This window comes from Xyrauchen texanus, chromosome 10 (assembly GCF_025860055.1).
Source record: "Xyrauchen texanus isolate HMW12.3.18 chromosome 10, RBS_HiC_50CHRs, whole genome shotgun sequence".
NCBI lineage: Eukaryota > Metazoa > Chordata > Actinopteri > Cypriniformes > Catostomidae > Xyrauchen > Xyrauchen texanus.
This window is the reverse complement of record NC_068285.1, coordinates 32,533,391-32,658,250: the sequence shown is the minus strand read 5'-3', so window position 1 is coordinate 32,658,250 and position 124,860 is coordinate 32,533,391. Positions and strand designations below refer to the sequence as shown.

General features: G+C 37.7%; 4 protein-coding genes across 8 annotated transcripts; 3 read left to right on the top strand and 1 right to left on the bottom strand.

The window, feature by feature from the left end:
• Nucleotides 1–3,196: 3,196 nt before the first annotated feature.
• On the top strand, nucleotides 3,197–74,753 carry LOC127651080 (protein spire homolog 1). Of its 4 annotated transcripts, none has more exons than XM_052136792.1 (18): nucleotides 3,197–3,627; nucleotides 14,019–14,050; nucleotides 45,087–45,323; nucleotides 49,620–49,745; nucleotides 56,582–56,656; nucleotides 57,384–57,548; nucleotides 59,441–59,527; nucleotides 60,234–60,363; nucleotides 61,398–61,445; nucleotides 63,282–63,451; nucleotides 63,583–63,676; nucleotides 64,336–64,478; nucleotides 65,219–65,236; nucleotides 67,105–67,242; nucleotides 69,164–69,234; nucleotides 69,323–69,350; nucleotides 69,463–69,617; nucleotides 71,427–74,753. In XM_052136792.1, exons 1-18 carry the CDS (start codon nucleotides 3,315–3,317, stop codon nucleotides 71,674–71,676), a joined length of 2,280 nt encoding a protein of 759 aa, XP_051992752.1. In that variant the 5' UTR covers nucleotides 3,197–3,314; the 3' UTR covers nucleotides 71,677–74,753. The 4 variants fall into 4 exon arrangements, with proteins under 4 accessions (XP_051992752.1, XP_051992751.1, XP_051992754.1 ...); XM_052136791.1 differs by having other exon boundaries at nucleotides 63,583–63,685; XM_052136794.1 differs by lacking the exon at nucleotides 65,219–65,236.
• A 2,659-nt stretch (nucleotides 74,754–77,412) lies between these two features.
• Nucleotides 77,413–83,994, bottom strand: klhl38a (kelch-like family member 38a). The gene is made up of 4 exons (XM_052136456.1): nucleotides 83,835–83,994; nucleotides 80,673–82,029; nucleotides 80,470–80,575; nucleotides 77,413–78,677 (listed from the first exon to the last, which is right to left on the bottom strand). The coding sequence occupies exons 1-4, from the start codon at nucleotides 83,870–83,872 to the stop codon at nucleotides 78,388–78,390; spliced, it is 1,791 nt and encodes a 596-aa protein (XP_051992416.1). The 5' UTR covers nucleotides 83,873–83,994; the 3' UTR covers nucleotides 77,413–78,387.
• A 5,059-nt stretch (nucleotides 83,995–89,053) lies between these two features.
• Nucleotides 89,054–117,836, top strand: fam91a1 (family with sequence similarity 91 member A1). 2 transcript variants are annotated; one of them, XM_052136699.1, is made up of 24 exons: nucleotides 89,054–89,317; nucleotides 90,101–90,185; nucleotides 90,401–90,552; nucleotides 92,016–92,073; nucleotides 94,047–94,114; nucleotides 94,333–94,446; nucleotides 95,691–95,781; nucleotides 96,499–96,561; nucleotides 96,850–96,956; nucleotides 97,065–97,103; nucleotides 98,163–98,275; nucleotides 99,683–99,792; nucleotides 99,964–100,073; nucleotides 104,372–104,458; nucleotides 104,769–104,898; nucleotides 108,528–108,676; nucleotides 109,350–109,484; nucleotides 109,571–109,684; nucleotides 114,477–114,549; nucleotides 114,655–114,792; nucleotides 115,117–115,224; nucleotides 115,530–115,653; nucleotides 115,833–115,902; nucleotides 116,294–117,836. In XM_052136699.1, exons 1-24 carry the CDS (start codon nucleotides 89,246–89,248, stop codon nucleotides 116,477–116,479), a joined length of 2,496 nt encoding a protein of 831 aa, XP_051992659.1. In that variant the 5' UTR covers nucleotides 89,054–89,245; the 3' UTR covers nucleotides 116,480–117,836. The 2 variants fall into 2 exon arrangements, with proteins under 2 accessions (XP_051992659.1, XP_051992660.1); XM_052136700.1 differs by lacking the exons at nucleotides 89,054–89,317; nucleotides 90,101–90,185; nucleotides 90,401–90,552; ... (1 more) ...; nucleotides 94,047–94,114; nucleotides 94,333–94,446 and adding an exon at nucleotides 94,460–95,204.
• Nucleotides 117,837–121,680: 3,844 nt separating this feature from the next.
• Nucleotides 121,681–124,676, top strand: lratd2a (LRAT domain containing 2a). Its single transcript, XM_052136404.1, has one exon. It carries the CDS (start codon nucleotides 122,089–122,091, stop codon nucleotides 122,905–122,907), a length of 819 nt encoding a protein of 272 aa, XP_051992364.1. The 5' UTR covers nucleotides 121,681–122,088; the 3' UTR covers nucleotides 122,908–124,676.
• Nucleotides 124,677–124,860: the final 184 nt, after the last annotated feature.

Below are 124,860 nucleotides of genomic sequence, written 5' to 3'. Positions count from 1 at the left end.
ATAACTTTGAGTTTGTCTATCTACATTGCGTTGGACAATTCTAATACTAATATTAAAATGTAGCCTACCAAATATGTTTATCATGTTTGAATGAAAAATGTAATAAAATATGTATGTAAAACTGACGACATTTAAGGAATATTCTGGGTTCAGTGACAATATATGTGACATAATGTTGATTACCACAAAAATATTTTTTTCTTTAACTCTTCTGCAGTGCTGGGTCATTTTTTTTACCAAAAATACATTTTTGTTTATTTTATAAAAATAGTATACTTCATCTGAGTGGCTCGAGCCTTGGTTACTTTTCCTACATTTGCCATCTGAACACAAAAAACTTGGACTGGATTCAGTGAGTGCATGACAAAAACAAAAAAGCAACACTTTAGGGTCAAATTTGTCTGACCATAGGAAATGAATGGGCGAGACTATAACACCGAGCAATTATTTTGGACTTTGACAAATAAAATCAATAATTCAGACACAATGCAGAACAACCACTGACAGAAATGAAAGGGTGAGACTATAACACATCCACAATGCAGAAACCAAGTGCAAACATATACACAGGAATGAATGGGTGAGATTAACAACATTTGTTTTCCAAATAAAATCAATAATTGAGCCAAAATGTAGAAAACACACACACACACACACACACACACAAATGAATGGATGAGACCATGATACATCCACAATGCGGAACACACACACACAAATTAATATTGTTACAACCAGGAATTCATTAGTGGATCTCTGCAGCCATCTGCTGGTTATTTTTTATCATTACATGATTTTAAAGTCATGTAATTGTTCTTTTTTTGTACCAGATGGCAGCTACCTATGTGACATTCTCACATTTTCTACATGTTTTAACTTATAGAAGTATATGTTTTTATGTTAGTGAAATTAACATAGATTTGCTTATTTGCATATGAAAATGAATAGAGTAATTGAGAAAATTAAAAGTAGATAAGATCTAAATAGTGTAAAATCCCCCCAAAATGCACAAATGTAATGTTTTCACTTTATTGAAGTTACAGTTATTACATTTCTTTCATAAAAAAAATAATAAATAAAATTGGTCAAATTTGGCCGTGAAAAATACAAGTGTGAGTCTAATATGAAAAGTATGCAAGTGTTTAATGTCAGAAATGTGAAGCTTGTCATTTACAACATATAAAATCACTTACATTAATTCTTCTGTTAAAACCAGTGTATTATTTGAGCTGTAAAGTTTTTTTAAACTGTTGTTTTTATGGCTGTTTTGGGGTTTACATCGTTACATCATCATGGCAACAAAGTTGTAAAATTAGACATTATTTTACACAGAAAGGGTATAGCTATGTTTTTACCCTAAAATCGTGTTAGCACATAGCCTATAGTTTACGTCTTGTGGCTTTACTTCAGAAACAGTGAGTATTTTAATGTCTAAAATAATACTCCATTACTTACATTTTTTATAAGAAAATGAGGGACAAGTCAAGATAAACATTATGCAACAAATGCTGTCGATTGAGCTTAACTTATATTGAACCTGGAATATTCCTTTAATTGTTTTGTCAAATATTAAAGGCACTTTTTCTTTATCTTTGTTCATTCCTTTGGTGTAAATAAGTATTTGAAATGACACTATAAGCCTAAATAGCCTTAAATAGGTGATTTAGTATCATAGCATTTTATTTTATTTTATAGTTATTATTATTATTATTATTATTTATTAAAAATAATGATACATTATTTGTCATTGACAAGGCCTAAACAGTAAGCATTAACACTAAACTGAATCTGACCAACATAGTCTGGGTTTTGTCCTGTCTTGCAAAGAAAATTGTAGTTGCAGGCATTTAATTCCATACACATTGTGTCTGTATAACCACTAGATGCCATAGTTTATCTTAACATTAGACATGACATTGTAAACAGACCATTTCTGTGATTTGGACCTTCACTTTGACATCAGTCTTTTGAAAATGTTTAAAGGTAGAAATTAATAGCAGTTTAAAAAGTGTGAGACATGAATAAATTTACCAGATCATCACTCTGACGACGATTGCTATGAAAATGGAAAAACTAGAAAATTGTTTATCCCCTTTTCTCCCCATTTTGTTATGCCCAATTCCCACTACATACTAGGTCCTCATGGTGGTGCATTTACTCAACTGAGGACAAGTTTCAGTTGCCTCAGCTCCAGAGACTGTCAATCCATGCATTTTATCATATGGCTCCTTGTGCATGACACTGCAGAGACTCTGCATGTGGAGGCTCATGCTACTCTCTATGATCCATGCACAACTTACCACATGCCCCATTGAGAGCAAGAACCACTAATCGTGACCACGAGGAGGTTAACCCATGTGACTCTACCCTCCCTAGCAACCAGGCCAATTTGGTTGCTTAGCACACCCTGGATTTGAACTCAAGACTCCAGGGTTGGAAGTCAACATCTTACTCGCTGAGCTACTCAGGCCCCGAAGAAAATATGATTAGTGGGTATTATTAGAGGGTATGCCTATTTTATAAGGGGCAAATAAAAGTCTTCTTAAGGTTGCATTTTCAGCAGCTAAAGTCCAGTACAATTATTCAGTGCAAAGATTCAATTACAAAAAAATTATGAGCCACAGTCCAAAAGGCATTCACATTTTAGTAAAAAATAAATAAATAAATAAATAAAAGCAGTTAAAATAATTGTGAAAGTTAAAATTTCACCATTTTATACGTATAAGTAATACGTCTAACTGATCAATCTAAATATTAAATGCTAATCGACAGTCTATGTTAAATATAATGTTTGTGCAGTTTAACTATCCAATCGTTAAATACTAAAGCAAGCATATTTGACTGACACCGCCCACATGGGGCTCACTTTTTGATACCAAATTTTATTTTTACATTTGGGTTTAATATTTTTAATTGCTAGTGATATTTACGTATAGACTCTGTGGATTAGACTCATATTTCATTTTTTTACATGTGCACCTATAACATTCTGATTTTTATTTGTAATTATTTTGTATTTAATACAATTTCATTCTTAAGTGTTCACTCCAAAAAATAAACGTCTTGGTTCATTTCAACGGACAGAAGGACTTGACTGCCTCTAAGACCATGCGGAAAAATGACACGACCGCCTCTCAGCGCGAACACTACCAACCAACAGTCCACAGCACCTCCAGCTCAGAAGCAACGACACAGGCGGCAGAGGAGGACGCGCGGCGTTTTTCTAGATGACAGAACTAACGTAAACATACGTCATTCCCTTTAACACAGTAGCATACAGTCATTACTGCTCTCGGGAAACCCGGAGAAGAAGAATGACTGATGAAGGAGTGCTAATCTCACAGTCGGTTCTCGAGGATCCCGGAGAAAGAGCAAAAACTGAAGACATCAGGATGGATTGTACGGGTGGTGAAGATGAATTGTCTTTGGAGGAGATTTTAACATTGTACAGTCAACCGATTAATGAGGAGCAGGCATGGGCCGTGTGTTATCAGTGCTGCAGGTGGTTAACTCAGAAGCAGAGGCGGAAAGAGAGAGGTGTGAGTCCACCTGCGCGCATCGCGGGGCCTGAAGATGTGAGGATCCGAAAGGACGGGACTGTTAAACTGTATCAACAGAGCAGTCCAGGTAAACACCATCATCATATTTACATGAGAAGTCAATGTTGGTAGCTGGAAAGTAATGGCAACTTGCTGCGTATTTACAGCTGCATCAGACTGCCACGTGAATATAACCAGTGTTATTGTGGAGGCCTTTTAGATATAAGGACTGAATTGATATTTTACCTTCACCTCAAATCTAGCTTTAAAAACAAGTCAGAGAATGAATTAATACAGAAAATGCATTTTATTTCATAATTTATATTCATTAATGTGTATCGTTATTATTAATAAGCTTTTATTTACTTTTTATTACAAGCGAGATTTGATTAATGGTTGTCCTGATGCACATCTCCACTATACAACCACTTTCTCTTCACTAATACCAGTAGTCCATCCCCTGATTATATCAAACCGACCATCTTGTGACTGTAAACAATGGAGCCATGTGATAGATTAACCTATAAGCACCTTCAGAGTCAAGGGGGAAACAATAGGGACCTGCTCTTTGGCCTAGTGCTCCAGTGATACCTTGCATACCAGCCATCATCATCAACATTTAGTCTATTGTCCAGGATGCACAAATAGGCTACAAGTATGCCACATATGAATAATTAAGTACAAAATAAATCAACATAAATAATAATATAGATTCTTTACATTTAAATTTAAAGATATAGTTAAATAACTTTTAAGAAAATTATGTATTCTTAAGTGAGAGAACCACCAAATACTATTGTGATTTGAGTATGCTAAAGTTAAGTAGGTTCTAATTCTTCCAATCCAAACATTCCTTTAAATAAGCCCCCCCCCCAATTAATATAGAAATATAGTGATTTTCACAGAGAGGACAAGTGTAATTAATTTCCCAGCCATTATGTAATTTGGGCTCCTAAGCCTGAGGCTTTTAGATTTGGTTTCCATCTCTTTTTTTTTCCCCCTATGGGATTTACTCTGAATGCCAGCCATAAGTGTAATTATTGGGATGACGGTCTCAGTCGCTTCATTTTACCCAACCAGGAAGGCTGATTCCATATTGTTCAGGGGAAAGATTGTCCAAGGGACACTTCCGTGGATGTCATCTGCTTACCATGTTGTAGTAATTTAGATGCAGGCCTTGTACTAACCAGTAAATGTTAGTACACCTGCAGTTAGCTGATAACTTAACCACCTATTAAAGGAATATTTTGGGTTTAATACAAGTTGAGCTCAATCGACAGCATGTGACATAGCCTAATGTGGATTACCATCAAAAATAATTTTGATACCTCCTTTTCTTTAAAAAAAAGAAAAACTCTTTGCTAAAGTGAGGCACTTACAATGAGTGAATGGGGCCAAATAGTACATGTTAAAGTACTCACTGGTTCAAATGTAAAGTCACAAGTCATAAACAATGTGCATGTTAACATGATTTTAGAGTGATAAAATCACTTACCAACCTTTTCTGTGCAAAACAAAATCCAAGCAATTTTACAACTTTGGGTGCATTGCCAAAGTGATCATCCTAATGCCCTATTTCCTTTTAAGACTTTTCCATTTGGAGGGATGAAAGGTGGGGGGCTCAACAATAGAGGTAATTCGGATCTCACGTTTGAAGTCATTTATATTGGAAAATACAATTGAAACGACCTTGCAGTACAAACTCACATTTGTAAGGTGCTGTCTTTTCTAGTTACGCTAGCTGCCACATTCTCCATTATTTACAATTGTTTTGTCAGACAAGCAACGACCTCAGCCAGGTAACTCTGCTCCTTCAGCTACTTACAGCAAACTGCGAGTGTTAAGTGCATGAGGTGTCTGACATTCCACTCACATTTTTACATTTGAAAAAGTGCATCATCCAGGTACTCGTAATATAATTCATTTTGTTGCATTTTCAGCAAAAACATTCTACTTGCACTACAAAATGACGTAGAATAGTGCTGAAGCGTGCAGTTTGGAACACACCTAGGTTTTGTTGCCATGAAGTAACACTGTAATTCCTAAAATTGTAATAAGTGCTTAATTGTAACCTCAATTTTTGCTTTTTTTTTTTTTAAAGAAAAGAAGGTTTTTATTTTGTGTGTCTGTCAACATCATGCCACAAATGCAGTCGATTTGAGCTTAACTTGTGACAGAATGACCCTGATTATACAAGTTCTGAGGAGATATTTCTGGAAATTTGTCCCGTCTTCCTGCCTTATTAAAATTAGTAGTGCCAGATGTCAGGCAAGTAATTCGATCAGAGGATCCCTATCGGCAGAGAAAATCAATGGTAATTTAAAGTAGGGATGTGCACGAGTAGTCAAATATTCGTTATGCAATAATTATTAGAATAGTAAAAATACTATTCGAATTTCGCAAAGTTTTGCTTTGCTGGTCATATATACAGTGAGATGCATGTTAAATCCTGAACACACAAACTAAAACCGGCAGTTATAACAGAATGCACTGGGTGGCGCTGTTGAGTGCGGACACAAGTTGATCATATTTGTTGAGCGAATGGTTCTGTCATTACGTTCAGATGGACACCAGAAAAGCGGGTTATTGTGAGAATGTGGCTTACTGTGAGAAAGCTGGTTTCCTGTTTAAATGTATTGGATAAGCGGTGTACACTTTACTCTTGTATATGTGCAGCTCGTCAGAAAGCGTAAACGTAAAGTGTAGTAACGCTTCTGTAAACATCAAACATGGCATTCGAGAAAGACAATGCTAGCTGGGGTAAGGGACATCCCATCATTTAAACTGGTGTGTATAAATGAGTATAGTTTACTGAGCACATGGATATGCTTGTTTTTCTCAACAAAAACATGACATGAGATACAATATAAACATGTTAACTATTATATGCGAGTGTTCATACTCGTCCTGTACATTAACTGCGTCAGTCTATTTCTTTTTCTTCACTTTGCGTGATCTTAAATGCTTTCATTCTGTTCTTTTTTTGTTTTCACACATTGCTTGTTTACATATAAAAAATTTTAAAACCACAGGACATGATATAAGCTTGTTTTGATTATAATTTGAAACTTGTTTTTTTTAATGGTGACGTAACCTTTATGACTAAAAAATTTTTTTACAAGTCTCTTTCTCATTAATTACCTAATTTAAATAATAGAATATTCGAATATTTGTTTTTTATGAGCTTAAATACTCGAATACCAAATTATTGATGAATGCCCATTCCTAATGTAAAGTCTGCAGAATTCTGCTGTCCTGGGGAAGTATGCTGGTCCGCTCAAATTACACTGACTAACCAATGATATCAGACTGTTGACTGTGAACTTTGCCAGTTTTAGTCATGATTTATTCACAGTGAATAGATCTGTCCATCAAACAGTTTGAAAATCTATTTTTCAGGGCTGTGGTGATGTTAAGAGCAAAACTCTGTCTCCAGGGGTCAGGCAGTGCTTTGTTGATGTTTAATTCTTGCCTGGACAACTCTTGCACTCCTTTTTCTGTTTTCGCTACTTGCTAATAAAAGATTAAGATTCATATTTGATACAACCCTGCAAATAGCATGTTTGACATTGAAGTGTACTTATGTCTTAAAAATTGTCCATGTGGTTTATCAAGTTATACATCACATTCATCCTCAGATGTGATTTGGAAAATCAAGAAATGTCAGGCAATTTTAAATAGTAATTTCCCAGCCTGAAAGAATCAGGGAAATTAATTGGTCAAAAGGTGTGGGAACCCTCTGAGTGAATGAACTCAGATGTGTTGCACCTGTTGTACTGGAGCTCGGTCGCTTCAGAGAAGCCTATAATTGTAAAATAAATGTTAATCTGAGATTGATAGCTTTGCTTTCACTCTCTGTCCTTAAGTGATGCATGTACACTGTTAGTTGCCTGTAGGAATTAGATTGACTCCTTTGTCATGTTGTAATTGCACTAAAAGCATGAGAAAATGTTATGTTTGTTAGCTGGTAAAATTCTAAAAATAAAAATGTTAACATGTTAACAAAAATAGAAGAAATTAAGACATTAAAAACTGGATGGGAACAGTTGAAGTCAGAAGTTTACATACACTTCAGTTAAAGTCTTTAAAACAATTTTTTTTTATATTAGTTTTGGCAAGTCATTTAGGACACCTACTAAAGTTTGTGCAAAAAGTGCAAATCAATCCCAGAACAACAGCAAAGAACTTGTGAATATGCAGGAGGAAACCGGTAGACAAGTATCTATATCCACAGTAAAATTAGTCCTATATCGACATAACTTGAAAGGTTAGGAAGAAGCCACTGCTCCAAAACTGCCATAAAAAAGCCAGACTACAGTTTGCAAGTGCACATGGGGACAAAGATCTTTTTGGAGAAATGTGCTCTAATCTGATGAAACAAAAATTGAACTGTTTGGCCATAATGACCATCGTTTGGAGGAAAAAAAGTGAGACTTGCAAGCCGAAGAACACCATCCCAACCGTAAAGCATGGGGGTGGCAGCATCATGTTGTGGGGGTGCTTTGCTGCAGGAGGGACTGGTGCACTTCACAAACTAGATGGCATCATGAGGAAGGAAAATTATGTGGATATATTGAAGTAACATCTCAAGACATCAGCCAGGAAGTTAAAGCTCGGTCGCAAATGGGTCTTCCAAATAGACAGTGACCCCAAGCATGCCTCCAAAGTTGTGACAACAAAGTCAAGTTGGAGTGTCCATTATTGTGAGAAGTGTCCATTATTGTGAGAAGCTTGTGGAAGGCTACCCAATAAGATAAACAAGTTAAAGGAAATGCTACAAAATATTAACAAAGTGTATGTTCACTTCTGACCCACTGGGAATGTGATGAAAGAAAGAAAAGCTGAAATAAATTATTCTCTTTCACATTCTTAAAATATAGTAGTGATCCTAACTGACATAAGACAGGGAATGATTTCTACGATTAAATCATTGTGAAAAACTGAGTTTATATGTATTTGGCTAAGGTGTATGTAAACGTCTGACTTCAACTATAGGTAGGGTTTACATCTTTGGCGCTTTTAACTTTCCTACTGTGTCAGACACTGGTGAAAAGGTTTCCATGGTAATCGGGTCACTATATAAAAATATGTGAATTAGGTTCAGTGAGCGCTTTTCATCTTTTGAAAGGTAATATGTCAGTAGTCATCTATGTTTTCATACATCAATGTAAAAACCATGTCTTGTGAAAGACTAAAATTTAGTACCTCTTGCAGTTCGGGTTGGTGTTCTGTAATTGGTGTCAGACTCTGATGATCCAGTGTAGATTTCTGTACAATCTCAGTTAGATTTGATGTTCAGCTGTTGAAAGTGTCCATTGCAATAACACTGGGTTCATTCATTGGTGGCAGCAATGAACTGTGTGCCTCAGCCAGTCCCAGAGGAGGCTCTTTCTTTTAACACTGTAACATTACACCTCCAGTGCCACTAAAGAGAGGGTTGAAAAGACAGACATTATGGTTTGAACCACTGGTTCTGGTTATGGTTTTGAATGCACAAATTGTCTGTCGGTCTGCATCCTTTTGATTTGACTTTAATATTTCATGTGAATGTTGTTTGAGGTGGACCCCTGGGTCCCTCTCTGTAATGTAGAAATGGGGGAGGAGTGTATTATTATTTACCTTCTTTTAAATGTATTCATGCCTGCAACCCATTCTGTATGTTTCTGCAGAAGGATTCTAGGGGTTTTGAAAAATCCTTAACCCTAAGTTTCAAGTAATAGTTCACCCAGAAATGAAAATTCTGTCATTATTTACTTAACCTAATGAAGCTCCATACTCTTATTACTTTTATTCCCATGCACTGAAAAAAATTTTGCAATCGCAATTTTTGGACATTTAATTTTTTTACGTGTATATTTTTCAAGTAAATGTTCATGATATAAAATTAAATAAAATCTATTTAATAATATTGATTAAAGCGAGTGCCCCGGCCTTTCTGTGTGGAGTTTGCATGTTCTCCCCGTGTCTGCGTGGGTTCTCTCCGGGTACTCCGGCTTCCTCCCACCATCCAAAAGACATGCAGGCTAGGTTAATTGGTGTCTCCAAAAAAATTGCCCTAGGTGTGGATGTGGATGTGGAGGTGAGTGTGAGTGTATGTCTGTCTATGTGTGGCCCTGTGATGGACTGGCGACCTGTCCAGGGTGTCCCCCGCCTTTCGCCCAATGTTAGCTGGGATAGGCTCCAGCCCCCCGCGACCCTGTACACAGGATAAGCGGTTGACGATGGATGGATGGATGGATTAAAGTGAGTGAATAAGTGTAACTTAAAAATGTCAGTTAATATAGTAACCTCTTACAAATATGATGTACATGGTACTTAAATAAAAGTATGAATAAGTGAATGAATAATCTAATAAATGAATAGTTTATTAGAACAGTACAAATTTCCTTGTAAACAGATTACTCATGTACACATGAGAAATACCCTGCAGGGAACATGTCCACATGTAGTCTACAACATAACCTTGCATTGCTGCTGATAGAAAAAAAATATAGAGCTGTGCATGCAGGCATCAACACATGGTGCACAAAATACAATGACTGTAACAATTGACAGATAATGTTTTTTCATTAATGGGTCATTTTGAGTAGAATCTGAACTTCACACACCAAAACCAGAAGTTACCAAATGTAATGACAAAATGAAAAAGAAATAGTGCAAATAAACTTGCAAACAGTGAAACCATGCAAGCTCAATAATTATTCAACAGCATTTGCTCGGAACACCAGCTTCGAAAATGTAAATGAAAATGTACTGCTTTTATTTACCAGTCACATTTATTCAAATTAGTGAATAATTATGACAAGGTTTTCTGCTTTAGGAATGATACATGATGTTCCATTGTAAAGATAACAAACAATTATAAATAATATTTACTTATTAGCTGGTTTCATGATGTTTTTTTGTTGTTGTCCTTTTGCATGCTTGATAGACCAAGTTACTATTCCCAGCCAGAATAGCAATCATCTTAGGAATTATCTAGAAACACATTAGCAACCACCCAGAAAGCACATGCAATGCATTGCAACTAGGGCTGGGTAAAAATATAGATTTTCCAATCTTCATTTGAACTATCCCCATATCATTTCTTGAATCCCAAAACCAATGCAACCAAATTTTGCATTATTTGCCTAAAATTCTTTGATTAGCCACTGGCTTGTAAATGTTCAGATTTCACACGGCAGTTATTGAGTATTATAGTGGCGGAAAGGTTCTGCCCTGAAATGCTTTCACTGCATGTTGAGAGTAAAAGTTTAGTTTAACTCGTTCTGTATGTCCTAAGACGAGATGCAAACCATCCATTTGTCATTGAATAATCTCTCTTTTAAAATCCTTTCTGTTGTTTACAGTCAGGTGTTTATCAAAAACAACAAAACATTTAGGCCTAATTCTGATCACACATAGGATGGATGCGGTAAAGAAACCATTTGACTCTAAGGATGTGCGAAACTAGTTGTCTAAACGGTACTGATGCTGCTAGTCGACACTGGAATTTACTAGTCGGTTAACATTTTCCACCATTAAACTGTTCAGCATTTTTACAGATTGGCATTGTATTTTTACAAAGGCTGTGCTTAAATTACTGTCATGTTAATGTTGCACAAAATATAATTAATAATACAAATATTATTCAAAAGATGAAATCTGGAGCAGATACAATGTTTCATTTCATCTCAGGTTGCACGTGCTTCTTCCCTCTCTCACTCGTGACGCGTGCAGGAAAATGTCCTCTCAATATACGAGCAAACTCAGAAAAATTGTTATGAAATCACTTCGGTGGTGGTGTGGGAAGCGGATTTTCAGAAAGTTGGCCTGTAAGTCGCTATGGATGTTTTCACATTTGAGTCTTTAAATCTGTGCGTGCTTGCAAGTAATCTTTTTCGTTGAGCAGGCTTTTTCAAGTGCAAGATAAAGAGACTGTGTGTGTGTGTGTGTGTGTGTGTGTGTGTGTGTGTGAGAGCACGATTGCGAGTGTGATATTGCTTATATACAACAGTTCAATGAACAAGTAAATTAAAATAAATCAGGCAAAACAGAGTACGGTCATAAAAATGCATTTGTGCATGGACCTACTTTATTATGCAGCGGATCAGAATCTGCCATTGCTGTTCAAAACAAATTATGCATCCAAGCATCCGTTAGTAAGTAAAAAATTTCACTTCAGAAGACATTTATCACTGCTTGTGCTGTTTCTAACAAGTTGTTGGATAAACAAGGGTGTGGGTGGATGGGTGTGTGTGTGTGTATAATAGAGAGAGAGAGAGAGAGAGAGAGAGAGATATGGAGCGTGTGCAATCACCTGTTTCCACTCTCCCTATTTCGCGGTAGCCGGTGCGCAAGAGTAGATCACTATAGAAACTAGGGATGTCCCGATACCACTTTTTCCACTTCCGATCCGATTCCGATAACTGAAATCTCAGTATTGGCCGATACCGATCCCGATCCGATACCAGTGTTGTTTTATTGCATAATCAGTTTATAATATCTTTACATTATTGTGTGGAAATAATTGGGTGTACTCTTTAATATGTAAAGAAACACAAACCTTTAACTACACATTATTTCAATATAAATGTATAGCTTATTAAGAAAGACTTTATTATTAACTAGCATACTGGATACTGGCACTCCCTGAGTTCTGACACACACTCTTTCTCTCTCACTTTCACACTCTGTGCCTGTTCTCATCGATAGTAGAAAGTTCTGGAGTCTCAGAAATACTATGTCAAACATGTGTCTTCATTATTGCCTGCAAGTATCATAAAATTGTTGTAAGTTATCTCTTTCATAGTGTCTATACACTGTCTGGATATTACTTACCTGCTGTTTGCCACTCTGCTTAACTGGATTTACTCACAATGTTTACATCACTGTTTCAATCCTCTGCTCAATAAACCCTGCAGAGTTCATATCTCTGCTGTGAGTCTCTCCATGACAGCTTTAACTTTTAAACCCTCACCCTTTTTATTCACAGTTTAATTCGCTTCTTATTTATATTCTGGTTAAATGCACCTCCAGTGCCGTTCTAAGTCCATATTATAAGTGAACCGAACTGCTGAGCATCTACATCTGAGATGTTCGTTTGTAGCGCTCAAATATTGTGCACGTGTGAAGGCTATAAATAGCCGCGCGTGTGTGTGTAAACCGAAGCACCATTCACTAATGGGCTGAAGCTGCGCGTGCATTTATATGTTTACTTATTAAACACAGCCTATTTCAATTCACAGAGCTATCACGTGTTTTCAAGTGGCTTTGAATAAAATGCATGAGTCATATGAACCGCTTTAAGGTGTTTTAACAGTTCTTTTATGTCATTATTTAAGCTTGACAGTAACGAACATGACTAACACAGAGTATCGGATTTGGGTGGGCTCGTCAGACCGATACCCGATCCGTCTAAAAACGTCAATATCAAAGCCGATACCGATCTAGGTATTGGATCGGGACATCCCTAATAGAAACCGCAGTATCCTCCACCATTTTAAATGGCACCCATTGTGTAATTAATCAGTCTGTTGTGTCTCAGCTGTGATGAGCCATAATGCTGAAGTTGTTCGTTTAAAGCCATTTAAAGCTATTTTATAACTTTAGTAGTAATACAGGTGATCACTAAAAGCTGTTGTATGTAAACGGCTGATGCAGATTCACTTCAGGTCACGTAACTAGCTCATATTACACACAAAAATTATCTTTGGCCACCACCTGCTGGCTCATATATACACATATATAAAAAAGACAAACAGTAGCTCTTAACACATACGCACTGCTCTTACACTTTAGTTTAGAAAGGCACAGACACAAGTGGAGTGATACACACAGCGAAGTGTCGGAGTGCTGATGGTGTCAGACCATCAGTGCTCATGGAACATTACTTGTCCAATCAGATTAGAGGACCGGAACTAACTGGTGTGTGTGTGTGTGTGTGTGTGTGTGTGTGTGTGTGTGTGTGTGTGTGTGTGTGTGTGTGTGTGTGTGTGTGTGTGTGTGTGTGTGTGTGTGTGTGTGTGTGTGTGTGTGTGTGTGTGTGTGTGTGTGTATATATATATATTAGTACATGTAATATACTTGTAGATTAGAATGTGCCCTGTATAATTAACTTTATTAGAATCAAAATAAAATTGAATCAAAAGTTTGTGAATTGAATTCTAATCAAATCAGGAAATCTGTATCAATACCCAGCCCTAATAACAACACATTAGAACCCCCTCAAAATAACATAGCAACCACATAGCAATGCTCTGGAAACAACCAGAACTCTCTTACATCATGCAATTTTAAATGGTCAAACTCAACTCAGATTTTCAGAAAAGCTGAAAATTTGTTCTAGATTTTATTCTTTTCACAAGTTCATGAATAAATAGAATTCTCAAATGAAATATTCCATATATAGAACATTGTTTAGAATTATATTGTATATTTAATTGTATATTAAATATACAAATATTTAATTTCTCTCTTTTTATCTGTTCCCTGTTACAGATAAACCCATTCCACCCAGTACATCAATAGAGGTGAGTCATCTTGTTTGCTTTTGTTGAGGTGCAAGACTGGTTTTTGACTTTTGAGAACAATGAGTAATTTTGTTGCTATATTTGGTACCATTTAGTAAATTAAGCTACATTTAGTAAAGGGTGTTTTAAACTATGGATACTGTCCATTTCTATAGTTAGATTAGCTGAATGCTCAAGAGAGGCAGAACTACTGTAGTCTCTGTATGTTTACTTTCTGGAGGTTTCCAGGTGTTGTGGTCACTCCATTATCCTCAGCTTGGGTGATATTGCGTCTGGCCATGTCAGTAATGTCGACATTTGCCAGGGAGATTTAGTTGTGTGTTTTCAGGAGTATCTGTGTCTTTGGCAACCTCATCGTCTCAACTCACTCTCTTGATGGTATTCATTAACAACTGTTTGTTCTTTGTTGGTGTGACGACTGTGTGGAGCTCGGCTTGCCTCACAGACTCAGTGTTTTCATCTCTAAAGCTCCCTCCTGCCTGTCTGGGAACTAGCCAAAGCATTGCTGTAAACCATTCGGAAATACAGTTTTTCCCAAGCTTCTCGACACCAACAGATCACCTGCTATCCAGCTCAGATAGGACATGGCATATTTACTACTTTTTCATTTGGTTTTATATGTAGAAACAGGAGATAGGCATGCATACAAGCATGCAAGTTATACTAAAGAATTTATATGAGTAGTCGAACAACTTGTAGAAAATGAATTGGAGAAAGCAGAGCATTTGTGATGTTGGAATGTCCCACCTTTTTGTTAAAAGAGTCAGTTTCACTTTCTCACAGTTGCAGAATACAGTTGTCAGTCCTGTTTCAGAGTGCGATTATACACTCAGTGACCACTTTATTAGGAACGCCAGGACACCTATTTATTCATGTGATAATCTAATCAGCCAATTGTGTGGGAGCAGTGCAATGCAGAAAATCATGCAGAAAACCAGGAGCGTCAGTTAAAGTTCAATATTTGAAAGTTGAATACACAGCAAGTCGAACCGTGAGGCGGATGTGCTGCAACAGTAGAAGACCATGTCAGGTTCAACTTCTATCAGTCAAGAACAGAAAGCTGAGGCTACGGAGGGGGGTACTATCTGTGTACCTCAGCAGAAATCGAGATTCATCAAACCAAGCTATGTTTTTCCAGTCTTTAACGGTCCAGTTTTGGTGAGCCGGTGACCACTGCAGAATCAGTTTTCTTTTCTTTGCTGAAAGAAGTGGAACCCGATGTGTCTTCTGCTGTTGTAGCCCATCTGCCTCAATGTTCGACTTGTTGTGCATTGTGAGATGTTATTCTGCTCACTACAATTGTGTAGAGGGGTTATCTGAGATACTGTAGCCTTTCTGTAAACTTGAACCAGTCTGACTATAGCTGGAACAAAAAAAACCAAGAGTTTTCATTTATAATTTTATGTCATTATGATTTTATTGCCTTAGTTGACACTTTTGAGGATTTTGGTGTATCCTCATTCAAAGGAGCTGCACTTTCATGACTAGAAAATACCTGTTTGGGGGCATACCAAGATGGTCACTGAATGAACTGGACTTTCCTTACATTTTGAAGATGAAACCTTTGTTCACTTCTTGTTTTGGAAATATACTTGGACTGTTAGCGGAAAGAAGATCTCTTGTCGAAATGTGATTTTAATATGCCCTCTGCAGGAACAGATGGGTCCACACAGGGGATGCACACATGCAAGCGTGTGCCCACACAACTACACATGCACAAACTTGCAAACAAAAAGAACATATGCTTCACTGTTTGCAGATGGACCTTCACATTTACCCGAGACAGTATATGTGAGGCTATTCAAAGATCCAAACAGCAGGATCTTACCTCCTTCTATACACAAGACCTATGGAGTAGATGCACTGCACAGATAAGCACACAGTCCATTTGTAAAGTAAATATTCATGAACCATGTGACAACTTTCAAATATTAAAAGTTGTCAGAAACTGTCCTCCAAAGAGAGCATGTTGATCTATTATTACTGAAACTCAGGTCCAAAATGTACTTTTTGAAAATATATCAGCCATAAATATTTCATACTTGCCATGAAACTGTAGTATGCATTATTGTTTTTTATGCAAAATACATTATTTAGTGAAAAGGTGATGTGTGTAATTTCTGCGCAGCTAGGGTCACCAAATTGTCCGTTGCCAAAATATTGATCGTTTTCAAACAGGTTTCCTGAACACTCCCCATCTGCCATTATTTGGAGAAACAGATAGCCCCGCCCCAACATACAGCATTAATATGCAAATTAGTCTCTATCTATTGTTGAAACGGCACATGACATAGAAAGAAGGCATCGTGATTTTGCTCTTAATATTTTTGTTGAAGGCTTAACAGATGAATATTCCTTATGTGTCGCCACAAAAAACTGTTGGCATCCTGGACAAACCTATGATGTTTCTACTGATGGTTTGTATCTAGGCTATTTGTTTTGAGAAGCATTTTATGTGTACACTCAGAGATCAGGGCTTTGGGCTTAGGCGTTCTCCTCTTCATAGACTGTACACTGTCTGAGGCATATAATGAGGCAGGGTGTGTTCTGTACTGCATGACTGCTACTCTCTCTCTCTCTCTCTCTCTCTCTCTCTCTCTCTCTCTCTCTCTCTCTCTCTCTCTCTCTCTCAGTAATCATGTGATATTAGTGTATGCATGTTGAAGACCTCACCCTCATGGCCGATTTGATCACTGTCTGTTCACTGAACTTAGTGAGCGTCTGTCTCTCAGTTTTAACAAAATGCTGCTCAACACAGTCACACCACATCCACTCATCTCTTTCTGGATCTCAAAATGTACAGTGAGTAAGGGCTGCATGATTATGATGAAAATCATAATGGCAAATTATTTCCTTGGAAATTATAATTGCGATTATTCATTTTGAGTAAAATAATTTTCATTTAAATTTTTTTATTTTAATTTTATTTTTTTTGTAGTGCAGTTGCTTGCCATATTCTTTATGTAGTCTTTATTGGCTATGCATCAAAACAACTTGAGTACTGTTTTCTAGAATTGCTTTAATATATTCATTGCATTAAATATAGTGTTAATCAAATTTTTTGTAAAATGTACACAGTATAATTTAGTACTGGTGTACCTTTAGACTAATTTAAACGTGTCAGATTTGCCTTTGCATAAGTAATGCCCCTCCCTACACCTAAATGATACACTGTAATTTACACGTTTCTTGATTATATAATTGCGACAGCTGTAATTGTAATTTCGATAATTTTTCCATTTATTGTGAGGCCTGAAACATACTCTTATGAAAGAACAAATGGAGAGTCGAAGGCTTGTTCACTGCATTGCAAGCATGTGGTCCCATTGTACATATTTAATGTGCGTTCTTGTATTACAGTGATGGTAACAAACCTCACTACTCAAAGGAGCAATAGAGTAAGAGTTACATTTAAATGTGATTTATTAAAAGTTCATAGAAGCGGTTCTGACTGCACTGAGAGCAACATTACATTTCAGAAATCAGTCACCTAAAATGAAACTTGCATAGCTAGAAGCGGTTGCGTTCACACATGTTTAAGGCCTAAGCTGTTTGTCTTCAGTTTCAACATGATCACACAGGAGGTGGGCAAGTTTTTTCTGATACTTCCGGTACCTTACATTATACCGACTCTGTGACAAGCGGCATCTCCTATCAAACATGTTTGCATTGGCTCCAGTGTGTTTACCTGTGACCAGATGCGCATCATGTTAGCAGCGTTGGAGACACTGGTTCGGATACCATCATGTCAGTAGCGTGGGAGACCCGGGTTTGGATACCATAATGTCAGCAGCATGGGAGTCCCGGGTTCGGATACCATCACGTCAGCAGCGTGGGAGTCCCGGGTTCGGATACCATCACGTCAGCAGCGTGGGAGTCCCAGGTTCGGATACCATCACGTCAGCAGCGTGGGAGTCCCGGGTTCGGATACCATCACGTCAGCAGCGTGGGAGTCCCGGGTTCGGATACCATCACGTCAGCAGCGTGGGAGTCCGGGTTCGGATACCATCACGTCAGCAGCGTGGGAGTCCGGGTTCGGATACCATCACGTCAGCAGCGTGGGAGTCCGGGTTCGGATACCATCACGTCAGCAGCGTGGGAGTCCCGGTTCGGATACCATCACGTCAGCAGCGTGGGAGTCCGGGTTCGGATACCATCACGTCAGCAGCGTGGGAGTCCGGGTTCGGATACCATCACGTCAGCAGCGTGGGAGTCCCGGGTTCGGATACCATCACGTCAGCAGCGTGGGAGTCCCGGGTTCGGATACCATCACGTCAGCAGTGTGGGACTCACGGGTTCGGATACCATCACGTCAGCAGCGTGGGACTAACGGGTTCGGATACCATCACGTCAGCAGCGTGGGACTAACGGGTTCGGATACCATCACGTTAGCAGTGTGGGATACCCAGGTTCGGATTAGATTTTTCCATCTAATATTTACTCGATTGATGGTTAGGTTTAGGGTACTAGGTATGTGACGGTGTCACAATTTTCATGTCACAATAATTGCTGAAGCTTTTATAACAGTATACGGTGTTATCGCGGTATTGAATTTCATTACAAAAATGGGTTGAACGATAAACAAACTTTATTGTTGTTCTATTAATAAAAAGTTACCAAATTGACCTTTTAAACTAACAGAAAAAATAAAATAAAAATGTATTTAGTAGTCTTGTTGAGGCTATTGTTAAAGTAAGGTTAGACTCATTTTTTCGAGTCAGCTACTAGGCTACAACAATAGTATGCATGTTTTTATTTCTGGATAGCAAGCCAGTTGCTAATATATACAGTAACTAGCTACAACTTTAATAACCACAAGTTCACTCTCACTGTATGGAAATGCACGATTGCATGGAGTTCCAACTTTAAATTAATATTGAAATCATCATTGTGCCACATTGCCATTTAAAAATTTCAGGACTTAGTATTATCTGATTCCAATTGTATTTTACTGTGTAGCTAGCAGAGTTTTAGCGAACTACTCTTCGGCCACTAGAAGCTACACATTATCTCCAAACGGCAACAGGAGTGTACTTTGTCATCTTAGTTGTCACTTAGCTGGTTGTCTCTTAGTTTTCAAGCAGTTTGGAAAACTTGCAGAACTGTCACAACTTTCCTTTATCTTGACATTCACAATGAATGCCACTGCCAATTTCACGGTATCTTTTCTCCCTTATGTTTTACACAAATGTAAACCATCTCCAACCAACAATCCCTCTGCATTTTTATGGAACCTAAAATACTTCCATTCTACTGATTTAACCCTATTAGAATGCGTATTAAGGGTCGGCAGCATTCCTCCTTTAGCCACTTTTCTCTTCCACGCTAGTTTGTTGTGCGCATGTGTAATTTGTGCCGCATACATTCAGTGTTGTGAATCTTGATTCGTTGATGGGGGGGAAAAAAACGACTGTGAGATCAGATAAAAATTAATTAGCCATAAGGTTATTTAGAATTATTTACTGTATTTTGAAGTGCCCACGATAACAATATTGTGCATGATATTAACCGTGATATACTGTATAACTGTATACCGTCACATGCCAGGGGTTTACAGATTATAAAATATGCATTCCTCTTTACTGTATTACTGCCTGTACAGCTAAACAATTAGCTTCAGATCTTACTTTTACACCTGGAAAATGGAGCTCACACATGTACATACGCCAAACCACACCTTCCACTTTGGCAACTGGGGTCAGTGTTTTGATTTCTGGTTAGCACAGACCGATTTTAGCTATAAAAAAGAAGTAAACGTACTTTTTCGCGATTTCATTGTGAGTCTATTAGTTAACAGTGAACTATAAGTGATGGATGGCATCAATCCATAACCAAAATGCTGTTGATTAGGGAAGTGCTCTCAGCTTGGCTTCATCCGGTCCATGAAGCTGAACCACTCTGGCCTTTGGCAGTTTTCTAGATAGAATGGAGAGAGCTGACCCACTTTCCCTCATTAACTTGGTTCTATTGGCAGCAAGAGTCAAAAGCTTTATAAATAGGAGAATGGATATCAAATTTGGATTCATTTGCCTCTCACCAGAGGTCTTCATCTAAAAAAAATTTCACTCCATCAAAATCAGACTATGAAACTTGTGGGTTTACGAAGGTTTCAGTGATTCCCCTTTTCCAACAAAGTGGTGCTGGACTTGTGCTGGAGCCAATATTTGCCTTAGAATCCTAACCCTAATAAAATGGATGTGGCAGCAACCTTGACACCAGCACCACCATTCTGTCATCTGAGCATCTTTTTATTACCCAACTAGGAAACTAGGATGAAAGACCCAGTTGGTTTTGGCCGATGAACGTCTTGGCAGCATATTGGAAATTTTTAAAGATCACTATGGTTTCTCCCCCACAGTTCATACCCAAAGAGGATCAGGCCCAAGCTCCAGTCCAGTGGCTAAAGTGGGATTAATTCTAAACATTCTAAATGGGAGTTTCTTCAAGTGACAGGTCTAATTACTTATCTGAGGACCACTTCTCAAAAGAGAGGCCACTGCTAAATCAGTATCAGGAGAGGAATAGGAATGTTGACAAGGAATGGCAAACCCAAAAGGTGTTTCTGTAATTTTTTTAAGTATGTCGAAGTGGCTTACATTGACTTATAGTGACACCTAGTGGCCTGGAAGCTGCATCATTCAAACACAGTAGTTTTCAGTTACCAATTCCATTGAAAAAATTCACTATCCACAGTAAACCAGGATTCATTTAATCCATGAATGGAAGTGTTCAATAAGAGGGCAGTTACCTAAATTAAGCAAGCAGTATTCAGCTGGTGATTTGATCCTTACATGGCTGCCCCCATGAGGGCGCCCCCTCCCCATGTAGAATAAAAGAGCTTTAATAAGGTTACTTAAATGACTGAACTCTTCTTCTCACATGAGTGGTCATGATTTTATACATGTTTCAATATTACTATTCATTTCAGGTAGTTTTGTAAATTCCTAGTACAAATTCCTCCCATTGCCATCACCTATACACCAAAAACCCCTCATCTCACTTTCTCCTTCTCTTTTTTTTTTTTTTTTGTGTGGGGCTGGAGAACTTGTTTGCTAGCTGTGAATTTGGTGCCCTCGTGGTATTTAATCCCTGGAGGATTTCATTATTACTACACAAAGCCCGTTTCTTTTACCTTGGTACAAAACTTCCCTTTCTCAGCTGACTGTGTATGTGTGCGTAAGGATGGAGGAAGAATGTGTGAGTGATTTAGCCTGGACACCCAATTTACACTCAACACATTGCAGTAGGTTAATAAACTTTGAAAAATAACCTGTTCTCTTATTTAACACATTGTCTTGTGCGTTTTGAAAGACTAGCAGAAATTCAGCTGATTAAAACAGGATAAGTACACAAAATAAAGACCGTATTGAAGCTTTGATCTTAAGGCAGACATGATCTTGACCTTTAGGCATGTCATGACTATTCCATAATCGCCCAGTTGTGATAATTTGAAATAACCACAATTAGTGTTGTCAAAAGTACTGGTTCTTTGGTACCAAGTCATTACAAAGATAAAAAAAGATGAAACGATAGTGTCTCTGCAGTAGTACAGAGCACAGACTCTATTCAGTCCCAGAGCAATGTCCGACAGACATGGCTGCTTTCAAATGCTCCCACTGTTAGTAGTGCGACAATTAAACAAAGTAAAATTGTGATATGTCCTCGTTTGATAATTAAATTGCATCTATTTGCAGTTCAATAAAGTAAATATGCAGTCTGCATGTACTGCAAGCTGCAAAGTGAATATATGAAGCCACTCATATGCTGAAAACAGCCCTGTTTTATGAGCATCACACGTTATGTTTATTGCAGTTGTCAGGGTCCTGTCACTTTGTCAGTTATGTTTATTGTTTTGACAGGATCCTGACAGTCATGTTTTCATGTGAGCACACAGTTTTGGGGGTTAATTCCTTGCCATGCACTCTTCTTTCCAGTCTATGTTTTCATGTTCGGAGGATGGTGTCTGGATGCTGACTATTTGGTCTTGTTCGTTTTTTTTTCTGGGTCGCATGGGGTGGAGACGGAGGCTCAGGGGGTGGGAGCCACAAGAGGTGGGGGCTCGTCGACAGCCACGGGGAACTGGACAGGCTCGACGACAGCCACTGGGAACTGGACAGGCTCGTTGACAGCCTCTGGGAATAGGACAGAGTCAATGTCTGCAGGGAACAGGATAGGATCGTCAACAGCCTCCGTGGTCAGGATCACTGGCAGTGACTGGCAAACTGCCTCCATGCCTGTGAGCACTGCCTCCGTGGACATGTGACAGGGGAATGGCCTCCGTGGCCAAGGATGCTGGCACTTGGATGGGAAGGGACGGTCGAGGCTTCAGGCGCTAGCTCTGAGACGGATGAGGCTCCAGGAACTGGCTCTTGGACCGCGGCAGGCTCAGCCTCTTGCTCGTGGACGATAACAGTTTTTAACGCAATGTCTCCCCAATTGAAAATCTGGGTGATACTGCAGAAATGCTCAGTGTACTGCTTGACTGTATCGTCACCTTGTTTGAGAGACAGTAATTGTAAAGCTGCTAGATCCATAGTGATGGTCAGTTGTTCTGAAACGAATGATCTATATGCAGGCTTTTTAATAAAAACTCAGACAAAAAAGAAACTCAAACACAAAAATAGACAAACCATTACATCCATGAATGGAAAACAACTGACAATGAATACAGGGGAACATGGGGGCTAAATACACGGAGAACTAATGATGAAACAAGGAACAACTGACACTAATGAACACAAGGACCAATGAACAAAGACTAGGGCTGGGATAAACGATTATTTTTTAAACGATTAATCTAACGATTCATTTTTTCAGTCCGATTAGATTTCGATTCGATTAATCGACTTGTGACAACACCGGTAATACCGGTTTCATCGGGGGTGGGGGTGTATAAAATGTAAAAAAAAAAAACATTTGCCGGGAGTTTGATTGACTGGCGATCTGATCAATCAATCATAATACGCCATTTTTGTCCGACAAAGTAGTCAGGAGAGAGAAGATTAACGTCGGTGGATTTGAATTTGAATAATGGATTGTAGGCTACTGTACTGACATCTTTCCGCGGTTAAAACAACGGTCCTTCTGATGTAGGCTACATTCATGTTTAGCCTATTTGATGCTATAAATTAACTAAGGAAAAGATGATTGGTTCACGAGCAGCTTTAACTGAGGCAATCTGTCACGACACATCCACAAAATAGTAGGCCTATTTATGGTTTAATTTTCTTTGAGCCACAAAATAGTAGGCCTATTTATGGTTTAATTTTCTTTGAATGACCAAATTTGAAAGTTGAGACTTTATTAAATGTTACCTGCTTGGTCCTGTCTGTCAGCGCGTTGTCAGTGTCCTCAATGTATTTTTCACGACATTCATAGCTATAAGCGCATTATTAATAGCTATAAGCGAAACCTTTAGGTGTCGACAACGTATTATAGCCTACTCCAACATCGAGTGCAAAGTGGGGAGTTGAAAAAAAAACTTACGGTGCTCTGTGATCTGCAACTGCTCCCGGGTGGCGCCTCTTCAGATGCTGGTGCATTGCCGTGGTGCTAGAATGGAAGGCCATCTCCATTTTGCAAAGACGACATATCACGGAATTGTTTCCTTTTAAATTAAAGAATTCCCATACTTTAGAGGAACGAGTGCATGCCGCCTTGCACTTCTGATAGTCTGAGGAGCCACTCGTGTTTCTACTACTTGCCGGCGCCGCCATCTTTGTTTTGGGTCCGACGAATCGACGCGCATATTTTGCGTCGACGTATTTTTTTCATCATCGATGACGTCGACGTGTTGTCCCAGCCCTAACAAAGACCATGAAAAAGAACTACAAAACCCTTAAACAAACGAAAGACATGAAATGAACAATAAACATACGTAGCGACCCCTTTTGGTTGCCGGTAATCCTTACAGTCACTCACTTGGCTTGGAAGTAATAGGCCTAAACCAATCATTCATTCATGTGTTGAAATCATAATGGATCTTCAGAGACTCTGAGATTACTTAATGTGCTAATGACAACTAAGCAAACACTGTAAACATTTTGTTACCCATTATAGAGATGGTCCAGGATGGTAAAATAGTAAAAAAAATAATTGTGCCGGTGCTGGGAATTAATTTAGAGACGGAACAAGTATTTAGTTTTAGGGTTAGTTTTTTTTCCTTTTTTCTTTTTTTCTAACAACTTCTGCCATTAACAATAAATACATGATGGGACATATTACAATTAATGTACCCGTTAGTATGCGTAATCTGTAGGTCTGCAATAAAGGTTTATAGTTCTGCCAATTGTTTTTTGAATATCTAATGTATACCCTAATGAAGGGCTGCGCCTAGCATATATATGTTCCTAAGAACAACAAGACCCATGAGCCATAACTTGTTGCTTCTCTGGCTCCTCTCACAGAGAGATCAACCTAACTGCTGACTGGCTTTGATTGAGAGAGACTAGTTGAAGTGACTTGTCAGTTTGGCCAAGAATCAACTTCATAAAATTACCACATCATTTCCCAGAGGACTTCAAGGGCTGTAAACAGTAGGAGTAATGGTTTTAGGTTCCAGAAAGCCTTCCTCTCCTGCCCCCTTATACAAATTGTCTATTTGATTGAGTCTGCTGTTTGAGCTCTTTAGGAGTTGAGTGAGGCACAACTTTAGCATCTATACACTTTCTCTCTGTAATGCTGAGAGGGATTAGAACTATGTGAATGTAGACTGTTTGATCAGTTCTGTAGGTGTGCTCTAAAAAAAAAGTTGTAAATATTGAATTGAAGAGGAGAGAGAGAGAAAGACATAAGCTAGTGTAGAAGGTGTCCCAAAGGATGACAATGGGAACAGCTTCTTGCTCAAGGTAAGACTTTTTAATAAACACACTTTTAATTGTACAGCACACTTTCTCAAATATGGCTGGTCCGGGTGTAGGCTCTCCCTCGGGGCTCTGTGGCTGCTGCTATTTATGCCGCTCTCCCCATGCTTACTGCAATTAGACACAGGTGTTAGACATAATTTAGCTCAGGTGTAAGTGCCCTTACCGCTTTTCTCTCCCGGACGGGCGCTTGACCACGCCCCCGCTGCCACAGCTATGTAGCATGGTGAAACATTTTGATAGACATCATGTTATGCAATAGATGAAAAATGCTGACACTGCTTTTTCTCTGACATTTTAGAATTTTTCATTAATTTCTACCGCCGATGCTTTAGTAAGGTTGAAAATGTTGTGGTGAAACATGGTGAAGCAGTAAGAAAGATCTTTCTTATATATGACATTTGGAAAACGTGCTACAGTTGCCTCTTTGTACTGAGTCTCTCTCACAGTATTCGTCTGAGGGAAACGAATGTCCACCTTGCTGTAGTGCTCTGGATTTAGCCTAGATCATTATGTAACCATTCAAATACTCTTTTTCGTTCACTCATAATCTTTCTCTCTACCCCATTCTATTTTCTTTAGCAATTTATCTCCATGCCAGTCTAAAGCAGAGTAGGCTGTACATTAGAGTATAAATGTTGCCAGTCCTTAAATGCCATGATACTGTTTATATTCATGCAGTTTAGTGCTCCTCAACTGTTGGTTCGTGACACAAAAATGGGGAAAAGCATTGCTCAATGCAAATATTCAAATGTAACTCAGCACATACTCTTAGTTTGGGTTAGAGGTCAACCGACAGTGGAGTTTGCCTATACGATAACTAAGGTGGTGGAAAAGGTCAATAACTGATTTATCGGCTGATAGTTTCTAAAATCAATTTATAAATGTTTATTTCTTAGTCTTTCCTTACTGCCACAGGCACAGACTGCAAGAGTAGAGTCTGCAAGAATCTGCAAGAGTCCAAAATGAATAAAATTCCTGATGCGTGCTTGTTGTGTAACCAAAACCCCAATAATAACCAGAATTTTTTTTAAGATTTTACGCATAATGCGGGACTTTTACTAATTGTAAACAAGCCTGAAATACAACGGGGACTCTTATTTTCAAATGACATTGCTTTCAACTCACACAAATACACAAGGCATGCAAAAAATGCACTCATACATTCATCTACAATGAATCAGAATAGAATTACTAAAGTCATTTGGGCTAATAAATGCTGTATGAGCAGTAATTCATCAACAGTAGATCATCGACCATCAATAGTACATCATCAGTAATCACTTGTCAATTGTCATATCTTTTTTTATTTAACATTTCGCATTGATATTAATAAGTCCATAAACGGGAATGGTGACAGAGTCTTGCCTCCATTACAATTCACCAAATTAAGCTTTTGTAGCCTAGATATTCACTTGATGAAATTTTTGGCCACGGATGAAGATGGGGGAATAAAAAAGCTATCAGCATAAATTTTTGCCTGTAACCAATATTTTTAAAAAGGAACTTTCGGAACCGATTAATCTGTAAAATCGGTCAACCTCTAGTTAGGATATCATAATAAATGTTTTTATCAACTTTTAAAAGGAAGGAGAAAATCTTCCCATACCTTTAGTTGTTGAATGTGCAGAACGTGGAGTTTTTTTTTTTTTAAACAGTGGACCATTTCACTGCTCATGACAAAGCAGGGACTCATGAACAACTATCATAAAACATATAAATAGTCATTGACCATCGAGAAAGCAACACACCATATTAAGAACCAAGGGAATGCAAACTTTTGAACAGGATAATTTGTGTAAATTCAGTTGTTATTTTGTTTTGTGGAATATAGGTAAATATCTGTTGTCAAAAACTTTATCAGGGCAGTACTAAATAAAAAAATAGTGCATTTTTATTATTTTTTTTAATTTATTTTAAACAATAAACATCTAGCATATTCTGTAAGAGGGGTGTAAACTTACAATATGCACTCCATTTTACATAAGGAGGTTGTCAAAAGAGTGTCATTTTTCTGGCCATCTCAAGTGGCTCATCTCCATATGATGCTGGGTGATGAACAAAACTCAGGATTTGCCTTGGAGCAATGAAGTTATAGGAGAAGAGCTCAAAGAACAGTAGCTTGTTTTGCATAGAGTGTGTCACAGAGAGAGCTTGGAATAAAGGAAATCAACTCCATCTTTCTGTAAATGTGGACAGTGGGGATGAAATATCACTCCAAATTGGGATTGAATGATAGTAAACCCTGTGATGCAGGGCTTTGTAGCTTAGTAACACAGTTTTGGTGTTCAGTTTTCATTTTACAAAAGGCCGACACATTTTTGCATATTGCTTTTCTCTTCAGGGGATTTGCACAAAAAAGAAAGAAAAGTACCAGGATGTTCTTGTTCCCTCCGGTCAACCCAGTTCCATATTGGCAGACCTGTATCCCTCATGGATTTCTATCATCTTGCGCAAAGATTTAGCTGTTCAGTTGGAAATGTTTGCTGAGATCAAGCTGGGTGAGAATAAATGAACAGAGATTTACTAGTGTTTATATAGTTTGTGTCAGTATATTTGTGTGATGATTTATTGAAGTGCCAATAATCAAATCCTGCTCTTGACACTTTATTATGTTAAGGTTTCAAAAATCCCTGTCCAACAACAGACTAAAATATTGGTCAGAATGTTAGAAATCCACTTTGTGAATGAGTAACTTTTAATGTCTCTTTGGAATGGAAAGTTTTTTGAATGATTAGTCTCACAGAGACAGACTTTCTACTAGCGGCATTAAGTCTGGTCCAAGCACCTCCCAATTAGAAAGGAAAAGACTGTCAGAATGACTCAGAAAACCAGAAACCTAAAGCCTATGTTTTTAAAGGCTGTGTAGGAACATGTAAATCTAAAAGCCAAGCAAATAACAGACCAGCATAGAAAAACCAGCAGAAAATGTCTGCTTGACTTTCTGGTCTGTCCAAATGTAACAAGTAGTGATTATTTGACAGACGTACTGTAAATCAGAAAACGAAGCAGAATATAAAGTTCGGCTTGTGGATGGCTTGTTTACTTGCTACTAATTGGCAACAAGGTTTGGTACAAGTTTTGGTAAACAGACCTCACAAAATCGTGCAGTTGGGTCAGGGTTCCTTAAGCGCGATGTTTGCCTGAAAAAACAAAACAAATTAATTATGAATGTGGCGACTAGCAAAAAAGACAGCATCTTACAAATGTGAATTATTTGCCATCACCCCATGCTGCATGAATTTGTAAGTTATTTGAGATAAAAGAGTTGGACTAAGGTTGACTAAAGCGCTAAAGCTAGCGGCAACTAATCGCGTTCAGCTAAAAAACAGTGAATGTGTCAGTGTAAAAACACAGTTGAAGTCAGAAGTTTACCTGCACCTTAGCCAAATACATTTAAACTCACAATACCTGACATTTAATCATAGAAAACATTGTCTGTTTTAGGTCTGTTAGGATCACTACTTTATTTTAAGAATGTGAAATATCAGAATAATAGTATAGAGATTTATTTATTTCAGCTTTTCTTTTTTTCATCACATTCCCAGTGGGTCAGAAGTTTACATACACTTTGTTAGTATTTGGTAGCATTGCTTTAAATTGTTTAACTTGGGTCAAATGTTTTGGGTTCCCTTCCACAAGCTTCTCACTGTAAGTTGCTGGAATTTTGGCCCATTCCTCCAAACAGAACTGGTGTAACTGAGTCAGGTTTGTAGTCCTCCTTGCTCGCACATGTTATTCAGTTCTTTTTTGGATTGAGGTCAGGGCTTTGTGATGGCCACTCCAATACCTTGACTTTGTTGTCCTTAAGCCATTTTGCTACATCTTTGGAGGTATGCTTGTTAAGGGTGTTGAAATTAATAGTTTCTATGATGCATTGCGTTGCGGACATGGACGATTCTGCATCGATGCAGTAATAGACCATAATTGATTATAGCTTACTGACGTTTTTCTGATGTCATTCATCGCATACGCGCTTGTCATGCTAACATAAAATGCCGGTGGGAGGCCAAACACAAAAGCGAGTAATAAAAAAATCCACTAAGTATTTTAAAAGCCAACGTCTGGGCATATTTCAGCTTTTATGAACAAACTGGTAAACACGAACTGGACAAGACACGCTGTATGTAAAGCCTGTCACACACAAATACAAATTTAGGGAATACCACTAACTTAAGAAACCACTTTGCTGTTTTCACCCTATCACCTGTCAGTGCCAAGGCGGACCCAGCTCAGCCAAAAATAGATCAAACGATATCAACTTTGCCGCCCAACTCGGCGAAAGGGAAGATCTTGAAGTACAGTACTTGACAGTTTCATGTGCTTTTAGTATTTACTAGTGTATGTTAGTTCTAAATGCTCCTGTTGTCTGCTGTCTTCAGACTTAAGTTTTTGATGTGTGCTATATTCAGGAAGTGTACTTTCTTGGAGCAGATCAAATAAAAGAGTTCATATATCTGACTGCTTGTATTCATTGACGAAAATGTAGCCATGTGCAGTAATATTGAAAATTGAGGATGCAACGCATTGTGATATCGAATCGTTGACATGATAATCATAATCAAATTGAATCGTGAGACCAGTGAAGAATCACAACCCCTAGTGCTTGGAGTCATTGTCCATTTAGAAGACCCATTTGTGACCAAGCTTTAACTTCCTGGCTGATGTCTTGAGATGTTGCTTCAAAATATCCACATTATTTTCCTTCCTAATGATGCCATCTATTTTGTGAATCGCATCAACTCCATCATTCTAGATTCTGTGTCACTGTACAGAACAGGTATAGCGGTGTCTGTGAAAAAGAGAAGGGATTCTGTATCTCTGCTCCAGGGTGTGGAGGAGTAAGTGAAAGCTGGTGTTTTCCATGAATGAGTAAGGGCGTAGATCCTTTGCAATAAATGAGGCAACGGACTGTGTGATCTTTGCCTTTTCAGAGTTCTGAGGTAAATTTGATACCATTGCTTGTTGTATTGTTGGCTGATTAGCTGCATTTTTCGAGCTCTGGGTGAATAAGGAAGTTGTGATTCCTCATATTTGTTGTGTTGCTGAAGTATTTAATATCTTGAAATATCTTGCTCACAGCATCTTTTTTTATCTAGCTAATTTGTTTACTTAGTAAAACCGAAATGTGCCTAAATATCTGCTTTCAAGAGGACCGGTATTGCTCTACCTCCACCATGCTCCTATCTACGAATATCAGATGCAAGTGCTTTGCTTCCGGAGGACATAGGCAACTTTTTATTAATATTTAATAAGACTACTTACTTTATATTCCAGAGCTCTACTTTGTCTCCATGTGCACTTGCACACTGTATTCTGGCTTTTTTTGTGGTGTTTTTGGAGCAGTGGCTTCTACCTTGCTGAGCATCCTTTCAGGTTATGTTGATATAGGACTTGTTTTACTGTAGATATAGATACTTGTTTCCTCCAGCATCTTCTCAAGGTCCATTGCTGTTTTCCTGTATTGATTTGCACTTTTCACACCAAATTACATTCATCTCTATGAGACAGAATGTGTCTTCTTCCTGAGCGGTATGATTGCTGCATGGTCCCATGGTGTTTATACTTGCGTACTATTGTTTGTACAGTGTGGTACCTTCAGGCATTTGGAAATTGCCCCCAAGGATGAACCAGACTTGTGGAGGTCCACAATTTTTGGCTGATTTATTTTGATTTTCCCATGATGTCAAGCAAAGAGGCACAGAGTTTGAAGGTAGGCCTCAAAATATCTACACAGTTACACCTCAATTTGATGCCAATTAGCCTATCAGCCTATCAGAAGCTAATTGGTTAATTGCATAAAGACTTGACATCATTTTCTGTAATTTTTCAAGCTGCTTAAAGGCAGTTAACTTACAGTAGTGTATGTAAACTTCTGACCCACTTGAATTGTGATATAGTCAATTAAACGTGAAACAACCTGTCTGTAAACAATTGTTGGAAAAATTTCTCTTGTGTCCTAAACGACTTGCCAAATCTATAGTTTGCTTATATTACATTTGTTGAGTGGTTAAAATATTAGTTTTAATGCCTGTCTTCAACCTAAATGTATGTAAAATTCTGACTTCAACTGTACATTAGTGTTATGTTGAGATGGTACTACACTTTGACAATTAATACACTAGTTGGTCTAGTGCATAGTTTGGGACACAACTCCGGTCTTTCTTTGTCCTTTTCCATGGAGATTGCGATGGTTCTTTTGCTGAGTCTGTGCTCCACTGGTTCATGGCCAGGTAATGTAATTACATTATATTGTATGAACTATGGCTTAACTTGCCATGTTCTGTAAACTGTTACAGTGGAATCATTATTATCATTAGTGTAGCAGATGGTCGTATTTGGATTTTTGCCAAAGCATATAATATTATTGATTGAGAATCCCACTGTTTTACTTAACAGATAGCCGCAATCGCGATTCACTGTTTATCACGAAAATTACTGGCTGAATACAATGTGGTTAGTTAGCAGGCTGGTCGGTGTCCAAGTCCAAAACATTGTTGCTTCCTCCACTGTCGCTTTTCCTTATGTCCTTCTTATGGTCCCTGTACTCCCTTAAGTGTTTTTCAATTTGTTTATGATTTGGTCAGTTGTCCGATTGAAGGTGGCGTGCATCATTTGATGCTGTATCTTCATACTCATGGAGTAATTATTTCCTTTGCGATCTCTCTAGTTTATCTTGGATCTTTGTAGAGCACTCATTTCATTGTGTCACCTGAACCCTTTTGATGTCTTATGATATTGTGTTTTTTTATTGTGGTTATAGAGCAAAGAATTGCTGCAGATGGTAGCTACGGTTTTTGTCTGGGAAAACTTTACCATGGTGACGAAATATCCTGCCTACCGTCCTCGATGTAATCGGTTCCAAGTCAAGTCAAGTGGTTTTTATTGTCGTTTCAACCATATACAGTTTAGTACAGTACACAGCAAAACGAGACAACGTTCCTCCAGGACCATGGTGCTACATAAAACAACAAAGTACCAACAAAGGACCACATGAGACTACACAACGAAATAAAATACCTATATATATATATATATATATATATATATATATATATATATGTGTGTATATATATATATATATATATATATATGTGTGTATATATATATATATATATATATATATACCTATATAAAGTGCACGTGCAAACGTGCAAAAAGTACGAGACAGTACAACAAATTTCTGACAATGAACAGGACAATAGACACAGTGCAGCGCCGACCAGTACACAGTAGTGCAAAAAGATGACAGTTTCTAAAAACGTAAACATAACATACTATAAGATAGTGTTCTATGCACATAGCAGTTATTTAGGTAGCAGACAGTTATAAAGTGACAGTAATTAAAGTGCAACTCAGGACACGTGTGTGTGTGTGTGTGTCAAACCAGTCTCTGAGTATTGAGGAGTCTGATGGCTTGGGGGAAGAAGCTGTTACACAGTCTGGCCGTGAGGGCCCGAATGCTTCAGTACCTCTTGCCAGACGGCAGGAGGATAAAGAGTTTGTGTGAGGGGTGTGTGGGGTCGTCCACAATGCTTGTTGCTTTGCGGATACAGAGTTTTTTGTAAATGTCTTTGATGGAGGGAAGAGAGACCCCAATGATCTTCTCAGCTGTCCTCACTATCCTCTGAAGGGCTTTGCGGTCCGAAACGGTGCAAGTCCCAAACCAGGCAGTGATGCAGCTGCTCAGGATGCTCTCAATAGTCCCTCTATAAAATGTAGTGAGGATGGGGGGTGGGAGATGTGCTTTCCTCAGCCTTCGAAGAAAGTAGATACGCTGCTGGGCTTTCTTGGTGATAGAGCTGGTGTTGAGGGACCAGGTGAGGTTCTCCACCAGGTGAACACCAAGGAATTTGGTGCTCTTGACGATCTCCACAGAGGAGCCGTCGATGTTCAGCGGAGTGTGTTCACCTTGTGCTCTCCTAAAGTCAACAACCATCTCTTTTGTTTTGTCGACATTCAGGGACAGGTGGTTGGCTCTACACCAGTCCGTCAGCCGCTGCACCTCCTCTGTATGCTGACTCGTCGTTCTTGCTGATGAGACCCACCACGGTCGTGTCATCGGCGAACTTGATGAAGTGGTTCGAGCTGTGCGTTGCTGCACAGTCGTGAGTCAGCAGAGTGAACAGCAGTGGACTGAGCACACAGCCCTGGGGGGCACCAGTACTCAGTGTGGTGGTGGTGGAGATGCTGTTCCCGATCCGGACTGACTGAGGTCTCCCAGTCAGGAAGTCCAGGATCCAGTTGCAGAGGGAGGTGTCCAGGCCCAGTAGGTTCAGCTTTCCAATCAGGTGCTGGGGAATGATTGTGTTGAATGCTGAGCTGAAATCTATGAACAGCATTCGAACGTATGAGTCCTTATTGTCTAGGTGGGTGAGGGCCAGATGGAGGGTTGTGGCGATGGCATCGTCCGTTGAACGGTTTGGACGATACGCAAACTGCAGTGGGTCTAGTGAGGGGGGCAGCTGGGTCTTAATGTGCCTCATGACGAGCCTCTCGAAGCACTTCATGATGATGGGTGTAAGTGCGACGGGACGGTAGTCGTTGAGGCAGGACACTGAGACTTCTTTGGCATGGGGATGATGGTGGTGGCCTTGAAGCACGTTGGAAGGACGGCGCTGCTCAGAGAGATGTTGAAGATGTCCGTAAGAACATCTGCTAGCTGGTCTGCACATCCTCTGAGCACTCTGCCAGGAATGTTGTCTGGTCCAGCAGCCTTCCGTGGGTTGACTCTACGTAGAGTTTTCCTCACATCTGCCACATGCGCCGCATGTCACCGCTGTCCTGGAAGTGACTGTGGATTCTCTGGGCGTGTGCGCGCTTTGACTCTCTGATTGCCCGTGACAGTTTGGCCCTAGCTGTTCTTAGGGCTGCTTTATCACCTGCTCTGAAGGCGGAGTCTCGGGACCTCAGCAGCGTGCGCACCTCCGCAGTCATCCACGGCTTCTGGTTGGAGCATGTGGTGATGGTCTTGGAGAAAGTGACATCATCAATGCACTGGTCACTGATGCTGTGTATTCCTCCAGTGTAGAGACCAGCAAGCTACTGCCTTTTCTGTGGTGGAAATGCACTGAACAGTTTGAGAATTCACACCAGACCAGGAACCCAAACCATGATGGTAAATTTGTGTTAATTGTTTCTTGATAGGAATGTTAATGATTAATCGATGATCGGTTAATCGTTGTTAATAATTTGATCAATTAAGGGTATCGATCGTTGCTTAATTTTAGCACAAATATATTTTATCATGCCAGCAGACGTTGAAAAGACTGTCTATACAGTCATATGCCTCTAGAGGGCTCTCTGCTGTTTGCGTGCTGTCTTGTCCACAACGCAGAATAAGAAACACAGACTTGTATTCTTCACTTCCTCTCTTGTAAAGATGAATCAGGCTCAATGTAATCAATCATCAAGTGTTTCTCTTTTGACAAACATTATGTTTTCTGCTTAAACCGTGTTAGTAAGATCTGGATCAATGCATCAGTCTTATCACCAACGATGCATGCAATGTCATCGATTAAACCTATAAACCTTGATGTATTATTTTTTTTAGATGCAGGTTTATTTTGATATTCTCATGCTAGTCACGTCCGTAGGCATTTGATCCATTTTGATCCAGAACCTTTTGATATTCATCTCGCTTTATAAGCACTAAATATTTTAAATATGCTTCTCTTGTGGGGAATTGTGCAGAGTGATTGAAGCCTGAAGTTGCACTCTGCTCTATTCATGCTCTCGCGTCAACAGGGCTGCGTTGGTGACAGGATAGTGCAGAGCCGATCGCATGCACAATTAAATTGGGATTCCCTCGGTATTGTAGAGCCTTTTTATTCTACATGTGTATTTTTTATTTTAAAGAGTAAACTGTAACAGAATTTTTTAATACACTTTTAATGAAAGTATTTTGGATTGAAAGACCTTCTTGACTGTTGAGACTTTAGTGTTGCTACACCTTTTCTAACTGATATGAATAACTTTTTTCGCACAGCGGACAATCAACATTATTTTTAAAATTCCATAGACTTATATTGAGAAAGTTCAATGGGCCAATGGAACGCTCATTAATTCAAACTCTAACTATCAAAACATTTAAATGTAAACATTATTCACAAGGCCTGCCATATCATGGCTTTAAGTTACAAAACAATCTATCCATCTAACTACAGTGAGGAAAATAAGTATTTGAACACCCTGCTATTTTGCAAGTTCTCCCACTTAGAAATAATGGAGGGGTCTGAAATTGTCATCGTAGGTGCATGTCCACTGTGAGAGACATAATCTAAAAAAAAAAATCCAGAAATCACAATGTATGATTTTTTAACTATTTATTTGTATGATACAGCTGCAAATAAGTATTTGAACACCTGTCTATCAGCTAGAATTCTGACCCTCAAAGACCTGTTAGTCTGCCTTTAAAATGTCCACCTCCACTCCATTTATTATCCTAAATTAGATGCACCTATTTGAGGTCGTTAGGTGCATAAAGACACCTGTCCACCCCATACAATCAGTAAGAATCCAACTACTAACATGGCCAAGACCAAAGAGCTGTCCAAAGACACTAGAGACAAAATTGTACACCTCCACAAGGCTGGAAAGGGCTACGGGAAATTGCCAAGCAGCTTGGTGAAAAAAGGTCCACTGTTGGAGCAATCATTAGAAAATGGAAGAAGCTAAACATGACTGTCAATCTCCCTCGGACTGGGGCTCCATGCAAGATCTCACCTCGTGGGGTCTCAATGATCCTAAGAAAGGTGAGAAATCAGCCCAGAACTACACGGGAGGAGCTGGTCAATGACCTGAAAAGAGCTGGGACCACCGTTTCCAAGGTTACTGTTGGTAATACACTAAGATGTCATGGTTTGAAATCATGCATGGCACAGAAGGTTCCCCTGCTTAAACCAGCACATGTCAAGGCCCGTCTTAAGTTTGCCAATGACCATTTGGATGATCCAGAGGAGTCATGGGAGAAAGTCATGTGGTCAGATGAGACCAAAATAGAACTTTTTGGTCATAATTCCACTAACCGTGTTTGGAGGAAGAAGAATGATGAGTACCATCCCAAGAACACCATCCCTACTGTGAAGCATGGGGGTGGTAGCATCATGCTTTGGGGGTGTTTTTGTGCACATGGGACAGGGCGACTGCACTGTATTAAGGAGAGGATGACTGGGGCTATGTATTGCGAGATTTTGGGGAACAACCTCCTTCCCTCAGTTAGAGCATTGAAGATGGGTCGAGGGTGGGTCTTCCAACATGACAATGACCCGAAGCACACAGCCAGGATAACCAAGGAGTGGCTCTGTAAGAAGCATATCAAGGTTCTGGCGTGGCCTAGCCAGTCTCGAGACCTAAACCCAATAGAGAATCTTTGGAGGGAGGTCAAACTCCGTGTTTCTCAGCGACAGCCCAGAAACCTGACTGATCTAGAGAAGATCTGTGTGGAGGAGTGGGCCAAAATCCCTCCTGCAGTGTGTGCAAACCTGGTGAAAAACTACAGGAAACGTTTGACCTCTGTAATTGCAAACAAAGGCTACTGTACCAAATATTAACATTGATTTTCTCAGGTGTTCAAATACTTATTTGCAGCTGTATCATACAAATAAATAGTTAAAAAATCATACATTGTGATTTCTGGATTTTTTTTTTAGATTATGTCTCTCACAGTGGACATGCACCTACGATGACAATTTCAGACCCCTCCATGATTTCTAAGTGGGAGAACTTGCAAAATAGCAGGGTGTTCAAATACTTATTTTCCTTACTGTATCTTTATTAAGGTTTTATCTGAAGGTCTATCTGTCTGTCAATAACTTGTCAAGCCAACAAGGAAGTTTGTCTTGACAAATTATACTTATCTAGTTATTTATTTATAATCTAGTATTTTTATAATATTTATTTCTGTGTCCATATGGTGTAATTTGGCATGCTAGTATGACCACACCTTACATGTAACTCTCTGTCGATAGGCAGAAGCAATTCTTTGAAGCTAGCTACTGGTGTCTCAAGCATTTTTAAGGTGGATGTTTACAATTTATGTGTGAACAAAGACTATTACACATTCAAGAACAACAACCTGCCCTAAGTTAGTTTTTTTAGGGTTATAAATGTCGTTCATCCTACAAAATCAGGCCTTTAGAAAAGCTTGAACTCAGGAGTTGCCTTGGAGCAATAATGTCATGTGAACTGGGCTGAGGGAACAGTAGCTGGTGTCTTCATTGTTTTGCATAGCATGAGACATGATTGCTGGGAAGGGAGGAAAGCAACTGCATCGTTCTGTCAGTATTGACAGATGACATATCACTCCAAAGTGGGTTTGAATGGAAACAAAACCGTGAGGCAGGGGTCTGTGGCCTAGTTGTGAGGGGTTGGTGGTTAAACAAGTTTGCTCTTATGTTCCAATTAAAAGCCACACAGGTTTGGAACAACATGAGGGTGAGAAAAAGTTGACAGAATTGTAATTTTTGGGTTAACTGTCCCTTTAAAGTTGACAAATTTTGGAAGTTGTTTGTCACGGAGCTCAAATCTTGTGCCTGGATGATTTTGTTCTGTACTGTCAGTTTTGTTCCACATGGTCAGGCCTCTTTTCCTCCTCCCTTACTGATCTCGCTCTCGCTTTATCCATTATTTCTCTTATTCCTTCTGAGTCACAAGTCTGCAGTGAAGACTGCAGAGAATAAGCCTGTGTTGTTCCACTCTTTTAGGACGTCTACAGGAACTCTGTGTTCTCTCATAGTCACACCCTCCACCTCATCCAGATTGTACACACGGAAGCTTACAGTGCACTGAATCGCTCCTCTAATACTATTGCAGAAAAACTGGGTAACAGCTTTAGTAAATGAATGTTTTTTTTATTGGATCCCATTACAAACTAATTGAATAATGATCTTTGAGTTTTCCTTTAAAAAAAAATTGTTCCATGGCAGTAGCATAGTACAATAATAGTATCAGATGGTAATATTAAGGCACTTTGAAATATACCATGGTAGTTGACATATGTCAAGCAGTGAGAGGAATGAAGTGTGACAATGCTATACTTCATTTAAAACTATCTTAAACATAATATTTCTTACTATTGCTTATCCGAATTCATTGAGAGACTAAAGTGAATATTTGTACTTTAAAAATTTGCCACACACAGGACTATTTAATTGAATTGCAAAAAAAGAAAAGGTGATTTATAAATGAAAAAATAAATAAATAAATAAATAAATAAAAACTTGAAATAGTGATCAGTTACAGCATCTAATATATGCACTTTCCCTTTATGTCCATGTTATTTGTCAATGCACGGAGACCAAGCTGAGCTACAATTGCATCATCTAGGTCTGTTATTCCAACTTCGCAAAAATCATACTGGAACAATTTCAGTCAGAATAAAGCGTATACAGGTTTTTGTTTCTGTCTATTATGTAGACTGAATCAAACTTTTTCTGGCCCTACAGTGCCCATTTCTGTTGCATTTGCGACTGACAATTACTGTGTGTGACTAAAATATTTAGGCGCACCGGTGCGAGTGACCCGATTGAAGTAGGGGTGGGATAAAAAAAAATTATTCTCCGATGAACTGATTCTGAGCGGCAGTGCAGTGGCTCCTATGTGCGTGCCAGAGACAGATGTTAGAAACACTCGCATATCCTAAAGCCAAGCGCATCCTACAAAACTGGATGTATCAACCACACACCATTCATCTCCTAATGAAACTACGATCCCGAAATTAATTCACAAGCTCACATGGCAATGGGAGAATTGATTTTGTGATTGCATGTGAACAAAGTACATTAAATACAAGCTTTGCCCATTATTGCACCAATCTGCACAACAATGCAAAATAACACCTGATAATAATGATGAGACATCGGTTCAGGAGATGTGGGTGATTTTTATATATTTTTTTGCTTCCCAATGTCTTTTACTCTTGCGCTCTTTAATTTGTTGTTGCTCATTAACGGTCTCTCACTCTGTTAAGCAGTTGAGACTTCTACTCACGGAGCAAACAGATGGAACCGCGCATACGAGATGCTTGATAGATTTTTTTTTAACAAATAACAAATATTTGTGCTGCTTTATCACCTGTGCCGAGGAAAGGAGAAGCTGACATCTGCTCTCTCACAGAAGCAGATATCTCATGTAATCAACCTGTAGTTATAGTTAAAATCTAAAAATCAAAAGGCCTTAGATTTATTCTAATTAAAAATGTAATACTAATAAATAAAAATTATAAAAAATGCTTTAAATATATTAAAGGTATTTAACATAATCCGTTGAATTATTTAATTTAATAGTATTGAGTTTTGAAAACCAATAGGCCTATTTATTTTTGTGTAAAGAGGTCAGTTTTTATCACTTTTATGATGACAGATGTGCCATACAAAGGCTGTAAATACACTGTACGCCAACAAAACGGTTACTTGATTTGAGTGTGGTTTTTGTAGTTACTGCAGTTTTCTCAAAACCTAGTTATAGTTGAGCAAGACCTGTCTGTCACAGGGCAACTTACTGTCTAAGAACCCCAATTTTGTTCAAAATGTGAAGTTACTGTGTTTTGTCTTTGCACAGAAAAATTATTAAAAAAAATATAGATGTATCAGGAATAATTTTGAAATCGGATTGTGACTCTAAGAATAAAAATTACAACTCCCAAATGCATCTAGACCGCACAATAGTTATGTTTCACGCTGTGATTGGCTGCTTTTCATCCCTTCAGTTAACCGAGCAAGTGCAAAAATGTTGTGTGAGACGTTTTAGTGAGCTTGAATGAAAAGCATCACATTTTAATTGAAAAGTTATACGTTTACAAAGCCTGGGCAACTGAAAAATGTGGCATTTGATTGTTGTACATTGTGTGACGGGAACATTTATTGTGTTCAGCAGTGCAGATGTCAATTGCACTCTGCAGTGCAGAGTTCTTAAATACATTTAAGAGGACACTTCAAAGACTGAACATTGTGTTTTTGTATATTTACGTTCACAAGGTGAAACAGGTTAACGTGAGATGCTGTTGAACAGCCTGTCAAATTAACTGAAAATATACAATTTGGTTTATCCTTTTGTCATGACTCACACTATGTTCCTGAATTTTGTCATAATTGATGAACTCCGTTTTCTCATGCCTGTGCATGTTATATTGTGCTACATTTAATGTTATCTTCTAAAAAAAAAAAAACTGAACTACAACTGTGCTCCTACATTTTTTTTTATTTGGAGCATAAGTGCTCATGTGGGCTTCAGGTCAAAGTGGACAGGCGTTATTGTTGCACCACAGACTTACTGCAATTACTGTATGTGGATCTGTTGCCTGTATGTGTACAGTGCAGCCAGCTGATGCAAAAAAATGACATTCAGCTTTAGGGGCTATTAGTTACTGTCATGTGCTAAATAACCTCTTCATTACTTAACATATGATGAACCAGCTGTCACTGCATCTGCATCATCATAACACCTACTCATCCGAGAAATACTTTCTGCCTCCATGACACACCGTCTTTAGGTTATGCAAAAGCTTTGCTGACTGCCTCTCCCAGATGTGCATCAACTTGAGCAACATAAAATGAATGTGGTTCTCTGCTTCATCAGTGATGACCACACCTGGAAAATGTGGAAGAAAAGGAAATCAAATAAAAGAAAGAGTGTTTGAGAAGGTTTACTTTTCGTGGCATGTTATGTGTAATCCATTTGTAAAAGCTACTTTTAGGCCATAACTGAGTGATGAAGCCATTCGGGTAAGTATTTACATATTTATATTTATGCATTTGGCAGACGCATTTATCCAAAGCGACTTACAGTGCACTTATTAAAGGGACAATCCCCCCCGGAGCAACCTGGAGTTAAGGGCCTTGCTCAAGGGCCCAACAGTGGCATCTTGGTGGTGCTGGGGCTTGAACCCCCAACCTTCTGGTCAGTAACCCTGAGCCTCAACCACTGAGCCACCACTGCCCCATAAATGGAAGTGGTGAATAAGGCTGGACAGTATCACAATATACTGTACAACTTGTACAGTATATTGTGATACTGTCCAGCCTTAATCATAGTAGAGATTGAGACGATGCCCTAAGCATGCTCATGATTTTAATGCATTGCCCACATTTTATGATTTTTCGTGAGTGTACCATTTATATATTGTTTGTGTGTTTTTGTAACATTCACTGACATGTATATGACCAAAATAATGTACAATTATCATCTTATTGTTTATTGATGTGTGTTGTGTGGTTAAACCTGGCCCTTTAATAACTCAATTGTTGTGTCTTTGCATGCATGGTATGAGGTAATGTAGGAAAGCAGAGGTTATCTAACATTCTTTGTCTAGGTGTGCACAATAGCAAAGGAATAGAACTACAATAGGTATTCCATTTATTTTTATTTAATTAAAATACAGTTTGAAGGATTCGTTTTCTGACCTCTTGTTTGATCTATGGCTGCTGCATGGTTCAGTGTGTTGTTATAATAAGAGAGTGTTTGACCTTCCTGTCACCTTATTTATACTTGCACTATGAATTGTGGGTAATGTAGGATCTGTGTAACTAAGGGATTTTTACAAGGGGAGATTACTATTTTTGGTATTGTTTTGTTGATGTTAGGCTTTTTGAAAACTTAGGAATTACATTGTTACATTATTTTTTATTTAAAATTGTTAGTTATTTATTGTTTGTGAAATTATTTTGTGTTATTCCTGTTAGAGTCAAATGGTTTGGACCTTTTGATGAAAAGTGCGGTTCTTTCAGACTTAAATGAGTTATGTACTGGGACTAGGGATGGGCATTCATCAATAATTTGGTATTCGAATATTTAAGCTCATAAAAAAAACTATTATTATTTAAATGAAGGTAATTCATGAGAAAGAGACATTGTAAAATATTTTTTTAAGTCATAAAGGTTGCATCACCATTACAAGCTTCTTGTCATGTCCTGTGTTTTTTATTTTTAATATTTAAACAAGCAATGTGTGAAAACAAAAAAAGAACAGAATGAAAGCATTTAAGATCACGCAAAGTGAAGAAAAAGAAACCGTTATTGAAATAGACTGATGCGGTTAATGTACAGGACGAACACTCTGGAAACTTATCATGTTTATATTGTATCTCATGTCATGTTTTTGTTGAGAAAAACAAGCATATCCATGGGATGTCCCTTACCTCAGCTATCACGTCATGGGGATTATGTTGCTACGGGGACGCTGCTTTCTGACGAGCTGCACATATACATGAGTAAAATGTACACCACTTATCCAATACATTTAAACAGGAAACCAGCTTTCTCACAGTAAGCCACATTCTCACAATAACCCGCTTTTCTGGTGTCCATCTGAACGTAATGTCAGAACCATTCGCTCAACAAATATGATCAACTTGTGTCCGCACTCAACAGCGCCACCCAGTGCATTCTGTTATAACTGCCGGTTTTAGTTTGTGTGTTCAGGATTTAACATGCATCTCACTGTATATATGACCAGCAAAGCAAAACTTTGCGAAGTTCGAATAGTATTTTTACTATTCTAATAATTATTGCATAACGAATATTTGACTACTCGTGCACATCTCTAACTGGGGGTAGAACTTCAACTGTTCTTTTTGTATATACAATTTTGTCCAGAAATGTGTATATAGTTGTCAAAATTGAGTCAATAAAACAAGATATGGACTCTGAATACTGCTTCCTGATGCCTTCCTATACCACATTCTCACAGAGATGTTGCTATGGAGTGGTGGTGGTGTAGTGGTCTAAAGCACATAACTGGTAATCTGGTAATCAGAACGATGCTGGTTCGAACCCCACAGTCACCACCATTGTGTCCTTAAGAAAAGCACTTAACTCCAGGTTGCTCCAGGGGGATTGTCCCTGTAATAAGGGCTCTGTAAGTCGCTTTGGATAAAAGTGTCTGCCAAATGCATAAATGTAATGTAAATGCTAAACTGTTTGTACTGCAGTAGATATATTTGCACAGCTTTAAGGTTTCAGGACTTTACATTTACGTTATTTAAACATGAGAGTGAGGAATAAACATGGAGTAATGTGAAAATGTTGACGTTCGTGGCACTTCAATGAGTGCATGTAAGAAGCTCATAGAGTTTGTTTACAGGTATACTATATGATACTGTGATATGAAATTACTCACACCATGATTTAACATTTTGGTGGGACTGCTCAGCCGAAGTGATGAAGTGTCTTTAAACAACAAAAAAAAACAAGTCTTGAAGAATTCATTCAATATTACATGACTGATACACACTGTTTAGGGCCCTTCCAATCATGTATTTGGTGCATTAGGTCTGAATCATTCAGCCGAGCTCTGGGGCGGTGTATTACGTGGAGGATTAGATTACATAAGGGTTGGACACTTACATTTATTTTCCTCATGATGAGGGTTAATGTCTGGAACTCGGTAAACATGTTGATAGCATGTATGAACTAAAGCAATCCACTCCTGGAAATATGTCAATATTTACATAGAGATGAACTGCTTGGATGAGTCTCAATTTGTTCAGCAGTGGTGGAAGGTACTAAGTATTCAGAGTAAAATGATTAGTTTAAGAGGTGTTCCATTGGCGAAGCCTCACCTATTTGAGCACACCCTTACATAATAAATAAACAAGATGTAATTGTCATGCGTTTCATATAACCAGTGGAGGAGGTAACGTAGACCATCGCCTAGGGTGGCAGCATTCCCTTGCACCACAGGGTGCCTCTCCCACTCGCCCCCTCTCATTGAAAAGACTTGAGGAGCTTCCTGTGCTATCCTTCCCTCCCCAAAACCTCCTCTCACATCTTCTGCTATCTGTCTGCATCATAGAAATTAGTTAAGCACTTTTGAAATGTCTCTTCACCTGCTGGAAGCAGGTCAGATTTGTTCAAAACAAGTGCATTCCTCTTCAATTTAAACTCGAGGACTTTATTACTGACAATCACATAAATGTACCAATTTTATTTATAGCTTGATATTAAACCATTAATTGTATTATATCTTGAAAGCTTCCTTTTAGTTAACCTTATATTGTAATGAAAACAAAGGTATAAAATGTTTTTATTATTATTATTTTTTTGGTTAGTTTTTGTTTTTTATTAATTTATTTTTGTGTTTGTTGTTGTGATCACACCTGAATTGTTGTTCCTGTCCTGAGTTGTTGCCATACTTCTGCATGAAAAAGTTACAGTTGTTTTGGAAGTTGAATTTTATAATTTCCGCACTGTAAATCAACTGTTGTCACAGCTCAAATGTATTATTATGTATTAATTGATCACTCGTTGGCTGTTGGGTCATGTCAGACTCCTGATCTCAGCCCGAGCTGCAGGTTTCCCAGCATTTCCCAGAGTTGGCTCATGAGTACATCCGCCTTAGAAAATAGTCTTGTTGTCTGAACTTAGATTGACATGATTAAATTAAAGTGGTACAAAAACACTAGAATGGTCAATCAAATCATGGATGACTCACATGATAACAGAGGACATCTTAGTGTCTGCAGCAACAGTCAGGCCCACGATGGTTAACATGGTGTATATTTGGCAGGAAATGTATTGAATTGAGCTGAAATGGAAATATATTTCATTTAAATAAATAAGAGCAGTAGATAATAATACAATTTCAAATATTGTACAAATAAACCCTCTAAAACCTTTCAAAGGGGGAGCAAAGTGATCTTTGAACCAAAGATCCAGCGTTTTTTGTCTGAAATCCTCCCCAGTTAAATTGTGCAGGACTCCGAGAGTCATAAGACCATAATGAGGCTTATTCAAGAGGTTATTGAGTCAGTTTGTCTCTTGAGCTAGAGAGCCTCTCATGCCTTTTATCACTGGTCATGGTTGGTCGGTTCTAAATCGTTGAGGTTGTTGTCATAGCAAGTGTTGATCTTGATGCTGATGTAATGACTTTATGGTTGCTTGTTTAAAGACCCCATGAAATCATTAGGAGAGCACAGTTTGGCTGGGGCATGTTGAAAAATAGTTTTAATTATGTAACGCAAGGGGAGAAATATTCATATTCTAGAAAGCATTTTATTGGACAAACATATGTGTAGTGGATCTTGAGTTGTCAATATTTTTGGTCTGTTTGTTCTGAAAAGATAGACTATAAATTTGGACATAATGTATCTGTTAATAATTATTTTGCTTAATGTATAGATGCCATCAAAGCTAACGCACATAAACTTATATGCACAATGTGATCTTGTGTTTTCCAGATCATCGAGTCTCTGGGTATAATGATTTATAAGGCTCTGGATTATGGACTGAAGGAGAATGAGGAAAGAGAACTCAGCCCTCCTCTGGAGCAGCTCATCGACCTCATGACAAATATGGCAGACATGGAGTCAGATCCCTGTCCTGATGAGGGCTACGAGGCTACAGAAGAGGAGGATGAGGGAGAGGAAGAACCTGCAGAAGTCTCCAATATTCGAGGCTACCGTGACATAATATTGGTATGTAGTGATACACTTCTCCTGAAATCTCAGCAAATGTTTTACAGGCTTTTAAATATAATGCAATTTCAAGCTCACGCCATTGGCAAAGTGCCACCTGCACCTAATTCTCTGGACACCTACCTATTTGAGTGATGACTGTCAGGTAGTAGGGACATTTTTTTAGGGGTATTCGATTTAGAGTTTTTTTAAGTCGACTTTGATTCCCGACTTCAATTCCGTTTATCAATCAGGATAGTTTCAAAATTCAGGGCTGTTACAAGGGATGGCCTTTAGTGGGCAGTGCCTTCCCAAGTGATATATTTTCACCCAAATTGCTTGTCAGGCATGAGCAGAAATCAATATAATTTTTTAAAATAATTTAATTTCACTCGTATATAGCTCACTCAATCCACTGCATATTGCGTCCGATTGCCGCTCCATGATAAAGTTTTTCTGTAACTGCTGGTCAGTTTCTCCTTCCCAAATCCAAACACTAACGTTAGTGGGACGGTAGAAGCTTACTTTAGTCTAGATAGCTTCTATACTGATGGACAAACAAATCACACATCTCTTCTAGCTCTAATCACTTCAATAAGTAATATTGAAATGGCGATGTAATGAAATGTAAGTCAATATTTTTGTAATAAAATAAAAAATTTAATTGAATTTGGAACATTCAGTACGTGAAATCGCTTTTTTATGGAACTTATGGTGAAAATGTAAAAAAGGCAGCGGTTTAAACTCAACTGTCTTGACCACAACAGATTAAATAGCAGTGGGTTTAATTCAGATATATTGGTGTGGTTGTTGCTTTGATAAAATATCACTAGTTTACCTGTAAATGAATAGTGTTTCCTATTCTATATGGAATTCGGGTGATGGCCCTGTGAAGATTGCAGTCTTTAATCGCACACTAAATTTAGTTTTTATTTTCTCTTAAGAGTTTTTAAAATGTGTGACATGAAGACATAAACTCCTGCTATTATAATTAGAGACATTGCATAACTGTCATACCTTAAAATGACTGGTATCAATGGCAATCCCTAGTTGCTGCTCATTTCTGATTTTAAGAGGGAAACAGGCTGTGTCGGAAATAATTTCACTGTCACATAGAAACTATGTCCCTTGCATTGATGTAATAGTACACAAAACTTCCAAAGTTTTAAAATATGTCTCTTTTGAATGCATGCACATTATCTCTCATTCAAACGCACATGATGAATGAGGTGGTGTCCCACCAGCCAACAGGTGTTTGTAGAGGATGTGATTGGTTCTTAAGAACGCCAATTCATTATTTTGAGGCAATCACAACATCCTGTTCGTAAAGTTATGGAGTCAAACAAATGAATCGATTTCTGTATCAGAGTCGACTCCGATTCTAGGACGTCTCAGAGTCGAGGAATCGACTCTTTTGGAGTCGACTCCCCATCACTACCTTTTATGCATTGTATTTTCTAGGGGTGGCACCGATCCTATACCTGGATCAGTATGGGGTCTGAAACTAACGTTTATACCTGGATCTGGATTCTTTTCTACTCAAGACTTTCACTGTTATTTTTGCTGCTGCATCCTTCAGACTAGTTAACAATAAAGTTTTGCACAGGCTCTTATGTAATTGTTTTTTTGTTTTCTTATTTTATAATGAAATAATGTAGTGTTAGAGGTTTTTGTTTCTTTACAGAAATAGTACTCTCAATCAGTTCCACACAGTGAATTATAGATGTTCTCTCATTAAGAAAAAACAACACTGTCGAATCGGTATCAGATGATACTGATAGTTCAGGTATCAGAATCGGATCGGAAGAGAAGATATGGTATTGTTCCATTCCTATTATTTTCCATATATAATTTACAGCAGCTTTCATGAATATTTCAAAATTCAAGAATCAACAATTAATTGAGAGTATTTGTGTGTCTGATCCTTGCGGCTTTATTTTTCATCTCAAATACAAGTGTGAGTGGTACTTACTGAGAAATACTCTCTCAGATGTTATTCATTAAACTATTCCCTCAGGCCCACTTCAATACTGCACTCCACAGAGATCTATAAAGGCCTTTTAAACACTTAGCGCAGTTATTTTTAATTGCTGTGAAATCTCTTTACACACTGTGGAAGAAAAGAATATGGCCAGGCTATGTAGACTGATACTAGATTTTATTGTTTCCTAAAGTAATTTTTTCTATGTTAAAAAAACTTTCCTCTATCCCATCTTAATATGCAGAAACAAGTGTAAGCAAACCAGATAATGCACATTTCAGCTTACAGGCTGGCAAGATGCCAAGACATGGCCAAGTATGAAATTAGCATGTGGTAATGGCCAGTATGGGTCACCGTACTTGAGGTCATCTACAAGGCCTTTTTTCAGGGCAGATTAGATAATGCATGTCCTGCCATGTCTCCCTTTCTGTCTTTGCATTCAGCAATCATGTCAAGCACTGAGACGAACCATGACATTTGATTTCTCTTGGCTGGCTGTGTGTATTCCAACAGCTAACAGGGAGAATGAAGATAGTGTTGTACCTATGAGGCATGCGTCTATGCATTTCTTAGATTATGTTAGTCTGTTTGTTTGGAATGGGAAAGTAAAAGGACTTCCTGGAGTAAAGGACTTCCTAGAGTATTTCTTTAACTTCCTCTTCGTAAGTGTTTTGCCTGATCTACTTTTTTCTATTAATGCCCAATATATCATTACCATTTGATTATTAGCCAATATTTGGAAATGTTTTGTTTTCCTTTATCGGTATCAGACGATATTAGATAAATATTGATTGAATGATTAATCAGACAATATCACTTTTCTGTTTTCTAGCGCTGACTCAAAGGGATTGTCATAGATTACAGTAAAAATATAAACGGTTAAAAGGATTTATTCACTTTAGAGAGTCCTGTCCCCTTAAAATGTGTTCATTTAAGATTTCAAAAGGATTAGTTGTCCATTTTTCATACTGTACATCATTTTGTTGTAATGCCTGAATTCTCTTGTACCACACAAAGCTACTTATTTTATATATATATATTTTTTTTGGCATGTTTAGTGTGCTTTCACCTTTTTTTGACAGCAATATCTGCCATTTATCAGTTATCGGCCACTACTTGAATGTAATTGTTGATTTATTGGAATCGGCCAGAATTTGAAAATCAGTGAGTCTCTAAATTGGTCTGTTTTTGCCTGTCTTCGTCTTGTTAGTATAATGTCTAACAGAGTTCCCCATTAGATTAATTCACTTTCCCTTGGTGTAGTCAATATTCTTGTTAAGCGTGATTCTGCAGTAAAACTCGTCAAAGAGACAGTGACTGTCCCTGTGTAAGATATTCCTGAATATCTGGGCAGAGCAGAGGGGCAGGTGTGGGGAAAAATGCCATTAAGCCAGTTAGAGGTGTCGTTAGTCAACATAGTTGTACATTGTGGATGCACAGGACACTGAACATTAAATGGGTCTCTTTTTTTTCTTTTTTTTTTACCTGCCAGACATGTAAGCTTTGTGTTTGGCTCTCAGCTATGAGCTAAAATATAATGTGTCTAATGCAAGGATTAACCTATTAGTCTGAGTCAGAAAATGATTTTCTCAAACAAAGGCTTTATAAAAGTTTCAAGGATTAAGTTGAAAGAAAAAAATCAGACCGAGTCGGAATATGAATTTCGTAAACAGATCTTTTGTAATAGATGTTTTTCACTGACCTAAAGATGCACTTCCCTCGAAACAGAGTGAAGTATTTTAGGAAAGAGACTTCTTCACAAACAATGTAGTTAGTTCAGCTACCAACAGTTATTCAAACTTAACTCACTGTATACTGTAACCAATTTTCTTGTGAATGTGGCAAAGGGTGAAATAACTAGGAGCCTATTCAAATGAGAAAAAATTAAGAAACATCACCATTTGAAGTCCAGCTATTTTTGTACAATAACCTTGTTTGCTGGTGGTCATAAGATTTGTTATCCAAAAAAATGAACAGCATTCTAGTAAGTTAGGAATAATGTACAGACATCCGGTCATGTTCACAAAATAAACCTTGACAGGATGATCAGGACCTTGACAAGATGGCAAAAAAAAATAAAAAATGTTTAAGTTATTTTATTATGGGAGAATTAAACTAGCACAGCTATGAAGAATTCAGTTGCTCGGGACAACAGTCTAACGTAGTTTAATGGTCATTGAATAAAGATGTGTGGATGGATAGAGAAAGAAAATATATATATAAATTAAAAAAATTATATAAATTAAAAAAATTATAATATATATCAATCGAAATATATAAAGAAATGGGACTCTGCCGTTATATGATGGTATGTCTCGCTGTTTTCTTCTCTCCAGCTTTGTACGTCTCACCTCCCCAGCCCATCAGATGCTCCCAACCACTATCAGGCTGTTTGCCGAGCCTTGTACACAGAGACTAAGGAGCTCCGCACCTTCCTGGAGAAGATCAAGAATGCCAAAGAGGTAATGACTCTCACATGACTCTAAAGTCTGCTCTGCATCTGTGCCCCCAGTAACCCAGCAATCTACCAGATGCTCTTGTAAGACTTCATTTCTCTGTACCATTGAAACCCCCGAAACCATTACACTGTAAAGTAAGCACACCGAAATGTCACATACCAGACAGCGGAATGCCATTTTCCTCCTCACGCACAGAGGCATTTGTTTACAGGCCATTGTCGAAACTATCTTACTTTTTGTTTCCTTGCTGCTCTGTTTATTTGGACTAGAGCAGTGCCTATTGACTCATTACTAAGCCCCACCTAAAAAGCACTTCTGACCAATCCTGTTTTAGCAATTGTTGCCCTACCACCATTACTCTGGCACATGGCTGTTATTTTCCAATGAGGGCCTATGTAGGTAATTTTAAGCAGGATTTTATCAAAATAATCCCAAAATTGTAAATGCGTTGTTGACAGTTCATTTGTAATAGTGACACGATTTATCCAGAGAGGATACATGCATTGTTTTTCTTTCTTTCTTTCTTTCTTTGTCTGTTTCTTTCTTTCATTCTTTCTTTCTTTTTTTCAATAATCTTTAAATAAATCTGGAGAAGAGCATGTTATGTATTAAACTGTGTCAGCCCTCATTCCCAAATGAACAAATAACATCTGCAACGACACCTACTTTTGCTTCAAAGTAAATTAAAGCTAATAGCTGAGCGGTAATTAATTTATGTATTGATTCAAGTCATAGTAAATAAAGAGTGCGCAGTACGCATCAATATGAGTGTGTTATGAAACATTATAAACAGCACTGTTTACTTACGCTAATGTTATTAGATGTGTAATTAAATGAAGCTATTATATGAAGTTTTTTTTCTTTTCAAGTGACTGTAATAATCGTTTGCCTTGATTCATCTGATTAACAGTCTGCACAGCTTTCAATCAAATTACTGTGTAATTTTACAATTTCTCTTACAAAAACTCTTGCATGCATTACAATGTCACTCTTCATACCAGCCCATGTAAAAATATTATCCATTCTGTTTAAAAGAATATTTAGCCAAAATTTAGCCATTGTTTACGGCAATATCCCATTCATTCCAATGGGGAGTTCTGCAGAGCTTGTCAGAGCGAGCAACCGTAACCAAGAGCGGCAGAGTTAAGTGAACGGTCACTTGTATCCTAAACGCAATAATAAAACATATGAAATTACAACAAAGAAGAAACTGTGTCTTGTAAAAATGTGAAAGGGTGAAAATTAAAGCCGCTAGACACAAGTATACTTCAACAGATGCTAATGGTGTTGTTTATGTGGTTAAATAGAGTGAGTGGGCTGATGGCAGATGTGACTCAGAGTAGGTTGTGGACTGTGGAGGTGGATTGAAACCAGCAGTGCTTTACTTTACTGTTTGATCACATTGTAATGCTGTCAATCAAATATTTATAGTGTGCAGGCTTACTGTATATTTTTCTGACATTATATGTTGATTATCTACATTTATGTATGTAGATCCATTACATGTGTATGTTAAAACTATTCACTTAAAGTCTGATTTATGATGAAAACTATCAAGCGATAGTATTTGCTAAAGGGAATATCAGTTGTTAATTATGTTGGTATTAAATTGAAGTTTAAGTGAAGTATAAAATATTTATGAATGTGTTATTTTACCTTCATTAAGTAATTTACCGTCATTTTTCATATATTTTATTTCTAAAATATTTTGTATCATTACTTGTGTATTGCGTTTTAGTGTCCTTAAAGTGTTAGTTCTTCCAAAAAGGAAAATTCTCTCAACATTTACTCACCCTCATTCCATCCCAGATGAGTACAACTTTTTCTTTCTTCTGCAGAGCACAAACAAAGATTTTTAGAAGAATATCTCAGCTCAGCAGTTTCATGCAATGCAAGTAAAGCAATATAAGATGCGTATTAAGTGATATAATAGGTGTGGGTGAGAGATTTAAAAAATTACTTAAATATTGTTTTGTTTTTCACCAACACCTATTATATTTAATCTGAAGATATGGATGTAACCAGATTACTTTTATGTTTCCTTAATGTGATTTATGGAGCTTCAAAGGTCTGATCACCATTCACTTGCATTATGAGACCTACAGATCTGAAATATTCTTCTAATTCACATCTGGGAAGGCATGAGGGTGAGAATTTAAATTATTGGGTGAACTAACCCTTTAATAATGAGGCAAGCCATTAGTATTGCAAGTGTAAAATGGCAGGCAAAACTGCTAAAAATATATAGCGTTGTTCTGTCTTTTCTGAGCACTGAAGTAAAGCAATTATTGTTAATGATTTGCACTTTACAAATTCATCCCCTTATTAATTTTATCTTAATCTGACTCCAATTTTAAGTTGACCTCTAATTTAGATTAAAGCTCTAAATACTTTCTGATCATTGTTTTATTTTAATCATTTACGTTATTGATTACTCGGAATCCTCTTCTATTCATTTACCTTTTGATCAGTTTCTAATGAGATTCAAACTGATAGTCTTTAAGTGGCTTCCTCCTACATTAAAGCTTCAGTTATGATAGAAATGATTCTTAAAATGGGATTCTCCTGCTCGGTTCCTCCAGAGCGGCTTCTCCTATTTTAAAGACCCAGTATTGATATAAATGATTTCAGAGGAATACAGAATAAATCAAAAAGAAACAATTTATTTGCCAGGTAGGATTTAAAACACAAGTTAAAGAAACTAGTCAAAGAACATACCTGGCAGTTGAGAAAACTACATGTAATTGCAAAGCATGGGAAATCTGAATGCAGATTCCTATTATTACAGTTACACACATTGATGTGTGGGATCATCTGACTACAGAGAACCCTGAGCTCTGGGCCAGCCTTCCTTAAATATCCAGAGAGAATACACATTGTGTACCAATTGGTATTATCCTTTGAGAATTTGTGGGTGAATTGGTGCTTGGCTTCCTGGTGTTAAACCTTCAAGGAGGGGGATAGACCTCCAGAGTTATTCAGTATTTGGCAAAGACCTTATAACTTTGTTGTCATTAAGTTTTATAAACCTGGGGCCAAAACACTATACCAGATGCACCGAGACATTTTAAATGATACCAAACATATTACACTAGTTACATTATTTGTATACATCAGATATGGTATTTTGTTACATACAGATCTTAGGTGAGTTTGAGGTGATTCTGGGCTGAAAGGGAATGGATGTGGAGGAGAGGGGAGAGAATGGGACAGATGTGGAAGGGCAACAATGAGGTGTGAATTTGCAGTCTTCGCTCAGTGGGGTGTGGTGCCTCAGGAAGAGTTGCTAATTGTGAGAAAGTTCATTTGTTGATTTTCTCAAAGATCATACATTTGCTCTTTGCCTTTGAATGCAAACACATTGGCACCCCACCTTACACAAGCTGTTTAGTATAACTTTTATGAGTAAAACTTAATAACTTAATTATTATATTAATAATATAAATAATATTACATCTATATTGATCTGTTAAGCATTAGATGTGAGGCATTATGTACAATCAGATGGTTATTATTGCAAAATTAACCAACAGGTTAAAGGGGTTTAATAAATCATTATTACACAGCCTCTTACTGAATAGATAAAAAAATGTACATGCCATATTGATTTCAGTTGAAGTTATTTTATTATGTGAGAAGAAGTCTACATTGGAGTGATATGAAAAACATGAAACTACCACATCTACTGTATTTAGAAATCACTTGCCTGGAACAACAATCAGTATACAGTTTACTGATCGTTATAGGCTACTACAATATTTGACCACAGAATGGACAAATCACAATCAAGTTTTCCAGAGAGAGCCAAGTAATAATGTTTGGTAATGACTTCTAGACAAAAAGTGTTTTGATTTGGACTGATTAGGCAATATCCAAAACTCTTAATTCATTCATGCGATAATCATTTGCATACATCGACACACTAATGCCTGATATTAACTGGGTGTCTTGAACACTGTACAGACACTAAATGTTCCCGTTAAGTTATCTGGAAACTTTTTTAAGAGATTGTCTCTGACTTTTCATAGTTATCAATTATGAACCGCTTTATCTGCCAATACTGGATTGCATTTAAGTATTAAACAGTATGTACTGGACCAAGCACCCTATACAGAGGTATGTAATCGTAGGCGTTTTTAAGAAGATTGCTGTATGATCAGCCCAGTCAGGCAGGCATGTTTAGCCCTCTTTGGTACAGAATGTTGCAGTTTAATCAGTAGCATGTAATGAACACTATAATATGGGTCTTATTCCATTAAATGTGTGCTTTATCTCAAGTGCATTCATGTGCATTATCATGCTTGCTAGAGCTCCTCATTCTACTGTTCTTGCATTAAAGAGTCTTAATCCATGTAGAAACAAGGCACAGTGTGGAGATCACAGGCATCAGGCGGACGTGGATGGCTTAAGATGTTATGGGTTCAGAGCAAAGGGGCTCAATCCTGCACCAGAATTTAGTTCCGTCTACAATCAAACACCTCCAAGGACCCGATCCTGATTCGAATGCTGTCTGTGCAAAATAGTGTGCCAGATTAGACATTTCACAGTATGCCAAAGTTGCCTTAATGGTCTACTATTTCTGTGCATGCTTTGTGACTTAATATATCCCTTGACCCCTGTAATATAAACGAGGAATTTTTTTTTTTTCTCAAATAAATGGCATGGGCACTATTGATATTTGTCTACAAAACGAATTTAAGGATGAGTCTTACGTTTTTTTAAGATCATGTGAAACATGCTCAGTCAAGTGTTTGATTGGTACTTTTCTCCAGCAAAGGTACATACTTGCTTTGCCAGCAAAGTACATACTTGCTGTGCATAGTAGAAGTATGTGAATTTGGATGCAGCTGAGAGTGGTTCAATTAAATACATATTCCTGGCAGGTCAGGGTTAGATCAGGGTTATAACAAAATTCTGCAGGAAAATTTATATTCAGGAGAGGGATTTAGCACCACTGCTTTGGAATAAAGGATTGGAGCAGAGTGGTGGTGGGGGATGGCAGATGGGTAGAGAAGATGTGAAAAGACACAATCAGCTGTGCAGTTCCTTTGATCTTAAGCAGACTTTGAGAAATGCTCCAGTGATCCAGAGAAACTTCTGATTTTCTGTATGTGCATTTATTTTCTTTCTTCTATATGAAAGAAATGTTCTATTTTGAGTTGTGTTTTCTGATGCGGTACTGTTGTATACTTGTATAGAAGATCAGACTTTTTCTTCGCAGATATTGAAAGCTATCTGTATGTGTGTGTGTGTTCACCCATGCTAAAGCAGCATCACTGCAGGATAAACCCCAAAGGGGACACCTATTTCAAGTTCACTTTTTGCTCTTTTGAGGCAGACTGCAAGCTTACCAGAGGAATTTAGTAAGATATCCAGCCGGCAGCTGAATATATAAATGATTGCAAAATAATGCAAAATAATTATTTTATTGTTTTTAACGCAAGTCTTATTCCACCTGTCTTACATAATTAATAGGTTATGGCAGAAAAACAAAAACCAAGTGTGATGCTAAATCTTATTCTTTATGGTGTAAATTCCAAACCACTCAAATGCCTGTCCTGGCAAAATTTAACAAACAAGATGTGATTATATCCTTGGCTGAAGATTATTGTACAAGGTATCAACTATTGCAATTGATTTACTGACTAACTCTGCCATTACCATAAGAGAAAATTTCTAATATTGATTCAGTTGTCCCAAATTCAACCCATGTGTGGAAAGGGCCCTTTATCAATGGATCTGTGGGTTTGGCAGCAGTGCAGACAGTTAAAGGCTGCATTAGCAGCTCATTAATCATGCCTTAGCATTGATGGGTCAGTGTTGGCCTGCAAGCTTGGACATACTCTCACATGAAAATGAATCAATATTACAACAACCAGACCCATGATGATAAAGTGACATTGACTTTTTGTATTTTTCCCTAAGCTGAGGACATTCTAGGGCTGGGCTCGGCAATCTTTTTGACAAAAGGAGAGATTTTTTTTCAATTTCCTTGATCATCACCCCCCAACACAATATGTAGGCTATGCATGAATGCATGTTTGTTTATTTTGTAGGATACCAATAGGTGTGTTTAAAAAGTCGTTGTTTTTTCTAATTTAAATGCCCAAAAATAGGTAATTTTTTACCCATTAAAAAACGTTTCATTCCTAAATAAATTAATTGATATTTTTAAACATATGTATAAAATCATTACCATTCACATGAAATGAGGCTCTAGTCATATCAGGAACCTTAGAAAAGCTGTTTTACTCTACATGGGACATGGGGGCTCCAATATTAGAATCACATGACCAGCTGAATACTACTTGTTAAATCTCAGTTATTTTTGTTATTGGATGCTTTCACTCTTAGATTAAAATGAATTATGGTTGATTGTGAATAGTGAATTTCTACAATGGCATCTGTAACTGAAAACATTTGCTTTTGAATGATGCTGCATCCATACCACTCAAATCGTGCAGCGCGACCGATGTAAACTGACGCATTTACTTGCATGATTTACCGAAAATGAAGAGCTTCCTAAATTGATTGATTGAATGTCAGGATGAGCAGCGCAGTCTTGTCACATTTTAATAGTATTCAGCTAGCCATTCAGCTCATAACTAAATAAAACATTCTGCGTGATTATAAGGAAGGATTACACTAAAATGTAGGTTGACATGGATGTGCAAGGGACTTCATATCTTTATAAACAAAATACATAGCCCTCTCTGTGCCAATCGTGCCTTAGGTTGCAGAGTTCGAATTGCAGATGAGCTGCATTCTATATCTCTAAATGACCGATGCATGCATGCATTGTGTGGCATATGTCTCAAGTGTTTCTTTTTTGTTTTCAGAATTTGCGGCGAATGGAAGGAGAAACTCGAGAAGAACCTGTCAGAGATCTGGATGAGCTGCAGAATGCTGACTGGGTAAGACCTGGAACTAATCTCACAAGCCCATTACATATGAGCGTAAATCTGACTGAATGTGTTACAATTGTGAGCTGTTAAGAGGGTGATTTGATTCAGCCATAAGTCAGAAATCGTTCAGTCATAAGACTATGCCCTCAATTGGTTTTGCTTCGAGACCTATATTTTACATTGGACATCAGTTGGTGACCCAACATAATACTAAAACTGTTTAGTGCACAAAAGTAAAAATACATTTACTTTAGTAATATTTCCACGAACAGTATATGCCCAACAAGATGCAAAATTATGAAAGGAATAGTTCACACAAAAATGAAAATTCTCTCATAATTTACTCACGCTTATGCCATCCCAGATGTGTATGACTTTTTTTATTTTTATTTGCTGAACTCAAATGACAGTATTTAGAAGAATTTCTGTGTGTTTTGGTTCATACAATGCAAGTGAATGGGTGCCAGAAATGTAATTTATGGAACAAACACTGGTAGAAATGTTTTATTAATATTAGCTCTGTTACCATATTAGCAAAGTGTCTGATGAATTTGTGCCAAAATACTATAAAGTTTGATTGGACAAAAGGCCTGAGACTTTTTCCTGTTTGTAAGTTGTTTTATTTTGTTATAATAACTATGCACTACTAGCCTATAAGATTAGTTGCATTTTATTATTGAACCACTGACATATGTACAGTACATGACCAAATACATGTTTTGTGTGTTTTCCACAGGCACGGTTTTGGGTGCAGGTGATGAGGGACCTGAGAGACGGTGTGAAACTGAAAAAGGTTCAGGAGCGTCAGTACAACCCTCTGGCCATCGAATTCCAGCTCACGCCTTACGAGATGCTCATGGACGACATCCGCTCCAAACGCTACAAACTGCGCAAAGTCATGGTGAGTGTGAGTGTATCTATTAACAAATCTTACCATGGTGAAGCCTTGGATCAGTAATACATAGAATCTGAAGTATTTATTAATTCACAATTGTATACATTTTGATAATTCATATTATTCAAACAATGTTCCAAAAGTACTTGTATTTAATATAACTGGAACTTTCACTGTTGGTATCACTCTGCTTTTGTGCATTTGTGATGTTCCTGTGACATGTAACGGTTGATTCTGTTTTGGCTTCTTTTAAATGAACTATTTTCATTTATGCTGCAAAACTGAACAAAATAACCATATTGTATTGAATCAATGATAACACTATTGTACTGATTATCAGAATGGCTGTGATTCGCCTTTAATACTAAAGGAATTAATGCAATGCTCTTAATAGTGTGATTTTCCCTAAACCTGTCAAGAAAATGTCCTGGTACTCCAAAATCAAAAGAAAGCCTGATTTTGGACATTTTACATTGTTTTCATGACATTTGCGCACATTTGACCTCCAATTCTCACTACTGCAATGCAAAAAAGATGGCTATTATGATATTCTTAGTACTGCAACATGAAAAACTAAATATTATTTAAATTGAAAAGGATTTTTACCTAATAGTAGTGCTCTCTTGGTACTACTTTTCAGTTTTGTTGATTTAAATAATAATAATAATTGTACAGCAAGAGCATTTTTTATTTTATTTAATTTTTTTACTGTAAATCATTAAAAAAAATGACTTACAGTAATGAGAACCAACAACAGGATTAATAAAAGTAAAATGTTCCAGACACATACTGTAATGTTTTGGGTGGTAAAATGTGCTTAAGTGTTCTGAAAGTAATGTCATATTGCAAAAAAATCTGAATTGTCCTAATTGTAGGCTTTGGGGTTAAATTTGATCAGAATATTGTTTTGGCAAGTTATGTGAGAATCACCCAATACCATAGAAAAATATTTTTTCTTTCTTGTTACTGAAGTACTGGTAATTTTGACATCCCTACTGCAGAAGGTCACTCGCAAACTACCATACAGAGTTCCTGAAATATAAAATGGATTTGCTTGTTTTTGCGTCACAAATGGCCGCTAGTGTAATTGTCAAACATTAAGCATGCTGGAATTGTAAAAATTGACTGCTGGACTTGCACTGAGCTCATGCTTTTGTGAAAGCATTTTTCTTTTCACTTGTCTTTTGTTTCCTTGTCCAGAAATGGAGCATCTTTTGTCATGACATCCTTTTATGAACATCCACCAACGAAAGCTGTTTTTGTACTTTAATTTGCCATGAGCCAACAGCCATGAGTCATTGTTTATCCCTTTGTGAGACCGGAAAACAGTTGCACGGCTCAATTCACATTTATTGCGCTCTGTTACAGAGATCATAAACCACAACAATGTTTACTTTGCTTATCTGACAATGACTGCTCATTAGTTTTTAAGCTGGAAGGGTTTTATAGGGTTTCGCTAAAACAAGTGAAAGGAATCAAAGTCAATCAAGACATTAGTATGTAAACAAAATGACTATATTCGTTATAGGTGCTGTTTAGAAATAGACCTTGCATGATAGGCCGGCTTGAACTGAGTGATGTAATAGGTCTGCTTTTGTGCAACTTGCACACCTTTGCCTACGGTTATTAACCCAGAGGTATTTGAGCATAACTGCCATTGTTATAATTTTGATTCATTCTTCAGACAGGACACACATCTGCAATGCATTCAACACATTCTTTGGTGAAGAATGCCTCAGTCACATTGCAAACGACTTTTTCTGTTTTTTTCTTTCCACACATTTAAGACTGCATTTTATCACCGTGTCAAACAGGTTTTATAGTTCACTGACAAAATGTGCAAATTGTAAAGACCCTGTCTGACCTTTTGAACTCTGCTCTGCCTCTCATTGCCGCAGGTGAATGGTGGTATTCCTCCGAGGTTAAAGAAGAGTGCTCACGAGATCATACTAGAGTTCATTCGATCCAGACCTCCACTGAATCCTGTGAGTATGAAAGCACACACAAATACAATTCTTAATTTTTGGTTATCACTGTATGTCTATGGTTACACCTGTGATGGACAAACATTAAAATCAAGCATTTGTTAAAGGGATCATATCATACTTTTTATTTTTATTTATTTATTGATTGTGTGTGCCAAAAACAGTCATATTTTAGTTTTTTTTTCAGGCCCTTAGAATGAAACAGTCCATTCTGGCTTTAAGAAATCCCTTAAGTGAAATCAAAAGTGTTTTTTCCTGCTCTGTTCATATTAATAAATTCTAATATATGGCTTGAGGGTTTGTTGTCATGTCATATTGAATTTGTAACTGCCTGATCTTTCAGTTAAAGCCTCTTTGCAAAGAGGGAATTACATTTGTGGCAAAATAATGAAAAAGTCGGTGCAGAAATGTGCCACACAATCTATTTAGAACAGACTGAAATGATTGGGGATCTTATTTAAAAAGAAAAATCCCACATATTATTGTTAGTTCTTCTGGTGTTTAGTAATAAAAGCGTCTATTTGACTTTCTCCTTAATTGTCCTAATTGTGACTGGGCAGGCCAAGTTTCTGATCACACAATAGGCGTCACTGATGATTCGTCTTGATATGACCTCTTTTAAAACAACTGTTAGCATAAAAATCCACTATAGATCTGCTACTAAAGTGACTTGTCAATCAACATTTGTGTGTATATGTGTGTTAAGGTTTCTGCTCGTAAGCTGAAGCCTCATCCTCCAAGACCTCCAAGTCTTCATGAGCGAATCCTGGAAGAGATCAGGTCAGAGAGGAAGCTCAGACCTGTTTCACCTGATATGCTCCGTAGGAGCCGGCTCGGTTAGTATACTTTCACACACTCAGTCAAATAAAAACATAAACGATTCAATGCACAGTATACACCGATCAGCCACAACATTAAAACCACCTGCCTAATATTGTTTAGGTCCCACTCGTGCTGCCAAAACAACACCAACCCAATATTCTTCTCACCACAATTGTGCAGAGCGGTTAACTGAGTTTCCGTAGACTTTGTCAGTTTGAATCAGTCTGGTCATTCTCTGATCACCTCTCATCAACAAGGCGTTTCCATCTGCAGAACTGCCGTTTACTGGAAGTTTTTTGTTTCTGGCATCATTCTGAGTAAATTCTAGAGACTCTTGTGTGTGAAAATCCACTGAGATCAGCAGTTACAAAACACTCAAACCAGTCCGTCTGGCACCAACAATCATGCCACAGTCAGAATCACTGAGATCATATTTTGATGGTTGATGTGACCATTAACTGTAGCTCCTGACCCGTATCTGAATTATTTTATGCACTGCACTGTTGTCACATGATTGGCTGATTAGATAAGCACATGCATGATTGTTAATGCTGTTGCTCATGTTTCAGAAAGTAGGCCTAATAAATGGACTGTCCTTTCATCCCCTCACAGCCTCGTTTTCATGTTGTCAAATAAAATACGCCGTATATTCTACACTATAGTTATTGTAAATCAACCGCTCCTAGTATACCCAGTCATACAACAAGTGTCCACTCCAGCCTCCAAGGCACAGTTTGTCTGGCTGTTTGCACTGGACTTTCCTCCATAATTCCTCCTGCTGTTATAGTGTGCTGTTCCCCCACCATCATATCCCACTAATCCTTTGTCAAGAATGGCTGCGACTTTTGTGTAGCCACACTGTGTTTGTGCATTCTGTGCTTGATATCGCAGTAACAAAATTACATTCAGAGATCCTGATAGGTTAACCAGAGTGAGTCTTTGGTTGAGCGATGAATTTTAGTGGTTTATTCTCATGGATACTCATGTACTCTTGGTCTTGTGCTGTTGTTGACTGAGGGACAATATTTAAGGATTTGTTCCTTTCTAGGTGCAGGCAAAAGCATGAGCACTCCACAGGACTTGTTCCGAAGCTCTGGTAAAGTATTCCTGATGCAAGCATGACTGTCAAATCACAGTGTGAGGGCTTGTGTATGATTCAAACATATCAAAATTGTGTGAGTGGGCTAAAATCCGGAGCTGGCAAAATACATTTTTTATATGTAAATGAGGATTAGTCTAGTTTAAGAGGGCTTATGTAACTCAGTCTGCAGGCATCAATATTTAATATGTGGCAATGTTTATTTTTATACTACATCTCTGTCCTAAAAATATATCAGTTGAGCTATAAATGATGAGAAAAACAGCAGGATGATTTCTTTTTTTTTTTTTACATATATATTTGTTTTCTTAATATATACCTATGGACAAGCTGTGTTAAAGGAATATTACAGATTCAATACAAGTTAATACTCAATCGACAGCATTTGTGATGATGTTGATTACCACAAATAATTATTTCAAGTTGTCCTTATTTAAAAACAAAGACAAAATCTTGGTTCCAGTGAGGCACTTACAATGGAGGTGAATAGAGGCATTTTTGATTGTTAAAATACTAACGTTTTCAAAAGTAACACAAACAATCAATATTTGTGTAAACATGATTTTAGTGTGATAACATCACTTAGAAACATTTTCTGTGTAAAGTTACAGCCAATTTCACAACTTTGTGCCATGATGATGTAATGCCATCAAACCCTAAAATGACGATTTAAACAACTTAAGCTCAAATAATACCTGAAGGGTTTTAACAGAAGAATTTATGTGTTTTTATAAAATTATAAGTTTCACATTTCTGCCTTTTAAACCCTTCAAAAATTGGCTACATTCACTTTCACTGTCCCCATTCACTTCCATAATACGTTTTTTCTTCTTCTTCTCTGCGGCATCCATGCACAACTCACCACGCGCCCCACCGAGAGCAGGAACAACATTTTAGTGACCACAAGGAGGTTAACCCATGTGACTCTACCCTCCTTAGCAACTGGGCCAATTTGTTTGCTTAGGAGACCTGTCTGGAGTCACTCAGCACACTCAGGATTTGAACTTGTGAACTCAAGGGTGGTAGTCAGCATCTTTATTCACTGAGCTACACAGGACCCCTGATTTTTGCCTTTTTTAAAGAAAAGGAGGGACGAGTCTAAATAATTTTTTGTGGTAATCAACATTATGCCTCAAATGCTGTCGATTGAGATTAACTTCCACTGAACCCGGAATATTCATTTAATTCACTCAAGGATGAAGCCAGATATTAAAGATGTAGGGGCTAATGTCAACGTTTATGTATAGTATAATGGCATGTCAGGTATAGTATAACTTTTCAAACTTAATAGCCTTTTGTTGACTTTCCTGAATTACATTATTTCCCCCTTGTTTTCATTGCTGTGGACATCAATGTTATGCAAGAACTTGACCATTAAATTCTACAGTAGTTCTACAGCAGACTCACTTTGGTCCTAAAACCACTAGAAAGATATCCATTACTTTTACAATGTCATTATTATGTATAGCAGCTAAAATCCAAAACCTGGTCCAGATCACATTCAAATGTGAATTTAAAATGCCTTTTTGTCTGAAGAAAAAGATCAGTTTTAAACTAGCTTATTAACGTGTGTAACGTTATAACTCATTTGAGCTCACTCTTTCCTACACTTACTAACCCTCTTGACATTGTACTTATATGCTTAAGTCATTACTATGGCAGTTAATGTTATCTATCAGATTTTGTCTACACTGTAATCAATAAGGTTTAATTACTTGCAAATTGGTAATGTGGACTGGTAGTTAGAATTGGGTGCAGTGTGAACAAAGCCTTTATAATGTGTCCAGCATTGGTTTCCTGTTCTGATTATACATGGTGTCCATCCTCACGCAGACTTCCCTGATGGACCCCGAAAGTTGGCCGTCAGCACGCTGTCTCTGGCCAATGGCATGTCCCCAGCTCAAAGCCCCATAAACGGTGTGGCCGGAAGGCAACCACTTTCCCAGAGAAAGAGATTGCTCAAGGCACCAATGCTGGCCGAACTGGATAGCTCTGATTCTGATGTGAGTGTGTGTATATTTTGTACTTGCTATTTCTGTTATAGCCATAAAAGCAAGATTCTTGAACCCTGTCAAAATGTTGAACAAAATGTTACCACTTCCACTGGTAGTAATGACCTCTTTTTGTTCTCCAGGAGGACACAACCACTCGGAAGTCAGACAGCAGTTCCAGCATATCCACCTCAATGGTGGGGGACACGTCTCCAGAGTCCATCATGGGCAAAAAGAGTACGAAATGTAATTAAATATACAGAACTTTCTATTTACAGAATAATCAAAATGATGTCACTGACCCCAAGTTCACTCTAATTAATAATCCTTTTTATTTGGCCATGCTTTGAGCTTGAAATCTGTGCATTGTTCAAGGATGCAGTCATCATCTTTCAAGTTAATCAGTGTTCGGGGTCATTCACAACAAATGTGTTTTTGCGTCCATTTGCGCTGTTTCCTATGTAAACAGACATTTTTGGCCATCTCGCATAGGAACGCCATGTTTTTTAGATGCTGAGTCAAGTTAAAAGAGCTTCAACACTTAGTGTTCTGTTCTGTTTGTTGCGCTGCATTTGACTTTAGCACAAAAATATGTTTGGTCTGAACGGCCCCTTACGCATTTCCACACACAAGATTTCTCACAGCTTCAGTTCCATACTGAAAATAAATGGGTGTACTCCAGCTAAAATACAGCTTCAGAATTTTCCAGGTTTTCTTTCACACATTTTTTAGTCTGCCTTCGGTGTATTTTATTTTTTTTCTGCCTGTAACTCCGGAGAGAACATCTGACTTGCATATCCATGCATATTTGGAAAAGAAGAAAAATTGGAACTGCCCTCCTATTCATATATATATATATATAGGGCCTCTTTATCTCAATATTGTGTTTCTTCCAGCTCCCCCTCGGTTCCTGCCCATATCCTCTACACCTCAACCTGACAAGCGTATCGCCCCACAGAGGAGACATTCCATAGAGAAGGAAGCTCCCACCAGTGTACGGTCTTTCCATCCTCCATCTCGCCAGAACTCCAAATCTCTGGTATGTCCTACAACACTTATCTGCAACACAAACTAACCTTTTTTAATTACAGAGCTTTTTTGTGTCCTGAAAGCTGCTGAAGGACAAACATGTTGTTTCTTGGTTGATGTGGTCCCAGGACAGTAAATAAGAATCATTTAGTGTAGTCAAATGGCTGCATGCTGTGGTCACACTTTGCTCAAATGTCTTATGAAAAGATAATTAGATTATCAGGATTAAATGTAGTGCTACAGTTACAGTGAGTGTGGAGAGAGAAAGTGAAAGGAGAAGTTGTGCTTTCAGTTTCAACCCAGAAGTCCAATTAAATACAATTTTAGTTATTTCTGTCTGAAAATATAGCCTGCCATGCAGTAGCAACAGGCTTCCAACAGTCATGGAAAACCTGGAAATATCTGGGAATTTTAAAATCGTGATTTCCTGGCTTGGAAACGTCAAAAAAGTTAGTAAACTCTTAAAAGGTAATGAGGAAGGCATAGGATTTTCTGTAAGGAATATGTAATATGAATATGAACATGCAGAAAACTTGATGGATTTACTACCTTTCAACTCCTATTTAACTAGATCTCATATAGTGGTTTATTTATGAAGAACAGATGGCATTATTAAGTAAATCACAGACCTTATACTGGAAACTATTCTAAAATAGGCATACAGATTGTAGATAGTTTTACTCTAGTTTTATGACAGTACAGTTAGAGGTCTGTAACTGCTCTGCTTTCCTTTCCTGCTTTACACTGAAGCTGCTTTCCAACAACAAGGTAAATCACATACAGAATTGTACATTTTCATACACAGATTTTTCTAACATTATTTTCAAAGAGGCATTTCATCATTGTTACGTCTGCAGTTTCAGACAGCTTTTTCAGTGCCTCAGCAGGGCACTTGCTTTATGTGAGCATGTTGCACAGTGTTGCATGGCCAGTAGGGAAAGATTTTGAGGGAACCGGCTCACACTACAATCAGTTTACTTGCACTATAATTTATTTTATGATCTTAATGGAACTATGCTCTACAAACTTCCTTTTGAATGATGCAGAAGTTATGCGCGTCATTCTAAAAGAGGATCATAGACTTTGGATAAGTAATTGAATATTAAGTAGGGGATAAAGCTGGTCATTATCACAAATGCATACTAACAAGGTATATCAACCTAAAGTGTGTTGTTTTGTGTTAATGACCAATTTATTGTACTTTATCACACTTATTACACTGCTACTTTCTACATAAAATGACATGAAGTATAGATTTGAATTGAAATGTACTTTATTATGTATATGAAGGAGACCGTGGAGTGATACGAGAGACATGAAGCTAACTTAGGCATGTAGGAAAGTGGTTTCCTGGGACAACGATCAATTATACATTTTAGCAGTATTATACTGAACTATTACACTACTCTCTGGAATACTCTATTCTGATTGGGCAATGGCGCCATCTAGTGGTTTGATATCTCCCGAGTAACAACCGCACATCCACATACTGCTCATCTGGGTATGAGTCATCTTTCTTGCTTCTCGTATCACTGTTCATTAATTACATAATAAACACCAACAGAACTCTAACACAAACTGAAGGTGGATTTAAGCTTTTAGTGATCTTCTCACTTAATTACATAATTTCAACAATCAGCTGGCTGTACAATATCCCTTACATATTTGACCTCAGAATGGTGTGATTGACCAATCAGAATCAAGTATTTCAAAGAACCATGAGGTGGTGATAATAATAATATTATTTAATAATTATAGTATTTATACATGGAACAGTATTACCAGCAGAAAGTGGTGCCTCACATTTTCCAATGTTTAAAATTTTTAATAAAGCTATTTTATCTTTTTAATAATACTTTGATAATACATAAAACCTTTTATCATATTTCATTCTTGTAATTACACAGTGTTCCTTTCCATAAAAAACTGCTTTTAAATTTGGTCAGGTTAGCTTCTCTAACATTGTGGTGTCAATTAGTTTATGTAAATTAATATGTATAGTCGCTAGTTTTTGAAAAAAACAAATAAATGCCCTTTTGTTGTTTTCTTTGATGGTTAGGCTCAAGCACTAGGCAGAGGTCATGTGGTATGTCCCATCTAACAAATCAAACTACATATTTAAAAAAGGGGGTGACAAGGGGCATAAAAGCCAAAATGAGTCGCATGTTTGTTAGCTCTTTACATGATTACATGACTAGTTTACTAGGTGAGTTCTAGATATATATAGTATATTGGATTCTATGTGTGCTTGTATCAGTGTGCCCTATTTAAGTGCATTAGAGGAAGAACTAGTATTTAAGCACCATACATTGTTTAAGCATCGAGCATGGGGGTTTCTACTCATCTTTAAATGTGAGTTTTGCATATTGCTTTACCTGTTGTGCTGAAACATGCATCATAATATAAGCAGAGATTTTTTTACATTCCATATCATTGAATTAAATGTTCTGCTCTAGCTCCATTATCGTGTTGTGGTTTCTGTGTTGTGTTTGGCAGAGGGTGAAAACGGAGATCTAGATTTGAGATGTAGCATGAATGTTTTAATTTTGCGTCAACTATTACCAATCCATCATTATCTGGCATGAACACATGGCATGTTTAAATGTACAATATATCCTTTGGCGTGTTTGTTCCAGGAGGAATTCTGTTACCCTGTCGAGTGTCTTACTCTGACTGTAGAGGAAGTGATGCACATCAGACAGGTTCTGGTTAAAGCAGAGCTGGAGAAATTCCAGCAGTATAAAGATGTCTATCATGCGCTCAAGAAAGGAAAGGTAAGCCGCTTATATGAACTAATATACTGTACTTTACTTAACAATATACTGAGCTTTGTTCGAAAACATAGCAAGCTGCTCAGCTGACTACTGCCTTCATAGGCAGCTGCTTTCTAAGATAGTAGACTAAATGAAATGGGATTACATAAGTAACTTATTTGGATCGCTCTAGTACTTAGTCAGAAACTCTGCACATCACAAAATAACTTGCATTAAAGGAATATTTTAGGTTCAATACAAGTTAAGCTCAATCGACATAATTTTGATTACCACAAAAAAAAAAAAAAATCTGATTTTTGACGACCCTTTTCCTTAAAAAAAGCAAAAATCGAGGTTAAAGTGAGGCACTTTCAATGGAAGTGAATGGGGCCAATTTATTTAGGGTTTACAGGCAGAAATGTGAAGGTTATAATTCTATAAAAGTGCTAACATTAATTCTGTTCTGTTAAAACTCTATTATTTAATATTTGTTTGTATTAAGTGAGCTGTATAAATTGTCGTATTTGCGGCGGATTATAGTACTGTTCTAGGTGAATAAACCTCTAGTTATTAGTCACCAACTTTGCATCGTCATGGAAACAAAGCTATGAATTTGATTTAAATTTACAGACAAGGTTAGTATGCAATTTTTACTCACTAATTGTTTGTCTTGTGGCTATACTTTTGAAAAGTACATTTTGTAATGTTTTAGGGTTCGTCCCATTCACTTCTATTTTAAAAGTTGTTTGCCTTTTTTTTTTTGTTTCATTTTTGTGGCAATTAACATTATGCCACAAATGCTGTCGATTGAGCTTAACTTGAATTAAACCCAGAATATTTCTATAAGATCGTTGGACACTTTACTCAGTTTATTCCAATAGAGTTTGGCATTAACATGTTGCAAAACTAATGATATGATGCTCTAAAAAATAAAGAAGAAAGAAATACACTGGACACACATTACTTGGGAATAGTCCAGGTTTAATAGCTTGTCAAAATTCGTTCTCTGATTGCCGTCTCTGCAGGAGATACATGTGATGGTGCTTTGGCTAAAAGAAGGTATCTTAAAGGCAGCACAAGTGCAACTAACGAGACTACGACCATGAACAAAGCCACTTCCTAAAAACTTCTCATATTTACTCCCCCTCATGTCACCCCAGATGTGTATGACTTTCTTTCCTCTGCAGAACACAAACAAAGATTTTTAGAAAAATATCACAGCTTTGTAGGTCCATACAATGGAAGTGAATGGTGATCAGGCCTTTGTAGCTCCAAAAATCACATAAAGGAAACTTACAAGCAATCCATAGGACTCCAGTGTTTGAATCCACAGCTTCAGAAGCAATACAATAGGTGTGGGTGAGAAACAGAACCATATTTATGTCCTTTTTACTCTAAATCTCCACTCCACTTTCATCTGAAAGTCAAACTAAACAGGCACCACATGTGACTTTCAGATGTAAAGGTGAAAGTGGAGATTTAGAGTAAAAAAAGGACTTACATTTTGAACTGTTTCTCACCCACACCTATTATATCACTTCTGAAGATATGGATTTAAACACTTAAGTCTTATGATTACTTTGTGATTTGTGGAGCTGCAAAGTTCTGTTCATCATTTACTTGCATTATATGGACCTACAGATTTAAAAATATTCTTCTGAAAATCTTCGTTTGTGTTCTGCTGAAGAAAGAAAGACATATACATCTGGGATGGCATGAGGGTGTGGCTGATTTATCCCTTTAAGCATCTGCTAAATAATTAAATGTAAAATGTAACCGTACACTGCCTATTTTTTTAGGCAGTGTACAGTCTGTGATGCCTTAATATTTTGTCTAGGAAGAAAGCTATGTAGGTTTGAGTTCAGCAGATCTAAGGAGTGTGCAAGCTTTCTTTGCCTGATTTGAGACTAAAACAGTATAATTTTGTAAACTCCTCTCTCAGCTTTGCTTCTCATGTCGGACGAAGAGGTTCTCCCTTTTCACTTGGTCCTACACCTGTCAGTTCTGTAAGAGGTATGTTGAGCTTTTCATTTCTGACTCTTATTGAGGAACACAAAATGTGCTGTGGAATAATTGTTGTTCTTTATTTCCCTCCTTACAGGCCTGTTTGTTCACAATGTTGTAAGAAGGTAAATGGGATGTCCTTTTTCAAAAGAGCTCTTTGCTGCTTTTACATTGATTCAAGTTAAAGTCAATTTATATTTGTCTGTTTGCAAATGAATTCATATCCTCTTATCTCAGATGAAGATACCCTCCAAGCCCCATGCCAGCCTTCCCATCTCCTCTCTGGGCCCCAGCATTTTTCCCAAAAAGGATTCAGGAGCATCAGCTAAAACAGAGAAGACCTCCTCTACATCCGGCCACAACCGTAACAGTCTTCAGCGTTCCATGTCCAGGTAAGCACAACATCACTCACATCATTTTACTTGCAGAGGGTGTTTGTATCATTATCATTTCATTTTCAAGGAATTATAACCCCAATTCCAAAAAGTGGGGACAGTATAGAAATTAGAGTCAACAGAGAGATTTGTGAACTCAATACACTCTGCTATATTGAAAGCTCAACAACAACACATTATTTGATGTTTTATCTTGTGAATTTATTTATATATATATATATAAACCATTTTTTCCAAAAACACTTGTTAAGTGTTTGGGCACTGAAGACACAAGTTTATTAAGTTCAGCAAGAAGAATTTCCCCCATTCATTCATTATGCAGATCTTCAGCTGCACAATTGTACGGGGTCTTCTTTGACTTATGGTGTGCTTCATAATGCACCACACATTCTCAACTGGAGATGGTCAGGAGTGCAGGCAGGCCAATCTAGCACCGACACTCTCTGCTTACTTATCCATGCACTTGTAATCCGGGCAGTATGTGGTTTGCCGTGTCCTGCTGGAAAACCACTTCTGAATGCGTGTGATCTCCATTCTCAGACTGCAACCATCATTCGTCTGTAATGGATAACATGTCATGGGCTAGGGAATACTTCCATAAACGTTAGTCACTCAGCACCATTGCCGCAGCATCCACAGATGCAAGTGACTTCACTATGCAAAGCAGAAGCCATACATCAACACTGTCCAGAAGCGCCACTGACTTCTCTGGGCTCTGTCTCATTTGAGATGGTATATAGAACAGTGGAATCGTGTTTTGTGGTCCGACGAGTCCACAATTCATATAGTTTTTGGAAAAAACAGCCGTTGTTGTCTCCTGGCCAAAGAGGAAAAGACCAAAATCCAGTGACTGTTATGGGGGGGTTTCAGTGTCCATGGCGTGGGTTATTTGCACATCTGTGAGGGCACCATATATGCAGACAGATATGTAAAAATTTTGGAGCAACACTGTCATCCAGATACTGTCTTTTATAGGGATGTCCCTACATTTTCCAGCTGGACAACATCAAACCACCTACTGCCCGGATTACAAGTGCATGGCTGTGTAAGCAGAGAGTGTGGGTGCTAGATTGGCCTGCCTGCAGTCCTGACCATCTCCAGTTGAGAATGTGTGGTGCATTATGTAGCACACCGTATGGCAATGAAGACCCCGTACAATTGTGCAGCTGAAGACCTGCATAATGGATGAATGGGGAAAATTTCACTTTCTAAACTTAACAAACTTGTGTCTTCAGTGCCCAAACACTTAACAAGTGTTATTAGAAGAAATTGTGATGTTACACAGTGGTAAACACTCGACCATCCCAACTTTTTTGAAGCGTGTTGCAATCATCTGATTTGAAATTAGTGTATATTTAAAAAATAAAAATAAAACGGAAAAAAAAAAAAACATCAACAATTCAAATCACAAGATAAAACATCATATTATGTGTAGTTGTAGTGCTTTCAATATAGCAGAGGGTGAATAGAATTTACAAATCACTCATTTTTTATTTTATTAGCATTTTCCATACTGTCCCAACTTTTTCAGATTTGGGGTTCGTTTTATGAAACTGCATAGTACATTTGTATAGGATGGCAGCAGTGACAGAAATTAACTTTTACCTTAAGGGCAATATTTGCCCCCTGGATAAAATATTTTATGCCAGAATATGTATAACTAGAACTATAATAGTATATTAAGAACAGATCAGCTGTTACAAATAAAAAAAAAACTGAAGAATTCATTATGAGGGCATTTTTGGCCCGCCTTCATTTCTAACGTTGGTTGGCAGTAAAATTGTTACTTGTAATGATCCCCTTCAGACTATCTAAGCACGGTGAGCGCTCATCCTCCAAAGAGGAGCTGGAGCTGCCTGAGCAGTTCACCGAGGACTGGAGCACTGTGGAGGTCTGCGTGGACTGCAAGAAATTCATTAACGACATCATCAGCAACAGCAGGCGCAACATGTCCACCAAACATGCCCGTCTGCATCGCAGGACCCATTCCGCCTACATGTCGTCCACCAGTTCTTCCAACTACAAGCCATCCGAACGGACTATCAAAGAAGTTTAGGACGATTCTGCCTGCCTCTCAATCCCGCACTCAATGGCAGCCGTCTTTTCAGATCCTTAGTGCTTGGAACTCTATTGGTGTGGTCCTCCTATCAACATGGCCCTGTTTATACTGTTATCACCTGTCTCAAATGCTTGAGTCCTGGTGCCCATAAAAATCAACTGAAAGTGCCAGACAGAAAAAGGGGCGTTACGAATGACAGTATGACCACTCTGTTCACTTTGTAATATACCTTTAATACCTCTCCTCTTCTCTTCCTTTTATAAAGTGCCAGAGGTGAAGGAATAAAGCTGTCCCTCTTCTAGCATGAGCCCTTAAGCAACAGCTTCCTCAGGAAATATAGGCTTCATCTGTAAATAAAGCTTTGGAATGTAGTACTAGCTTTCTCCATGGCAATGATGTGATTAACACTGAATTAAATAAAAAAATTAAAAAAAAAAGAAAGAAAAAAGAGGGTAAGGAGAGAGCTGTTTAGAGATTAATTGGTAAAGAAAGAAAAGAAAGGCTGCTTTCTGCACTACAAGGCCTGAATGTACATTTTTCAACATAGAAAACTTGAACTCTGCAGTTGTATGTAAATAGTAAGCTGAATGATCAGCCTAAATGTTATAGGTGTAAATAGGCATCCACTTCTGGGTTATTTTCTCCTATTAAGAAGAGCTTGTCGATCGCTGGAAGAGAAAAGATACACTGTAATTAACGCCTACAATTCAAGATGAAGTCTTTCCAAATGTTTTTCATATTGTTTGTTAAAGTGGCTGCTGTGACAGTGGCATGGTCCAAATGAATAAAGTTTTAGATAATTACAAAGAGTACTTACAGATATATATTTTTGTCGGTCTCATGAATGTTTTTGAGATTTTAGTTCAAGACAAAGGTTTTTTAGAGAGCAGATGCTGAAAGCTGTAATGTTTCTTGAAGTATGGATAATCTGTGCCAAAACTGATCTCTACACTCTGAGCAATATGTACCTTTGGTCTGATTTACAGTTGAAGTCAGAAGTTTACATACACCTTAGCCAAATACATTTAAACTCAGTTTTTCACAATTAATGACATTTAATTGTAGAAAACATTCCCTGTCTTAGGTCAGTTAGTTAAGCATGTGAAATGTCATAATAATAGTATAGAGATTTATTTATTTCAGCTTTTATTTCTTTCATCACATTCCCAGTGGGTCAGAAGTTTACATACACTTTGTTAGTATTTATTGCCTTTAAATTGTTTAACTTGGCTCAAACGTTTTGGGTAGCCTTCCACGAGCTTCTCACAATAAGTTGCTGGAATTTTGGCCCATTCTTCCTGACAGAACTGGTGTAACCGAGTCAGGTTTGTAGTCCTCCTTGCTCGCACACGCTTTTTCATTTCTGCCCACAAATGAGGTCAGGGCTTTGTGATGGCCACTCCAATACCTTGACTTTGTTGTCCTTAAGCCATTTTGCCACACATTTGAAGGAATGTTTGGGGTCATTGTTCATTTGGAAGACCCATTTATGAACGAGCTTCAACTTCCTGGCTGATGTCTTGAGATTTTACTTCCTCATGATGCCATCTATTTTGTGAAGTGCACCAGTCCATCCTGCAGCAAAGCACCCCCACAACATGATGCTGCCAACCCCATGCTTCTCATTTGGGATGGTGTTCTTTGGCTTGCAAGATTCATCCTTTTTCCTCCAAACATAATGATTGTCATTATGGAAAAACAGTAAAAAAAAAAGAAATTCATTAGACCAGAAGTCATTTCTACAAAAAAAGTAAGATCTTTGTCCCCATGTTCTCTTGCAAACTGTATTCTGGCTTTTTTATGGTGGTTTTGGAGCCTCTCAGGTTATGACGATGTAGGGCTCTTTTTACTGTGGATATAGATACTTATCTACCTGTTTCCTCCAGCATCTTCTCAAGATCCTTTGCTGTTGTTCTGGGATTGATTTGCACTTTTTGCACCAAACTACATTTATCTCTAGGAGACAGAATGCATCTACTTCCTGAGCGGTATGATGGCTGCATGGTCCAGTAGTGTTTATACTTGCGGACTATTATTTGTATAGATGAACGTGGGACCTTGAGGCATTTGGAAATTGCTCCCAAGGATGAACCAGATTTGTGGAGGTCCACAATTATTCTTCTGAGGTCTTGGCTGATTTATTTTGATTTATTTCTCCCATGATGTCAAGCAAGTATGCACTGCATTTGAACGTAGGCCTTAAAATACATCCACAGGCACACCTCCAATTCAGTACACCTCCTATTAAAAGCTAATTGTCTAAAGGCTTGACATTATTTTCTGGAATGTTCCAAGCTGCTTAAAGGCACAGTTTACTTGGTGTATGTAAATTTCTGACCCACTGGAATTGTGATATAATCAATTAAAAGTGAAACAATCTGTCTGTAAACAATTGTTGGAAAAATTACTTGTGTCATGCACAAAGTAGATGTCCTAAACGACTTGCCAAAACCATAGTTTGCTAAAAGTAAATCTGTGGAGTTGTTAAAAAGCAAGTTTTAATGACTTCAACCTAAATGTTTGTAAAATTCTGACTTCAACTGTACATAGTCAGTAACACTTACTGGAGGTGGGGGATCCAATTCTCCCTCCCAGAAAGAAGCTAACTTTTGTAGGATAGATTTATGTACATGTTTTATATCCTATATTATAATAAAATCTGCTTTATTGTTATGATTTATATTAATGTGAATTGTTATTTTATTTTTTTGTGTCTTTTTTGCAAGTATTGCTCTCCATGTTAATTTTGCCACTTTCACTCAACCATAAAATTGTCTTTAAACATTGTAAATTAAGTTAATATCTAATTAATTACCCATTACTAGTGCAATGAAACATCAGTACTCCCCAAGCAGAATTGAACAACTCTTACTGTGAAGCTACAGAAGTCATGTCAGGGTTTGATTATTTCTATATATATTTTTTTTTTTACCTCTGTTAAGAACAAAACACACATACCTATAGAAATAAAGACCTGTTGACTTGTTCTTCTCATTTGTGCAAAACTGACTGTTCTGCCTTTAGATAAAGTATGATTGATGTGTGCACAATTAAATCTATTATTTTTTTTTAAAAACGAGAGAATTGCGAATAAAATCATTTGAATTTGAAATGTAAGCGTTTGAAATTAAGTTGGATGTTATTGCACATTTCACGTCAGAGTGACAGAGACCTCAAGGAAACTGTCTAAATGCCTCCCATATCAGCAAAAACATCATTTGAGCTCCCTGGATAAACCCAATCAGTAATCAAATACCATATGAACACCTTAGAGGAAAATAATTTCCCCTTAATAAGCAGAGGACTTCAGAAGCCCTATTTCAGCAAATGTTTTGCATTAATAAAAGCATTAATAAATAAACATGTAAGGAGCTCTGCAAAATAATTACAAGTTCATTAGTATTATTCAGTAATTATGTATTTGAATACACAGTAATATAAACAAGTGCAACCCTTTTTTTTGGCTTTACATTTTCCTATATCTCCGTAGTTAAGACAGTAGATGACACATTAACTGGTGAGAGGGAGTCATAATTTAAACTCTCCAGTAGAGAGCAGAACAATTTTAAACAGCCGACTCAAACTTATTATTTTAATAAGTTAAGAATATTTTACATTTTTTAAACAGCTTAAAAGCAGCTATACATCACAGATATGATCTCTCTATTATATTAGGATAAGCAATCGTTTTCTAAAAAGGTTAAGAGTATTTATTTTAACAAAATACTCCTTTTGAACTGTTGTATTGTAAATATAACTGTAGAGGGCGACATACCCTTTGTTCCTGATTGTAATAGACGATCTTGCTGTGGCTGTACAGTATGGCAGAGAGTCATAGGTTGGTTATAAATATAGTAAAACAGTAGTTATAAGGTATTACATGTTCCTATTATTAATTTCCAGAGTAATAAAAATAAAAATCTGTTCAAGCAGCTATACAAAATGACTACACAGTAAACATGTAGTTCATAAGTATTACTCCGTAATTACCTACAGTATGTAAATACATAGTAACATGTAAAATAATGTGTGACCAAAATAAGTTTACAAAATTAAATATAGGCCTTATATATATATATATATATATTTATATATTAGCAATATACACAAGCAAGAGTGCGATAAGGCCCTACATCAGCACTGCTGTGATTCGGTCTCAGATGATCACAGCAGTGCTGATTTAGGGCTATATAGCATGATTGTGATATTGCTTATATACAACAGTTCAATAAACAAGTCAATTTAAAACAATTAGGAAAAACTGAGTAAGGTCATAAAAACGCATTTGTGCATGGAACTACTTTCTTATGCGAACGATCAGAATCTGCCATTGCTGTTCAAAACAAATGATGCGTCCAAGCCTCCGTTAGAAATTAAAAAATGTCACTTCAGAAATAGCATCATGGCTTGTGCTGTTTCTAACAAGTTATTGGATAAACAAGGATGGATGGATGGATGTGTGTGTTTGTGTGTGAGAGAGAGATGGATGGAGCATGTGCGATCACCTGTTGCCACTCCCATGCTGTGATGCTGTCAGCTTTCTGAAGATCAGCATTCTCAGTAGTAGCCGTCCAAGAGGGGTAATTCTACCTATTTCGCGATAGCCAGTGCACAAGAGTCTTTCACTCTAGAAACCACAATGCTCTCTGCCATTTTATACAGTGTTCACTCCAATGTGGAAAGTCCGATAAGAGGTAAGCGCCTTCAGTTTGTGTAATTAATCAGTTTGTTATGTCTCGCAGTTGTGATGAGCCATAATGCTGAAGTTGTTCATTTAAAGCTATTTCCTAGCTTTAGTAGTAGTAATGCAAGTGATCATTTAGTGATGTATGTAAACAGCTGACAGATTCACTTCACATCACCTAACTGGCTCATATTACAAATAAATATGATCTTTTGCCACCACCTGCTGGCTAACATATGTTATGTCCAAAACATTCTTGTAAAAAAAAAAAAAGACAGATCTTTTACAGATCTGCACTGCTCTTACACTTTAGTTTAGAATGGCATGAACTCAAGCGGAGTGACACACACACACACACACACACACACACACACACACACAGTGAAGCGTCCGAGTGCTGATGGTGTCAGAAAAAGAGGCTGTGAGGGATCATCTTAGTCTGTTACATGGGCTGTACTGTTGATTTTAGTTTCATTAAGCCAAAATAAATAAATAAATAAAAATAAATTACAGATACACCAAAAATAACCATTTCCCGAAAATAAATTCAGTAGGGAAAAAAACGCTTTTTATATTATATAGGAGCTTTATTCTGTGGATGTCATTGAAGAGTCTGAACTTCCCACAGCCTCATTTTCATTCCCATCAAAAAGTATGGGATATTGGAATACATACAAGCTGATTTATAAAATAAATCTTGTTGACTTTCAGTTCAGCTCTTGTGTAACTAATGGGTTTGAGTCTGTGACTGTGGACAGTATACCAATATGATTCTGGCAAAACAAACCTGTCCTGCCATCTGATTGCTGGTTTCCATGCCGACTGTTGTCAGGGGCTATCTATGCTTGAGGGGTGTACTGTCAATCTTAAAGCTTGAGGCTAAAGTTAGTGGTGAGATCTAGCTTGAGACCAGATGTAAAGCCTTTGGGCTCATTAAAATGCAGTTGTTTATTCCTTATTGTGTCTATTCAATTCCTTAAAGTGCTGTGAAAATTCAGCTGAATTGATCCAATTATAGGAATGAATGACCTGTTGATTTTCCAAACCCTTTCAACCTTTATTTTCCATAGACCAATGCAAAAGAAAAAGCAACATTTCTGATATAGCTAGTTTTTAATAATCAAAGCTAAGGTCACCAGACATTTCTCAAGCAGCATTACATAGGAGGATCTAATAGACATCTTCATAGAACTTCCTACTTAGAATCCACTGGCCCTCTTTCTATTTATCTTAAGTGATGTCAGGGCTCTTCAAGCCCCTATCTTTTATTAGTTAATGGAGTTTTCAGACAACACAACCTCTTCAAACCTTAGGCACTGGGCATAGAGATCAACATAATGCAAGCAAACAAATCATTGCTAATAAGCACTTACGGTTCCTTTAGAAATCATAATTACATATTTCAACAGCAATGCTATTTTGCCAAAAAGAGAAAATGCACGGTACATCAAGCATTCAGAGTAGGTACTCATATTATGATCTATTAGTTTTGTTTTTTGGCCTTCATTTATTAGTAAGAACTGACCACAGCTCTGAGGTCTGTTCCCTTCACTTGACCAATTACTTCACCAAACGCTTATGTCCCTGTGATTTTATATTTACACCGGCTTAAATAATTTTCACATCTCTTGGATTCCAATTAAACTCAGGTTAACAAGGCTCGATTGACGAATAATTTGGCTGCTCAAGCCATTCTGAGAGTGTGTTAAGACATCTGTCTGAAGATTTTTGTGACACGGTTCTGCAGGAACAGCTGTGCATTGCGTAAGTCTGCTGGTCCTTGGCTCACTCCCTGAGGTCCACTGTGACACTTCCAATTGCCAGCTCAAATCTCTTTTGATTTAAGATGGCACAGATGCTGGCAAGCACCAGCAGCATACCATCAAAGCCACAGCTGAGATTTACTCAGCCCACAAACGAAAGCAACCTTCTTCAAATTGTTGCCAGTCTCAGCTGTGGCCCCATCTCATTTCCCTTAATGAGCAGGGGAGCAAACAGGACGCCCCAGCAGAGGTGCTGCACCCTCATGGTGGGTTGGGGCGGTTGGAGACACAGATCAGAGATAGGGAACCGTGATCAAACAGCTTGTACGGTAATGAGCCATTAGAAGTCCATACGTCTGTTTTAGGGTCATAGCACTCAAAGCAGTCTGAGTCCTCTATGACATCATGGCTGTTGAGAAAGCGGCCTCCAGTTACATAGAGTTTGTTATTGATGACTGTAGCCGCATGGTGCATTCTCCTCTCCTTCATATTTGCACACTTTACAAATGTATTGGCTTTGGTGTCATATGCAATTACTCTTCTTGTGTATCCTAAAATTAAAAAAATTACAAATAAAACAAAATATAGTATGTTTAAAGTCAACATGATAATAAAATGAACCCAATTTACTTTCTTGATACATGTTCCATATTCCCATTGTGCATAATTCATCGGTGCATGTTAAATAAAAGGTTGTCTTTGTAATCATCAAAATATTACAAGATAGGTAAAGTTTAATTAGATGGATGGATGGATGGATAGATGCGCTGGTCCATTATGGTATGGATTACCCACTTTTCACTATCCCATAAATTCCAGAAGGATAAAATCAAGTCTATCCACATTGTATTGAATATACCTTTTTGTTTAGAAATATGTCATATTTTGAAGTAAATGATACGAATGCTATTTCATGCAGACAAAACATGAATAGATTTGGATTTTTAATGTTGTATTCATTCATCAACTGATGTATAGTGTTTCATGGTTGGGTAAGCCTAGGTATGGTATTGCTGGGTATGATCTCAGCAATGATGACATTTACACTGGCAGCCAAAAGATTGGATTAATGTACAGATTTTGCTGTTTCAGAAGGAAATTGATACTTTAATTAACCAAAGTGGCATTCAACTGATCACAAAGTATAGTCAGGACATTACTGATGTAAAAAAAAAAAGCAACATCACTATTTGAAAAAAGTAATATTTATCAAATCTAGACAGGCCCCATTTCCATGTTATCCTTGAGTAATCATGCTAAATATCTCATTTGGTACTAGAAAATCACTTGCCATTATATCAAACACAGTTTAATCTTAAATGAAGCTTAACATTGTATTTGTTTTTGAGTTGTCACAGTATGCAATAGACTGGTGTGTCTTAATGTCAATATTAGGTCAGAAATAGCACAAAAAGAAACAGCTTTCTATAGAAACTCAACAGCCAATCATTGTTTTGAGGAATGAAGACTATACAATGCTTGAAATTGCAAAAAATCTGAAGATTTCATACAAAGGTGTGCAGTACAGTCTTCAAAGACAAAGGACAATTGGCTCTAACGAGGACATAAAGTTTCACGTACAACAGTAAAGACAAGACTCAGGAACAGGTCCGGGTTAAGCCTCTGGAATAGCTCAAGAATATTAATTAGGTCACGTGATCTACAGCTCTAAACAGGTTAACCAATGAATTAACATTCATGAGCCACACCCCTAAATATTCGTTCATGACCCAGAGAGTCAAACTGCCAAACAAACATACAGTATTTGATCACAGAAGACTCGCCAATAATACAAATGCCGAAGCTTGTCCAATAAAGAACAAATAGTAAATACATCAGCCATTGAATGGCCGTTAGTATGAATGTAGACTGCGGAATACATACAAAAATAGCCCATGCCAGAGAGGATAAATTTACCATGCAATCATGGTAAAACTACTAAAATAGTCAAGCAGAGATCTACATAAAATTAAATGACACTCACAACTATCATCAAACCACTTAAAGTGCCTCATTGTGGACTACTTAAAAGCAAGCCCTCAAATAAATATTTGAAACCCAAAAGGTGCAGGGGATGGTTATGCTCTGTTTACATTGTCATCGTACAGTTCAGTCTGTTACAATTCACTGATGTCCTCAGCTGATTTTGATAAGGCTGATCTCAGAAAACAAACACTCTCTGGATGTTAAAATAATGTCTCTTATTGCAGAATACATTGTGATCAGTTGAATGCCACTTTGGTGAATAAAAGTACCAATTTCTTTCCATAAGAGCAAAATATGTATGTTATTCCAAACTTTTGGCTACTAGTGTACATTATAGCACAGTTTACCCAGTCTCACCTCCAACAATATAAATCTTGTCTTCTATGACCGCAGCAGGTGCACAGACATTCTTCACCGTCCTGGTCTCCAGTCTAGACCACAAGTTCCGGGAGATGTGATAAACCTTGAATGGATTAAAGGCATTTGTCTTGTCATGTGAGATCACACCATGAGTGAAGCAAGCAAACCATGGATTAACTTATCTGAATGACCTTTGTTACCTGAATAAGTCTGACTGGATTCTGCAAGGCATCCTCTCCTCCAAACACGTAAATCCTCTGGTCGTTGGCAGCGACTGCAGGGTGTAGTACTGCTGTGGGCATCGGCGCCATGGCCTCCCACTGATTGAACATGCTGTTGTAGCGTTCCACTGTATTTGAGATCTGTTTGTCTGCCCCTATTCCTCCCAAAGCGAAGATGAAGTGAAGGTAGGAGACGCTCTGATGGGCATAACGTGGCTCCTGCATGGGCTCAGCGGTCCTCCACTGGTTGGTCTTTAATGAGAGGGTGTACACTGTGGCGCTGACTGCACTTTCTCCAGATACTAGGCTTAGGCTAAGGCCTCCAACTACATACAGTATGCTGTGAATACAAACATAGGCCGCCTTGTATAATCTTAAAGGCAGTTTAGCGAGCCACTGCCATCGTTGTGTCCGCTCATCATATAGCAGTGCCTCTCGAGATGTCTGTTCATTGTTTTTGCGGCCTCCAACCACCACTAGAGTCTCGCGGCATGTGTAGCGACGTGGTGTGGTCCAAAGGGGCTTCAACTCACGAGTGCATTTTGCACTAACAGAAAACATAAGACGCCGCACAGACTCAATGATCTCAGTGCATAATGTTGACGATTGGACAAGGGGATCGTTGGCGATGAACTGGAAGAGGTATGTTGGATGGATGTACCGCAACCGGACCTTCTTAAAGAGGTCATGAATGGCACCACGACGTGAAAAGGGGTCGTGGTGGATCCAAGCCAGTAGAGTCTCAAATACCTGCTCTTCTTCTGCACACAGCCGGTCGTCCTCCAGGTAGCACATTAACTCAGGAAGTGAGAGTTCACAGAAGTCCTCTGAAGCAGCTACATCCGAGAAGCAGCGCACAGCCATCTCTTTTGCTCGCTCCTTTAGGCTTTCACAGTGGAGGATCTCCGAGAGGCGGATCATGCTCAGGCAATTTTCTGGATTGAGCTGCTCCTGTAGGAAAGTAGAACAGGCCTCGAAAAGCCTTCCGTATTGCAGCATAGAGGCAGCCTGCATCAGGGGTAGTACAAGCTCCATGCTAATGGTGATGGTTCCAGTATAAATGTAATCCACAATACATTCAATGACTTCTGATGCAATGCCTTTAAGGTCAACTCTAGTCTGGCTGCTTTCCCGAAAATTGCTGCAGAACATTGCTCGGAAGTACGGGCTGCTGGACACCAAGACGTTCCTGTGGCAGGGGATCTCCTTGTCTTCAGTGCACAAGATAACATCAGTGAAGATCTGCTCCTGTCTTAATAAGTTCAACTGAAATAGAAGGTGTGCAGGGAGCTCTTGGTCCTTGAATGGAAAGATCTCTATTGAAGTACTAGCCATACTGCAAAGGCAAGGGGGACGAGTTGTTATTACATATTCAACTTATTATATATCCAAAGCAACCAAGCACAGAATGCTGAGTTTACTCTCTAATTTGCCTGGTACATGATTTTGTTTTTACAGTTCAGTGACAGTGAGTAACATGTTAAAGTTTGATGTTGTCATGGACACCATACAACCTGTCCTCTCTTTAAAAGGTTGTGCACCCCAGCATAATCACACTGGAACATAACATGTTGCTACCGAATGTTCCAGTACCTAGACATCGATCCCATTCTGCCAAATTACTGACAAGCGGCATCTCCCATCAGACATCTTTGCATCAGTTTGAATGCATTTACCTTTCATGTGGAGCAACTGATAGCATGTTGCGTAACCAGTCTCAGAGACACGTGTTCTGGTCCCACAGAAATCAGGAAGTAATCGTGTTGGCATAATGTTGAACACGATTCAGAGGTTGCATTTTCCCTCTAAGATTATATTTATACTCCAATGATAATTAGGTTTTGGGTTTGCGGGCAGTATTACAACATTTACAACTAAAAACAATTCGCTTTACATCTTGCTTTTGATCCAACTCTGTGGACTTCCAACTTCAGCCACTGGGGGCAGTGCTTTGAATTTCGGTAAACACAGGCCAATTTCAGCTGAAGAAATTTTTACCTACATTTGACAAATTCAAAGAGGGATCGGTTTGTTCACACATTAATAAAGATTCTGTCATTAATTTACTCACCCTCACCCATTTTACACAAAAAGAAAGATTGGGCATTAAGTTAGGGGCAAACAGCCTCACCATTCACTTTTATTGCATTTTTTCTATGTAATGAAAGTGAATGGTGACTGAGGCTGTCATTTAGCTTAACATTTTCCACAAAAAAAAAAAAAAAAAAAAAAAAAAAGACATAATTTTTATTTTTGGGTGAACTATGGCATTTAGCTCTGTCTCTTTTACTTCATCACCAATATGTTCATTGGCTTAACACAACATTAACTTTCCAGTGTCCCATAAATAATATGAATGCATCCATGTGTAGCAGTAGGCTACATTTTCCTATCAAAGCTAAGTTTATCAACGCAGTTGTATCACTTCCCAGCTGTTTCTGATCCCCTCAGTGGGTTTGCCCTTGACAGACTAACCATTTAGTCGAGGGCATTTCACTGGACTATTATCAACACTAAGTCGTCTAATCACCCCAGAGACAGCTACCGATTTTATTTCACTCCAGATCACGTGGGCCTGTCTGACATCTATTTTGGGAAGCTAATTGTTTTGTTCTTATTATTAATCACATTCTGTGACGCCACAACTGGGCTGAAAGTATTCCCTAAAGAAAAACAGATTACACATCATATTTCAATGATCAAAATAGAAAGTAATCTCTCAGTTGCCTATGCAGTTGTCTAAGTGACTGAACAAAAGTAATAAATATGGCTTTTACTACAATTTTGCGCAAACAACATGTAACATAACATAAATAAACTACAAATCAGTCTAGTACAAAAGCAACTGAAACATCTTTCAAATGAATACCACACAAATGCATCACCGTGGAACAAAAACAAAACTATAAATCAGAATTTTGGAATTTAATGCACTAATATTAAATGGTAAGAACTGTTCTGAAAACTTTGTTACATTTACAGGACCAACAGGACTTATTTAAAAGTAAACGCCTTATATTATAATTCACATTATATTCAATAAAATATTTCATTAATAAAATCTTGTCACATACAATTATAAATGGAGACAGCGGAGTGTCAGGTGACTATCATCCCTCCAGGATAAGTTTTTTAACTTACCTCTGTTTGCTCTTTACGATCTGGACAGAATTAGGCATGGTTCAGCAAAATGAAAGCAAATTCATTTCCCCCAAATGTCAACCTCAAAGTCAGATAAACGCAATCAAAGATGGGCATAAAGGCTCTGTGAAGCTCCAAGTTAGAAATTTGCCACGAGGTCGCTGTGTACATTCCAGTTACCTAGAATAGGCTGGACGGCTGCTGTCATCCGGGTCTCACATGTGTATGGGGTTAGAATTGTTTCTAATTAACATACAAATGGAAAGAGATTCACAAATAAAAAATGGTTCACAAATAAATTAAATTAAATCCACAAATAAATGCCGGGAGTTTCGCAAAAAAGAAATGAATTCCCCAATTAAAATAATTACATTTATAAATATATGTTAGGAGTTTCACAAAAATAAAGTGAATACACAAATAAAGTAAAATGAGACTTGCAAATAAATAAATAAATACATATTTACAAATATGTTTTAACTCACAAACTCAACTCTGTCCAGCATTCATTTGTGGATCGCTTGTTGTGCATTTGTGACTTCTGAAACATTTCTTGCACTGAGAGCTGCAGGCAATCTACAAATAGGTGGACTCCACCCATTGTTTACTCAAGCCAATCAGAAGACGGCCACATTACTCAGACCAATTTTAGCATGTTCTGTCTTCAACAAATCACGCTTCATTTTACTATCAAGGCAGGACCAGAGTCACAGCACTCTCATGAGCATGGAATCAAGCACATACAGAAAAGCTCCAGGACTGCAAACTTTTAAAGAAATGGACACCATCAGAGGAATACTGTGATTTATCATTTTTGTTTGTATCATTTCCTCTCAGTTATGGCACTTTTCCACTGCACGTTATAGTTCGACTATAACTCAAGTTTAGTGCCTCAACTCAAGTTTAGTGCCGCATCAACATGGGTGGGATTATAGGCTGATCGTCATAGTTGCGCCGCCTCTACTGCCGGGACATCATCTTAAACATGACACAAACTGACCAAAACAATAACACAACTGCTAGCTGTTAGCTACTAGCTCATTGTGCTGCATAAAGCAGTTGTTGGTGGACTCTGATCTACTTTTGAGATCCTCCCACACAAGAAAGTCAGTCGTTTGGGTTTGGAACAACATGAATATGAGTATAGATGTTGACTCATCTCATTTGACAAAATAGTTTTTGTCATTTAGTTGAAATCTTTTATTGATTTCTATCAAGGCATTTTGAGGTAAATATATTTTAATGAGTGCCTGTTTTTTTTTTTACTCTTTAAAGCAAGCCTGTTGGATAAAAGGATTTTTTTGGTTACAAATTGCAGGTTGTCATGTGTGTAAGTACAAAAACATTCAATTTGAGTACATTTTACACACACAGACACTGGAATTGAACATTACAACTGGAGTGCTGGGATTTTGCTTGATTTTGTTGTACATAAACATCCTCATTTCCACATCATGGTGTTGTATCAGTTGTCTGGGACGGATACTCCTAATCAAGGTAAGAGCATTCTGCACAAATGATTGGGAAAAATAATAGTTAAATGTTAAAACCAAGTCCATTAATGTATATAAAAGAACATGTTACACAAACAAGGTTGGGCCATGAAGCTTTGTGATGTCTTACCACCAGTATCACAAAAGTCCCGCAACTGTTTCCATCTTTTTGTGGAGCAGAGAGTACCAGTTCTCCAATATCTTCTCAACTCTTTTAATATTATTATTGTCCTCCTGTAACTCACAGCCCATATACTTCCTGCGAAAATAAGTGAAACACGCATTGTTTTACAGGGTTAACATAATTATTTATTGCGAGTAGCATTGGACTGGTCTGCCATAACACTAAGTGCTAAAAACATAAATCCTTTGAAATATTACTTTAATGACGTATATATATATATATATATATATATATATATATATATATATATATATATATATTAACATAATGTGAAACTAAATTATTGCCATATCAGATCTTGTTCACTGTGTAATATAGAGTATTAATTTATGGTTTGTGCTCCTAAGATCATCTAATATGATTCATGTTTTAAGGTACTATCTGTACTACTGATCTTCTGTAGTATCTAGTAGTGTTTCTGTTTGGATCTGCCATATAAAAGTTTTTTGGGTTTGTCTGTTTGGATCTGCAGAGTAAAGGTTTTGACGACACATACATACATTTCCCATTGAGTAGCTAGGAGATTCAGTCAAGAATTAAAATAGCAGACTCATACAGTCAGCCAGGTTATCTATAAAGCTAATGATCACGACGTTTCAGCTGTTGACTCTACACACGTTGGAGCTTATCTGTATGTGCTTGATTCCATGCTCATGAGAGCGCTGTGACTCTGGACAGAGTTGTGTTTGTGAATTGAAACATATTTGTAAATTATTTTTTTATTTATTTTCAAATCGAATTTGATTTATTTGTGAATTCACTTTATTTTAGTGAAACTCCAAATATATATTTTTAAATCTCATTCTTTTATTGGTGAATTCATTTCATTTTTGCTAAACTCCTTACATTTATTTGTGGATCTCTAATTTATTTGTGAACCAATCTCTTTCCATTTGTATGTTAATTAGAAACAATTCTAACCCCATACACATGTGACCCTCCCCTTGTTTGTTCCCACAGCAGTGGGCTGTTAACCATGCTTTTTGTGTGTTTACTATGGGAGTGAGGAGAGCCTAGCTTATCCAGAGGACAGAGGCAGGGGTCGAGGGCTTGTGCACACCCCTTGGCAGGCTTGTGTAACCCAGGAAGCTGGTAAATATAGTGCAGTGCTGATGGCTGTGCTGAGTGGGGTGAACAGCTGAACCGATAGGCCTGTTTACCTTGGTTTGCCTCTGGGTTGAGGAGACAAGGAGAAGACCACAATGGGCTGCTATTTAACTGACACTGGTTGAGCTGGGCTTTGCATAATTTTCAAACAACAACCCAACAGACCCAAATTTAAAGTAACTAATACAGTATCATTCTTACCAGACCACTGCGAGGCTGATCATACAAAGACCAGTGGGAATTGTTTGTTAGCTTGTTTTTGCATTTATGACAGCTGCATTATTCTTAAAAAAAGTCCAATGGGGATTGATTCACACAGATTCATCAAATTATACTATTGTTCCTAGGGTGCAAAAACACATTATAAAAATATAACATCTAAGACTTTAGATGCTAAGGCAAGGACACCTGTTTTTGCATTAAAGAATCAAAATTCACCAACAAATTAGAATTCTCTCATCATTTACTCACCCTCATACCATCTCAGATGTGTGACATTTTTCTTATTCTGCAGAACACAAATGAATTTTTTTTACAAGATTATCTCAGCTCTGTAGGTCTATAAAGTACAAGTAAATGGAGGTCAGAACTTCGATGCTCCAAAAAGAACATAAAGGCAACTTGAATGTTATACATATGACTCCAGTGGCTTAATCCATGTCTTCTCAAGCGATACAATCCATTTTGGGTGAGAACAGTAACATTCATTGTACATTTTGTCATTGCAGTCTCTAGGCACGATCATGATTTCATGCTCGATTACACTTCCTAGTTCTTGATATATGCAAGAGTGCTAGATGATGCTAGGAAATGTGATTGAGCTTGAAATAAAGATCACCATAGAGATTTATGTCAAGATTTATAGTTAAAAAGAAGATATATTTTCGTTTGAATTCACCCAAAATCGATTGGCTCACTTCTGAAAATAACAGATTTAACCAATCTTATGGATAACTTTTATGCAGCCTTTATGTGCTTTTTTTAGCTTTAAAATTTGGACCACCATTCACTTGCATTGCATAGACATACAGAGCTGAAAAATTGTTCTAAAAAGATTCATTTGTGTTCTGCAGAAGAGAGAATTTCCATTTTTGGGTTAACTATTTCTTTATGTAAGAAAATTAGCATTAAGGACAAAAGAACATTAATATTAAATAAAAATATTTCTATTGTAAAATATTTATAAATTATAAAAAACTAAAAGTTTCTCCTGCATAAAATGATAAAAACCAAGTGATACCTTGCGTACACAGCAATGTCACATATTCTCTGCATTCATCTGATATCTTCACTTCTCTGCTCTCATCTTTGCCTGCAGGAAGCTCAGGTCTGCTTTGCTGATGCTCCTTATAGCCCTATCATCAGCTGCACCCAGCAAGAAGATGGATTACTGTCATGCTTAGATTGTTGTAGAGGCAAAGAAAAACAAACATGCATCCAGGCATATTATGTGACAGTAACGGAATGCCATGGATTGTGGCATGTCAGTAAGGGTACATCATCTTTAGCAGCATTGCTGTCTTCTCTCTAGGAGGCACACAGCTGTGTTTGTTTTACACATTGCACTGCTTACCTGTCAGGACTGCAGATATGTGGTGTCTCTCTCTCTCACAAACAGTGAAGATATTTGTAGACTTTTAAGGATATTTTTGCTTGCTCTTGTCTATAAAGACACATAATATGTAAAAGTGCAGTTAATAAACAATGTGTGTATGTGCTCTCCTAAGAGAAATTAGATAAAAACAGCCAATAAAAGACAAAAGTTGGAGCTTGTAAATGTCAAAAACCCAAAAGACACTTTTATAACAATAATTATAATGTTATTGCTATAATGAATTGTACATATGTTTTTTGGCAACATCATCACTTGTGATTGTAATGTGCTTTGACGTTTGTTCAGCTCTGCATACTGCATAGTGCACTAAATTAATCCCCTTTCTTTTCTAAGAGTTCACACTGATATTGATACTAATGCGATTTTTGCGGTTTGGAGAAGGAGACTGTTGTTAGTTTATTTTCAACTGAGTTTAAAGTTTAATTTATTTTGAATCGACTTGGAAGACAATTATGTCTTTCTGTATAAAAATTTACCTTTCTGAAAAATGTTGGTTATTTTATTTCATTAGACAAGGATTACAACCAAATGTGGCCTTTCTTATTAATTTCTGTCTCTTTATGGGAAAATAACATATGCATCAGCAAGAATTGGTGAACATTTAAAAAAAAAATTATGTGATTTTATGAGTACATTTTATGAGTCTGCATTTGTTTGCTTTTCTGTTTGTTTGTTTTTCTTATATTTTTATTAAATAAATATATTCTTGTTGACATGTAAGTGATCATAGTCATGTAATTGGGTAAAAACAACAACAACAAAAAGAATCTCCTTTCGTCACATGCTGAGCGGAAGTGACGTACACAGCCAGAAGCGTGACGAAGGCTCGCTTAAAAATAAAACAAGGAAGTGGACGTTCACTGAAAACGGTAAAATAATAGCCCTACAGTAGATTTTCAATTACTTAACGGTGTCTAACTATTGAATAAGTACCGGGAGGGTATAGTCGTGTGGGACTTACCCGAAAGCCCGTTTCTATCCTTTTGAATAACCGTGGAGCTCGAGCCCAGCGATGAACACGGACGTTGAATTTCATATCAGGCAGAATTACCCGTGGAACAAGCTGCCCGCTAATGTCAAACAGGTACAGTAACACAGCAACACACACATGTCTTTATCAAACACCATCTGAGCTCACTTGCCCCGGAGTAATTTCGACAGCACCACTGCCTGCCTACCTGCATCATAATCCACATCATCATCAGGGTTTCCATTGATTCTGTCATTCATTCATCCGTGAATACACACACATCATCAGATTCCTCTGTAGTAGGATACTACTGGCCCATGTGGTAATGTAGCAGTAGATACATGTGGGATACAATTAACTAGATTGTGTTACGGATTGGATGTCATTTTCAGGTTTTTATTAACACAATTGCAATTGCTTCTCAATTCGAATATATTGAACACATATAACATAATGTTGGTGTGATATAAGTGAAAATATGTCCTGCTCAGAGAAACAAAAATGTAAACAATAAAGGCCATTGTTGACATACATTATGAAAATAGAGTTGAATGAATATGAATGGCATAGTCCAGAAAATGTGATTCTGGTATCTGCAATCTCTTGTGAAATTATGAGTTTATATTACAAATATATTTAAAAATAGTTTGCAGTCTGAGCACAGTTTTACATATTGTCTAGATCTCTTCTGAAACTCTAGAGGAGACACATGTGAGATACCTGGGTTGACAGACCACTCAGATAAATTCACTCTGTTCTCATAAGTGGTGCCATGAAATATAAAAATCATGTGTTTACTGTTGAATATAGTCTTAAATCCTTTGTGAGTAAATGTTAATGGACTTTCCCCTCATATCTATATCTATAATTTGTATCGTGTTATTACTTTATTGATAGAGTCTTGGAAACTCGCAGCGTGAATATGACAAACACGTTCTTCTCTACAGTATCCGTAACCAGCTACGCTTCCGCAATAACCTAGGTAAGCTTAATATGAACACAGAAATCTATTGCTTTCCTCTTCCACAACTGCTATCTTTCATTTTGACAATGTGCCGAGCTGTTTGTTTTTTCCTCTCCATCTTTGGCCTGGCCTCTCAACACAAATAATAGCTCTTGTTATTAAGCGTAATTGCAGTGAAATAATGATGGCAGTGTCTCTAATTTATAGCACAGTTAAATCCTTGTCTCTAACAGTCAGGCACGTGAAGAAGGATGAACGCAAGTATTACGAAGAGCTGTTGAAGTACAGCCGAGAGCATCTGATTCTCTATCCCTACCACCTGTCTGACATCATGGTCAAGGGTCTGCGGGTCACTCCTTTCTCCTTCTATATCAGCATCATGGAGGTTTTGCCACATCTTTTACCATTTTTACAATATATACTTGAGAGTTGTTGAAAAAACAATTAAGATATAAAATGTATTATATGAATGTATAAAAAGGACAGGAAATGATGCAAGCTGAGATTCGAACTCCCATTTCCTACATGAGCACCATGGCTCAACATTCCTAACACCTAACTCGTAGGCCGTGGCTCATATAAAACATATTTACCTACTGTACGTTGCAATTTTATTTTTATTATTTAAAAGTTCCAACCAATTTTATAATTCTATTGTGTTTCCAGTTACCCCTGATGCTGTAAAAATATGTGTGATAGAACTGGACTAACTACCAAGCGTTTTACTGGTCTAGTCTGAAAATATACAAGTGTTATTTTCCTCTAATGACAGAGCGATAGAGAAGCATTTAATGTACCGTATTGTTGTTGCTTTATTGTTAATGCACATTGTTGTAGAAGTTCTGCATTCTGACAATGCTCCAGGCAGGTGCATTTGTTGAACAGGTTGTGTTTTGTGTGGGTTTATGACTCATGCATCTCATAAAATAGCTAGAGACGTTTACTGCAGGCCTGCTTTTCATTTTGTATTGTTTAAAAAGCTACTGTATGTTTTAACCTGTGTAACAACTTTTGTCACTGTACTGACTGACTTCTATAAATGTATTAATTTGATAATCAGGTCTACAGTACCTTTAGGACTGTCCTTGCTGTGAGAGCTAAGCTTTAAAAATCAGTCATCACAGTTATTATAAAGTTGTAGAAAGGTGAAATATGTGATGTTCATGATGTTAAGGAAATATTCTGGGTTCAATACAAGTTGAGCTCAATCTACAGCATTTGTGGCATAATGTTGATTTCCATAAACATTTATATGTTATTTATAAATAAAAATGTGGGTTATAGTGAGGCACTTATAATGGAAATGAATGGGAGCCAATCCGTAAACCTTAAAATATTCACTGTTTCAAAGGTAGAGCAACAAGACTTAAACTATATGAGTATTAACATGATTTCAGTGTGATGAAATCACTTACATTTTCTGTAAAAATTATATAAAATTTTAGAACTTTGTTGCCCTGACGACTTAATCCAGTAAACCATGTAATCCTGACAAAAACAAGTGCTGTTGATTAAGCTTAACTCTGAACTATTGAAACTGGAATATAGGCGACTTTCTCCTACCCCAACTTTTATGCCAAGACAACTATAAGTAAGCCATTAGAAGGATGATTTCCCAGAATATTTTAAACATCGCCTCTGAGGTGTTTTAACATTGATCTATTTGTTAAGGCAGCCCGACACAGCAACATTGGCTCAACAAATGGCATGAGTTTGTGGCAGGACTATATTTTTTACCAACCAGTGGCAGATAGGGAGAGTATTCGAAAAACCCTTTCAAGTGCATGATGATGCCATGCTCTGTGCCACCATAAACTATATAACCCTCTCTCTTTCCACTTCATTCAGGACATCATGAACTGTGAGAAGAGTTATGATTCCCTGCCCAACTTCACTGCTGCTGACTGTAAGTTCTCTCGCTACCAGAGCAGAAAATCATTATTTGTATCTGTTGCTGATCACTCAACAAGGCCACAAGCCACATGAGACAGCCTAACAGAGCTTATTAAGAAACAGCTCTTCCTAATCGTAATAGTAAATGTCTTAATGAAACCCTTTTGCTACTGTGTTTTTGTTATGTAAATTACCACCAGAGTGGACGTTAAGAGTAATCCCATTTTTATTAGGCTTTTTTGTTCAGCTACATTTGCATTACATAAAAAAGTGCTGTTTTTAATTTAATCTGATCAAGATACAGCGTGGTGAAACTCAAAATTAATCCATCAATTGATTTAGACAAAAAAAAAAATGTATAGCATAGAGAAAAATAGTGTCTGATGTTCAAGTTAACATAAAAGGAATTTTTGTTTAGAGTTTAGAATTTGGACTGTAGTATTTCCTTCAGCATGCTTATGCAAGGATTATGCATTTTCTGAGTTTTGCAATGACTATGAAGGAGCAAGTCTCAAATTATCATTGTTCAAACTAAGGACATCATGGCGTATTGACATCCAATGGGAATTGATGTCCACATTCTGGATTGCAGGCTCAGATTAAAGTGAATTGTGTAGAAGACTACATTACTATGTAACCACTCATACATACATTTGTACTGTATAAATGTAAAAATCCATGTACAATTAGAGAGCTCATTGATTGTAAATATCATCTGCATAAAAGCTCAACATTAAACTAAGATATTAAATAAAAAAGGGCAAATCACAGATGCAGCACCGTGTAGATTAATTCACTGTTGCTGTCTATATGTGCTGCATGCTCTTAGATTTTGCTCCTGTGGGTTTTCCTTGCACGTGGGTGGTATTGTCCTAGAGCAGAGGTAACTTGCCCTTTAGGTTGGGTAGACAGAAGGTAGTCAGCAGGCTATGCCTGGGTCTCTCTTTCTAATCTCTTTGCCTGAAGTGAGGTTGCACTCCCTGTCCTTCACAGCTTTCCCTATTGCCTTTGGCATCATGCCTGGCTTGTAGTGGTCAGGCTTGGCCTTCTCTAATGATCATCAGACCCCTGTGCCTTTGTTCATGGGAGGGAAAGGCTGCTGAGGCCCAGGAGGGAAGGATTTGGCATAGAGGAACAAGTTACCGAGCTTCCTGAGAACCCTAAAATACAGCCATGATATCCTACCATAGCCCTTACACTTGGTGTTAAATTCGGTTCCAATTTATCCAAACATAAGTAGACACTGCTAAATATAGGTGTAAACAGGCTCTAGAACTTTTTATGAGTCATTTAAAGGTATTTGGATTTAATCAACAGGGATGGTCACGGGAACGGACAAATAGCAAATGGTTGTTTGATTTCACTAATGTTAAATGAAAGGAGAAAAAGCTGGCATTTAGTACACTTCATCAAAAAATTCAATAATTAATAAAAAAAATCAGATTAGATTAATCAATCAGATTAGATTAACTAAAAAGTGTGATATAAATGATTGCATTATTGATTACAATTTTAGTTTTGTAATTGGTACCAGATTACATTAAAAAGATAATCTACCCAACCATTGTTCTAAAATAATGGTTTTTATGTATTTTCTAAACAAAGAATGCACATCTGAATTATAGTTCATCTTAGATTTAAAATAACAACAATTATCATCAAAGTAAAATAGCAATGATCTTTCCACTACGTCATGTTTGTGGTGAGATTTATAAGCAACAGTATGCCGATTTTCTGAAAACACTGACATAGAAAGTGATGTATTTTTTAACATAATTGGAAAGAACCTCCACAGGAAATCTGACTCATTTAAGACCGTTGTTACTACCATTTGTAATCTGTCTCGTCTGACCATTTGTGATTGGATTGCATGGTAACACCAGATGTAAACAGGGCCATAGAAGTATATTTGGTAGCCTCAGTAAGTCATTTGGTATTTAAGGGTCCATTAGCATATTTATTTATTGATAATTGTTGATCTTTCAGGTCTGAGGCTACTCGGGATAGGCAGAAACCAGTATATTGACCTGATGAATCAGTGCAGGTCTTCTAAAGTAAGTCATTCTCGGTTTAATACAGCAGATCAATTAAACTCTTGCAGTTAACTTCCCTGGAAGCTCTCCTGGGATTTCAACATGATGTTCATTTCAAATCTGGATGGTTTTACGGGTCCCTTTGAAGATCAAAGATCTTGTAGTCCATAGAGAGCAGCTCTTTGTACACCTGATAATAACCTCACACTGTTGCCTAAGCAGCATCTGTCTGTGGCTAGAAATTCTTCCGGAGGAAATCGGCTCGGGATCTCCTGCCAACAAAACCTGTGGAGATCACAGTGGAGCCCTGGTGGGTGGTACAGACCGGCTACATCACAGAGGATGACATCAGGGTGAGGCAGATCATCTTAGCAGTGTTTTTTAGTTGTCTTATTTACATTGGAGTCCAAAGATCTGGGCAATTTAAATGTAATTAACTGCGTTGTAACTAAACTGTGGTAAATAATAAAAAAAAATTAAAACAAAGAAGTGCCATGATGTAAAATGTAGAAGAAGAACTATTACTAGGTCATTCATTAAATAAAATCTTTTGCAACCATGTTGCAAACCATTTTAACTTTATACAAAAGGTCAGATATGCTCTCATAATTCTCATATCATGCTGTGATAACATTGATCTTCCAGTTTTGCACACTTGTAGAGTCCATGTCAGCTCGAGTGCATGCTGTCATTCTAAACAAAAGGGGACCAGAACAAATATTAAGAAATTCTGAAATGTATGCAAATTTTTCAGTTCAGCTTTTCAATCAAATTGTTATGCTCATGTTATAATTTATAATTATTAAAAAATATAAAGAATTAGCACTATCTACCAGACCTGGAGTCGCAAATTCAAATCAGTCAAGCTTCCTAAGCAACCAGTTGGCCCAGTTTCTAGGGTGGGTAGAGATTTATGTTGGATTAACCTCCTTGTGATCACTATAATGTGGTTCTCGCATGGTGTGCGTGGATGCCGCGGAGAATAGAGTGAGTCTCCATACGTGCTACATCTCAGCGGTAACACGCTCAACAAGCCACTTGATAAGATGCGTGAATTGACGGTTTCAGACGCGGAGGCAACTGAGATTCGTCTTCAGCCACCTGGAATGAGGCAAGTCACTACACCACCACGAGGACTTAGAGCGCATTGGGAATTGGGCATTCTAAATTGGGGAGAAAAAAAAAACTAGAACTATGTAACTACAAGCTTTGTTACTAGTGGTCTCAGACCACTTTGACCCCACTGTATATTAGGCTACTGAGAATAAAAATTACAAAGTTATTTAAAATGGAATGACTGAGAATAGAACTTAATTTTTTATTTTATATTACTTCATGTATGATGAGAAATCATTGTGCTCTTATTTTGTGGTTTTGATGATTTCTTACACACCCTGTTAAGTTACTTGAATTTATTTGTAATAAATTGGAACAAAACATGAGAACAAAAAGCAGATTATTGTCATCTGCCACATTTTTTTCTCCTGAATGATTTATGTAGACAAAAGCTCTCATATGTGTTCAATTGAAAGTTTGCACCTGGATGGAAATATATGTGTCCTTGAGCTTTATTGCCATTGTGCTGGGTTGATTACAGATCTGCTCTGTGGCAGAGAAGACAGCCATTGATAAGATGATCGATTCTGGACCTCAGCTGGCTGGATCAATGGAGTACAATGTGGTTCTGAGTGAGTGTTGTTGAGGCTGTTTAGGTCTGATAGATGGCAACTTAAATAAACGGCCATTTGAAATTATTAGGCCTGAGCGAGGGCATTGTCTATACATGAACAGACAGTGTACTTGATAAATCTTTATGTTTTTATTAGTAATATGCAATTTCCCTACAGTCATGGACAACCAGGACATGTCTGGCAATTTAAAAATGACTTTTTTAGGCCTAGAAAAGTAATGGAAATGAATACAAATCTTAAAAAGTCATGGAAAAATCATGGACATTTTTATTGTGAATTTAATTGTTTATATTTAGTTATGTTTAGCTCTTAAATATTTAGGGTGAATTCCAATCGAAAGTGATCATCCCTATGCCTTACTCACTACGAAATACAGAGCTCTTGATGTGGGCACTCTCATTTTAAATGTAGCCTTCACTAAAAAGTCTTGTTATAGGGTCATTTGTGAAATAATTAACTTTCTTACATTTGTTTGGAACAACTTTGAAGTGCTGTTCAAGGGCAGATAAATGCAATTTGGAAACGCCCTTAATCAGCTGGAAATTTTCTGTTTGTCTCTTGTTTTCTCTATGCTACTCCAGTAGTCACGAATGACTGGAAAAATCATTGAAATTCATTGGTCAAAAAATGTGTGAACTCTGAAAATAGTGATTACTTTGCTTAGATTTGTCATGCTGTTCTCAAAACTGACATATTTGGTATACTTTCTTTCAGGTTTGTACAATCGGGGCTATATATATCTTGATGTTCCCATATCAGATGACAGCTGTATATCAGGTATGCACTTCAGTTCATCAAATAAATATGGAGGTTTTATGCTTTATTTGTAGTCTTTCTGGCAAGTTGATATCAGACCCAAAGGCTGTTTATATGGTGCAACCCTTTTAAAAAAGGTTTAGTCCATCCATCCTGGATCTCTCTTAGCCACAGATCATGCACAATTGCATATGGGAGCATCATTGATCTGAAAGGGATAATGGGATAATCACAAATCCATTTGGACGGATGGCAGAAAACATTTAGGGTAGACGACACACCCACACGCCTGTTGCTTCTCATTTTCAGTGCCGCCACTTGAGGGGTTCGTCATGAACAGAGTCCAGGGTGATTATTTCGAAACGCTTCTCTACAAAATCTTTGTTTCCATCGATGAGCAAACTAATGTGTCTGAGGTACATATTCAATATAATGATTTTCTCTTTGCATTGCACTTCTTCTGCAGTCTTTCTGTTTGGCTGTTTTTAGATTGTCTCATACCACTTTTCTATTTGTCATTTCAGCTGGCTAATGTACTGGAGATTGACTTGGGCCTGGTGAAGGTATGTGTTTTGCAGAGATGAAAATTGAAGGCCATTTATGTGGAATGTTTGATTTAAAATGATGCCTGTATAGCTGACTGGGAGGGAGTTGAATCCAGGATGCACCGGCGCTAGTTGTAAAAGAACTGAGAGGCAATATTCCGAATCTTTTGGCCTTTTGATGGCTAGTGAAATGAGTCCTTTGAATGTATGAGCGTGGAGAATGAGGACTGAGCCATTGTATTCAAAAATGTCCTTTGTTTCTATTTAGACCCATTTCAGTATTTGACAGAGTGGAAAACAAGCTTATTCCTGAAATCCATCATGTAAAGCCATAACACTCTTAATAAGAAAATGCAAAAACTGACATGGCTCAAAGGACACAATCTTCACCAATTAATTTTTGTTTTTATATGAGATAGTCACTATTCATTTTCTTTATCTCATTGACATTTTGCTAAGATGAATAGAATGAAACTGGTCTTTCGCTCCAGTCATCCTATTAGTGAAAATCAATTTAATAAGGACAAATGTTGGCATAGGGTCTCTATGAATAGATCCATCGGCGTCAGTGTATGCATATTGCGAACATGATTTTTTGTTATGCACAAACACACATTGGAACTCTAGGATATAAAATCTAATTTAAACATGGAAATAAGCAGAAATTTTAATGATTGGATGGGGGGATACAAAATAAATCTGATGTATGCTGTAAAATGAATATGAAACATGAAATATTCTGCATTCTAGAGCTAGGCAAAAATCAGGAAATATTTACTCTGTACTTTAACTTTGGTTGGCCCTGCCCCAAAATCAGATGATTCCGATTGTATGTTCTTGTTGTCAAGTGAAAAGGCCAAAATGAAAATTGTGTTTTGGCAAGACAATGATAATGTGTGTCAGAGAGCTTTTCCAATATCTCAATGAATAATTAATGATGGTTTGTGGATGCTTCCCAAACACTTTGATTTACTCATAAATAAATATTGTTAACATTTTATAATAGAAGTTAATAATCCATCACTGGTTTGGGGGTGAATGTTGAATGAGCATTGAGTTTTCTCTGTGCTTTGCTAGAATGCAGTGTCCATGTATTGCCGCCTGGGGTTCGCTATCAAAAAGGGTCAGGTGATCAGCCCAGACCAGCTGCACCCCTCGTGGAAGAGTACCCCTTCGGTCAATAGACTCAAGTATGTTGCCTTTTATCTAGAAACAGACCTGACACTGATGAATGTGCTTTCAATGCTGGTCTAAGTCTGAGAAACAAACAAAACTCTTGCTGATCAAGAACTCTCAAGCCTGATGGGGTGTTCACACATACAGCGTTATTTTTTTATTGCTGTACGCTCAAGCGAGTGAGAGTGTTTGCGCTATCTGTAGGTGTATACACGCGTGCATTTTATGTTAATGAAGTTGCACAAAGAGCAATTTGCAAATTCTCTGAGAAATTGGTCATTTAACTAAGATGTTTGAAAACCACATCTGTTTTCAGTGCAAAGTCTAAAATCAGTTCCAGCATTTGCAGTTTTTAGAATCCACCAGCAGGTGGAAATACGTTCATGTCCAAACTCTTATGTCCCTGACATTCATTGTTATAGCCATTTTGTGAAGCAAAAAAAAAAAAAAGTGTTAAACTTTCTAGAGGTCACAGTTTGTTTTTCCAATTATTATTAATATTATACTTACATTTACAATAGTATTTATGGTCTAATTTGTATTAATCTTTTTCCACCTGTTTCTGTGGAGTGAATTTTAAGTCACTGCAAAAGGGGCTGGTGAAGTTGGAGAGGATAGAATATTTGCATTTGGAGAGGTGGTTATGATGTTTTTGAACACTTTGTTATTTTAATTATATTATATATAATAATTATAAGTGTCATTTGAATAAAAAATATATTTTTGGTTTCAGTTTTTCTTGTTTCAATAAATAATTTGTATTTTAAAAAGAAAATCAACAGGGGCCTGGGTATCGAGCATTGACGCTGACTACCACACCTGGAGTTGCAAGTTTGAATCCAGGGTGTGCTGAGTGATTCCAGCCAGGTCACCTAAGCAACCAAATTGGCCTGGTTGCTAGGGAGGGTTGAGTCACATGGGGTAGCCTCCTCGTGGTCACGATTAGTGGTTCTCAATGGGGCATGTGGTAAGTTGTGCATGGATCGCGGAGAGTAGCACGAGCCTCCACATGCAGAGTCTCCGCGGTGTCATGCACAGCAAGCCATGTGATAAGATGTGCAGATTTACGGTCTCAGAAGCGGAGGCAACTGAGTCTTGTCCTCCGCCACCTGGATTGAGGTGAGTAACCGCACCGCCACAAGGACCAACTAAGTAGTGGGAATTACCAAAACTTAATGGCCATGCCCACTGACTTTGTTAATATGACATATCGCATAGCACTGCTCTTAGTGCTCTTAAAATAGGGCCTTTCATCTTTAACGTGGTCACCAGAAATCACCAACTCACATTGAAATTGAATGACTTCCGGTCGCTTTGTCGCTGCACACCAATGTGTGTGTGTGTGAACTCCCCTTTAGTCTAATGTTTGTGTTTTATACATAAGAGACTTGGGCTCACCTCCATTTGTCTACTTCAACCAGGAGCACTATGGACCCCCAGAAGATGCTGTTATCATGGGAGGGTGGCAGTCCGGTGATGGAAGCAGGTTCCTCAGCCACTGATACAGATACCACTAGCCTGGAGGACCAGGGTGAGAACAGAGCATTCATTATGTCATGAACAGCTTTTCCACTCAACATTTAGACATTAACTCACTCTCCTGTAGTGTTTTATTAAACATTAGTCTGGCTTTGAGCAGTGCATAAATCATAATAGTGGGGATTAAATGGACTTTTAATTGATTTTTTCCTCTTTCGTCCAGACACCGCTAGTGTGAGCAGTCTAAGTATTCCGGCGGCCCCTACTAAGAGGATCGCCTTCCTGTTTGACTCCACCCTCACCGCATTTCTTATGATGGGCAACCTCTCCCCTGTGAGTGTCTCGCTCGCAGATTAAAGTATTCCTATTTCATACCCAATGGATATGTGATACTCTACTATGTGACTTTCCAGTGTATTTTAAAACTGCTTGATATTATTTAGTGAACTATGAGGAGGATGTATGCGTAAGGATGTTCCAAGATTGTCTTTAATATGCCATGATGGAAGATGTTTTGTAGATTGTCTATACATAATATGGCCCCAATAAGCATTTAACACTTAAAAATATATGAATGTCATCGCATTAGATGAAAAACATATCAAAGTAAGTGGCAGCTATTTTAAAGAATGATGTCAGAAGCACACTTCTCGAGCAAAGCATTTCACAAGACACATTCGTTATGTTTTAAATTATAAAATAATTTATACACCATACAAAATGTATTTGGAAACATTCTGATGTCAAAATTAGTGAACATGTCTATAGTTAATGTGATGAAGATGAGCTAGACCTTGGGTTACTCTGCTAGGAAGCCTGTGTGAACTTGAGGGAAAATTATTTCTTTTTGTTATTAACCATTTTTATTGATTCCAATCACATATTAAATAAACATAGCAGAAAATACAGAATCAAATTATATACATTAAGCCTCTCCCCCTGAACATCCCCCCTCCCCCCGCCCGACACAAACACGCAATTCAGTGGTCATAATTATTTAGAACATAAAAAAGTATACTTTCCATAAACAATAAGAATGCACATACACATTTAAACCTACAAATTTCTCTCCATTGCCCCTCCCCGAGAACCCTTCAAAAAGGCCAAATATCTACCCCACATTAAACAAATCCAATTTTCCAAGCTTTCTATATATAACCTCCTCGAATGACTCCACCCTGCCCATCTCTGTGCACCACTCCTGAAATGAGGGTGCTCCAGCCGACTTCCATCCCCTAAGAATGATCTGCTGCTTTAGGGAGGTGTATGCTACTCCCAAAAATAGTAGGTGGCGCAGCTGTAAATACCTAAAGAATTGAGATCTGGGAATCGCAAAAATTTTGAACAACATTTTTAAAGGATCTCAACACTCCACTCTCAAATAGGTCACGAAAAACTTTTTATTAAGGGGTCAAAATGAACTCTAAACACACAAATTTGGAAGGTGCCCGGCTGAAAAGCTGTTACTGGGCAGTACGCTGTCAGAGCCAAAGCTTCTGATTTAGACCAATTGACTCTGTATCCTGAGAAATTTGAAAATAATTAAAGTCTGTGGAGGCAAGGTATAGATCTAGTAGGGTCAGAGACTAATAATAAATTATCATCTGCGTAAAGCAAAAGCTTATGCGCCATACCTCCCGCCACCACCCCTGGAAAATCATCTTCCCTTCTTATTGCAGCTGCTAATGATTCCAGGGCAAGACATAACAATAATGGGGAAAGAGGGCAACCCTGCTGGGTGCCCCTATCCAGAGTAAAATAATCTAAAATTAATACATTTGTTCATACCACCGCTACCGGGTGTCTATAAAGTAACTTAATCCATCTAATAAAAGTATTCACAAACTTATATTTCCAAAATCTTAAAAAGCTAATCCTATTCTACCATATCAAATACCTTTTTGGCATGGATGGTAACTCTTACACTTGTTTGGATCTTTGTCCTTTTTAAGAATCAGACTAATCCAGGCTTGATTCCATATAAACTTCTAACAAAAGTGGAGCCAGTTCTGTAGCATAAGATCTAAAAAAAATTCAGCGGCATAGCCGTCTGGCCCCTGACCATTGCCTGTAGGCAAGGCCTTAATTACCTAACCAAGGTCCTCCAAGTTTATCTTAGAATCAAGAGAATGTTTTTGCTCAGTCATCAGTTTAGGGAGTTCTAATGGTTCCACAAAGTTTCTAATATCTTCATCAGTAGACTAAGACATGGAACTATTGAGATCAAGATAGAATGCTTTAAAAGCATTTTTAATATCACTGGCTGAGGTAAATATTTCACCACCAGCAGATTTCACCATTTTTCTACCATTTCAGGGAATGGTAGAAAAAGACTCTCTTTGCTTTAGATATCTAGCCAAAAGCTTCCCTGCGTTGTCCCCTGACTCAAATTATGACTGTCTTGCCTGAACTCTAGCCAAAACTCCACCTTCTGCAAATAAATATTATTATATCTGTATTTCAATCGGGTCAATTCTCTGAGGCCATCAGATGATATTCGGCATTTCAGCTCTGCCTCAGCACTTTTAATATTCCCTTCCAACTCCACGAGTTCTTGTGCTTTGGATTTTTTGGTGAATGAGGCATACTGTATGATCTGGCCCCTTTGAACCGCCTTAAGTGCCTCCCAAGCCACACACACAGAGGATACTGAGGACCAGTTGGTCTCCATATAAACATTGATTTCAGCCTTTAACATTTGTTGGAATTCAGGATTTTGCTAAAGGGATACATTAAACCGCCAACTATATGATTTATTTTTCTCAGTATGTAGCAACACCTCTAAACTCACCAGGGCATGATCTGAGACGAAAATGTTTCCAATTGAGCAATCAACAACAGATGAAATGAGGGACTGATGTATTAAAAAAAATCTATTCTAGAATAAATCTTATGGACTGATGAAATGTGTAGTCCCTACCAGATGGGTTCAAAAGTTTCCAAATATCTGTAATACCAAGATTTTTACACATCCTGTGAAGTGTCAATGTTGCTCTAGGGGGCTTACACACTTTTGCTTCACTATGATCAAGGACCGAGTCCATCTAAAGATTAAAGTCTCCGCACAATATTGTATCATGAGGGGTGCCAGCTGATTGCAACATCTCTTGAATATCTATAAAAAAGCCCTGATCATCAGTGTTAGGTGCGTGAATATTAGCCAAAATAAGACTTTGCCCCTGAATTTCAGCTAAACAATAATGACTCTTCCTAATTTATCTTTAATCTGTTTGAGACATTTGAATTGTAGATGCTTACTTATCAGTGTAATGACTCCACTGCTCTTAATTGAGCCAGCACCAAAGAAAACATGTACATGCAAAAGATGCATTTCTCGAAGAAACACTTTATCATATTTCTTATGCTTAAGAAGAGAAATAACCTTCCTTCTTTTATATGGGGTGCCCCAACCCATTCACATTCCACGTGGAGAGAGACAATCCACTCATGTTAACATTTGACATATTAGAAAAATAAACACAAAATATCTTACTCCATTGACTTTATGAAGGACAATGCTTGCTGGGGACATGTAAAAATGTTATGGCCATCCTCACCATCTATTCTCAATTTGGCGGGGAACATAAGTGCAAAAGCGAACTTCCATTGATGTAAGAGTTTCTAGCATTCCTTGAATCGATCGTGTTTCTCTCTTGTTGAATTTGCAAAGTCTGGGAACATGAAAATGCTGTGGTTCCTCCAAGAAAGCCTTCCTTTACTCCTTGCCTCATGTAACACGAGGTCTTTATCAGATGATCTCAGAAATTTGTCCAGAATTGATTGGGCCTGTCTCCCTCAGAGGATTGACGAGCCGGATCCCTGTGAGATCGCTTGATTTCCATCTTATGGCCTGTTATGTCGAGCAGACTTGGAAAGAGCCCATTCAGGAATTTCACCATATTCTGACCCTCTTCGGCCTCAGGAATTCCAACAATACAGATGTTATTCTGCCAGCTACAGTTCTGCATGTCCTCCAACTTCTCCCATACATGCTCCAAATCCACCTTGGTTGCTAGAAGTTTAGCAGCTAATTCCCTCTCCAATGACTCCAGATGATAGTTTCGTTTCTCAACATCCCCCACTCTTGTAACCACCTCAGTGAATTTCGAATACATGGCAGTGATTGATCGACGTATTACAGCAAAATCCTCCAAGTCCGCAATGACCTTCGTCAGCATTGCCGACATGTTCAACATTTCTCGCAGAATTTCCCTAATTTCTCAGACCAAATCAACTCCCGGGCTCGGGGCCTCCACGGGAGTGTCATCTTGATCACTTAAGTGTCTTTTAAGTGTCCAGAGCCCAAGGATTTGAATTCTTTGACATATTGTCCTCCTAGAACAGTTATTGAACAGAGTGTCATGTGACTCATACAGTACATCCAATAAAAATCACCTTGGAACCAATTGGTTAAAAGTCATTGCAAAAATGGTGAATAAAAACAAGTTAGTTCTGAGATAAAGTAATTTGTTTGCTTGTTCTAAGGAATAACATTTGTTTGCAGATACCCTGTTTTTTTTATATTTTGTCATCTGTGTAATGACTTTCATACATAATTACAAATTGCATAGTTTTTGGTCTACTGTATCTGGTTGTTGTGTGGTAAATTTCCCTCTCTCTTTTCTTCTTAGAACTTGAAGAGCCATGCAGTCACGATGTTTGAGGTGGGGAAGTTGTCTGATGAGACCCTGGACAGTTTTCTCATGGAATTGGAGAAGGTAATATCCCTATTATAGGACACAAAGTAGCTGAGGGACATGCAGTGGACAGACAATCTCAGCCTTTGTGCTTGCACTGAGACAGAAATGGGCCACCGCCATGGGCTGATTATACAACACACACACACTCACATTTCTCTGTGGCATTGCTCTCTCATCTCTTTCACTCACAAAAGTATAAAGGCTACTGCATTTCTCTTTAATATCTTTCCAGCCTTTAGTTATTCTTTCTTTTTTCCACATGTTCTTACACAAGCATATTGACCATCTTTGTGTGATGAGGATGATAAGGATGCCTTTATGTTCTAAGGTGGAGAGCACTGCAGAAGGTGAGGCTCAGAGATATTTTGACCATGCGCTGACCCTCAGGAACACAATACTTTTTCTGCGCTACAACAAAGATCTCACCACTAACCAGGGCTCTGATGTACCAAATATAGGTATGTGTCATGATCGGAGGTCTGGGCAATATGTATTGTATATTTGTGATACATCCGATGTTGTTTTGTTGGATATAGAAAATTTACCATCATCATTATTTTCACATTGATTAAATGTGTGATTTAATCCTTATTAAAATGTTGATACAGTTTAGAAGTAGAGCTGTCGAAGTTAAAGCAATTACGCAATACTCATGCGAGTCATTTAAAATGTTAACGCATGAATTTTTCTAAATCGCAATTACCGCATTTACCAATTTTCACATTAGATTCTGACATTTTATTCAGCTCTGTGTGAGTGCTGACACTGGTTGGAATAGGGCGGAACCTTTGCACTGTGGTCATCACACTGATGAACACACCACAAACACACACACAACAGCGATTCCGTGTCAGTAATCAAGTGATTGAGAAAGGTCCTCTTAAATTTGCTGTGTTTTTTCATGGAAAGGTATGGAAAATCTTTTCCTACTCCCTGAAAGATTTGTCCTGAGATATATCACCGGTCTCTGTGACAGCAATAGAATCTGTAAACATTAGGGGTATGCAGCAAAGACAATATTTGTATCTATTCATATGAAAAAATTAACTATATCGGTCTCTATATTCGGATAGAACCGGGTGTGGGTGGGGCTTAAACCGGAAGTGCGTTAAAACTAAATGAAAAGCCAATTTTAACTGTTACTCTGACATATATAGTTTCTATTCTGCCTTTTAATAATAATAGCTTAATAATACTAATAATTATTTTTACTAGATGAAGCTGAATTTGTTTGCTACCTTAACTGTGGAATATGTTATTAACTTTGGTTTCTTCTGGTATTTCTGATATTAATATCTGCATGAAACAGAATTATTCTTTGTCTGTGCATGTATAACAACATTATTCTGGAGGCAGGAGGTGTCAAGCAAAATGTGAAATTTCAAGCACACATTTGCAGAGAATAAATGCAAATTTAAACATTAAAATAAAATCAATATAGCCTACAAACAGGTGAAAGTCCCATAAGTCTGTCAGGAATTTTTACGAAACTACGTCATTATTTATGTATATAATAATAATAATAATAATAATAATAATAATGTTACATTTATATAACACCTTACAGAGTTCAAGAACACAGCATTTTCAAATTTATCACAGTTTACAGAAGAATAAGATATAAAAAGAGTTTCAGTTTCTTCGTTTTACATAAGTAGGAATATTCCTAACAGATGAATACTCTGTGGATCATTTAAACCTTTATGGAGCATTTTTTCAGAATAAAGTCTTAACCACATTATTTCCTTAATCACAGATGTGGATATAAATGTGTTTAAATTTAAGAGACGGATAGACGAGCTCCGACGTGATATCATCACTTCAGGTCAGGAATTTAACATCACGCTCCGGTTTAGGATATAAATAAATACTTTGGAATCATTACATGTGATACATTAACAAAGACATTTCATGAAGTGGAACGTGTATATGATGTCATATCTTAATTAATGTTACATTTGACAAGCTCCAGACATGCGAGACCGCGCCCATCCGATCTAAAATCACAACGTGCGCATTTTCATTCATATGGTTTACACTTCAGAAATATTGGCTGCACAGTCTCATAAATTCATTGTAACTTTGTATAAGTTTATTTAAAATGTTGCTTTATCCTTGTGCTTTTTGGATAATCAGTTGTACAAATATTTTTTATGTTGCTCGGATGAATCCGTTATTCATTCAAGTCATTTATTTGTGCCTTTCTTAATAAGGTATTCGGCTTCTGGCACATTCCTAGTGAACACCAAACAAAAATGTGTCAGCGTGCCTGTCAACCATTTTGCACATTCTCATAGTTTTGTTGTTGAAGCGGATCATAAAGACTTAATGCCATTTTCAGATTTATAATATTTGTCAGTCGAGAGCACTATTGTGCTACTGTTGTCTTTTGACAGCCATGGGAACACACAATGCTGCTGTACTGCTGTTTTGGTCTCAATGTTATCTTAGCAGGGTAGGGGTTTGGAAAGAGGGGGTGTGGGTAATTCAATGGCTCAGTCTTGTGAAAATACCAGAATGCTAAAATCCCTCACAGCAACTTTAACCCTATTTGTTTTCCGCACGACCTGCTGGACTGAAGCATCAGCATTTCCTCGTGTTCCAAACATTCGGTTGAAGTATCATGACGTGGGACATTGTCTGTTCTAAAAGCAAAACAACATTTCTGAATTCATGCCAATTATAATTGTGGAAATTAATTAATTAATTTAATGCCCATTGCAATGAAAACCCAAACTATGGCGACTTGATATTTCAAGTAACCAACCTCCTTTGGAAACGTTTAATGTTACTTGAATTGTTGCTATTTTAGTGAATTTCTATCTTTATACTGTGGAGTGCTTGGTTTGAAAAATGTTGATTAAAAATTATTGTTACATATTGTTTTTTTAATTTCTTAGTAGGAACTCAATGCAATTTGACAGGAAAATAAGTATATATAGTAAAATTTAAGTGTTTAAAAAAAAGTGTTTAACTATGAAAAATCATGTGATTTATCGTGATTAACTACATGCGATTGATTAAATATTTTAATCTACTTGACAGAACTATTTAGAAGTTAATTTCATCAATTCTGTTTTTTCCAATTGTCCGTTTCAATGAATCAGTTTGATTGCATCAGTGCTTATTCACCTAGGTCCCGAAGTGGCATTTTTTACAATATTAAATAAAGGTAAATATTTCTGTATATTACTGTCTATTTTAAATATAATTCAATAATTTAAATAAAAATAATTGTATATAATTCTTTCTGTTGAAAAAACTAAAGGACAACATGCATTAATAGTTTTGTTTACTGTTCTTTACATTTGAATATTTTTATATATTTTTTTAAACTTTTATCCAAATTTGGAATGCCCAATTTCCACTACTGAGTAGGTCCTCGTGGTAGCATGGTTACTCATCTAAATTCGGGTGGCAGAGGACAAGTCTTAGTTGCCTCCGCTTCTGAGACCGCCATCGCGTGGCTACACATGTGGAGGCTCATGCTACTCTCCATGTTCCACAACTTACCACACACCCCATTGAGAGTGAGAACCACTAATCGCGACAACGAGGAGGTTACCCCATGTGACTCTACCCTCCCTAGCAACCGGCCCAATTTGGTTTCTTAGGAGACCTGGCTGGAGTCACTCAGCCCACCCTGGATTCGAACTCACGACTCCAGGGGTGGTAGTCAGCATCAATACTCGCTGAGCTACCCTGGCCTGACTTTTGAATCTTTTTTTTTTAAATGCCTGCATAATCAAAATTATGGATTGAAAAAAGTCACCCTTTAAAGCTATTTCAGAATTACAGAGAGCATATACATAGATATTGATATATACTGTAAATAGAATGTTGGTAAAAGGCAAAAACAAGAGCTATATTGCCCAGACCTAATTCTAGGAATTCTTATTATAGAGATAAATTGTAATGTCTTTTTAATTCTGATTGGTAGTACATGTCATTGTAATGTCCTTATTTCAAATGTATCACTGTGTGACTTTTATTAATGACCTTTCTTCTTAAGTATGGAGCGATACAAGTACACACATGTTCCCACGTCCTGGTTGGCAGTAATATGTGGGCCTGGTTGTCTCTTCAGGCCTGCCTCTGGACCTCCTCCGCTGTGAAAGCCTGTTGGGATTGGACCCTGCCACCTGCAGCCGTGTGTTGAACAAGAACTACAAACTGCTCGTTTCCATGGCTCCACTCAGCAATGAGATCCGACCAATCAGCAGCTGCACGCCTCAGGTAGCCCCAGCTCACCCAGGAGACTGTATTCAGACCCGTAGGGAGGGAGGCACGATTGCTTGGACATACAGAACTGTGTGCATGCCCAGTGAGCAGACAGATCACTGTCCTCTCGAGAGTATGATTCAAACTAAATAGGTCTTTTCTGTGCCCCTGGGTTTCTTTATGAATGTTGCACCACGTATAAAACATTACCCACGATTACATCTCTGGATTTGAATGGTCTTTAACATGCTGTTCATGTGTATTTTATTTATTTTTGAAAAGCACAAACAAGGCTAGCATTTTACCAGGGGGATTGGTGTTCAATCCATTTTACTTTATTGTTAGCAATGCTTTGTTGTAAGTTGACAATTTATGTTGTAGTCTCTTTATTGTGTCTCAAACAAAAGCTATAAAACCAGCTATGACCACATTGAGCAAAAGTACATTTTATCGAATGTTTAGTTTCTATTTCTGTGGTGTCATGCTGGGTAGCCCCGCCTGTTGTGAAATCTGCTACTCATAACTGTAGATTAAGCATAAAATAACTTCTGATTGGCTGTGATTGCACCACATCGCACAACAGTTTCACATTCGGTGTGGATAGACAAATAGTTTGTCACTTTAAACTATGTCATCGCACCTGGTTTAGGATACATTGTAACAATTTGATAAATTGTCTGTCTTCCAGCACATTGGCCCAGCCATTCCTGAGGTGAGCTCCATCTGGTTCAAACTGTACCTGTATCATGTCACTGGTCAAGGGCCTCCTTCACTGCTGCTCTCCAAGGGCTCCAGGCTTCGCAAGCTGCCGGAGATCTTTCAGGTCAGCCTTGCTATTCATATAAATAATAACACACTCAATTTTGGTAATTCAAATTATGCTTAAATAATCCTTATTATTTTACTCAGGCCTATGACAGGCTGCTTATTACATCATGGGGTCATGACCCAGGGGTTGTCTTGACATCCAACGTGCTAACAATGCTGAATGATGCCCTTACCCACTCTGCTGTACTCATTCAGGTAAAGGAGTACACCGGACGGCCATAACATATACTTCTCTTCAGCTTAGCCAAAATCACTATGTGTGCTTCATGCACACAACAAAGTCATTTATAAAAATTTAGATAAGGTCATAAAATAAAACAAGGGTATGATTTCCTTTTCAGGCTTCAAAAACACATGAATGACAGTCAAATATAAAAGTATCAAATTTAAAATATTAATTATCAAAATATGTGTAAATAGCTAAAATATCTCTCTTATTTGTCTGATTTACTTTTGTTTTGTTTTCTTTTGTAACCCAGCCAACCTGTATAGCTATTATATTATATTGTATAATATTATATTATATTATGCAATAGTAAAATATTTCTGCCTTAAATTCTTAAATTTCACACATTATTTTAAGGCTCTCTGATTAACTCACAAGTTCTTATTTCTCATGAAGAAAGACTTTGAGATTCTGTTTCTTGCATTTGATCGGCAAGTGATTTGCATCACCGGGTCTCACTGCCACAATGCGTGAATAAACCCCATTTGCCATTGCATGGCTGTTAATTGAAACTGGAGTGCTTTGCATTCACAAAATTAAGACGTTTGTACCTTGTTTATATTTTCGCGGGAGTTTGGCACAAGTCTCTGTAGACGGCATGCACATCAGAGCGCTTGAGAAATGGTTCATCTTCACACGCTCTCAAGAGAGCTGCTCTTGTGACGTATGCGGTGCGGTTCCCTGAGATGGTCGGAGTTCAAATGAAGTGAATGAGACATGCGTGCCTTTTCCAGCTTCTTAATCAACTGTTTTTATCCAGTAAAATGGACTCAGTCCTTTGAAACTACACAACTCTATCACTGGCGAATGAAATGTTAATATTTACTTTTTGCCAGTCGCTAATAACAGATGATTTTTGTTCGCATAGTGTGAAATGTACTCATATGCGATTGATTTACTTTATTGATTTGCAATGTAGAGGGCTGGTTAACGTTACTTACCTCAAAGATTTGTTGTCGCCCTCAACCAAATAACGTTAGACGGATCCAGGAATACTCCAGTACATATATCTGCAAGTGTGTGTGCGGGCATGAGTTTACAGAAACATTAAAATTTTACATTTACATTTATTCATTTGGCAGACGCATTTATCCAAAGCGACTTACAAAAGAGGATGTTTTAACAGTTAAAACATGTGAGGAGCTGACTGGCGTGCGAGAGAGAGAGCGTGCAAAACACAACCTTTTGTTTTAAGTTATTATGGGACTGAGAAGTGCAAAAATATTTTAGATGATAAGTGTAAAAAAAATTTGGTCCATTATGAGACCGTGGCAGGGCAAATTAGACTGTGGAGGGCCACCAGAGTCAATGAATGGGAAACACTGCCATACGTGAAGGATGGTGGTGGCAGCATCATTGTGGGTTGCTTTGCTGTAGGAGGGATTGGTGCACTTCACAAAATAGATGGTATTATGAGGAAGGAAAGACATCAGTCAGGAAGTTAAAGCTTAGTCGCAAATGGGTCTTCCAAATGGACAATGACCCCAAGCATACTTCTAAAGTTGTGGCAAAATGGATTATGGACTACAAAGTCAAGGTATTGGAGTGGCCATAACAAAGTCCTGACCTTAATCCAATAGAACATTTGTAGGCAGAACTGAAAAAGCGTGTGCGAGCAAGGAGGCCTGCAAACCTGACTCAGTTACACCAGTTCTGTCTGGAAGAATGGGCCAAAATTCAGCAACTTATTGTGAGAAGCTTGTGGAAGGGAACCCAAAACATTTGACCAAGTTAAACAATTTAAAGGCAATAAATACTAACAAAGTGTATGTAAACTTCTGACCCACTGGGAATGTGATGAAAGAAATAAAATCTGAAATTCTTATTATTCTAACATTTCAGATTCTTAATATAAAGTAGTGATCCTAACTGACCTAAGACGGAATATTTTCTACGATTAAATGTCAGGTATTGTGAAAAACTGAGTTTAAATGTATTTGGCTAAGGTGTATGTAAACTTCTGACTTCAACTGTAAATACTTTATAATACATTCATACAGTCTCATAATATATGTTATGACTTCTCATAAATGGTTGTATCTACAGTAAATACATTATAATACATAACCTATTCGTAAGTTATTCCTCAAAGAGGATATATGAATTAAGGATTATAACACAAACAAGATCCAATTGTTTCTGCAGAAGTGGTAATCTTGAATGTCTAATTTGGACTTTACAGTATCATACTTATTTTTTTAATCTAATGTATTTAAAAGCATTTGTGCATATCAGGAGATCATCTGTTCTGTAGTTTTATAAGATGCACAAACATTCGAATTTATTGAATATCCGTAAAGTCCAGACGGCATTCCGGGCCGTGTCATCAGAGAGTGCGCGAACCAACTGGCTTGTGTTTTTACAGACATTTTCAATCTTTCCCTCTTCTTGTCTGTGGACCCCACATGCTTTAAAACGTCAACCATTGTGTCTGTACCAAAGCTATCCAAAATCACTTGCTTAAAGGACTGGCGTCCTGTTGCTCTGACCCCCATCATCAGCAGATGCTTTGAGAGAATAATCAGAAATTACATCTGCTCCGTGCTGCCTGCCTCATTGGAATCACTGCAGTTTGCGTACCGCAACAACCGCTCCACTGATGATGCCATTGCATCTACAATACACACTGCTGTCTCCCACCTGGAAAAAAGGAACATATGTGAGAATACTGTTTGTAGACTACAGCTCAGCATTCAAAACCATAGTGCCCTCCAAGCTTGATGAGAAACTCCAGGATCTGGGCTTAAACAGCTCACTGTGCAGCTGGATCCTGGACTTCCTATCAAGTAGATGCCAGGTGGTTAGAATTGGCTGCAACACCTCTTCATCACTGACCCTCAACACTGGAGCCCCGCAGGGCTGTGTTCTCAGATCACTCCTGTATTTCCTATACACACATGACTGTGTGGCAACACACAGCTCCAATGCCATCATTGAGTTTGCTAATGATACGACGGTTGTAGGTCTGATCACTGACAATGATGAAAGAGCCTACAGAGAGGAGGTGCACACTCTGACACGCTGGTGTCAGGAGCACAACCTCTCCCTCAATGTCAGTAAGACCGAGGAGCTTGTAGTGGACTTCAGGAGGAAAGACAGAGAACACAGCCCCATCACCATTAATGGAGCACCGTTGGAGAGAGTCAGCAGTTTCAAGTTCCTCGGTGTCCACATCACTGAGGAACTCACATGGTCCGTCCACACTGAGGCCATTGTGAAGAAGGCTCACCAGCTCCTCTTCCTGAGACGGTTGAGGATGTTTGGAATGAACCACCACATCCTCACACGGTTCTACATCAGCATTGTAGAGAGCATCCCGACTGGCTGCATCACTGCCTGGTATGGCAACAGCACTGCCCTCAAACGCAAAGCCCTGCAAAGGGTGGTGCGAACTGCCAGACACATCATTGCAGGTGAGCTTCCCTCCCTCCAGGACATCTATACCAGGCGGTGTGTGAAAAAAGCTTGGAGGATCATCAGAGACTTCAGTCACCTGAGCCATGGGCTGCTCTCACTGCTACTATCAGGCAGGCGGTATCGCAGCATCAGGACCCACACCAGCCGACTTCATGACAGCTTCTTCCCCCAATCAATCGGACTTTTGAACTCTTGATCTCATGATCAGTATACATCAGCACTGCACTTTATTAATCTCACACTGGACTGTCATAAAATATATTCTCACTTAAAAACACTGGCAACTGTCTATCAACTGACAGCCTGACTGTCAATACAGCACAATACAACCTACTGTATATTTTATATATACTATTTTTATTGTATACTGTTTTCTATTTTGTGTGTATGTGGATTCTATATTGTGTGTATTGTATACTGTACATTGGTTGTATATTATTATTGTGTTGTGTGTAATTGTGTGTATATTAGGTAAATTGTGTTGTGTAAATCTGATGTTTATTGTAAATTGGTATATGTCTCATCACTGTCATGATTGCTATGGAACTGCACCCAAGACTTTCACCCACTGTTGCGCTTGTGTATATGGTTGAGTGACAATAAAGTGATTTGATTTGAGTAGAGTCCAGTAGAATCTGTTTGAGTTTTCAATTATTGGGTGTGTTTTGTATTACTGTTATCTTTTAACCTTGTAACTTTACAAAAGTTTTTCTTTATGTCACTAAATGTACATTGAATGTATGTTCCTTTTGTTTTCTGTGCAGTTGTATATAACTTCCATTTTACAACCTTGACTTGTAATAACTTGATTATTTGATTTAACCACTTTAAAAAAAAATCATACGGATGTTTTTAATTTAACGAGAATTGAACTGAGAAAGGCTGAAATAGTAAAACAACAAAAATAAGTTAATGACATTGATTTTTAATGACCATACAGTGTCAGGACTTCACTTTAACGTCTCATCCGAAAGACGGATATATAATACGTTATAACATCTGTAGATAAAATGTGATGATGTTCATGTTATGATGCATCACATACAACTGTGAATAGCTAAGTATTATCATGTATTGTAAATATGGTTACAATTAGTTATGAGAAGTTATAAAATACAAGGAATATTATGAGACATTACAAATGCATTATATCGTTAACAACATTAATAAATGCAGACTTCATAGAAAATATAACCAAAAGATTAAATTCAGCTATTTTGAGTACATATAATTTGTGATCATTTAAATTGTAATGTATATAAATATATCCATTTTGAATCTGCCTTATGTTGGCCATTAAAACCCCCATTTTTCTTGATGACTTGTGTTATGCTCTCTTTTCAGGGTCATGGAATGCATGGACATGGTGAAACTGTCCATGTCCCCTTCCCATTTGACGAGGAAGACCTTAAAGCAGGTAAAATCTCAACTGTCTTTGCATAGATCTGATTTCATCCTTCAATGCAACAGTCTGAATTACCCAGCTATTCTAACCACCATTTCTTTTTGTTACCTCTCCCAGAGTTCTCGTATTCCAATATGTGTGCACACAAAGCCCTTAAGATCCTGTGGGACAAAGTGGATCTGGAGCACCAGTGTGGCTACATCACCATGCTCAACCAGAACAACAAACATCGAAGACGACCCAGTGACGCCAATGGTCAGGCTAAGAGCATCTTCCAAATCCACACTGCCTATTTATTCAATCACTGAGAGGCCCGATAAGGACAGCCTCTATGGCGATCATTACCACTCTGGGTTATATTGATAAGTGCTGCAATTAGATTAGAATGAGAGCACCAGAACAACTGGTCCAAGCTTTCACCACTGTGTTTTATTAGAACAGTTTTTTTGGACTATAATTCAATTAGTGTTTTAATTGTCGTCCTCTTGTTTGATTGAATCACTAATCAGACTGAAAGCTGTATGCTACCTCTGGGGACTCAAAGGAACATCAGATTCACTCTCTTTACTTTCCTCGCAGGAGACCCCGAGCTTAGTGGAGTGCTTGATGTCAATGGAAGCAATGAATCTTTCGAGCTGGTTACAGAGGAGAATAATGGAGATGGCATTAAAAAACAGGGAACAGAAGGTATGTGTTCCTGCACTAATGGGCATGCCCAGACAGTCTGGAGAGTTTTAAAAGCATTAATTCTTTTACATTTAGTTTTATTTGCATTTATTTAGCTGATTGTTATGTTTAAAGATGGTAAAATGTGTAAAAGGAACACAAACTATGTGAATGATGGACATTCCAATTATTTGGAAATCTGCAGAGCTTTCTACTGAGGCTCACAGAATTTCTATGCCTATGCTAATGGGAAAGCCAGTTAGGCAAACCCTAACTGATTTGATCAAGTAAATACAAGGTGTTCAGAAAAATCCATTTGTACACAGGGTTGTCCAGTGAGGATGAGTGGGTTCCTCTGGAACTGTGCTTTGGAATGCCTCTCTTCAGCTCTGAGCTTAACCGCAAAGTGTGTCAGAGGATCGTCTCCCACAAACTCTGCAGCAAAGACAGGTGACAACTAAAACACTTATAGTCATTTGCCATCTGTCCAGCCATCCATCCATCCATCCATCCATTATTGTCCTTTTTGCCACTTTTATCAATATAGATACATTACAATATATACAATACATTATGGTTATACTGTAATTGGACTAAACAATATTGAACATGCTCTGTTTCTTTTGCAGTCTTCAAGGGTTACTACATTCCAGTCGAAAACTGGCATTAAGAGTTCTCACTTTTGTCCAATCTTTCCAGGTAAACCTTCACTGTTTTTATATGGTTCCTAATATATTGTGGGTTTAGTTGATTGTAGCCATACTAGTGTACTTAATTTAAAGGTTTTATTCAACTGTTTTTCAGTGTTCACATGGTCATTTTTAAACTGTAATTTCCAATGTAATGGTAAAAGTCATGGTAATTTCTGATGTGAATATAAATGTTTCGAGTTATGCTCTGCTTTAAAATATTGCATCAGCTAGAAATTGCTCTTCGTGAGTGCAATCTCTGTAAAATGATTTTTAACAATCCATTAATCACAAGTCCTCATGGAAATTCAACGGTCTAAAGATGTGGGACCCCTGGCATTTTTTCTCTGTTAGATGTTCTTTGAATTTGTAATGGGTTTACTATTTTTCACCCCTCACAGGACAGCAAACAGCCTGCAGACCCTGACAGTGGGGTTTCAGGTCCCCTGAGTCAACCTCCGTCAGAGACTGGCGTACCCCTTCCTGCAACCAACCTGCTCTTCAAAGACGGCGAGCTGAAGGAATGGAGCGGGCGAGCGCCGCCCGCCCTACACATCTCTGCCCCACAGAGAGATCAACCCACATAAAATATCATCCTCAAAATCACAGCATTCAGCCCCACACCATATTCCACTCACTTCTGATTGTGTATGTCATGGGTTACTTAATCACAGCCATCAAGTGGATGCAAGCGTCCAGAGATCAAGAATCAAGAGTAGCACTTATAGTCCTGATTCACTGAGACAGGTTCTATCGTTTTTCCTAACTTCCCACTCTTTCATTCATCAGATATCACTTTACTTAAAGTACAAAATGGTTCATTATAAATAGAAAAATATTTACAAAAAGATATCCCATAGTGACCTTTTAATGTGTATATAGACTTTGCTTGAGAGAACATCCAAGGACCAATCCTGTGGTTGGATGATGTCACCCAGGTCTTCTGTATATGAATCTTAGCCTACTTGTATTGTCATGTTTTGTGACCTGATGCATGATTTCATTGCACAAAATCTAAAAAAGTAATAATACTTGACTGAATCAGTTTGAAAATATGAATTTCAGGTTTACTTTTGCACAAAGCCTGTGGATGACTTTCAGGTTTATTCTTTTTTTTTTTTTAATTAAGTAAGTGTAATCAGGCCATGTCCACACTAATACATTTTTGGTTAAAAACGCATTTATTTAGCTGTTTACACGTTTATACTTATGAAAGCACTCATTAGTACTGCATATTTGGGAAAACTATGACTTTAGGAAACTAAATCATATTTGTGTGGACGTGGCCTTAGTTATTGGGTCGTATTCCAGCTGGAAAACATGTCTGTCTCATTTCTGCTAAGCAGAGGAGCATTTCTGCTTCTCTGAGACCAAAGACCAAATTTTTTGGTTGTTTTTCTAGTTGATTTTAACCATTATTTTACTTCTTTGCAGCCTTATTTGCTTTGTGCCCAGTTTACTGCTGTATCACTGAATACATTCATTACACTAGTGTGACGCTAATTTACTTGGCCAGTTTAAAGAGTTCACGCTTGGATTAACAGCAGTTATACACAATTTTACAATAAAAGGATCTCTAGTCAAAAGGGTACGACGGCATGGGCACAGCCACACACAAACCTGCAAGTAGTGACAACAAGGTCACCTATTCTCCATCAGTACCTAGATGTGTTGAATATCAGTATCATTTTATAGTTTATTGTGAGAATTTGCAGTACTACAGCATTAAACAATGATCCTTCAGTGGCCTGATATTTTTCCTCTTTCCTATACTGAGGTTGCTGGCAGTGTTTCCCCAATCAAACCTTGTAGTGTTTTCAATGATGATGGTGATACTTATGATGAAGAAGGATTAGAGATCTTGGTGCTGCATGATGAGTGTGTAGAGTCGTGTATTGTGTGCTGTTCTCTCCTCATCTGTTGTTTTCCCTTCTCCATTAAAAACTTCCTGCAACTATACAATCCAAACAACACCAGCCCTGTGCCTGACCTTGTCATAGTGTTAGGAAAGAATAAACAACAGTTTTATGAAGTCACCCTGCATTTTATAAACTCTCTGTTGTAGTGTACTTGATGGGACTGTGGAAAATGATCTTGTATTGAAAGTAGTATAAAAGTTACATTTCCCCTCTCACGCCATCCTATTCACCAAATATGTTATAACAAATTATATGTAAAAAGGATATGAAAGTACTAATAAATATGTTACATAAACACCCTTTAAAGGTGTTGGGATGCAGTTTTTCACTAGGAAGTCTGAAGTTCATGTTGTTTTCTTCAGGTTTTTGATGTCTCATAGGCAGACCTGGTTTTTCTTTATCCTAGCGAATGAAATGACTATTGTATAATAACACAAATTCAGGGTGTCAGCAGGGGGCAGTGAGGCCCTGAAATGGGGCATGTCATCGTAGGAATAGCACATCAACCAGCCTGAGCTAGAAGAAATAATGCCAGTTAACATTAACTAGTTGTTAGCAGATGTTCTTAATATTTCATTATTATACAGTATGCTGGGTCAGTTTAGTGGTTTGAATCTTTGTTACTAATTATATAATTAATCTTCTTGTAGCTTAATAATTCAAATAGTTTTTTTTCTAGAGACTTGTTCTTTAAATCAGTAATTGAAGTCAGGAACATTCAGTATTTCACAAAATGTGACTATGAGAGGAACTTTGTCACAGTGGGTGGTTACCTTAACCATTTTTTGTTGATCACTTTTTAGTTTCATACAGCACACTAGCATTCACAAAATATTAATGTTAATTTGTGTTACCCTTTAACAGGTGTGTTCTCTGTTAAGCAAATTGAGCAATGGCTGACAGCATTATTTAGATGATTAGACAGAGTAGTATGTTGTCATGTTGAGAAATATTGTTATCTCAGTAATGTCCTTTATTCAGTTATTCATCCAGAGACAGGGCCAATGTGAGTAGGTCTTTGTGCTTTTCATTATACTTAAAAATATAAGTGTAAAGCGAACAATGGAAAGGAGGAGGCGAGAACCGGCTTGATAAATAAACCTAAAGATACAAACACACACATAGGACGGACAGCTGCCGTAAACGTTCTCTCTCTGTCACACCACCATCCACAGTCAGCCTTTATCCCTCTCGGAGGCTTGATTAGCCTGATAAAATCTCGACCCGGCCCGCCCTCCGCCCTGTCACAATAAGTTCTGTTACAATCCCAATTCCAAAAAAGTTGGGACAGTATGAAAAATGCTAATTAAAAAACAAAAAGTAGTTATTTGTAAATTAGATTCACCCTTTGCTAAATTGAAAACACTACAACTACACATTATATGATGTTTTACCTTGTGAATTTCATTTTACTTTTTTTATGTACAGTAATTTCAAATCAGATGATGGCAACTCCCCAAAAAAGTTGATATGGGCAATTTAAGACTAATAACAATTTGAAGAGTTAAAATAACAAGGCAATGTGAAACAGATATTAAACCGGTGAGGCAAATGTGTCAGTATGAAAACATTTAATAACTAGTTTTTTTTTTATCCCCTTTTCTCCCAATTTGGAATACCCTATTCCCACTAATCAGTAGTTCCTCGTGGTGGCGCGGTTACTCACCTCAATCTGGGTGGCGGAGGACAAGTTTCAGTTGCCTCAGCTCCTGAGACTGTCAATCCATGCATTTGATCATATGGCTCCTAGTGCATGACACCGCAGAGACTCTGCATGTGGAGGCTCATGCTACTCTTCATGATTCACGCACAAATTACCACATGCCCCATTGAGAGCGAGAACCACTAATCGCGACCACGAGGAGGCTACCCCATATGACTCTACCCTCCATAGCAACCGGACCAATTTGGTTGCTTAGGTGACCTGGCTGGAATCACTCAGCACACCCTGGATTCAAATTTGTGACTCCAGGGGTGGAAGTCAGCGTCAATACTCGCTGAGCTACTCAGGCCCCGACGAAAACCACTTCTGAATGCACATGACATCACTGACTTAAAAAACATCATTCATCTGTAATGGATATCATGAACTTGGGCTTGGGATTACTTTAGTAAACCATTGATAGTAAAACCACTTGCTGCTGCATCCACAGATACAAGTTAATACTTTAATATGCAAAGCAGAAGTGCTACATCAACACTGTTCAGAAGCACTGCTGACTTCTCTGGGCTCGGTCTCATCTTAGATGGAGGGTACTTATTACTTAGGTTATACTTTGTACAACCATCACAATGTGTTCCTTCAAAGGCGAAGGGAAGTTTACTCGGAATTAGTGTCCGGCAACGGAACACGAGGACAATTACGTTTCAGACCTTACACAAACCGGGGATTTTCCGCATGCGCAGTATTTAAAGCGTTTTCATACGTTTCAGTGTGGATGAGCAGCTTTTGGAAAATACTTGAAAACGCTAGTGTGGACAGAGCACGTTTTGAAACTTAATTTTATGTATTAATGTAGATGTAGCCTCAGTTTACTGTAAAAGTACATGCACTCTCTTGTAAAACCTAATATAAATTGTTACCATTATTTATACGGTAAAATCATACATCTTTTTACATCTGAAAAAATTACATTGTATAATTACATTACATTTTCCCATATGTGTTATGGTATATACCTGTTAACCAATTTAGTTTTGCTTATTATTTTTTTTTTTTTTTACATTCAATCAAATGATGGACATTTTTAAACAATTATTTGTTACCAGCTAATTTTACCATAAAACAAAACAAAATATTTTGTTGATATTTTAAAGCATTTACTCTTTCACTGAAAATATCACTAAAATGAAGCATTTACATAATTTTATGTCACAATTCAGATTTGTAATCAAGTTACAATGTACTGTAATAACAAAAGTAGTCTATACACAGGGCAAATTACTTCTGAATTGTAATCTGGTACTAATTACAAATGATGCTACTAAAATTGTAGTCATTCAAATAATCTCTTGGATTACAATTTTAAAGTAATCTAATCTGATTGCTTTTGTATTACTTTTGGATACTATTTTGTATTTAATGTCACATGCATTTGAGTAGGATATGCCTATACCATTTAGACAATGTTGTTAAATGCATTAAAGAAAACATGACAACACTTTAAAATAGGGTTACATTTGTTAACATTATAGTTAACAACATTAACTTGAACTAAAACTGAACAAGAATTTATTAATATAAAAAAATCTATATTCTTCAGGGTAATGTTACCAAAGTTGTCAAAAGCGCATTCATGATCATTTTTGAAGATGAGTTCAACAGCAATTCACTAAACTAAAATGAACTAAACACACTAATGCAATCAGTTCGGCAACCAACTTCCCAAACATTTATCAGCTGTAATCTGATTTATAATGAAACATTTTTTAATATAAAAAAATTCGAATTTGAGGGATCAGTAAATTATGAAAAAATGACTGCCTTTGGCTGATTAATATGTAATCGTTTAATCCTTCAAAAAGTAACTGTAATCTTATTGTGAGTATTTTAAAATGTAATTTAATCTAATTACAAGTACTTCATTTTGTAACCTGATACCGGTACATAATGCAGATTACAAGCAATCCATTACTTGCCAGCACTGCCTGCATAAAACAGATGAATAGCATTTACTTTATAGCCTACTGTGTGCTGTATGTTATTTTTTATGATGTAATTATTAACATATGTGTAACATGAACTGTAACAAATATCCATAGACTGGTTTATGTCTCTTGATGACGTTGTAAAGTGTTCTATCTCTTTAAATGATATGTGAAGTGTTGCTGTGGTTGGTTTTCATCCAACTCTGCCTGTTGGAGTCGACAAACACACAAGTACACTTCAAATAGCAATGCGTTTTAGTCAAGGCAGTGGCACAGACACTCTCTTCTTTATCTTTCCGCAAGCAACATGTTATTAATGCCAGCCATTTGTAAATGAAGCTTTGAAGAACTTTCAGCTTGGAGGCATCAGGTGTGAGCAGACTACTAACTGCGCGGATGACAGACAAACAACACTAGCTACTGTACATGAACCATTTCATCTGGAGAGTAAGTTGACATGTTGAAACGGCTTGCCATATGTGGATCGGAAGTAGAGATTCAGGTTTACTATTAAATTATCCGCATATCCAGAGCATCGCAGTGTAGGCTACTTCCAAATGTCGATATCGGTCTGCTCGTAACAGGTGGAGCTCATTTCACTCCATCCGTCCGCCTGAGAAGTGGCATTTATGGGCAACCAGGTTGACAAACTGTCACACCTAAGTTACGCCGAAGTTCCCACGACAGACCCGAACGGATTCGACGCCGAAGAAGACGTCCCGCGGATCGGGGTCTCGTACATTTTCGCGGCGGACGACGACGAACTGGACGATCGTCATGTCGATGGATCGGAGCAGAATCAGGAAGAGAAGCACTACGACAAACGAAACGAGCTGGGCTGCGCCGTTTATCATCGCGACGAGTGTATTTACGAGAAGAGTGTCATCGCGAAAGACACAGAGACTCTCAGCCCGGAGAATGTATTAAACAAGTGTAAGCCCGGGGATCTGCTGGAGTTCGTGTCCACCGGGCAGTACCCGCACTGGGCTGTGTACGTCGGCGACTTTCAGGTGGCGCACCTGCACCGGGCGGAGGTCAAGAACAGTTTCCTGACCGATGCCAGCCAGGGCAGGAGGGGAAGGATCGTGAACGAGCTGTATAAATTCAAAGCCCTCAGTCCCGAGGTGGTGGTGCAGAACGCGATGGAGCAGGTCGGGACGAAAGACGGAGAATTGAGTTGGAGAAACTCAGAGTGTTTCGCCGCCTGGTGCAAATTCGGTAAACGCGAGTTTAAAATGGGAGGAGAGATACGCATCGGAAAACAACCGTACAGATTAAAGCTGCTTTTGCCTGATAAGCAGTCGCATGTGCTGGAGTTTCAGAGTTTGGAGGATGTGATCATGGAAAAGAGGAGAAACGATCAGATCGGTAAAGCGGCTGTTATTCAAGAACTGGCTCAACATTTGAGCAACAGCGGAAGCAGCAGGAGTGAAGCAAACGTTCAATGACATGCAACAGGTTGAGGACAGATATGGAGCATTCAATGTGTTGATCTCTGACATCACGCGTTATGATGATAAATGCATACATTTTAAGTCTTAAAAGTGTATTTTCAGTCGGATAATTTTGTTTCAAATAGACTGGCTCTCAAGAACTGTTCTCTATTATGTACAAGGCTCTATGAGTTATATAAATCACCATATGTGGACCATACTTTCTGAAAGTTTTAGCACAAGAAAGTAAATCATGACTGAATCCACCAAGTCTGCCCTCCTACTGAGTTATTCCTCCTTTTCTCATCTCCTTTTTTCACACTTTTTACAACATTGAATATTTCTCAGGGTAGGTTTATGTTCTAAAGTCAGTTTCTGCAGAGTAACATGGCAACAAAAAAAAGCTGTTGAACATTTTCACCATTTTCACCATTATTGCCCAAGAATAAAGTTACAGGTCACTGAATATACTGAGTGAATACACTCAGTGACCACTTTATTAGGTACACCTCTACACCTACTTATTCATGCGATTATCTAATCAGACAGTCATGTGGCAGTAGTGCAGTGTATAAAATCATCCAGATACAGGTCAGGACCTTCTGTTAATGTTCACGTCAACCATCAGAAGGGGGCATTGTTGAAATCACAGTGATTTCAACAATGCCTTCACTTCCCCTCCATCACCACCACCAAAACCAAATCTACACCTCTCTTTAAAACTTCTACATTAACCAGACTAATTTAAGCTTTTGACCAAAATTTGAAGGGTAAAAAAAATTTGAGGCACAATACAATTCATGAAACGACAAAAATATCAAACATTGTTTTGGCCAACAAATATTGTAATTGATACATTTCATAAATTTATGACATTAAAAACACATTTGACATCCTGATCTGACATTAAAGGTACTGTACATTCCGGGTTTAATACAAATTAAGCTCAATCGACAGCATTTGTGGAAAAATGTTGATTACCACAAAATATTCTGACTCATCTCCTCCTTTTCTTAAAAAAAAAAAAAGTCAATGTTACTTGTAATGTTACAGTTGTTTTAGGATTTAAGGGTTTACATCATTAAGACACCATGGCAACAAAGTTGTAAAACTGAATATAACTTTACACAGAAATGGTTAGTAAGCGATTTTATAACACAAACATTGTTTGCGTCTTATGACTATACTTTTGAAATAATTTGTATTTTAACATTTACAGATTGGCCACATTGACTTCCATTGTAAGTGCCTTACTGTACCCTCGATTTTTGCCTTTGTTTAAAGGAGTCATAAGTCAGAATTTATTTATATGGTTAGCAACATTATACCTTAAATGCTGTCGATTGAGCTTAACTTATTGAATCTTTTTGAAAAATCTGCCATCATAATATGCTTTAATGTATGCCGGTGGTTTTATCATGTTTGCTTGCTTACATAGAGCTTAAGATAGCTATAACAAAATATAACATTAAACATTTCTTTGGGGGGTAGAATTCACAAAAATATATTCTAATATAAGTGGTTTTTGAAGCAGGTATTTGAAACTAACATAGAAATCTACTGCCAGAGAAAACACAGTATTTGCCCTCCAAACTCTCCACAACTTGGGCCAGTGGTAGCTCAGCTGTTAAGGCTCTGGGTTACTGACTGAAAGGTTGGGGGTTCAAAGTTGGGGGGACCCTATCTGCTCCAGGGGTGCTGTTTCATGGCTGACCCTGCGCTCTGACCCCAGCTTAGTTGGGATATGCGAAAACAACTGCATTTCATTGGCTCTGTACCTGTACTCTGCACAATAAAGTTGAATCTTATCTTATTATTTGCAATGCTGCCAAAGTTGGATTGGTCCTCCCACTTGTGAAGTTGAATCTGTGCCTGTGTGTGTGAATTGAATTAGAGATTACTGATCAAACTGGTTAATAATCAGTCATATAATGGCCTATAGGCTATGCTTTTTTTCATCACTGCTTC

Coding starts and splice junctions, on each gene's coding strand:
- LOC127651080 (XM_052136791.1), top strand. CDS start 3,315: ATGACTGATGAAGGAGTGCTAATCTCACAGTCGGTTCTCGAGGATCCC. Junction 49,746..56,581: donor AGATCAAGAATGCCAAAGAG/GTAATGACTCTC, acceptor TTTTGTTTTCAG/AATTTGCGGCGAATGGAAGG. Junction 60,364..61,397: donor GCTCCGTAGGAGCCGGCTCG/GTTAGTATACTT, acceptor GTTCCTTTCTAG/GTGCAGGCAAAAGCATGAGC.
- klhl38a (XM_052136456.1), bottom strand. CDS start 83,872: ATGCCTAATTCTGTCCAGATCGTAAAGAGCAAACAGAG. Junction 82,030..83,834: donor ATCGTAAAGAGCAAACAGAG/GTAAGTTAAAAA, acceptor TTGCCTTTGCAG/TATGGCTAGTACTTCAATAG. Junction 80,576..80,672: donor ATCCAGTCAGACTTATTCAG/GTAACAAAGGTC, acceptor AATCCATTCAAG/GTTTATCACATCTCCCGGAA.
- fam91a1 (XM_052136699.1), top strand. CDS start 89,246: ATGAACACGGACGTTGAATTTCATATCAGGCAGAATTACCCGTGGAAC. Junction 104,459..104,768: donor TTCTCATGGAATTGGAGAAG/GTAATATCCCTA, acceptor TTATGTTCTAAG/GTGGAGAGCACTGCAGAAGG. Junction 115,903..116,293: donor CTTTTGTCCAATCTTTCCAG/GTAAACCTTCAC, acceptor CACCCCTCACAG/GACAGCAAACAGCCTGCAGA.
- lratd2a (XM_052136404.1), top strand. CDS start 122,089: ATGGGCAACCAGGTTGACAAACTGTCACACCTAAGTTACGCCGAAGTT.